Consider the following 144179-nt stretch of genomic DNA (forward strand, 5'->3'; position numbering starts at 1 on the left):
GCTAATATATTGGTTCATGAGCAAGGGGGTGAGTTTTTGCCACTTTTTGTTTCACATTTGTCCAATTTTTGTGTTAGACTGGCATGTAATATTGGATGGTTAGCCTTGAGGAAATGCAGCCCCTGGGTTGAAACAGGTTCCAATGCCAGGACAAAAGAGTTGTGTGTGAGCAGAAGCCTTTAAATATATGTTTAGCCTGACTAGTGACAGCCTGCAGCTTCCAGCCTAAGGGTGCAATGACTATTGCAAGGTTTCATCCCTAAAATAGATTCAGAACCTTGGACAGCTCCTCTTTAATAAAAGAATAAACAGATTCACCATATTCTGAATGAGGAGACCCAGCCCTGCTTACGCTTTCTATCTTCATCTTCTCAGAACTGGAGTATTTTCATATACAAATGTGTAAGTGCTGCACAACCTATCTGCATCATTCAGGGATGGGTAGGAGCAGGACAGTTCAAAACCTACTATAACATCATGGCTGTGTATGACCCTAACATATGGCAAAGCAAGCAAAAATATTTCTTGCATTCTTGCACTTTTTTTTCAGGACTGATTTTAGTATGTATGTATGTGGGAGTATTTGTAATGGGGAAACAGCCAAGTTAAATTTCAAAAGCAATTCAGCAAATGGGGAGAGAACTACTTCACTGATATGACATATGACATTTCTAGGTACTTTTCTGGTTGGTAGTTATTGTTTTAGTTACTTTTTAACGCTAAATTTATGTGGCATTTTGAGGTATTTTCAAAGGAATTTCCCAAGTTTCCAAGTTCCTTTGTGGTGGTGGCATTAGAATGCAGATGCTGTGTATACTGGGGAATGTGAGTACAGGGTATAGAACGTATAAAGTGTGCTACACCTCTGTGGTGTAATGGATAAATTAGCCTTCCATGACTTGATGTCTCTCCAGATTTGTTGGACCAACTCCGGACATCCCCAACCAGCATGGAAGTTGGAATTTGTCATGTACAAATGCAGGCTCAAATCTCCACCCAGTTTTCAAATTCACTGGATGCTGAGCTTCACTATCTTTCAGGGTTCCACAGATTGGTGTGGGTAGGAAAAGGGAAAAGAAGCTATTTACTTTCTTCTTGTTAACTGCCTCAACTACTCTACTCAAGTTATGTAGGCTCAACTACTCTACTCAAGTTATGCACCTCAACTACTCTACTCAAGTTATGTAGGCTCAGTGCTCTGGTCTCCTTGATTGAATCTACCCTTCTGGTACCATGGTTACCAGACTTTGGTCCTCCAGGTGTTTTGGACTTGAACTCCCAGAAGCCCCTGCCAGGTTGGCCAAATGTTAGGAATTCTGGGAGCTGAAGTCCAAAACATCTGGAGGAACAAAGATTGGGAATCACTAATCTATTATGTTGCTTTCCTCTCTTTCTGCTACCCTTCACCTTTCCTAGCAATATTGTCTTTCCCAGTGAAACATGTCTTCTCATTGTTTGATGATGACCAAGCTGATGCTGTCATATGTTGGCTATATAACGAGCCTTAGCTTGGTCATCTTGGGCCCGTTACCGACGGGCCTTAAAGTACGTGCTGAGCACGTACTAGGGTTAGGAAGCGGCGGCGCTTCTGCACTCCCCCAACCCTAGTACATGCTCAGCACATACAAAATGGCGGCGGTGGTTCCACATGGCTGCCGCCATGACTACGTCATGACCGCGCCGCCTCCAAACAAGGCGGCAAGGTTGTTACGTAGTGGGGCCGTGTGAGGGCGCTTAGTGCGCCCTTTCCGCGGCCCCGGAAGGAGCTCCATTTCGGAGCTCCTTCCAGGTTTGCATTGCTGGGCACAGCCTTTAGATGGCTGCGCCCAGAGATGCAGAGGAGAAAGGGGCCAAGCGGCCCCTTTCTCCTCCTCCCCGCTGCCGCGGGGTGTCCTTGGGGCTTGAAGCCCCAAGGACACCCCTTTCCAGGCCCTGGGGAAGCGGCCTTTTGCCCCTTCCTCGCGGCCCGGAAAGTGGCAGATCGGGGCCTCAGCGGCTGCCGCTCTGGCCACTGAGGCCCTGATCTGGCGGAGAAAGGGGCGGGTGCAGGCCACCGCTTTTCGGTGGTCTGTAACACGCCTTGGCTTCCAGGGAGAGCTCAGGCCTGATCTGCTCTAGGACTCATTTGTTTGACTTTCTAGCTGTTCACCATATTCTCATCATTCTTCAGTACCACATCTAAAATAGGCTATTTACTACCCTGAGCCTAATGGGGTTGCAGGGGAAGATGAATTAGTATGAAATAATAAATCAAGACAAGCAAACTTTACTATCCACACATGTGGAATTAGGGTAATAAAGGATTCTTTTGCAACCTACTTAGGTGATATATATGTCTAAACTCAACTGCTATTTCCAGCAAGAGTAGACCTACTATTGAATAGTAAGTCAATCTCTTCAAGTAAATACTGTTGCTGCTTTGGACTAGTAATTTAGGTATCATAGGTTAACAAAGGGGTGAAACCATTGCATCTAATTTGGAGGGAGCAAACATAGAATAAGCACAAACCTCTCCTATATTGGTAATTTGTTTCAAAGGCATGTTCTAATTTTATCTGCCTTCAGTGTATTTAAGATTGCTTATAGAGCATCAAATAAATTACAAAAACAGGAACAAGAAATTCTGTCCCTGTCCACCTTAAGAATATTCATGATTTCAAAACAATGAAATAAATGTTCATTTATCCTCTTGCATTTGCTAAGTTTTAGTTTGGGATGAATGTACAAATTCTGAAAAGATTATACATGCATCTAAAAAGCAGTTTGACAGCTATCAGTAGACTATCATGAGTAAACTTAGACAGATGCAGGAATAAGCTCAAAGATCGGGGGGGGGGGTTGGCGGGGGGGGGGGGGAGGAAATGCCCACAGTTACATTACTGAAACACAAGATTTGATAATGAACAGTAAGTAATTTACAGCTGGCATTTAACTTCCCAAGTTGGACAGTAAGATTACATTTTCCAGGCAGAAGACAGACTAGTGTTCAAGGGAACAAACAGTTCAAGGTAAACATCACTTCCTCTTGGTGTACAGCACATTTTTTTGCATCTCACTCTGACCTCTGATGAAATAAGATTTAAGGTTTTAGAATCACCAAAATATCCAAAACCTGTCCACTGAAAAAGAAGTAGAATGTGTGCTTACTCTGAGATGAATGATCCTTCTTTCAAAATGTATTTGACTTTCTGGGAAAAAATTGGTATCTTCAGCTGAAGTTTATGCTGATACATCAATTTTAGTGTTTCAGAGATATATGTTAGATTTTACAAAAGAATATGGGGCACTATTACTAACATTGGTTGCAATCCTATATGCATTTATATGTCATCAAGTGCTGATTCAGATGGCTCATATGAGTATTACATGTCTGGGGAGAGCAATGAGCCGTGGCATTTTATACTCTTCTTCACTGTGCATATCATCTGAAGGAAAAAAGGATCTGTGTATGTAGACCCTGTTTAAACTGCCATACATAGGCCCCTTTCATAGGCTTGCATGAAATGTTCTCCAAGGAAAATTAATGAAGAATGGTTGATACATACTGCAGTAGATGAAAAACCAGGGCAGTATGTGTGCACCTTGCTTTCACTTCCATAAGATCACATACACAGGGATGTAGCTACAGATTCTCTTCCAGGGCCCCTTACTTATGAAATGCTGGGGAAAATTCCTTGCATGAATTGTTCTCCTTGGAAGATTAATGAAGAAGCTCTTACTCATGGAGATCTTGGATGACTTGACATGCATATCGGAGCCAATGCGCCAGGGCTTTGGGAGCCATTGCTTCCTTTGTGTGTTGTTCAAACAGCTTTCTGTTTGTACAACACACAGGTTACTTGAGTACAGGTTACACAACTTTGTGTATAACTACAGCCCTGTAGCTGACTCTATGCACATTTACACTCTGACTGTGTGAAGATCCATGTATATGGTTGAAGGGGAGATATGTATTATTTCTCTCCTCTGCTCTCCATCACACACAAAAAAGCATGAGAAGCACACATTCCATGTGAATATCTATATGCATGGTGGCTCAGTTTGCACAATTCTTGTCTTGAGAAGGAAAAAAATGATACTGAGTATGCATTCATATAGAACTCTCCATGCAGTAGCTTCCTTACATATTGCTTTAAATGAGTGGATTGAATGTAGCCTCTTCCATCATGTGATGTGCCCACCATTTGCTCCTCTACCAGCTGAACTGATTCTTATGTGAATAAATATACTGAGGCCTAGAAGTCACTTTTGCTGAGATCAGTGGGACAAACACCCAAATAAGTGCCAACAGGATTGCAACATTAAATGAACAAGGAAGAGCACAAACAGAAATGTTATTCCTTTGGTGTTTGATAACAGTTTAAATGAATCTGTGAGATGTGAAATACTTTCCTATTTATAATAAAAGTTATGATGGTTAATAGAAAACTATGACAGAATAAAAAAATTATATGTTCTTTTCAGAACGCTATGCTACATTTGTTTGCAAACTTGATAGGGATTAGGAAAGGAATAATAGGTGAAAAACAGTGCAAAATATATTTAAGTTCAAACTTACAGTATCTCGCTACAAAAATATAGAGCGCAAGGTCCTTTTTGTTATAGATTGTATGTGAAGAAAACAGAAAAGAGCTTTGAAATATCTAGAGTGTGTGCACAAGTATGCATGGGCTTTGCAAAACCAAACAGTGCTTTCACAATATTTGTGATGGCAATTTAAAAGAAAAGCTAACCTACAAAGTACATTGCAAGAATCCTGCAAAGTTAATCTACATATTACATGTCTCTGTAAGAATCAAGTCTTATAAATCAAGATAATAAAGAATACTTTCTTGAAAGAGTAATACACACACTGCTTACACTGGGTTAAACCCATAACCATCAAGACAGAAATATCAATTTATACTGCTAGTGAGTAGTATCTATCTATAGCCAAATGTATGAGGTTCACCCTTCCATACACAATATTGAAACATTAAGTAATATCAGATATAAACACTGTTAGGACAATATGTGTGTTGTAGCATTGGTGGTAGGACAATGGCTAGCTCTGGGCTAAGCCTGTTGCCCTCATATGGCAGCCCAGGTTTTTCTTTCATGCATTAGAATAGACGAAAAGAAAGAGAGACAGAGAAACACCCTTTTGTCATGCTTTTTTTCACCCTCCTTCATGTCATCTTTTTATGCTTCCATCAATCTCAGATAGAAAATTTGTGGGCTGAAAAGCAAGTGCCCTTTAGTTGCCATTTTGATATAACAAAAGAAGGTGTACATATTTTGAGTAATAGCCCTAAAGGCTAAAGTGACAAACCAAGGACCAAACTAGACATGATTTTCAAATGTTTTTGCGTTTAAAGTGCAAACACAGAAAAAAAGGGCAAATAGCTGCCGTTTGACGGAAAGTCAAATAAATATGAGATACTTAAGGGCTCTGGAAAAATAATTTCCATCTGGACTACAACAGGAAAAATCCCCTTCTGACCTGCTGTGATTATCAATAACTATCAGGTCCTCTGGTAGTGGCTATTTATTTACACTTAAACAAAACAACAACCATTGACAATAACTGCAAAGAAACATTTAGCATCACGTCTAGTTTGACCCTAACAAATGCCTCTTTACACATTATACTTTTAGATGTACAATGAAGATTCAGAATGAATCAGGAAAATGTGTGGTAGACTCATCAGGGATTTGTAACTGACTGCAGTTGCCTTTAAACTACTCATCCATCCAGTGGCAAACCTGATTTTTTTTTACTGCATGTAATGTGTAAAACTGCTAATAGGTTAGAGGCAATGTGTCAAAAAAGGGATATACAAAAGAAAACTTAGTATTAACAGAGGCTGTGCTTTCATGAAGATGAAATTGCTTTCAGGACCCATATAATATATATTTGTTCTTAATGCCTTGTTCATTCAAAGGAAGAAATGATTTTGACCATGTTCCATGACATCCTGTGTCCAGTACTCAGATCAGATACAATGGGAAATTAAGAACTACAAACAAAAACATGGTAGAAAAATGACAGATTATAAATGCAAGGATATGGATGCAGGTCATTACTTGGACCCAAACCTTCAGTTGTGTATTAGTACGATGAGTTTGTGATCATCAGGACCTTCGGGTCAGTCTAGGGCGTAAGTGGTGGCTTGGGTGATGAACAAGATCCTTGACTGTCAAAACTGGTTGCTCGGCCTGGCAACTAAAATAAACAATAAAAAGATAAGAAGAGCCTTTGTAGGTCCAAATGTCTATCAAGTCCAACACCTTGCTTTTCACATCGGTCAATACTGTGCAGTTTCATGGCTCAGTGGGGACTTGGGTCTTCTCAGTCCAACACTGTTTCAAGTCCCAGTGCAACATCCCTCTAGGCACACTGGTCTGTCATGAATGTTCTGGTCTGTCATGAATCTATTGCTAATTAATTTAACTAGATAATAATTTACTGGATTTGAATTTTAACTGTAAGAGGAATATACCACAGTGTGGTTACAGATGATGAATCACAAGATAAATATCCACAGGTTTGAGATAAGCTCACTTGAAGGTTGTAAAACCTCAATTATTCTGTCCATAACTATGGTAGTTCCCCCCATATTTAAACATCCCAAAATGTTTGAGGAAATCACTGTGCTTAAAAAATACATCATTATTTTGTGCAAAAACCTGTTTTCTGTGTAGATAAAACATTCCCTGTGCAGGAAATGGATTGTGTGTGTGTGTGTGCGCGTGTGCACACGCGTGCAATTCCCCACATGTTTTCATGCAAAATTATTTCTCTGCAACAATTCAGAATGTTTTATTAGTAAGAATCTTATGCAAGATTCTCTTATCCATTCTTCTTGCTAGGAGTTTCCAACTGTCAGCAATCCTTCTTTTTTAAAAAGAGCAACAACCTAGAAATGAATAATGATGAGCAATGTTTGCATCCCTAGTTCAGTTCCTTCCTTTCTATTTTTACATAAATTCAACTCCTACTCTACCACAATTTTTTTTTTTAAAAATTCACCTGTGCCAGGCCCTTTTCACCTGCTGGATTTGCATTTGCCTGGCTGGAAATCCCCTGAGGGGTCCCAGAAGGTGCCTTCATCATTGTGTGTCCTGCTATTGTCACATTACCAGATACCTCTTAGCCATCCTCAGGTTTCCACCAGCCATTACCTGGCCATGGGGGAAAGGAAAACAGTCCACTGTCAGAAGCTTTTGGTTGTTGCATGAGGGAGAAAGAAAATCCTGACCTCTGCAACAGCAACAAAAATCATAGGTGTAAGTTGGACTTATGCCTGAATATGTCACTAGTAGAGTGCCAGCCAACAATGACTGAATAGGTGTTGTAATCATCTTACCTCTACTAAGGGATGCCAGTGGGTGATTGGCTTCCGGGGGTATGCCAGCATTTCATTCCAGTGGTCTCTTCCAAGTCCTTCTGCATCAAGTCCAGTCCTGCATACTCCAATCACCTCATTGTGTCCTACTCTAGGATTGAAGAAGGAGAAAGGAAGATTTTCCAAACTTTATCCATAACACTGTGTATGTTCTGCCCTTAAATATTTTAAATTTGGGGGCAGAACCACTACCACAGTTTTCAGTAAGTAAAGCTAGAAGTCAGTTTGTGAATTGAAGGAATTACGAGAATTGTGAAGTTTTATGTGAACTGAACATTCTCCTGATGACTCTATCAGACAGTGTAGCAGCTGTCTCAAGAAGCACATGCTGGGGTCCAGGAACAGGGGCAGTGCTGGAGGGCAGAGCTATGTCCAAGGCAAGCTATCTGACTCCCTTGAGGATTGTCCTGTTGTCAACACTGTTGTCAATGTTGAAGCAAGAACCAACAGCCAATCTGACTGGCATACATAGAACGAGGGAGGGCACTGTCCTGTCCCTTTTCCTCATGGAGCAAAATGTCCTGGGCCACAACCTTTGGATGCCTATAAGATGGCATCCAAAGCCAGGCTGCTGAACCAGTGCTGGGAATCTCTTGGGCAGGGATATTTATGCTCCAGAATAATGCAGGCCCTCCTAGTTCCCCAGAGGCAAGGCCTTGCAGGAGGAAAATATCACGGATGAAAATGACACCTCCTGCCACAGGCTTTCCTTGGATTTATTTAGAAAAATGCTTGCATTTCTTTAGAATTGTGTGTCTTGGGCTGCATCTGCACTGCAGAAATAAAGCAGTTTGACACCACTTTAACTGTTATGGTTCAATGCAATGGAATTCTAGGGCTGGTAGTTTGGTGGGGCACCAGAGCTCTCTGACAGAGAAGGCTAGCTTTCTCTCAAAACTACAAATTTCAGGATTCCATAGTATTGAGCCATAAAAATATTTGGGGCTACATGAGGCCTATGAGTGATACTTTGTTTCCCCCCATTTTAGATCACAAAGACTTTATTTAATAGTCTTCAGCAACTGCAAGAAGAATAGTTCCTACACAGAGAGGAAGGCAGGATATTAATTAAAAATAAATAAATAAGTAAACAAATAAAACAAATAGTTGTAACCCACTAAAACAAAATCAATGAACTTCTTAGTTTCAGAGGCTTTGGGATCATGTAAGCTGACAGTCCATGTAAAGGTTTTCAGAAGTCTTATGAAACCTCCATCATTTTTATGTAACTGGTAACTATTTTTGTAGTTGTAGTTTGAAAAAAAATATGATGGGGAAGACATCTCTAAAAAGGCCACTGAGGTCTGAGTATGTTTAGAAGGAATGGAACACTGTCATGTTGGAGTGGCAAAATGACTGAGTCTGAATCTAACTCACCTTTTATAAGTAATAATAATTGTATTTAGAAATAAAAATAAATAATATTTTTGTAGTAAATTCCCCCCCCCCCCTAGAAAATTAATCTACCGGTCATAGTCCATCACAGTAATGGAGAGGCTGACTTGGTCCACATTCTCTGGAGGGATGTCAAAAACGATAGCCTCATTGTATACTGGATTGAGAGTGTTCTTTTTAATAGTTGTTTTCCTCTTTTTCAGTCGTCGACCATCACACATGAGGGATACTTTGACATATGGATCTGAAATTAAAGGAAGAGAGTTTAACAACAGGAAACAAAGGGTGGGAGTCCATAGACACAATGGAACAGAGCTTGGAAAGTTACTTTTAATATGAATGACAAAGCTAGCCATACATGAGCAGTGGCAGAATGATACTCTGGTACAAAGAGCACCATCCAGCCACTGCTAAATTATGGATGGCTACTGCCAAGTTCTGCCAAGTTTAGACATATGGCTGGATTGACAGACACACAGACAGACAAACAAACAGACAGAGAAGAAGTAAGAAACTAGTGCTTTTTTAACCTGTTTAGAATGACATGGAGTCAAGAATGAGCAGTGAAATAGCCAACTTTACAAACAGCATCACATTATTTAGGGTGGTAAAAAACAAAGCACCAACTGTCTGAGTGATTCCTTCCATATTAGGTGAAAGAGCAACTACACATAATATGCATGTTAAAAACATGTGACATAGTAGTTTGAGTGTTGTCCAGGGTTTGATTCTCAGCTTGGCCATAAAATCCAGTGGGTGACTTTGGACAAGGCACATGCTCTCAGCCTCAGTGGAAGGCAATGGCAAACCTCCTTTGAACAAATCTTGCCAAGAAAACCTCCATGATAGAGTCGCTTTAGGGTCACCATAAATCAGAAATGACTTGAAGGCACAAATCAATGCTACCATGTTGATAGTGTGTTATGTACTTATGCAATGGATTATATTCATCCAACAGAGGTCTGGTGCCACAACAAACTACACTTCCCAGAATTCCTCAGCCATGTTAGTTACAGTGGTATCAAACTGGATTATTCCTACAGTGCAGATGCAGCTGTAGTCTCTTGCTATGTATCTTTTTAAAAAAGGGATCATGAAAAGAAGAGGTTAGAATCCCACAACAAATGGCTAACAAATTATCTTCTAGAACATGGCCCCCATAGCCCAAAAAATCCCACAAAATACCAAAAAAAAAAACAAAAAAACAAAAAAAAACATAAGCCTCACTGACTATGAACTCAACATCTAAGTGCCTTGAAATCCTGATATTTCTCCACATATTTAACACATATAGGCTAGTTGAGAAGGTGTATGATCACCTGATGAGCCAGTGATGTCCATAGCTTTGAGATTTCTGCATTTGATGACAGTGAGGGTCATTCTCCCTGCTGTAGGCAAATAACAAAGGGAATACATAATCTCCCCCAAATCAACGCTTTCCTAGGAAAACAAAAACAGAAGAAAAATATGTTAAAAGTACTGACCAATATTATAATTAAAAAAACACACCCAGCCTTGTTCTGAAATATTGGCATACTTAAAAAACCCAAACCCAAACACAATAGATTTTGATCATCACCTTCTTTCCTAAACAGCATAACATTATTTCTAGAGGTGCAAGGTAAGATGTGGAGACTCTGGCTCTACCATAAAAGTTTTTTTAAAACATTTTCCTTTAAAACACATCTACATTTGAGGGTGCATAGCAATAAAAGCCTTGAACCTATTGTCTAATATTCAGCTTTAGACTAGAAGAATCCCTCTTAAGGAGATGCTATGCATAAAAATGCCTGAGAAAGACAAAAAGAAGGTATAATCGTGATTAGAATGCATGATGATTTCATTTTCCAAACTGAGATTCAGATTTGGACCTTGGTTGAATCTGGGAGCCACTCATGTAGTCTGAATTAATTCTTCTAGCATGAGAGAAAAGGAGTGACAAAGAGAATCACCATCCTGTCCTACATGGAAGACTGCCAAGACTCAGATCACATTCAAATCAAACACAGATGCATATTTTAATTTCTCATTACAATTCTGCTATCGAACGTAACTAATTCAAGCACTCTCAATAATAAGTGTAATTCTGCTTTGGTTGATTTACTCTAATTGTCCCACAAGCGAACGTATGATATACCAGAACTGTAATCAGTGACTTTTCTTTTCCCCTTAATTGGTGGCCTTCCTCTACTATGATATATAAGCTTCCCTTTCATTGCTTATGTTTTGACTACATTTCAAAATACAACACAACATTTAAAGAAAAAGAGAAGTCCTTGCCCTCACAAATTATACTTGCCTAATTGAAGCAACACGGAGCCAGATGTCATCCTTTTACAGGAAGGCATGGGGAAGAATCAGAGCTTGAAAACATTTTTGGGGGGACTACAAGTCTCAGAATCCCCCACAAAGAACCTATGACATGCCAAGATATTTTGCTGCCAAAGGCAAAAGACATAACATGTACAAAAACTGACTAGACTGGAAGCTGACATGTGTTCTAACACTAGCAATGGAACAATTCCTCACCACACCTGATGCAGGTAAGGGCCCTGAAGAGGCCTGAAACATCAGCATGGCACACACAGTTCTGTTCTGTAGTACAGGAGAACAGCTAGCCAGATCTGCTCCTAACATCATTTATCTAGGGTGATTTCCCCCCTTTGTCCATTGGTCAGACTGGCCCTGCAGAGAGCTGTGGAAGTTTATTTATTTATTTATTTATTTATTTATTTATTTATTTATTTATTATGCGTTTTTTCTCCCATATGGGGCCCAAAGCAGCTTACATTGTATATTGAAACAAAATAGCTAAAACAAAATACAAAATACAATACATTTTTTTTAAAAAAAACTAAACAACAATCCACTTAAAAACATTAATCCAGAACAGTTGCAAACTGAAAGCCTGTTTAAATAAGAGGTAGTGAAAATAGAGCAGGGAGATGACCAACTAAGCCTCTCTTAGAAGGGAATTGCAAGTGACTGGGGCAGCCACTGAGAAGGCTGTCTCCCAAATCATCACCAGACACAAATGCGATGGTGGTGGGACCAAGAGAAAGCTATTCCCCAAAGATTTAAAACTTGGATATGCTTATATAGGAAGATATGGTCTTTCATATAGACTGGCGTAAGCCATATAGAGCTTTAAAGGTCGTAACCAGCACTTTGAATTCTCAGTTTGGAACACAGATATGGATAACTAAGTAGCCCTCAACATAACTGAACTTCAAACACTACTAAATGGGTTCTGCAACAGAATTTTGCAATGTACCACAGGACCTTAGCAAGAGTGTTCTTGTTCAGTGTTCCAGACATCCTGGAACAAGAACCTTGTCTTTTCATTTGGGGCTCATAGAAAAACACCTTTTCTTTCCTGTCCTCTTAAAACCTCCCTCAATTTGTACATAATGTTAAAAGTCTTCATTTTGGGGTTTGTGAGAATGATGCATGATCCTCATGATCACCACCACAACATGCTAAGGCCCCAAAGAGGCCAATCCCTGTTCCCCTCCATTTTCTCTCCTCTGGGGCATGTGCAAACTTCCATTCTGCTGCTCCAACACAGAGTGACTGCTCAAGATGAGGATGCATTCATGGCAAGGTGTCCCAACGTGCACAGATGGAGGTCTCTCTTATTACAACAGCTCCATTGGCTTCCAGTGGTTTCCAGGCCAAATTCAAAGTGCTGATTATGACCTATAAAGCTCTATACAGGGTAAGTCCAAGCCATCTAACAGACCACATCTCCCAATTTAAGCCTGGCCAGACCCTGGGATCCACAAGAGAGGCCCTTTTCTCACTCCCCCCACCTTCACAGGTATAGCTACTGGGAACACAACAGACAGTCTTCTCAATGGCTGACCCTATACTTTGGAACTACTGCCCCAAGGAGGCGAGAAAGGTCCTCTCTTTGTTGTTCTTCACTTGACAGGCCAAAACTTTTTTTTATCCAGATAGGCTCTTAGAAATAAAGAACGGTTGTAAGTGTTGCATTGCTTTAATTGTATTGCTTATTGTTTTAAAAAACCTTTTAGAGTGTATGTTTTTAATATAGTTATTAATATAGTTAAATTTTTATGTGGCTTTTGTATTTTTAAAACTATAATCTTTTTAATGCGTAAGCCACCTTGAGTCCCAGCCTTAGGAAAAAAGTGGTATAAGTAAAGTTAACAACAGCAGCACAGAAAATATAGAATATCAAAGGAGGTTCCTAGGACATTGTGGTAAAATCATAACATTGCTTCTCTTTCAACACACTAAGGTAGTTCATGCAAGTAAGGAAAGAGCAAAGTTAATGTCTTATTTACTACTGGTTCCTTTATACTTAGGATGGACAACGTTTGGGGAGCTGCATTGGCCTCTGCGGAACCCAGGCTGGTGGTGACATGTCATAAACATTCACACCCATAAGTCCTTCCTCCCTTCCTTCCTTCCCCTCTCTTTCACATATACCATCACTCATCACCACCAATCTTCATCAGCATCACTGGAGGGTAGCTATGTTAAAGGCTTCAACCTCATACTCCTGAGAAACCTTCATTCAGAAGGCTGAGTCCCTACTACTACTTGGGCTGTGGACAAACACCCCAAGGTTCCTTGGGTTTCACACAGAGAGAAGCCTAGAAATGCATGGATGCAGTGTGCTACTCAAATGTGTTTTAGTCTTCTCTCCTGGGATGGAAATAGTATTATCAAGAGAAATAACAGCCATGGAAATGTTAGCAAGTGCTGTTTGTCACATGTTGCTTGGAAAATTCTGAAATTCAGGGAAGCTTTAAGGCCTGAAAATCCTGAAATCTGACAGATTTTTGTTGTTGTATGAAAAATCATGTCTTTTGGTTTAAAAATTTACAATATGACCTCTGTATCCATGGGACTGGTACCCATGGTTTCACCTACGGATGTTCCAAAAATTTGTTTTTTCTAAATATTTACCTAGGTCTAGGTATGCTTCTGGCAGAAGTTGACCATAGAATCACACTTGAGGACCGAGAAATGCCTAGAGAGTTGTTCGCTGTAGGAACTTCTAGGCCCTCCAGTGTGACTCTGTGGTATGTTTCCAGCAGAGGCTGACCATAAAGTTGGGCTGGAGGACCCAGAAATGCCTAGAGAGGTTTTTTTTCTGTAGGAACCTCTAGGTCTTCCAGAGTCACTATGGTCAGCATCCTCCAAAAGTTATTCAGTTCAATAGGATTCACTATTATCCATGTTTTTGTGTTTCCACAATAGGTCCAGGAATGTATCCCCTGCAGATAAAGGGGTTGTACTATAGATAGTTTTTTAAATACCCAAGCCATTATTTGAGTGTGCAGGCAATACTTTGCTTGGGGATTGGCCCTGCTTTACATCCAGACAGGCACTCAGCCAACCACATTTGCTCTGAGACGGAAAAGATGGGATGGCAGCAAGTGGGTGTGATTAAAAAAACAATAAACCCAGTGTGGTGTAGTGGTTTCAGTGTTGGACTATATCTCTGGAGACCAGGGTTCAAATCTCCGCTTGACCATGGAAACCCAATGGGTGACCTTGGGCAAGATACAAAGGCTCAGAAGAAGGCAATGACAAGTGAACAAGAAAATCTTGTGATAGGCTCACAAGATTTAGGTTGCCATAAATTAAAAACAACTTGAAGGCACACAAAAACAATGCATTACCAGATCTCATTGATATCTTTTTATGTAGATCATTACATGCATTCATCATTCTCTCTTGAAAATAGATTTTTTTAGTTGTTATAATTAAGAAAATCTATTTTGCAAGAAAGGATTTTGGTTTGAAAACTCATTGTTTGAAAACTGATGAATGTATTTAATGGCATCAGTGGAAAAATATCACTGAGATTTTGTAAACCTAATGTTTCTTAACCACATTTTGTGGTTGGTTGAAGAAGCAGTAGTAAGTATCCTGTGGTATAATGTTTATCATTTTTGCTCATTCTGTGAAGTCATTGTTAGTCTGTCACCGTTTTTTTAAAGGCCTTTCAGGACAACTTTGTTTGTGTTGTGTCAGAGTCACATGAAATGAAAACAGAAGCTGGTAAGGTAAGGAGAAAAGAAAGATTGTACCCTGAAATTGCTGTGAAACAGCTTACCAGCTGGGAGACTTCTGATATTGGGATAAATACACTCTAAATATGTGCCAAAGAAACATGAAGCAACAAAGGCATTTTCACTGTGGTAAGCAGCATGAACATCTCATGATTCACACAAATATATGAAAGAATACAAAACAACAAATGAAAATGTGAGCTGGTAGGAGTATCTGCTTCTTTAAGGGTGCAGCTACATAGCTGCTTGGGAGCTGGTGGCTGCAGTGGGCAGTTATTGCTCATATGCTGAATGGGGCATGTCTACATGGGCCAATTACACCAGTTTTCCCCTTCCCTCACTACAACCTGTATACATGATTCAGGGCCAAAGCCTCAATATGAGTATGGACTGTCTTCATGGGGAAAGGCCGGTTCCGCTCCAAATCCACCTTATCCCTCGCTAAACTGGTGTAAACCCCCTCCCCCCACTTTTTGCTCCGGATTTACTGTAGTGATGCTGGACTGCTATTCATATGTCCCACTGTGCTGCCTGGCACAGTCACTTCCTCTGAGGTTTAAACAAAATCACTAGCCATGTGATAAAAGCTGGATGCCTGGTTACTGGCCGCAGAGGGAGTGACTTGCACTGGTGGCAGCAGTGGTGGGTAGCACATGCATAGACAGTTGTAAAGAGATTTTGTAGTACCTTTGAGACTAACTGAATGAAAGAAATTGGCAGCACGAGCTTTTGTAGACTAAAGTCTACTTCCTCAGATGCAGTTACTCTAAAAGGTGCTATAAGAGCTCTCTACAACTGATTCTACATTCTACCATGGCTATACCTTTGAATTCTACACATATAGACAGCCACCCATTGTTGCTATGGAGTGCAGAAGTAATGGGATGAATCCAGGACAGCAACCTGGAGTATTATGTCTGGTGTATACAAACCCTACAAGGCTTTCAGGAGCCCAGAACATGTGTATGACTAAAACTGGAAATCAGGACATTAATGTGCATGTAAGCACCACTCCCATTAGCCTCAAGCACCAAGAAAAGAACCAGCAGTATATTAGAATGTTTGAGCATTTTAGCTTCTTTTATTGTCTGGGCATTATCATCTGTTTTTGATTATATATCTTTGACATTCCGCTCTTAGGTGAAACGGGTGTTATAAATAAAAATAAATGTTATTAGGGTGTAGTGAGTTGAGTGTTGGACTTGGACTCTAGGAGACCAGGGTTTGAATCTCCGCTCATGAAAACTCATTGGGTGACCTTGGGCAAGTCACATTCTCTCAGCCTCAGAGTAAGGTAATAGCAAACTTTCTCTGAACAAATGTTTCCAAGAAAACCTCATGATAGGTATGCCTTAGAGTCACCATAAATCAGAAATGACTAGAAGGCACACAGCTCTCACCAAGAAAGTAGATCCTTGCAAGTTAAGTGAAAAGGCATAAGTAGGGCTCTGTAATTGCATTTGGCTGTAAGTACTGTATTTATTACACTCTTTTGAGCTTTGATATGGTTGGATTACCATCACAAGAGCTTTGTAGCCATGTTCTGCCATACATGGTTTCAGAGCCCACTTTGGGCCTTCCTTGCCAAGGCTCTCCTCTTGTAGATTAGGATGGTAAAAGAAGTGATGTTGGAATGTTACTAGCTTGTCTTCTTTCACCGCAAATTAACTTAAAGCTAATTAGCAAATGCCTGAATAGGGCAGCTATATGTGTGGAAATAGCTCCCAGTATGAGGACCATTACAGATAGAATTTGTGAAATAAGTGATTAGATCTCTTGATAAGTTTCTTTCTTTTAAAACAGCTGCTCCATATTTGTGGGTGGGTGTGATTTTAATAAGAACAGATTTTTAGTTTCTTCCATTTACACTTTTTCATCAGTTGAGTTCTCTGCACTAACAAAGTGTCTATTAACCTTCCCATTATATAGTTGCTTTTATGATCCTCTGAAGAAAACTAATAGATGCATCAGGCAGTTGATAGCAACATATTTCAGCAAAGGGAAAACTACAAAGAAAGAGTTACGCCTTCCTCTTTGGCCAGAACTTTAGATGGGTGTTTCTACATTTGCAGATCTGAGCACAGATTTATCTGAAGATCCAGTAACATACCCCAGAGGAAAGGATCAAAATTAAAAAGGACCTGAATAATAAAATAATAATAATAATAAATTTATTTATATACCACCTTTCCAAAAAGATCAAAGTGGAATAGACTAGAAAGCTGGGACCAAAGCTAACAAAATGAAATTCAACACAGAGATATGTAAGGTACTGCACTTAGGGCAGAAAAATGAAATGCATAGCTATAGGATGGGGGACATCTGGCTGAATGAAACTATGTGTGAAAGGGATCTGGGAGTCCAAGTAGACCACAAGTTGAACATGAGTCAACATTGCGATGCGGCAGCTAAAAAGGCCAATGCAATTTTAGGCTGCATCAATAGAAGCATAGTGTCTAGATCAAGGGAAGTAATAGTGCCACTCTATTCTGCTCTGGTCAGGCCCCACCTGGAATATTGTGTCCCATTCTAGGCACCACAATTCAAAAAGGATGTGGAGAAACTGGAGCATGTCCAAAGGAGGGCGACTAAAATGGTGAAGGGTCTGGAAGGAACGACTTAGGGATCTGGGGATGTTTAGCCTGGAGAAGAGAAGGTTAAGAGGTGTTATGATAGCCCTGTTTAAATACTTGAAGGGATGTCACATTGAGGAGGGAGCTAGCTTGTTTTCTGCTGTTCCAGCAAACAGGACCCGGAGCAATGGATGCAAGCTACAAGAAAGGAGATTCCAGCTCAACATTAGGAGGAACTTTCTGACAGTAAGGGCTGTTTGACAGTATAACAAACTCCCTTGGAGTGTAGTGGAGTTACCTTCTTTGGAAGTCTTTAAACATAGGCTAGATGGCCATCTGTCGGATATGCTATGATTGAGAGTTCCTGCATGGCAGGGGGTTGGACTGGATGGCCCTTGTTCTATGATTCTATGATTTATAACTTCAGTGTGAAATGCTTCAAACTTCGTGCTCTCAGAGGAGAGGTATTAGGATCCAGTCTGCTTTCCAGATGCCTCTGACCTTTAAGTCCTACTTTCTAAATCATAAATCTGTGGGAATGCAATCACCTCTTATATAATAGCTTCCCTAGAGGCTTCCAAGGGGGGGGGGGGGGGAGGAAAAAGAAGCCAGCATTGCATAATATTTAGAGCAGTGGTTCCCAACCTGTGCTCTGTGGAGCCCTTAGAGCTCTGCATGCACTTCCCAGGTGCTCCATGACTACTCCAGGAAGATGAAAGAAATAAAAATTGAATGAAATTAAAGAATAAGAAACAAAAATTAGAATCAAAATAAGAATATGAGACATAGAGTAGGCCTCTTAGGGACTCTGCCATAGAAATTTATTCTAAAAAGGTCTCCATGAGTCAAAAAGGTTGGAAACTCCTGGTTTAAAGTGTTGGAACAGGACTGAAGAGATCCAGGCTCAAATCACCATGCCCTGAAGCTCACTGAGTCACCTTGAACCCATTGCTATCTCTCAGCCTCATAGGATTCTTGTGAGGATACAAATAGGGAGCAAAACCATGTATACTACCTCCAGTTCCTTGGAAGAAAGGTGAGATAATAAATGAAACAAACAAGCAAGCAAGGATAGCAGATAACAGAAAGTCCTGCGCCCTTGGATGACCACTATCAATTTGAGTAAACAACACCGGGCTATTATCATCATCATCATCATCATCATCCCACTTTTTTTCCTGGTTATGGACGCAAAGTGACTTACCACATATGAAACAGACAAAGTTTAAAATTTACAGCATACAGAAGTTAAAAAGTAATTATACTATCCAAAAATTGATAGCAGTTAAAAACACAAACCGTTAAAAAAAAAAGAAAAATAGGAGTAAATCCAGCACAAGACGATACCAGGGCTATTCTCACAGACAGCCAAAATAAAGCTGCTTCGAGTCACAGTGGAGGTATGGTGATTCAATGATGCATGTGTCCTAAGAGTCCAGAAGTCACACCAAAGCCACGCTCCAGCCCTAAGGACTGGAGCGTGGCTTTGGTGTGGCTCCTGGACTCTTAGGACGCATGCATCATTGAAACACCATACCTCCACTGTGACTCGAAGCAGCTTTATTTTGGCTGTCTGTAACAGGCCTAAGAAATCAGTCCTCAAGGGTCTGCTACAACAAGAAGTTCTTGATCTTCCTCTAGTTAGATAGTAAGCAAGATGTCAATCTAACCTTTCTGAGAAGGATGTTCCAGGGCCTGGGAGTAGCCACTGAGGAGGTCTTCTCCCATAGTCCTACCAGATGCATCTGTGCAGGTGGTGGGACAGAGAGAAGCGTCTTCCCAGAAGACCTCCAAATATGGGAAGGCTCATATGGGAGAATATGGTCTTTCGGATAACCCAGATGTGAACTGTATCAGGCTTTTAAGCACTATGAATTGTGTCCATAAAACAGACTGGCAGCCAGTGGAGCAATTGCAATAAGCAAGTTGTAGCAAGCCCCAGTTAACAATTTGGCTGCACCTCTTTGGATAAACTGAAGTTTCTGAAAATTCAAGATGGCTATCTGACATGATATAAAGCAGCTTCACTACATGCCTTAACCCTACATACTTCTTATTTTCTGGGGGGCGGGGAGGGAAAGAGTATTTTTGGACTATCATTCCCACAATCCTCCAGCCAGCACATTGGGCATGCTGGCTGGAGGCATGATAGTCCAAAGAAGTAAATGTCCTCAAATGCTCTTTCTAAAGCTGTAGTTACAGCCTTGGAGTTTCTCAGACAAGGGAAATTGGAAGTATAATCCAATGGCAATCTGAATGCAATCTTGGGGTTTAATGTTATTGCGTGATAGACCGCCACACACAAATTCGGGCAATGGGAAGTCAGGCCGAGCGCAATCATGGGATTTCACATTATTGCGTGATAGACTGCTACACGCACATTTGGGCAATGGCATACTATTTTTGGGCAATGGGGAGCCAGTTCAAATGCAATGAGCATTCACGTAATTTTGCTAAACTAGCGACTTTACGTGAATGCGTTTGGCCCCACTTTCTTTTCATTCGAAATTAAGAGAAATTCCTCACGTGTGATAAACTCCCTTGCTTCCTGTAAGCTTCCAGATGAGTGGTTGTGATAATCAACAGAATTTCTTTTCCTTCCTTCCTTTCTTATAGTGATATAAGATATATAATGGGTAATGATTTAAAAAATTTAAAAACAACAAAACAATCCCCCCATTTCATTAACAGCAAAGCAGGACATAGCCACATGCTTTAATTGGCTCTCTGTGTCTCCAAAAGTTGAAGGGACATGTACTAATGTCAGATCCAAGGACAGCCTTAATGTTCAGTTGCACGCATTTAAGCAAGTCTCTGTTAATAGTGTGGTACATTTGAGGACTCCAGTCTTAGAAGACAGGGCTGGCCAACCCATGCAATTTTAGGACTCTGTGGCTTTTCTGAACTATAATACTCTGTGACTTGGTCCCCCTTTAGCATATCAGTGGGCAAGCACATTATTTTATAATCAATATTTCAAGAATGAGCTGGGACAATCAGAGCTTGGAAAACTTACTTTTGGGGGCAACCACAGTTTCCAGATAGTTCAGCCAGCATGGACATGCTGGCTGAGGGAATCTGAGAGTTTTAGCCACAAAATAATGCAATTTACAAGCTCTGTGCATAATACTAAAGGGTAGTGTTTAACATTCTTATGTCACAAGAGGCTCAAAACGATAATAATAATAATAATAATAATAATAATAATAATAATAATATTGGAGCAGTTTGTTACCATTTAGTTGCCATGGATCTATCCAACAGAATCCTCGAATATGCAGTATAGTGAACTCCCACAGTTGGTCATCCCTCTTGTATATAATGTCTTAAGGTGGCTTAGTTAAAGGATCACCTATTTGTACAGCTTAGCATAGAAATAGATTTGTCATCTTTTTAGGCTGGGTGAGGTTTGGGAGACTCCAAACAAAGGATGTCTCCATCTATCAAGTCCAGATCTGCAAACTGCCTTCTTTTCCCACTTTCATGTCTGGTCTACAGTTGTACTGAAAGACATACAGTGGGTCCTTGATATCTGCTGATGTTTGGTTCCATAGACCCTCCATAGATACCAAAATCTGTGGATGTGTGTCCCACTAAATACAATGGCATAGAAATGGTTCCCCTTATATAAAATGACAAAATTAAGGTTTACTTTTTTGGTGTGTATGTGTGTGTGAGTGTATGTAACTTAATATTTTCAAACTGTGGATAGTTGTGTCCGTGGATAAGGAGTCGATGGATTGCAAGAGAGATCACTATTGTTTGTCTTTAATGAGTTGAAATGTATATCTTTTCTCAAGCTTTTTAAAAAATGCATATTTGGGAACTCTTTTTCAAGTTGTATGTATTGTTTGCAGATATCTCTGGACTAAACATGATGAGCTTGTGCTATCTCTTTGCATGCATTTGAGCTATGTGAATTGTAACATGTACATTTAAAAAATACATTTATTTTAATTTATGTGTATACAGCTATACTTTAATATGCAGATTCCATAATGAAACATTTTCCCCAGTTCAGACAGGGCAGGCTGGGAGACATCTGCATAGAAGTCAATTGCAGCAGATTACTTGCACAACTCAAGTTCAGTGAAGCATGGCCAGAAAGACCATATTCTATCATGGAAGGTTAATACCCTCAGAGCTTCATAAGGAAGTTAATGGGCTGTTTTAACATTGTTTGCACTGTTTAGCTACCTAGTCTAAAAAAGAGACATGTAATTACAGCTTGAAATGAGTTTTATTTGTTATAACTTGAAAATATCTTACTTTCTCCTTTTGGCTAAAGCTGCAGGTGAAAACATTGCCAAACCTTGATTAACATTTGCAAGGACCGCCAGGGGCCAGACAAAAACTGTGAAAATAGATTTGGTTGGCATGTCAGTGGCTGATCTTTTCTGGTTTAGAACTGGCAACATGGACAGCTCTACTTCTAATTACATTTAACACCTGCAGTCCACAGAGACAAATGCTTCCTAAATATTTGAGGACTACTATTAATACCTGAACTTGTCTCTTCCTTTATAGAGTTTTATTCACAGTAATGACTATTTGCAGAAATGCAGTGTATTCTCTTAGATATGCTTAGAGCTGTAGCATTGTGGAGAACCAGGATGGTGGAGTGGATTTGACTTTTAGGCTAGGACTCCAGGAGATGCGGGTTCAAATCCCCATTCAGCCATGAAATCCACTGGGTGGCCTCGGGCAATTCACGCTCTTTCAACCAAAGAGATCCATTTAACCCACGTCTTTTTGACACTGTTTTTTCCGTGTCTGTTTTGATAAATTGATTCTGCGCAAATGTAAACCAGATGAGGATCGGAATCGATTTAAATTTGCCCTTTGGCTGGCTGGAGCGGGTCCATTTTGAATCGATTTATGCATGAATGTGAACCACACAAATTATTTTAGAGGGGAAAAATGTGATCGGGGCAAATAGATCCATCAATTCAGAATGCACACCGATTTATTTATAAGTGGGAATAAGGCTGGTGTAACTCTTTGGAAGAAATCATACCAAGAAAATTCTGTGATAGGGTCACCATAAGTTGAAGTTTACTTGAAAACACATAACAACAACATGTGGAAGATGCAAAACTTCCAAATCGTAAGATCTGAGTCCTGTTGGGACATGATGCTAGCATACCATTGTTATGCCAGCAGTGACACTTTTTACATGCTTCCATAAGGAGATACCTAATACTCCATTACAGAAGTGCTTTTCCATTCTTCCATGGCACAGTGGGCTGACTTTGAGGGCAGTCAGTGCACAGACACAGCTCTGCTCTCCCAACCTGGAGCAGTCAGTAGAATTTTGCAGCTGTCTCACCTTGTGTTAGCATTGGCCAGTATTTGAATATTTGCTCAGGCATGGAAACCCACTGGATGATTTTGGGCAAGTTACTAAGGGGAAGGCAATGGTAAATCTACTGTGAATAAATCTTGTCAAGGATGTCCTATGATAGGGCTGCCATATGTCTGAGTTGACTTGAAGGCCCATAACAACCACTCTTACCATCGTTGTGCTTGTATACAATTCTACTATCCTAATACTGCTTTATGACCTTGTTTATTCAGCAGAAAGGCAGTGTGGTGTAGAGGTATGAATACTAGACTACAACTCTAGAGACCAGAATTCACTCAACCATGAAGCCCACTGGGTTAGTTTTTTTGTGGGTTTTTTGAGCTATGTGGCCATGTTCTAGAAGAGTTTTTTCCCCTGATGTTTTGCCAGCATCTGTGGCTGGCATCTTCATCTTTCTCTGAATCTTTCTCCTGGTGAAACATTAGAGAAAATGCTTCTAAAACATGGCCACATAGCCTGAACCCCCCCCCCCCCCAAAAAAAAAAAAAAAAAAAAAACTATGGATGCCATCAACTTCCCACTGGGTTACTTTGGACAAGTCACACCCTCTCAGTCTCAGAGGAAAGCAAGACAAAGCCTCTCTGAATAAATCTTGCCAAGAAGACCCTGTGATAGGTTCACCTTACAGACTCCATACACTGGAAATGACTGGAAGGCACACAACAACCATGCCTATCTATTTTCTGATTTTAGAAAGTTCAATACTCAGTTATTGAACATTGTCTATTATGCAGCCAGAGACTAAAAAGAATATAAATGTAACTGTTAAATTCCACATCTCCAGCCAGTTCAGGTGCCTCTTCACTATAAAGGTAAGGGTGAAAATGGATTTTAAGCCTCCTACGCAATTTCACCTCTACAGCAAAAGAGTACATAAAGTAGGAAAGAGGGTTTTTTTGGCCAACTTTACTACAGCAGCAACATGTTCCATAGCATTCTGGGAAGAAAATATCACCCACTCCCAATTCCCCATTCCATTGGTGCAACGTTTTATTTGTGGGAAGAGGATTTTTGATGAAGTCAGCCTGTGTAAATTTTTCAACTATTTTTGGGATAGGTATGACTGCCCACATGACAATGGCTTTGGCATCCTTTGGTTTTCTTAGAAAAATCTATGAAATTAATGGATTGCCATAATTTGACGGGTGACTTGAAGGCTTTCTCTCTCTCTCTCTTATAGATTATGGGATTACGCTTGACGAAGCTGAATGCATCTTTAATAACCCTGGGCAGATTGACCTTGTACCCCAGTCCATTTTTTCCATGCTCAGAATTGACCCACTCCACATCATAGACATATGGTGGCAAATCCCTTGTAGTACTGTCATGGCCAGCCAAGATCAGCTCTCGGAGGATGAGGAGGAGGATGAGCCTCCTCCAGAGCAAGGGCTGATTGAGGCAACGCCAGGTCTGTTCCTGCCCTGCCAGGTCCCAGCTGTGATCCTCCAGCCCCAGAGGAGGAGGTTCAACCAGGTCCTAGTGCCAAAGAGAGGCTTCCTTCGGTACCACAGCCTAGTGGTGAGTCTGGAGACAAAGCTTGCCTGCAGGTGCCTTCTTTCAAAGAGAGAAGAGCCGAGAGTTCTTGCAGACGCAGATCACAGAGGATTGCCAAGAGGCAATTAGCCAACCAGCCTCAGGTGGCACGAGGGAGAGTTTCCCTTACTTAAGTGGGAGAGAGACTAATGCTGGTCGCTAGAGTTTATTGCATGATCTCTCGGCGTGATTGCTGCTAGCACTAGCTCCTAGTATCTGGATTCTTTGTTACCTTGACCTTGGACCGGACTTCGTTATCTCTTGGCTGTTTGACCTTGGACTGTTTGACCAACGTTGTTTCTCGGTATCCTGACTTTGGCTTGACTCTCGGAACGTTTGGACTTCTGGAATTCTGAACTCGGCTTGTTTTCTCGGACTGCTCTCAGACTGATTCCTTGCAAGGTCTGCTTTACTTTCACTTCCACTGTGCTAAGGCTCTGTTATCGGCTACTGTCAAGTGTCTGCTGGCAGCATCATGGTTTAGTGCAATTGCTTGTATCAATAGTCCCAGAACCTTGAAATCCCTAAATGGTTTGCACCATATTACTAGAAGCTCCAAATAATCATGTCCACCATTAAGACCAGTCCTTCTTAGCTGCCTTCTATTAAGGTCAGCAAGTTTAGCATGCAGAACTGACATCTGGGTATTTTTGGCAATGGCCCCAAATCTTTGGAATTTTCTTCTAGTCAACCTGCTTTTTGCCTCTTCAGTTATAGCATAGAGGCTGATATTGAAAAGCTTCATCTTCTGCATTTGATTGATTTCATGTGTCAGCAGAACAGCATTACAAATCATTTATGGACATTTCTATGATGCTTTCAAATTTCTACTTTGTTTCTTACTTCCTCTTTGCACTGCTTTGGAAAGGCATGGTTATAAAAAGCAGCATTAAAATGCTTTATGTTGCTGTTTTTCTTCTTTCAGCCTTTAATTGTTCTTCCTTTGAATATTTGTTTATGGCTTTTAGTGCATTGTATTTTTACCTCTGTCTTTTTCATTTCTTTCTTTAAGTCAGGTGTAACATTGGATATTTTCCAAGGGGAAGGTGACTTACTTTAAAAAAAATCATTGTTGTTTCAGATATTTAGCTATTCTAAAGATACCATATCCACATCCAACCCTGTCCAGGTCCAAATACATAAAGAACTTTATGCTTTTCAACAACCTCAAGATTATATTATTTTATAATAACCCAGCAACATTGGACATTGCTGAGAAATCAGGGGATATGAAACAATCTTTTAAGGCAGTAATTGTTTCAAATACAGAAAACAAAGATTGAGGATGAACAGAACTTTTAGGACAAGGTAAATAGTAGTCCCCATAAGGATACATATTGAGAAAGGTACTGTGAGTACTGGGATTAGGATATTATACTGGGGCTTGAAAGATCCATGTTCTAATCCCCAAATTCACTGGACAACCTTGGCTGTTGCCACACTGCAGATTTAATGCAGTGTGACACTGTTTTAACTGTCATGGCTGCATCCTATGAAATCCTAGTATTTGTAGTTTGTTGTGGCACTAGAGCTCCCTGACAGAAGTGGCTAAATATCTCTACAAATCCTACAGTTCTATAGCATTGAGCCATGGCAGTTGAAATGGTGTCAAAATGCATTAATTCTGCAGTGTAGATGAAGCCTGTGCAGATGAAATATCTCTTTTTTTCCTCTTGGGCTGATGTTTCTTACAGGGCTATGCTTAGAGTGAAGAGGAGGAGGGCTACATATATTGTCCTGACCTCAGTGGAGGAAAGCTGGGATAAATATATAACTAGTAAATAATTAATCAATTAAAGAAAAAGTTATTTAAAAACCTGAGGTAGGATCATGTTGAGTAACCCACACATACCACAGAGTGCAGTGCATATACCAAAGCTTTATGTGGCAGTTCCTGGAGGTAAAAAGCAGCATCTGAAGTGATCTTCCAGGTATCAGGGATAAACTTATAATTTCCCACATGGGACAACACTATCATTAAAATATCCCACATCATTATTTATGGTGTGACATGATGAGATGCTATACTTACTGTAGTGGCACAGTGGATATCTTTCCACACTGTGGCCTCTCTAGAGAGATCAGACACTTCAAAAAAGTTGTCAAGAATAACTTCCCCAATCATATCATGTCTTGAAAACCTGTCAAAGTCATAGACACTGAAATGTAATTTCCTGTTGCAAAGTTGATCATAGGCTACAGGAAACTGAAAGGTTTCATCAAAGACAGGGTTTAAAGTCTTTCTATGAACCCGTGTCTGAAACTTCTTTTTTCGGTCTGGAAGAAGGTAGATTTTCACATAGGGATCTGATGTACCAGTGAAATCTTTTGCTGGTAAATCCAAAGCTTTGACAATGGTCACCAATAGGAGTTCATTTTCGTAATCATACTTGAGGGTAAAGTTAAGTTTCCCACAGGTTTTCACATCCTCTTTCTTTCCTTCTGAATCCACAGACTTCTGTTTGTAAAGCTCAGGTTTTATCCTTCCAATGCTGGTAGTTGTCTCCCCTCTTTGTAAAACTGGGTCTGCTCCCATGTTAAAATCAATGCTGGACACTTGCATTTGCCTTGGCAAATGTCTCCTGAAAGAATTGTGCCTGCATACACAAAGACAAAGAAATTAACTTTGATTATCTCAATGGGAGAGCAAATAACTTTCATATTGCTAAAAATGAAAGAAGTAAATCAAGAGCTCAAATTTAACAAGTTTCCATTATTGCTGTAACTCCCTAGAGAAAACAATTACCAACAACACTAGGTAATCCAAGAAGATAACTTTGTAATTCAGTTTGGGAAGAATGTTGACAATTTCTTTGGGGGGGGGGGGGGCATCCAGGGAAAAGCTTAACTATTACATTATAACAAAAAATGAGAAAAGATTTAGAATGCATGGCCCCTGGAGGATATGCTGAATGGAATTGTCATGTTTAATGTAGAGTGAAGATGACAAATCTGAAATCCATATCCTGTTTTTGGCCACTCTGCATTTGGGAAGCAGAAGACAGAACCTGGAGAATCAAGGTTCAGAACCTGGAGAAGTGAAGTGAGGCAAGGAACTAGGGTGGGGAATTCCTATCCAACCCCTTCAAACAACCCCACACTGAGATGTCTTCAGAGCTAGGCTTTGTGGTAGAAGTCCAAGGCACACTGAGCAGGATGAACATGAGGGCATCAAACACAGCTACGATGGTCTACCATTTTGGAAAGTAATATGTATGACCATCTAAATATGGTGGGCCCTTTAAGATCACTGGAATCCAGCGTTAGAAACCCATTTGGGTGACCTTGAGCAAGTCATATGCTCTCAGCCCCAGGAGACGGCAATGGGAAACCGCCTCTGAGCAAATTGTGCCAAGAAAACTCCATGATAGGTTTTCCTTAGGGTTGCCATAAGACAGAAATGACGCGAAGGCACACAACAACAAACAAAAATCAATGCTGAACCAAAGGCTATCTTTCTTTGGATTCACAATGAGACAACATGGCTCACTGGAAAAGATTAGCCAAGGTTTGACTCAGAGGCAATTGTTGGGTGCTAAAAATAATTATTGTTTGCTAATCCAGATCAATACTAATAGTAATATTAATACCAGTAATAGACATTTCAGGTTAGAATAAAATTTCATAGTCTTTGAATTCATAGCACAAAGAGCTATTTTATTTTTTTACTACTGATGATGACTGTACAGATTTACCACAAAGGTAATGGCAGCCACAGAATTAACCCTAATGGGTTGGATTCAAATGTGCCCTTTCATGAACAGAAATATTCCTTCCATTTGCAGAAGTGATTTCAATCCAGCAAAGCCCTTTCTTTTTGACAGATTGCTTCATCCCTCTGTACAATGTCTCATTCTGTCCCAAAGGATATCTCACAACATATTTGGAACAGGAGAACTGACATTTGAGTTTAGTTCTACCCATGAAACTCAGGATTCAGCCCATTGATTTCAATGCCTAACACTGCACACTGTGTTTGACTGTTTGACTGTGACTCCTGTGTATGGGATTGAAATATTATCATTGACATTGTCATTGTCATCCTCCTCCTCATTAATCTTTTATAAAAAATACTTTTTATTGATAAAAACATATAAACAGGCACCCAAATGCCTCTAATGCGACATCACATACCAATGCTTAGATCTACTGCTATCACTACAAATACAAAACACATATTCAAACATTTAAAAATGATTTTCTGCTTTCTTATCATTGGATTAGATATCATATTAAGCCGTTATTCCCTTGATCAAACAATGTGACTTCTGTAAATTTCTATTTATAGTTTGAAACACAAATAATTAATCCTCAAACCCATCCAGTAGTATCTTTTCAGTAAGAATGGCAGAAAAGAGCCCCACTCTTCCAAAAACCTATCTAACGGTTTTTCTCTTAATAGACTAGTTAATTTGTCCATTTCTACTAAGTCAAAGATCTTCAAAACCCAATCTTCCACTGATGGGATCTTGACACTCTTCCACCTGGGGGCATATAGCAGGGGTCATCATCATCAGTTCAGGGTAAAATCCAGAGTGGATTCACCGTCCACTGACATGGGAGTCACTGTGGCTATGGGAGCTGGTGGTTCTGATGTCAATTGGGGTAGAGAATTAGCTCCATGATTTTGTCTGAATAATAAAGGGGGTATCCAAGGTGATCCACACACCCCAAAAAGATTCAGCATTTTGAGGAGTCTCTTTGATTTTCCTGAGAGGATTCACTGCCCCAGTGACCTCAGACCCACCAGCCGCCACTGCAAGCAGGTTTAAGCTAAAAGGGAATTTAAAAAAAAAAAACTGGAAAGACAATGACCAAGAAAAATGAGAATAAGATTGGAAGTAGGAAGAGACCAAAAAAGTCTTCAGCACCTCCTTAGTGTAACCTTGGTCTAATCTGCTTTGCAGAAATAATGCAGTCTGATACAGCTCTGCCATGGCTCAATGCTACGTATGTAATTCTGGGATTTGTAGTTTTGTGAGATATTTAGCCTTCTCTGCCAGAGAACTCTGGTGCCACAATAAACTACATATCGCAGGATTCCATATGATTGAGCTTTGACAGTTAAAACAGTGTCAAAGTGCATTAATTCTTCAGTGCAGATTAGACCCTGAATTCAATAAAGCAAGAGAGAAGGACACTGCAATGTCTGATTTGTATTTGATTGTTGCAATTTCATTTTTAAGGGGGGTGGGGAAATCAAAGCTTTCTATTTCTTTTCTCTTTTCTTTCCCCTTTCTTCTTTCTTTCTTTCTTTTTTTCTTTCTTTCTTTCAGCAATAACATATAGATTTTCTGTATAATGTACAAATTGGCACACAGATCTCCCCCCCCCCCCCCATAGGAATCTTCACACTCTTTGCCTTTCTCTCTCCTTGGCCATACTTTCATCTATTTATAAATGAATTGAGTACATATAATATGGTCCCGTTAGAAGGTAGGGTGTTTCTGTGCACATTCAATGTTTTTCATGCTTAGGAAAGGCAGGTGTACATGAGTGCAGCTCTACAATGCCTCCATTTTGAACTGCACTGAAAATAAAGATGGGCCTCAGCTGCAGCACTAGTTTTTTCATACCAGGAGTAGAAATTGTCTGTTTGGAAACTATTGCGCTTTACTTCACAAAAAACACTAGTTCTATTTACACCTGGAGTGTTTGCTAAATGGAAAATGCTCAAGTAACCATTTTTTTTTTCATAGAAGAGTTATGTCAACTAAACTTCAGAAGTGCCACTAAATTTTTATTTTCCTGTCCTTTGATTTTCCCTGACCAACTGCACAAGATTATTGTTGCTTTTTTAAATTAAAGGATATGTAACATTAAATAAAGATTTTATTAATGATTTAAAATTACAGAAGTAGTGAAGGGCATTTTATTCAAGATGTTATTGTCAGGTTTTATTAAGAGCTTCTTTGAACATTGACTGGTAGCTAAAGAAATATATCTTTCTGAAATTACACCTTACAATTACACTAAAATCACATCAAGATGTGGACAGTGTCTATCAAATAGCACACAAATAGCTGCAGGGTGGGGAGGGTTATGCCACATGCCTATGTATTTTGGGTTTTGTGGTTGAAAACTTGATCTTTGTTATTTCTTGGATGAATTGGATGACATTTCCAGGATTCTGAATCCCTGTACCTAAACTCCAGATCCCAGGATTCCTTAGGCTACAGCCACGGCAGTTAAAATAGAATGATAGTGCTATAACTGTGTAGTGTGAAAGGGTCCCAGGCATTGTCACATAGAGGGACTTTGTGTAAGAGCAATGAGTAGAGTTAAGCTTATTCCATCTTTTCCCATGGTTTGGAAAAAAAGACAGACACTACATAGAAAATAAGAAATCTGTAAAATCTCAGAAAGGAATATGCAGGGTTTTTCCCCTTTGGGTAATGTTCAAATGGGGTGTGGGGGAGGGAAGTGCTATTTGGCTTCCTTTACTTCCTTTGATGGTGTGTTTTTGAATGGCCTGAAGATTAAATATCATAGTCAGAATCATTCAGACCACAGTATTTCTAATTTCTAGGTGTGGTTGTGAAAGCTGCACAGTGAAGTAGGTTGAATAGGTTGACAGGAAAAAAAAAATAAACTCATCTGAAATGTGATGTTGGAGGAGAGTTGTACATGGACTGCCAAAAAGACAAATAATTGCATCTTAGAGCAGATCAAGCTTCAGTCCTCTCTAAAAGCAAAGATAACTAAATTAAGGCTATCATACTTTGAACATATCATGAGATTTGGCTCATGGAAAAGTAGAATGCAGTATTAAAAGAAAGAGACCACACTGTACGTGGACTGATTCAGTCAAGAAAGCCATAGCCCTGAGCTTAGAAGACTTGAGCCAGGGCCGTTGATGACCAGAGATCTTGGAGATCTCCTATTCATAGGGTGACCATAAGTTGAAGTCTACTAGATGGCAAGTAACAACCACAAAAACAACAATGCTATCTGAGATATTCTGGGAGTTACAATGCAAAAAGTAACATTTCCAAGTTCTGCTGACAGCCTGTCCATTGTTGGATTTAATGTTGAACTGCAGTTAATTAAAATCAGGCGAAAACGTTTTTCTCTTTGGCATCATGCCAGAGAAAAGAGGAGGTGGGAAATACATCAGCCTCAAGTTCATGCAGGATCATTTTATGCGACAGTACTTTAGTTTTAAAGCTAAAGCTCAAATTCAAGCTTTTACAAATCAGGATTTTCATTAATATTATGTCTTATTTATTTACATGATGATGATGATGATGATGATGATGATGATGATGATGGTGGTGGTGGTGGCGGCAATAGTGACATTCATAGTTAGAGAATATTACTTAATCTGAGCATGTGAAATGGGACAAGTTTTGAATTGAATGTTTCTCACCTTTCATGGGACCTTATGACTTGCAAAAATAAAGCGACTTACCCCTGCTGGGATACAGTTGCTTATGGGATGCATTCTAGAATTATCGCACGAAAAAACTGCCGATGCCACTAGGCGACTGCATCCCAGCTGCATCCAGGCTACCAGCCGTGCTCAGCCGGCTGCTTTTCAAAAACAGGAAGCTCCTGCCAGCGGCATCGGCAGAATTTTTCATGTGACGATTCCCGATTGCATTCCATAAGCAACTGTATCCCAGCAGGGGTAGGTCACTTTATTTTTGCAAGTGATAAAGTCCATAGTGTGTGTTATTACAGTCACTTTACTCCATAACAATAGCTGCTGAACATCTCCTCTTTTAAAAAAGAGAAAGAGACTGAGAGAGAGAGAAACACTGTGAGATCCTTTTTTCAAGTTCCCAAATGCTCCTTTTCATATACTTTTTTTAAAAAAAGAACACCATTGGTTTCAAATACAGAATGTAACCACTGAACTCCTGTTTCTCTCCATCTTCCCTTGCCTTATTAGTTGTGTCATATCTTTTCATAATTCCCACCAGTGTGTTAGATACCATGGGGTGTTACTCCAAGGAGGCATTATGTAATGTAGGACTCTTGCTCTAGTAAGCCATTGCCCGGATGACACATAGCTTGCTTTGTTTCTGAGTCACAAAGGTTCAGTGAGATGGCTAATTGATGTGTTAATTATTTAAATGTGTTTTAGTTCCCATGGCAACCTGGGAATACGTGTTCTGGTCTGCTGGAACAATGGGACGAGGATGATGGCTGCACCGAAGTATCAGAAGCACATCTGCAAATGAGGTTGCTGGGATGCTGCACAGTTAATGGTGCTCACCTGCTGCACTGTTCTCTGTGCCTCTGCACTCTGATTTATTGCATTGCCCAGGGCTTGCCTTCATCTCTTCTGGTGAACTAAAAAAATTATAACCCCTGCTCGCACTAGATTCTAAAGCACAAAAGCATCCAGACAATTGGCGGCACATTATAGGCTGGAAACTCAGAGGAAAACAGTCTCATTTCAATGCTTGCAAAGAAAATTCATTGCCAGCTGGGGCAGGGGTTTGAGAAGAAACAACAGAAAGGAAAGCTACCTACTGAATTCCTTCCGCCATGTTTTGTTGAGCCCTAGCTCTGCTCTCCATACATCTGAACAGAGGTCTGGAACTGTCCCCTGCCCCCCTTTGGATGATGAAAGTTGTAATATATCATTTACATCTATGTTTTAGTAGTAGTCCTGGTTGTGAGTTTTTTGCACTGGCTGTAAGCACTATTGCCATTACATGTTGTTACTACATTTCATGACACCTATTTTTTGTTTTGCTGTTTGATGGTTAATCTGTGATTTTGTTTGTTTGTGTAAATGGTATTTTGCAGAGGCACACATTGTTTTGGTGCTGAAAACATACAGATCGCCTCCCCTCAAACATACTTAAAAGAGTAGATGTAAATAAACGTATCAGTATAAGTATGAATGTATTGCTGCCTTTTTGTTGCTGATGGCTGGATACTTTTCTTACAAAAACAACAAACTGAACTGGAGACTGATTAAGCCTTTTCTATCTGTTACTTTTTGGTGCCCCCAATAAACAGCTTTGTTAGGAAGTCCTATCTGCCTGCCTGCCTGCCCGCCCGCCCGCCCATCCATCCATCTGATTGTTATGATTATTATTATTTTCTGCTCCTTCTACTCCTCTTCATTTATACTCCACCTTTTCCCTTGAACTAGGACCTAAGGCAGTTTGAGTTCAGCATAGGATTCTGAGAAACACATGCTTTCTTGGTTTGTTGCTGTGTGTGTTCAAGTAGTTTCTGACTTATGCAAACCTAAGTCAGTCCTATCACATGGTTTTTACGGACTGTGAGTGTATGACTTGCCCAAGGTCACCTAGTGGATTTCTATGGCTGAGGAGGGACTCAACACTGGTCTCCAGTCATAGTCCAATGCTCAGACCACTGCACCACACTTGCTCTCTTACTTGTTGTTAACTGCCTTTGAATTGACCCAGACTCATGGTGACACAGTGGATGAAACATCTCCAAGTCCCCTATCCTCCACTGGTATGTGGTCTTTTTCTCTTTTTACCATCTTATATTGTTCCTAGCATTATTGTCTTTCCTAGTGAGTTATGCCTTCCCATGACGTGGCCGAGGTGTGACAGCCTCAATTTCATCATCTTGGTTTCCAAGGAAAGTTCAGGCTTGATCTGTTCTAGGTCCAATTCATTTGTCTTTTTGCTGTCCACAGAATCCTTGGCACTGTTCTCTAGCACCACATCTCAGAATGGCTGGTTTTCTTTTTATCCGCTTTTTTCACTGTCCAGCTTTCACATCCCTATATGATAACTGAGACCACAATAGCTTGGACGATTCTAACTTTAGTGCTCAGTTGTACATCTTTACACTTTAGGATCTTGTCTAGTTCTTTCATAGCTGCCCTTCCCATTCCTAGTCTTTTTCAATGTTTGATCCAAATATGGGAACTCTTTAACTATTTCAATTTCCTCATAATTAGACTGAATTTATGTGGATTATCTGTGGTCATTATTTTTCCCCCTTTATGTTCAACATTAAGCGTGCCTCACTTTCTTCTTTGACCTTCCTTAGTAATTGTTCCAAATCTATAATGTTTTCTGCTAGTAGTATGGTATCATCTGCGTATCTTAGGTTGTTGATGTTCCTTCCTCCTATCTTTACTCCTCCTTCCTCTGAGTCTAAACCTGCCTTTTATATATTTCTCACATACAAGTTGAACAAATAGTGTGATGATGTGCATCCTTGCCTGACCCCTTTGCCAATCGATAACCATTCTGTTTCTCCAGATTCTTTTCTAACAGTAGCTTCTTGTCCTAAATATGGAAGAAAGCATGCATCTAACCAGCAGACTTGTGGGCTGGACACATCCCTACTTATTACTGCCTCTTGCTTAAGAATTACTTTCCTTTTAATAAGTGATTAGCGTGAGTGAATGCTTCACTGGTGGGGTCAAGCTGATCGTGTTGATCTGTACAACCCCTGTATCTCTGTCCCAAGTTTAAAATAAATATAATTTGTTTTCTTGCATTTATTAAGAAGGCAAGAATAGTTTATGTTGCTGAGCCTTGGGGCATGTGTTTTGCAGCCCCCATGAAGTTGTATTATTTAGTATAATTTTCTTTTAATTTCACTTTTCTAATGGTAATTATCTGTTCTGATCTTCATTTATTCCTTCCTGGCTGTTTTATTAAGAGAGAGAACAAAGAGGTCCAGTCAATTTCCCATAATTATGAGACTAATTTTCCCCCATATTATTGCTTTTTCACCTTCTCATGAAGCCCGAAAACTCATGCTGACCTCTTCATAAAAAAATAAAATGCCTTAACTAGAAATGGTATCTGAGGAAGTTTACTTCTTTCTGGGCAAGCGTGGAGTTGTAGGTGGCTGTACAGGAAAACTGATCTTGAAGGATCCTCAAAGTCAGTGCATTAACCTGAATTCAGAGCTTGAACCATGCTGTAGCACAAAAGAGCAACTTGTCAAAACCCTGAATCTGATAGGGGAAAATTGGGTTCTAAGGAGTTTATCACATTACTTACCTCCCGCTCTGCTCCTGTCGCTCCAGCATCACCAATCTGCAGTGGGAGCCTCTTGGTGGGATTGCGGATGGTGATTCTAAAGGGCAACACTTCCATTTTCGTCATGGAAGCATTCTCGTAATTGTTTTGAAAAGGACCCTTTTAAATAATGGATCAAATCGTTATTAAAACGGACCCTTTTTAAAACAATTACGAGAATGCTTCCATGACAAAAACGGAAGCGTTCCCCTTTAACAGCGCCATCCGCGATCCCACCAGGAGGCTCCCATCGCAGTTTGGTGATGTTTACACGACAGGAGCATGGCGGGAGCCCTCTGGTGTGATAAACTCCTGTGATTCAAGAACTAGCATTAGCTGACCAACCATAGGCTTCTGCCACACTGCAAAAGTAATGTAGTTTGATGATGTTTTAAATGTCAAGGCTCCATCATATGGAATCCTGGGAATTGTAGTTTGTTGTGGAACTACAGCTCTCTGACAGAGAAAGCTAAATATCTCACAAAGCTACAGACCTCAGACCTCCATAGTATTGAGGCACTTAAAGTGGTGCCTAACTGCATTAATTCTGTAGTGTAGATACAGCCTTAGTGTATGCCCAGACTGAATGGCAGCTGATAGCTCCAATATATCAGCTATCCAAGGTTCTGAATGTATGTAAGCCGCTTTGATAGCCTTGGCTGAAGAGCGGGGTATTATTATTATTATTATTATTATTATTATTATTATTATTGGGAGGTAGTTCTGCAACTTGGATGGCTCCACTGAAGTTTGGGAAGATTCACTCGAGATACCAACTGCCATTGCCACACACTTAGACTTCATACTTTCAACCTACACCTCATACAAACATCATACAGCAAGTCAGGTTATCTTGCCTTAAAACAACTAAGACTGGAGGCCATCTAAATCAGCTTTATCGGTGCAGTCAGGGTTTCAGACAGGATTCTTTCACAGCCTTATCTGGAAAGATTGGGGATTGAACTTGGATCTTCTGCACACAAAACATGTGCTCTGTCACTGAACTATTACATGTAGCTGCATCTGCACTGCAGAAATAATCCAGGTTGACACCACTTTAATTGCTATGGCTCAGTGCTGTGGGATTCTGGGAATCATTGTTTGGTTGGGCACAAGAGCTCTCTGACAGAGAAGGCTAAACTGCTGTCAAAACTACAATCCCCAGAACTCCATCGCATTGGGGCATGGCAGTTAAAGTGGTGTCAGTCACAATTCTTTCTGTGGTGTGGATGCAGCCTACATCTGTTGACCAGGTGTTAGGATCTGTGCTACACACACTCCTTATGGACTATTTGATATAAGAGGAAAACACAGCAAAAGTTGTAGTTAGCACATTAGAGGGAATTTCTTGTGCAATCCTGATTTCTCTGCCCCTCTCCTGCCACAGTATCACCAAAGATCAATTTGTTAAATGAAATACAGCCATTTTCTAACTGAAAGGATTTGTTTTTGAACATGTTGTTTCCTGGAATGAACAAAGTAGGGATCTGTCTTTGGCTGTGTCTGAATACAACAGCACCACTTTGTTGTCGTCATGTACTTTCAAGCTGTTTCTGACTTATGGCATCCCTCAGGCAAGATTTGTTCAGAGGGAGGTTGCTATTGCTTTCCTCTAAGGGTGAGAGAATGTGACTTGCCCAACATCATCAGTGGGTTTCCATAGTTGACTGGAGACTCAAATTCTGGTCTCCCAAGGTCCTTATCGAGAACTCAAACCATTATGCCATGTATTCTGAAGGAAGCCATGTTTTGCCTGATCATTTGAATGAGTTAATAATACAGTGAAAAAGTATAATGGTTAGAATGTTGGTATACTTTGGAGATCCAGCTTATAGTTCCCACCATGCCATGAAACTTGCTTGGTGATCTTGAGTCAGTCCTAGTCTGGCTCTATCTCATAGGATTATTGTGAGGTTAAAATGGATTGGAAGAGAACTATAAATTTCACTTTAGGCTTACTGGATGAAAAGCAGGATAGAAATGTAAGAAACAGGATGCAGAACCAGAACTACCAGACTCACAAATAACTTGGGAGAAAGCCCTGGATACTGAGTTCAAGAAGTTCAGCTGCATAATTGTGAAATATTACCCCCCCCCCCAAAGGTTTTAAATAAGTTGTGTTTTTAACTGTTACGCTTTAGTATTCTTTAATTCTTTTTTAACTTTTGTAAGCTGTATCCTTTTTAAATCATTGTAAGCTGCCTTGAATTCCATTTTGGTGAAAGGCAGGATATAAATAAAATCAAATAAAAATGAATGAAAACTTTAAAGTAAATGATGAAGACATCAAAATAGTAAAAGATTTTTTATATCTTGGCTCAGTTGTAAATAAAAATGGAGAATGTATACAAGAAATGAGAAGACAAGGACTTGGAAGGGCAGCTATGAAAGAGCTAGATGAGATCCTTGGGTATAAAGACATATCACTGAATACTGAAGTCAGGATCACCCATTCCACAGTTTTTCCAATTTCTATGTATGGTTGTGAACGCTGGACAGTGAAGAAAGCTGATAGGAAGAGAATCAACTCTTTTGAAATGTAGTGCTGGAAGAGACTTCTGCAGATGCCACAGACTGCTATCAAAACAAAAATAAATAGGTTCTAAAGGAAATCAGGCCAAAACTTGCACTAGAAGCCAAAATTGGGCTGTCTTACTTTGGGCAGATCATAATAGTAAAAAAAATTTAAACTTTAATTATATCCCACTTTTAGTTACCACAATCAAAGCGGCAAACAACCTTTTAAAAATACAATATATACAATTTCCAGCTCCCCTTAAAAAAGGATTAAACAATTCTATCCATTAAAATTATAGACAATGAAATCTAAAAACAATAATACAATAATAGAATAATGGTGGGCAGAGTCTTCACTTATATATGTCTGTGGGGGGAGCGTTACATGGCCAGGTTCTATTCCGGGAAGGCATGCTGGAAGAGATCTGTCTTGACAGCTTTCTTGAAGCTCTCTAGGTTGGTAATTTGACAGATCTCGTCCGGTAGGCCATTCCATAAAGTGGGAGCGATCGCAGAAAAAGTTCTTTGGGAGGTTGCCGTCAATCTGGTCTTTGTGGACTGCAACAAATTCCTCCCAGAGGATCTGAGGGTGCGGGGCGGATTATATGGAAGGAGGCGATCCCTTAAGTAGGTTGGGCAAAAGCCATGGAGGGCTTTAAAGGTAATGACCAACACCTTGTACTGAGATGAAATGACTAATTGAAAAGATGATAATATTTGGTGAAGTTGAAAGCAGTAGGGAAAGAGGAAGTCTGTGTTAAAGGTGGAAAGACCTAATCAAGGAAGCCATGATCCTGCATTTGCAAGACCCAGGCAGGGCTGTTAATAATATCATCTCTTGGTGATCTCTCATTCATAGGTTGGGGCCAACGTAACAGCAATTAAAAACAAAAAACCAAACAACAATATCAATGTAAAAGCAACTAATTTTATTAAAATGTGAGGTAAATACAATGTTTGCAATGTCCCCCTTTTACTTGCTGTTTTTTTAAAGATCAAAAATGGCCCAAGAGAACCAAAGACATGTCAAAAATGCCCTCAATCGCAGGAGGTACTTGCAGGGTATCTTGGGGAAATTCCTTTAACCCCTGCCATCACATGTCCACCCCAGGAATAGGCAGACAGAGGCTACAACAAGGATGGATGGTCTCACACCTCCAACAATTCAAATGCTCCGTTCCTAGTTCTTGCCTTGGTGCAGCAGACTAAACCAAACGGCACCAGACATCCTTCATGTTGTGGACTAAACCATATAGTATAGAAGCCTTTTCTACTGATAATTATGTGGCTCTCTAGTTTCCTTTCTTTTTCTTCTTATATCAACAAGGATATTTTTCTGCTTAGCACAGACTCTGAAGTGAAGCTAAATTGCACTCTGGAGGTAAACAACGGTGATGTGGAGATACTTATTCTGGTGTCATTTATTGCTTGTTTGGGATCCAGGGACTTGAAAAATGATTTTCTTTTCATAAGCAGACCTCTTTCATAATAGCACAAAAGATAAGGAGAATGTAAAATGTTCCAATTAAGAGTTCTCACATTCATTTTCTTCCCTTCTCCACCTCACACCAATGAATATCCACATTGAACAACGAATCTGGACAATCATGAAATGAAGTTTCTTTGACACTGTGCTTTTTTAGCTGGAATCATTTATGGTAGGTTTATTATTAAATCAGGCAAATTCAAAGAGGCCCCAAACACACTTTCCCTACAAAAACAGTGATTCAAGTGGGGGAAAAAAAACAACAGTGAGGTTTTACAGGGAAGAACTTACAGACAGGGACATTGATCCCACATTGTTGTTTCTTAACATCCTTGGTAGACAAAACATAGAGGGCTGGATTCATTAGAGGAAAAAATTCAGCTTTTAAAGATGGCAATGCTGATAATTATGATGATAATGATGGTTTTTGTCCAGTAAAATTTTTCTCAGAAATATAAATAATATATATAGTAATTAATATTTGTCATGGAGTTGGAAGTAATGTTGAAGGAAAAGACAAATCACTAAACAATAGAGATCTCGGCAAACTTTGGCCAGGATTCCGCATGATCCTTGCATAATGCAAGGTTGCGCCAAACCACCTTTCTGTGGTTTTTCCAGTGTGCCTGTTTACTGTCTCATTGTCCAGGGAGAATGCACAGCGGCTCTTTCTGCAGTTCCAGGATGCATCTCCACTGTAGAAATAATACAGTTTGACATCAGTTTAAGTGCTATAGCTCCATTCTAAGGGATCATGGGATTTGTAGTTTTACAAGATCTTTAGCCTTCTGTGCCAAAAAATGCTGGTGCCTCACAAAAAACTACAGTTAATCTGGTGTCAAACTGCATTGTTTCTACAGTGTAGATGCACCCTTAGTCAAATAAAGTGATACAATGAAGGCACTAACAAATAGCCAAGCATTATCCAAACAGTTGCACACCATTCATTTCAGAATAAACCAAATGATTTAATTTTCAAAGGGAACTTGATACAAATGTATACCTTATTTCAGTGGTTCCCAAAGCATGCCGCAGCAACCTCACAGGGGAGTTTATCACACATGAAATTTGAACTAAAATCCAAAGCAAATCTGAAGGGGAAACAGAGTCAATTCGAATCCAAGGCAATTCACGTGATTAATTATCTCATGTGAAGAGTGGAATTGTGGTCATTCCTGAGGCAAAGCGAAGTGAGTGCAAAATAAATTATCACACCAGTACATACCATGCGGAGTTACCAATTCAAATTGGTCCCCTTGTGCATGCTCAGTGGGGCTCTGAATGCATCGTGAACCTTTGTACTTCTGGGGTGAAGAAGGGGGCAATTTCCTTGTTCCATTTTCACGTGAATGCTAGCTTCACGTTTCTTCCTCTTCTATTTTCCCATCCCTGGCAGCCAAATCCAAATGGGTCCTCCATGTCAGAGCCCCCATCCATTTCAGCCACATCTACATCTATCCTCCTGTCATTCTCCTCATCCATTTCAGCTACATCTACATCTATCCTCCTTTCATTCTCCTTATCCATTTCAGCCACATCTACATCTATTCTCCATGTCAGAGCCCCCATCCATTTATTATTATTATTATTATTATTATTATTATTATTATTATAAAATTCTTTCACTGCAAAATAATCAGCATAGAAGCTGCAGCTTTACTTGGAAGTAAATCCTTTGGATCTGAAGGAGACCCATTTTGGAGGAGCAGAAATGATCTGGTTTGCCTTATTCTTCCGGCCTATGAGGGGGAGAATAGGCTGGCCCAGCTCCATCAGGGCAAGCCTGAAGAAAGAGGCTCCTCCCTCCTTAACTGTCATCTTTCGGCCTATGAGGGAGAGAATAGGCTGGCCCAGCTCCATCAGGGCTAGCCTGAAGAAAGAGGCTCCTCCCTCCTTAACTGTCATATTTCGGCCTATGAGGGAGAGAATAGGCTGGCCCAGCTCCATCTTAAAGGACAGATTTGAAGTTAAACTTATAGTGGTGGATCCACACTTAATTCTGCATTGAGCAAATCCTTTGAAGTCATTGGGAAAAAGTTAGTTATAACTAAAAGTCCTGCTGCTTTCAATGGATCTTTTCTAAACAAGACCAACCTAGATGAGGAGTGATCAACTCCAAGGATTGTGGGGCTATTGCTATTTTCACTCCCCTCAATTTTGCCATAAGTCTAATTATACTGCAATTTAGCAGCAGTCACCAAATTTGCCTTCCCCTCTGCAAATGAATTTTGGTGGTAAGGTAACTATGGGCCCAAACAGACAGGCCAAAATAAAGCTGCTTTGGGTCACTTTGGAGGTATGCTGTTTAAATGATACATGTGTCCTAAGAGTCCAGAAGCCACGCCAAAGCCACAATTTAGTCCTAAGGACTGGAGCGCAGCTTTGGGGCAACTTCTGGCCTCTTAAGATGTGTGTGTCATTTAAACATCATACCTCCAAAGTGACCTGAAGCAGCTTTATTTTGGCCTGTCTGTTCAGGCCCTATGTCAGCTTTCTATGGTGCATGTATGAGGTAGGGCAACCTTCTGCACCAGAAAACCCACTAAGACTGCAAAGCAGAAAGTCCACTTCCTTTCCCCAAGTAACAAGAAGAGAAGAACAAAGAGAAAATCACCATGACATTGCACCATGGACTGCAATGGAGGGGAGGAGGTGTTGCTTGGGGCAGTAGGACCACAAGACAGAAGTGGATCGGCTATATGGAGCCAATGTTGCTCACTCCTGTTCCATGGTGCTTACTTCTTAGATTAATTTCTACTGGCAAATTATGGTTCAGACATTAAAGAGGATGTTTATTGTTCAAGTGCAATCATGCAAATGATTTACCAAGCAGAAATGTAGGGCTCCTCATTCAATATCTATGATTTTCTGTTTGCTCTGTGATTCATGACACTTGTCACTTCCTAGTTGTTATTTTCTCTGTCTAAAACGGCATTACTTAAATTAATTCAGGTGCAGAGGAGGACATGTGTATTTCACTCCTCAATGTTCCTAACATATTAAAATTAGATGCTTCTGTCACACTATTCATAAAATTGTTCCTTGATTGATGCTACAGTTAGCATTAAGTACCATGGTATTGTTCTCTGCTGTGTCTTGATGCAATCCAGAATTTTGGGGAGGGATGAAATAGTTAACTCTTTGCTAAACGTTGCTATTTTTCAAAAATGAGTTGATAGCAGATGGCTGTTAAGGCTGAAGTTGCTACACTATTATGTCTTCTCTTACCTATTTCATGTTCCAGCTATTGTGGGATGAATGCAACAAAATCACTATGTCACATTTTTATTTGTATTGGTCAAAATACAGTGGGTTACTTTCACTAGTGTACTTGTTTATGGCAACAGAGTCAGAAGGTACCTTCTTCTTGCAGCGCCATGCACACTCTCCAAACCACCTACAGGGCAGTACTGTTCAAAGTGTTGAAAGTGTGAGTTTCCATGAATCCAAGAACAGTTGTGTCCAATAGAGACAAATATGGTATTATTAATAAACAAACAAACAAACAAACAACCCCCCCCCCCCCCCCAGATTTGTGGTCTCCCACATCAGACAGCCTGAACATCCCTGTTGTAGACAGTTGGAAAACTCTCCAAAGCTGGGTTTCAGCTGGCACAGAATGGTGCCATGGGGAGAGAAAGAATGTCTGCTGTGCTAACAGATGTCTGTTAGCATGACATTAAATGTAAGGCCATGCACTCCACACATGCCTGAGTGGTGAGAGTTTTCAAGAGTGGCATTTCAAGATAAAAACAGCCTCTGCCTGAAAGTACACTGGAAGTTTGCATTATATTTGTTGCAGTTGCTAGAGTGATGTCCCTGAGGTTTGTTATTAGTTATCTGAATTTGACTATGAATTCATCCAGCTCCTAACACTTGAATGTATTATGAACCCGAGCATCATTATTTCCAAAGCTTTCCCCCAAATCAGAGTGTACAATGGGACTTTGCACATCTATAATCAGTAGCCCAGCACCTCAAACTGTCTTCTTTGTGGGTATGTGAATGTGTAAAAAACAAAACAAAACCAAAAACCTTTCCTTTGTTCATGCCCAGTTGGTAGATCTGAAACTACAGGAGCTACAAAGTTCAGCTTCTCTGGAGGCTCATGTTGAGGAGTTTGTTTATGGTTTATGATAATTGTTGCTTTCATCAAAATCCTTGTCTGTTATAAGAACCATATGAACAAACAGAGGCTGGATGGCTGTCTATCAGGGGTGCTTTGATATTTTGTTCCTGCATGGCAGGGGATTGGACTGGATAGCCCTTGTGGTCTGTTCCAACTCTATGATTCTATGATTCTGTGATTCTGTTATTCTAGACTTCAAGACCAAATAAGATATGTGAAATCTTTTTCTTATCCTCAACAAAAAAGGGTGTCCTAAACATACCTTGTCCATAAAATGGTGATAAACGGAGATTTGTCAAACTTTGTTACTTTGTGTGTGTGCATGTGAGACAAAGTCACCACAAACAGTGTGTTTCATGCTACAAACCAAGTGTTATTGTGCAAACAAATTTGTTATAAAATACAAACAACAATTGAAAAATGCACAAAAACTCTTTTAGTCTTGGCCCAGTGGGGAGAAAACTCAAAATGATTTATTCTTGCATGCAAGAATTAAGAAAGCAAACATGTACATCCCTATGACCAAGCAATTATTTGTCTGGTGAGTAAACCTTCTCTGTTTAGATCAGTCTTCTTAATTGCTTCTTCCTGTCTCTAGGTATAAAACCATTTTGTTTCTTATGGTAAGTGATTGACTTTCTAATTGTTTCAGGCACTTAAAAAAAGCAAAAAATGAGATAATGTGATTGAGTTTCTAACTATGTGAACGGAATGCATAAACAAGGGGCTAATGGGATTGTACCACTGATCTGGCACCTGTTTGGTTTTATCCTGAATCTGCATGTGTAGGGGAAATCACTGAAGGAGAGGTTACCTAAATTCATGTAGCATCCACCATTTGAACAGTCTTTGCAATCACACACAGACCACTGAACATCTGTAAGGCCCCTAGATGAGTACAGTCAGCTCATTATTTTGATCTTTGCTCAATATACAAAGGGTTTGTGTGTGTGTGTGTGTATGTGGGGGTGGATGGAGGCGTAATATGAGACATGATCCAATGCACCCTCTGTACTTTGGTTCTCTGAGAATGGTCACTACACCATCCTGAATATATCTGATTTGTCTGATTTCAGAAGCTACACAGGTGTGGGACTGATTAGTATTTGGATGGGAGATCACCAGTTAATACATAATCTAGGAAAGAATCCTGCCTGAAACCCCAGAAATAGGGTTGCCATAAGTCAGGACCTCCAAACTGGGACAAATGTAGGACAACATTTTCAAATGTAGGGCATTTTATATAAAAATGTAGGACACTCAAAAAAACTGGATGATTTTTAAAAAATGTTAATATAAATGCATGTTTCTTAGGCATGCTCAAAATGGAGGACATTTTGGCATTATTCCTAAACAGATGGCAGAAATGTACTTCCCTTTCTGCCCAACCCCCCCCCCCCCATTCCAAAACCCACACTAAGCACATTTGGGCATTTCACATGGCTTTACTGAACATGGCCTCTTGCATATTGCAGAGGCTTATTCCATAACCAAACCCCTTGGGTTCAACACAAAATGTAGGACATTCAAACAATGGAGGACACAACCAACTAAAAGTAAAAACCATTAAAATATATAAACACATTAATATAAATCATATCATAGAGATCTTGTTGCACCTCTGAGACTAAATGCATCTCAGGAAGCAGACTCTTTCAGTTAATAATAATAATAATAATAATAATAATAATAATAATAGAATTAAGGGACATTAGGAGGCAGTGGTAGAGAAGGACCAGGGTTCTTCTTGGACCAGGGTTATGCTTGGACATAAACATACCCCACTGGGCTAAATCACACTCTCTCATCCTCAGGGCATGGCAATGTGTAGGGGAATTCAAGTTTCCTAAGGTTTCAGCCCTTGGTAAGGAAACAAAAATATCAAAACTATCAAAGCCAAGCCTGTGAGGGTCTAGCTTGTAAATCAGCAGAGCAGCAGAAATGGTCTTTTGTCTTAAGATGCTACCATAAGAACTGAAGCTGACACAAATTGCTTGTAGTTTAAAAAACAAAACTTTACTAATGGCTTAAATCTACATATACATGGAAGCTACATCCTAACCTATCTAGTGAATAGTTCATGTAAGAGAAGAAGTTTGTATCTCACCATCTTTCGGTGGAAAGTTGAGAGAGCTTGATGATGGAGAGACCGAAGGGAAAGCAGGAAAGATCTATTGTGCGAGAGAACTTCCTAACCAAGTTAGTTAGATCACATGATCTGTGTACCAACTTACAAAGGTATTTATTGCCCCTGTTTAGCAGAACCAAATAGCATGCAAATTGCAGAGTCTTCTGTTCTGAGTCTCTGCCGGGCTGAATGAAAAGCTCCCCCTCCTCCTCCTCCCTGCCTGGCTGCAGCCTCTCCAGCACAAACGGACGGAGGCTGCTTTGGAAGGGAAGACAGATCAGGCGTCCAGCTGTCCCGGGTGACAGAATGCAGAAGCCGGGAAAGACCTTCCCCAAGGTCAAAAAACCGGGAAGGTCATGGCTGCAGCCATGAAATGGCAAGCCTACCCAGAAAACCACTGACAGTCAGGGTCAGATGCACTAACAGATTAACTTTGTATGAAGCAGCTTTCTACAAACTCTCATATCTAGTGTCAGGAAGTAATGTAAGATGCCTGTGTCAAGCACTGACAGCACAAATATACTATATAAAGAAAGAGAATTTCTCTAACTGTACTGACCTGCTGTGGGTTAAGGAAAATTTTACTGCCCTGTTTCCTCTGATTACTTATGGGAAAAGTGTGGTGAGGTTTGCCCCACTAATAGTAAGAAAAGATACATGCTTGGTTTGCCATAAGGCTATAAGTTGCACACTTTGTTTGCTTTGGTAAATGAATATTCAGACTTAGCAACTAAATCTTATTCATATTACCAAATAAACATAGATCAGGGCAGAAAAAGATCTGTCCCTCACATGAGATTTGAAACAGGGGCCTAAAACTCATTCTATGTCTAGCTTTTGTTTCTTTGTAAAAACAAATTCTTAGCAAACACACTGCAGTACAGATTTATGCCTGAAAGACACATGCTTTAAGAAGTTACTTACTTCAGCATATCATACATGAATGTACATAAAGCACATAAAACTTACAGGCAACTATTTATTGAAACCATCAGATGATCTGATACATAACTTTATAATTTATAATGGCTAATTTTTGGACTATGGCTCTCAGAATCTCCAAGGCCAGAATGGTCATACTGACTTAGGGGACACTTAGAGTTGTAGTCCAAAAATAACTCTTCTAAGTTCTTTCCATATTTCTCGTCATGGTTGCACTATATACGTCATCTCTTCTGTCACCAGGCTATGGTTCTAACCATTAACATTATTACATTTTCAATTCTTAATTCTCAGATAGATGCTCTGCCCTTTAGGCTTCTGCTCTTTAAAGGTCCAGATTAAATTGTTCTCACCTTGATGAAGATGTCGGCTCTGTGATTTGCCTTTGCATACGAGCATGTTTGATGAGATGTTCTTTGAGAGCATTTTGGACTTCTGCAGGAATGTCAGGTGAGGTGTGGCTAATTTTCATGGCAGCCTCCAGGATCTTGGTTGAGGGCTTCCCATTTTCTTTAATTGTTTCCTTTTTCTCATTAGTTTCCAAAACCTCTGGGGGAGCGCTGGAGTTGCTTTGAGGGAGGCTCGTCACATTCGAAGTCATCGGCTTGCTCCTCCAGCATGGCCAACACAACTTCCAGAAGACAAAGAGAGAGACTAGCAGCAAGGCGAGTCCACAGAAGCTGACGACGACTGCGAGCAGGCTGACGGAAATGTCTGCAAATAAGGAGGCAAAGGAGAAATGCCCAGGCAGCTTTAATTGGTTTAATTGGTGGATTAGTCCATGATACAGTTGTCTTAACTGGGAGATTAAACCATTTTCATGCCAATCCTTTATGCTGGTTTACTCAGAAGTGCAACAGTGCACTTGTCAAATGGTGCAAAAGTGCATCAATTGTTCCAGAAGAAGTAGTAGTAACAACAACAACCACAACTTATTATTATTATTATTATTATTATTATTATTATTATTTTATTTCTTTCCTGTTTCTCCTCAAGGCCTGAGGTGGGCTACAGCATACTGAAATACTAGAAGACAACGTTAATATAACAAACGTGTGAATATACTGCTCTTTTAGCCAAGCTCTACTTTATTATGGAGTAGGAAAATCTGATAAAACACCCTACAGGAGCTTCCATAAAATATAAAAGGTGTGGATAATTTAGGATTGTGCTGCCCTTAAGGAAACCATTTTAGCACTAATTAAAAGATTGATTTAAAAAATAAGAGGAATATGACAGTGTCTACTGCAACAATTATAGTAAAGGTGTGAACTAGATAGCTTCATATGCCCAGTACCTCAATGTCTACATCAAAAAGCTGTTTCTTAAAGGAGATGAAAGATCAGCTCTATGAGTATCTATATTGGTGATGGTGCTTCTCTTCCTTCCTCCTCTAAAACAAATGGAGTTTCAGCAATGGGGGGGGGGGGCGAACAGAGGGAGAAAACAGGAGGGTTAGACATGGATGGTGACATGGTACATGCAAATACCCATAAAATGTGAATGAATGAGGCATGCCACTTTCATAGTGAATGCCTCATGTGGCAATAAGTAGAGTCACAAGATAGGGACAGGCAATTGCAGTGGGTCCAGAGGTCAGTCTTCTTCTCCTGGAACATCTCTGCCTCAAGTGATGCACATGCTGCCAAAATTACCCCTTCAAAATGGGAAGAAGCAAGAAAATTAGATGTGCCTAGAACATGCACTTTTCAAAACCAGAGGTGCCTGGAAATCTACTTCTAGTTTTAAAAAGTTCACTTTTTCATGTGAAAAAGTTCAGCCTCCCTCCTCCCAACCTATTTAAAAGCTGAATTGCCTCTCCTGGCAATTTAACCTATTTTTGTATGCCAGCAACAGAGCAGTCTGGAAAATCTGGAAGCACTGAGGACTCCATATGCAGCTGGGGGTCTCATTGTTTGTGTTCTCAGCTCACCCAGATTTAAGGGCTGTATTTATTATTTGGGCCTCTTGGGTCATTCCCAACTCTATCATGGGGTTTTCTTGCTAAGATTTGTTGGCCATTGCCTTCCCCTGGCCATGTCACGTGTGGATCAGAACACCTGTGTTTGTGTTTTATATGATACAGCTCTTATAGTTCCTAGCCAGCATGGCATATAACAAACATATGTACATATACAGAGCTTAATGAGCTGGAACATGAAGTTTTGATAGTTACAAATGTACCCATTATTGTCTGTTTTTATGAGTAATATGGTTGACTGTTAATCAATTACTAGGACAGGAGTGTCCCTGCTGTTAGGCAATGTGAGACAAGTACCTCAGATAGTGGATACTGAGAGGCACCTGTGGTAATTCTCCTCCTCATTCCTCCTCCAAGTCTGGTCATTTCTACATCAATCTGCTTCCACTGGGTAAAATGGACATCACTGTCCTGTCACCAGTGTTGAAGTAAAACTTGACTAACAGTCTAGCTTACTTCTGTACATGGAAGTGTGTGTTTTCCCTTCACCTTAGGTAGATGAAGGACAAACAGTTGGGGCCGAGTCAGAATGCTTCCATGGATATTTATTTTTGTGGTAGTTGTATCATCAAGGTTTTATTCATCTATCCATGCTTATCATTTGATGACTTCAGTCCCAAGTGATGAAGTGCATCATGGAAGTTCTATGGGCTTCCGCAACTTTCATATTTCCTTACACCAGCCCAAAAACTGTTTTTTTCAGTGCACCCTTGATATTGGCTGGGGTTTGGTTCCAGGACCCCCGTAGATACCAAAATCCATTATTATTATTACTATTATTATTATTATTATTATTATTATTATTATTATTATTATTTTGTATAGTGCTGTATGCTCATGTCCCATTAAATACAATGGCATAGTAAAATTGTTTCCCTTATATAAAATGGCAAAATCAATCTTTGTTTTTTGAAATATATATATTTTGAAATATTTCCAAGCCATGGATGACTGAAAGATCCATGGATATAAACTGTACGTACTAAAGTTCTTTATTCTCCACTTTTGGCTCTTCTTCTTCTTCTGCTAATACTAATAACAAAAGCAACAACAATAATGGTAATGGTTGAAATAATAGCAGCTGCAGCCAAAATCAGATTGGGTCAGCTTGATCTTCCCTATAGCTCCAATGCATTACTGCATACATTTGAAACATTAATGCTTACAATTCAGGGTTCTTTTATATATAAAAAAATAGGTAGACCACTGTACAATGGCTTTTATCTCCACACTATGGACTGACGCTGTGAATGGTTGGCATATTATTTTTCTTTAAAAAAAAGATGGACCAATTTCAGCATATTCCAAGAGCTAAATAGAGTAGCCAACCGTTCTTTTTAATACTTGAATACAATGGCACAGTGCTTGGTACATCCCACACAGCCATTATCTTTCCAGAGGGCAGAAGTGGTCTAGTAGCCTGTCTCTTTGTGTCTGAAAAAATAAATGAGAAAAGTTCAGATGCTCTGTATTTCACATAGCCTGTTCTGTGGATCTTTGGGTAACTTTCCTTCATTTTATGTGCATAATCTATTTGAATTATCTTCAGAGAAATCTAGTGATCATATTACTATCATGTATAAGGGATGAAGATGATCTCAACCCTTGGACAAAATAGTGTCTTTGCCCTTTCCCTTAAATGGACACACCTCTTTATCACATCCTGAAAAGAGAGAGAAGGGCACTATTGCTTTCGCTTCTGTTGTTGTTGTTGTTGTTGTTGTTGTATGCTTTCAAATAATTTCTGATTTATGGTGACCCTATCACAGGGTTTTCTTGGCAAGATTTGTTCAAAGGAGGTTTGCCTTGGCCTTCACTTTAGGCTGAGAGTATGTGACTTGCCCAAGGTCACCCAGTGGGTTTCATGGCTGACCAGATAACTGAACCCTTGTCTCAGTCAAACACTCAAACCACTACACCATACTAGCTTTCTTTTGCTTCTGTTACTGCTTGTAAATGTGTCCATATTTTATTTGATTTATAATCAAACAAGGGGGAAAGGGAGAAGGAATATAAATGAATAAATAATAATTTCTTTTGCTTCTGTTACTGTTTTTTTAAATTAATATTTATACATTTATATGAGGTCCCCTTTCCCCTAAAGCTAGGAATCAAGGTGTTTTACAAAAGTTAAAACAAATAAAAATGAAAGCATTTACAAAGACACAACGTAAAAAAAATACCAAAAATTATTGTTAAATTCTATTAGGCTATGCATGGAAATAAAATTAAAAAGGCAAAGTTAATAAAAGAGAACACTGCTAAAATTTTTACAGTCAGGTCCTAGAAGCCTGTCACAATACAATTTTTTTCATTTTCTGACTGAAAGATAGAACAGAGGGGCAGAAACAAAAAATCTCATTTTTTGCCCCCAAATATTCCCAAATGTGTGTGTGGGGGGGAATTTTTGCCATGTTTTTGCCCCCTTTATGCTAATTTAGGCCCAGTAAAGGCCTTTAAAAAAACCAAGAGGTAAACAATAAACAACGTCTGCTCATTTCCACAAAGGTTTTGAAAAAAAAACCGGCATGTTTTAGCTTGGCCTCACAATGAAGCTAGTGTCAGTATCAACTGGGCCTTCAAGAAGAGGTTATTTGACAACTAGGGTGCCACAGCAGAGAAGACCCTCTCTCATGTTGTCACACAGTGTATTGGCCCTGCTGGGAGGGGCAGGAGCATCACTAAGGGGTGCTGGGGGTTCAGACTGCACCAGGTGACACCCTAAATGGAGGTGACACCACTGGTCCCCAAACATCTGCCTTTTGGCAGACATGGGCTATGATGTTCACCTGCATACCTTTAAAATCTTGAAGAGATGGTGTGAGTGGCCAAGCCTCATGGAAGAAGAAAGGAGAGGCCCAGGTTTTCATTTTTTAAATTTTTAAAAATTTTACAGTTAAAAGAAATATTTTTAATTTTATTTTAAAACACCACATCTTACCAAAATTTCCCTTTAACCACATGAATCTATGCACCTATAAATACATTTAGACTGTACATATGATATTGCAATTTAAAGGTGTAATTTTAATTTTGCTAGTTGTTTATGTCACACCTGTTCCCATTGCATGCAATGATATATGAGAACTATGATTTATGAGTTACATTAATACAAAAATTTTTACTAAAGATCCTGCATTGTTTGGGATGTCAATGTGGGGGAGGATGTCAATGTGGGGGGGAATGACACCATGAATTACTGCACCAGGTAATTCCAATTCTTCTGATGCCACTGGGTGGGGGACAAAAAAGGCCCCTCCAGCAGATCTCACTCCATGGCTGGGCATATATATCAGGAGAGACAGTCCCTCAGGTCCCAAGGTCTCAAGCCATTTGGTTCTTTAAATACCATCACAAGCACCTTGAATTCAGGCTGGAAGTGTATTAGCAGCCAGTACAATTTCTTTCACACTGATGTTACATGGTTTTAATATGTTGTTTTTGTCAGCAACCTAGTTGTGTTTTGCACAAGCAACAGCTTCCAAATTATCTTCAAGAGCAGCCCTATGTAGAGCTCAGTGCAATAGTCTAATTTGGATATCATCAGTACATGAACTACTATGTCCATCTTATCCAGCCCAGGCCATAACTGGGGGACCAGCTCAAATTAGTGCAGGTAATCTGAACCACAAAGTCCTTTTGGGGTTCCAGTGTCAGAGATGGATGTAGACACCATGGCCCCACTCCACCACAGGGCCGGCTCTTTATACCGGTATGTTGATACCCTTTGTCTTCTTCCTCCACCCTAAGTGGCAGTCAGCTCTTCCTTCAGTTCCATCTTTCCTTGCCAACAAAATGCAGGTCTGTTGCCCTGTTCTAGCTAACAGATTTTAGAAGGCTAAACTTTTTGGTGGTACCCTTTCCTTCTTCTGTCCTAACTGAGATTCTAGCCCAGGAATGCCCCACCAGTTCCATGTGATCACTGCACCGGATTATTTTTGGTCACACACAGAGCCCCTGTTTTGTTTTTCTTTCCCAGTAACCATTACACCTATCAACCAATAGCCTTTCCATTTTTCTGTCAATTTAACTAGCCACCATGCACTCTGAATGGATGGCTCCCCCATCCAATCCCATCCCCGCTTTGCACCCCTGTGAGTAAGTGAGGGAACTTTAAATGTTTCCTGACACAGGCAGCCACAAGGAGAAAGAGAAAATGAAACATTTCCTCTCTGAATCCTTAATTGAATTAATTATATTGCTCTTGACATTAGCTCTTCATCTTCCATAATCCAACTATGCAAACCATGAGGTAATTAAGTTAAGACAGGTGTCTTCTTCCCCAATAATGAATAAGTGAGCAAACTTTAAATAAACACACATAGGATGGAGTGTGGACAGAGGGAGCAGTTTGGGGAGAGGGGATGAGGAGAGAGCCATGGCAGGTGGGATGGTGGCAGCAGTGGGACAAAGCAGGAAAGGGATGCTGGCAGCTGCTCCTATGGCAGTGCCTCAGTGGTGCATCACCTGAAAACCTTCCACATTTACCACAGTTGACTCCAGTGGCATCATTAGAGGAATTCAGATGGTGCGGACAGCACCAGATGACACCCAGAAAAGGGGTGGTTGGGTCTGCCACATACACCCTTACTGGCAGCTCCAGCCCAGGCTTCCTCCCAGGGAGAAAGCTTGGGAACAGAAGAGCATGGTCTTCCTGGCTGCTCCAGCTCTGGGCTTTCTCCCAGGGAGAAAGCATGGGCTGAAGGAGAATGCCCTTTTGGCCTCTGCCAGCCCCCTGCAGCCCTCCCCTCACTGGGTGACACCTGGCAAGGGAATGCCACTGGTTGACTCTCTGCTTGGCTAGGCTTGGCCATGGTGAAGTGAGCGGGGAAGGAGTACACTCAGCAGCACCTTGGCCAAACAGTTTCCACCCATCCTTCCTTGCTTTGCAATGGCACTGACTAGGGTGGAGCCTAGCTTAGCTTCTTCCCAGCTAGTGCCATGATTAAATGAGGGAGGGTGGGTGAGGTCAAGGAGTTGCTGAGCATTCTCCTTCCTCTCACTCTGCCATGACACTGGTTGGGGTGAAATCTAACCTAGCAGAGCATCAACTGGGGTGACTGAGGGCTAACTGAGCAGGGAGTCAACTGTGGTAAATTGATTCTGCTGGCTTTGGCCTGGCCAGTGCTAGCTTCTTGTTATTTTCTTATTTTGTTTAATTATAGATTATCTAAAAAAATGTTCTTTAAAGAATTGTTCAAACTTCGCATGATGCAATTGTAGCCACATTTGATTATGTGGGACTATTTGCACCTAAATGTGGATCTTTGTAGGCTATACAAGTAGCACCTAACTAAAAGTCTTATTAGATGACCTACCTCTAAGGTTGATGCAGATTAATATTCCTTGTTCCCTATTACAGTAAATGGAAGGAAAGGTACAGAGCAACTACCAAGGAAGAAACACTCTAGCAAATCCTCTTTCAAGATTACAAGCTTCCCACTTGTTTCACCAAGCATAATGTTCAAAAGTGACCTTAACAAGGAGCTCTAGAAACTCCTTTTTGAAGATTATCAGAAGGGTTATGAAGCAGTCAGTTTGACTGATTTGGTACATCATGTCCACTCTGTCCCTTGACATTCTAGTGTACTGTAGTTGCTAGGGAACTGAAGTGTGAATTAGGAAGTCCCTATTTCATAACCCTGCATCTGCAGCAAATCTATCAGTTTTGCAGACGTACTGTAGCTCAGTGACAGAGCATATGCCTTGCATGTGAATATTCTTTGCCAGTCTCGTGCTTGCAAGATGTTTTTGGACAACAAGCCCCAGCATTCCTTTCCTGGCTAACACTGATAGATCTTGTAGGCCAAAACAGTTGGAAGACACAAGGTTGGAGAAGGCTGGAAAGCTAATACCTGGGATAGATAGACAGAAAAACGAAAGCTGGAATAAAGCAGATTCTTTTTTTAATAAGTGGCTTTGTTGTTGTTGTTGTTGCTGTGTGTCTTCAAGTTGTTTCTGACCTATGGCATCCCTATGGTGATATTCAGAAAATATCATGGTGTTTTCTGAATGTGAGAATTCATGACTCACCTAAGGTCATGCTGTGGGTTTCCAAGGCCATGCAGGAATCAAACCCTAGTCTCCACAGTCATAGTCTAGTGCTCAAACCACCACACCACACTGGCTTTAACACACTCTAAATGACTTTAACATACTCTGTTTCTGCCAGACTATAGCCTTCAACATTTCATAGATAAAAATGGAGACACATGTAGTCAAGTAACATCAGAGTATGGTAAGTTGGTAAAAGACTCTCCTCCCTCCACTCCTCTTCCCACTGGCGAATTCAGTGCAAGGAACATTTGCCCATTGACTTCAGTTTGCAGCAAGTAAAATAAGCCAGATGACAAAGGCGGAAAGTGGAAGGAAGAGAAAGGAACTGGAATATTTTAGAAGTAGCTGAAAATGTGGAATTAGAAAAGGATTAATCAGGACAGTTGGATGGTATGCTACACAGGATTGGGGTTGGGGCAGTGTGAAGCTGGTATACATTACTGGGACCCAAGTACAGAAAGGAGCACAGGGCTTGAGTATGTTACATGTCCCAAATTCTGGTTTTTTAAAAAAAATCTGGTGGATAGTACGAAGAATAGGCATCAGCTTTATTCACAACAGGCCACCTCCATTTGGTATGGAGCAAAATGGCCTCAAATTATATACAAAATTCTATAGGGGTCTGTCTGTAGTGAGTGTGATTGCCACTTGTTGTTCCTGCCTTCATCTATACAGGCCAGTGACTTAGCCAAATTCCATATGGGACTTGTTGTTGTGTACCTTCAAGTCATTTCCGACTTATGGTGACTGTAAGGCGAACCTATCATAGGGTTTTCTTGGCAAGTTTCTTTAGAGGGGGTTTGCCATTGCCATCCTATGGGGCTGAGAAAGTGTGACTTACTAAAGTCACCCAGCGTTTTTTAGTGCCAAGTGAGGACTCGAACCCTACTCTCCAGAGTTATAATCTAATGATCAAACCACTACACTACAGACCTATATAAAACCAGTCTCAAGTCTTGTGAGAGGAGGCCTCTTATGAGAATCTTGGTTCTTGTGAGATCACTGATCTCACGAGAACCTGGAACTCTCACAAGACTTAAGATAGGCTTTAAATAGGTCTGCTTCATGAGTACTAGCCTGGAACAGGAGACATTTGTCCAATATATATTGCTGTTTGATAAACATGGCAACTCTAGGTACCTCCTCCCAATTTTGGGGGAGTCTAAACTCACTTTCAATGGCACATTCCTACATCTGTAATAAGGGGATAATAAAAGTCTACTGCACATAGTGAGTGCTATATACGTAACTATTGTTCTTTTTGCTAATCTTCCTATCCAATGATGGATCAGATTGTCTAAAAGCCAATCACACACACACACATATGGTGGACCCATATGGAATGGTCTACCACGCGATATTTTGTAAAAGGACACTGGAATGTTCCTTTCCCATGTAGCACATCTGCTGAATTTATTGGGAAATATTGATGTTGAATTCTTTGAACAGACAGTCTCTCACCCTTGTAAAAGAGCTATGTAATCATCAAGACAAGAAAAGTATAAATGTACTTAGGTTTTAAGGGTAAGAAAAGTATAAATGTACTTTGGTGTTAAGGATAACTCCTTCTGACAAAGCACTATAATTACTCCAGTTCAGCACACATTAGTCAGATGCTGTGAGGACAGCTTTTGCTGTCTAAGTATTTTGGATTTATACATGCTTTTAGACAGTGATATCTGTTCAAGGCTTTTGCATTTTGTATACTTTATATTGTGTGATTTAAGTGCTTAATTCTATTTGAGAGGAAGCTTTTATGGTAATTTAGAGGATCTTAATGCCTCTGAGCATAAACACTATTGGCAACCATCATCAGCTTTGTTTTGAAATGTGTATCAATAAACACATTCTTCCTTAAGAATAATTAGAAATTGCTTCATCCATGAAGCACACAATCATAGCTTGCCCTTTAAAGATTTTCCATTGAATCCAATGAAACAAGGAGATATACTTCCTCCTTAACATATCTCTGACCAATCAGGCTAAGATGATGTGACTTTCATTGGTTTCCTTGCCAATTAAGAAAGAATAAGCCAGTACTCAATATGGGTGAACAATGCATCTCATGTTTTAGGAATCTGGACTATTTACAGAGACTGGATTTCTCCACCTCAAAGGGGCCATTCAGACTACCTTTTACCCCAGATCAGGAACCAAATTATGTACATGAAGTTCATATTTGCCCCGATCCTTTCACAGGTGAGATTGAGGCTTGCACACCCGTTGAGGGGCAAATGCCCCTTAGTGCGGGTCTTCTGAAAGCAGAGTAAAAGCTGTATCTTTTTTTTTTTTAAACGGGTTTGGTGAATATGAACTTATCCCTGATCATGATCGGGTTAAATTCAGGGGAGGGATTTAGGTCAGAGGGAGGGCAGTGGGCAGAACATTCCCTCTCCTTCATTGGGGCTCAGGAAGAGGAGGAGGAAGGAGGAGCCGGGGGAAAGAAGGGATGCCAGGCAATTGGGGTGACTGATGGAGTGAAGGAGCCAGAGGATGGATGCAAAAGGCAATCAGGCCGAGCAAAGGGCAATCGGGGTGACTGACTGAGCCAAGGAGCTGGAAGAAGGATGCAAAGGGCAATGGAGTGAACAAAGGGCAATGGGGGTGACTGATGGAGCCGAAGAGCTGGAGGAAGGATGCAAAGGGTCATGGGGTGAACAAAGGGCAAATCGGGGTGACTGACAGAGCCAAGGATACAGAGGAAGGATGCAAAGGGCAATTGGGGTGCCTGAGAAAGGGTCACGTTCAGGGTAGGTCAGAGGGAGAGCACAGAATGGAACAAGCTTCCCTCTCGCACCCGGCAGCTCTCTTTTTATTTTTTATTTTTTATATATTTGACAATCTATGGGCATAGTTCTACAGGTAGATACATATATAGATTATATATTATTATTATTATTATTGTTATTGTTATATGTGTATGAAGCATTGGGGTGGCAGGAAGGATGCAGAGATGGCATTAGATTGCATTTTGGGGTTGAAAACAGAGGCAGGCATGGGAAGATCCATAATCTGTAGTGACCCAATACACACAACACACACACACACACACACACACACACCTGGAGGTTTTTAAATTTGACAGCATCTGCGCATACTGGCGCCTGTTTTTTTTTTTTTAAAGGGAGGGGGGAAGCACAGTTCCAATTGCCCAATGGCTGCAGGAAATGTCACGTGGGCGGAAATAAATTTGATTGACAGCAAAGGAGCCTTTTTTTAAACCGGTTCGGCAAATGTGAACTCTCCTCCAGAGCTGCATGGCATTCAAGGTTAAATTACCCTCATTGAGGTAAAATTTTAGTGGGCACTTGCTTCCAGAGGGATTCGGGGGGGTGGGGGGGACCGAATTTGCCCAGTTCCATCCAGCGCAAATAGGTGAGTCTGAAGATGGGTACTACAATCTTGCTGGAGTTCATCTGACATTGAACTTGGTGACTGTGGGCTGTTCATACTATACACACACACACACTCATATTCACACCAGAAACACACACACATACACACAGAAAGATTGAGAAGAAAGGAGGGGGATACTTTCTAATGAGAGTGAAAATGAAACCAAATCACTTGCTTCTTTTTATCTACCTGAATGCTCAGCCAAACTTTTGTTTCTTGGTGGGAATGGTAATGAGAATCCAGGTATAGTCAGACACACATTCTAGACTTTAGGAAAGCTGATTTTAGTAAACATAGAGAAATACTGGGGGTGATCCCATGGTCAGGAATACTAAAAGAGATGGGAGTTCAAGATGGATGGGAGTTTCTCAAGGGGGAGATACTGAAGGCACAATTTAAAACAGTTCCAATGAGGAAGAAAAATGGGAGGTGTCTCAAGAAACCAGGATTGATGACTAAAGAACTTTCAACGGAGCTAAGTTTTAAATGGAACATGTATAAGAAATGGGAAAAGGGGGAAATCATCAAAGGGGAATTCAAACAAATAGCTAGCACGTGTAGGGGTAAGGTCAGAAAAGCTAAAGTGCAGAATGAGCTCAGGCTTTCTAGAGAGGTTAAGAACAATAAAAAGGGCTTTTGGGGGTATGTTCACAGCAAAAAGAAAAAGGAGGAAATGGTAGGGCCACTGCATGGAGAAGATGGAGAAATTCTAACAGGGGACAGAGAAAAGGCAGAATTACTCAACATCTTCTTTGTCTCAGTGTTCTCCAAAAAGGAAAAGGGTGCTCAACCTGAGGACAATGGAGCAGAAGACACAATATGGGAAATCCAGCACATAATAAGTAAAAAGCTAGTACAGGAATACTATACCTTGTTAATCTAAATGAATTTAAATTTCTGGGACAAGAGGAACTACATCTAAGGGTATTAAAAGAGTGGCAAATGTAATCTCAGAGCCCTTGGCAATAATCTCTGAGAACTCCTGGAGAACAAGAGAAGTCCCAGTAGACTGGAGGAAGTCAAACGTTGTCCCCATCTTCAAAAAGGAAAAAAAAGAGGATCCTAACAATTATCGTCCAGTTAGTCTGACATCTATACAGTAAAGATTCTGGAGCAGATAATTAAACAGAGAGTCTGTGAAAATTTAGAAGGGAATGTCATAATCAGAAAAAGACAAAATGGGTTTCTGAGAAACAAGTGATGCCAGACAAATCTAATCTCTTTTTTTGATAAAATCACCAGCTTGGTAGATGAAGGGAATGCTGTGTATAATGCATACCTTGATTTCAGTAAGGCCTTTGACAAGGTTCTCCCATGATATTCTTTCAAACAATCTAGTAAAATGTGGGTTAGACAAGGCATCTGTTAAATGGATTTGTAATTGGTTGATTGGCTGAACCCAAAGGGTCCTCGGGAATGGCTTCTTTTCATCCTGGAGAGAAGTGACCAGTGGGGTCCCACAGGGTTCTGACCTGGGCCCAGTGCTATTCAACATCTTTATCAATGACTTAGATGAAAGAATAGGGGGCATACTTATCAAATTTGCAGATGACACCAAATTAGGAAGAGTAGCTAATACCCCAGAGGACTGGATCAAAATTCAAAATGATCTTGATATATTAGAAAGCTGGGCCAAAGCTAACAAAATGAATTTCAATACATAGAAATGTAAGGTATTGCACTTAGGGCAAAAATTGAAATGCATAGATATAGGATGGAGGACACCTGGCTGAACGAGACTACATGTGAAAGGGATCTACTGCCAAGATTCTGGTCCATGCCCTAGTGGTATCACAACTTGATTTCTGTAACTTCCTCCTGGCTGGGCTTCCTCTTTCTCATCTCTGTCCTTTAATCTCTGTCCAGCATTCAGCTGCACACATTATCTCATCTGCCCACCGCTCTGACCACATCTCTCCTGCGTTGGCATTCCTTCACTGGCTCCCCCTCCCTTTCCGTATTCAGTATAAGCCCCTGCTGTCGACGTTTAAAGCCCTCCATGGGCTGGTCCCTCCTTACTTATCAGACCTTCTTTCTCCTCACCTTCCCACTAGGGCCCTCCATTCTGGTAGACAAGGTCTGCTGTCCCAGCCCAGGATTTCCTCTGCCCCATCTCAGATTCGCCCCTTTTCACTCGCTGGAACTTTCTTCCCCTGCGAGCAAGAGCCATCACTTCTTTAACCAGCTTCAAAATGGAGTTGAAGACCATCCTGTTCAGAGAAGTGTTCCCAGGCATTGCATGATTGTCACTTGCTATTTGATGTTCTTTTGTTGCCTGTTTTATTGAACTATTTCGTGTATTGCTGTGTATTTTATATGTATTATCCTATTATTTCTTAGATTGTATGCCATAGGCAGGTTCACTCTTTTATATTTATTGTTTTTATGTACAGCGCTGTGCAAATCTACAGCACTATAATAATAATAATAATAATAATAATAATAATAATCTAGGAGTCTTAGTACACCACAAGTTGAACATAAGTCAGCAGTGTGATGTGGCAGCTAAAAAGGCCAATGCAATTCTAGGCTGCATCAATAGAAGGATAGTATCTAGATCAAGGGAAGTAATAGTGCCACTCTATTCTTCCTCGGTCAGGCCTCACCTAAAATACTGTGTCCAGTTTTGGACACCACAATTTAAAAAGGATGTTGACAAGTTGGAGTGTGTCCAGAGGAGGGCAACCAAAATGGTGAAGGGACAGGAAACCATGCCCTATGAAGAAAGACTTAGGGAGCTGGGTACGTTTAGCATGGGGAAGAGACGGTTAAGGGGTGATATGATAGCCCTCTTTAAGTATTTCAAGGGATGCCACATTGAGGATGGAGCAAACTTGTTTTCTGCTGCTCCAGAGACTAGAACACGGAACAATGGATGTAAACTCCAGGAACAGAGATTCCACCTCAACATTAGGAGGAACTTCCTGACAGTAAGAGCTGTTTGACAGTGGTACACACTCCCTTGGAGTGTGGTGGTGTCTCCTCCCTTGGAGGTCTTTAAACAGAGGCTTGATGGCCATCTGTCGAGGATGCTTTGATTGTGATTTCCTGCATGGCAAGAGATTGGACTGGATGGCTCTTGTGGTCTCTTCCATCTCTGTGATTCTATCATGTGGGCACTAGTCAGGAGTTTTAAGAAGTAAATGTTCTAACCCCTGACCACTATTAGAAAGGTTTGAAGAAAGGGGAGCACATTCAAATCCTGACTATTTTTGTATGGGATGTAAAAATTGGGTGGGGATCTCTACTGGTTGAGACTTTTCTGACTCTGCTGCTTGTCTCCCACAAGAACAATGGAAAAGGCACAGTTGTGGTGGAACAGAGTGCTTTCTCCATGGTGGCTGCTCTAAAGTTAGGAAGAAACATCCAGCCTTGCTGCCCCAAATGTTTTGGATAAGGAATCTCAACAACTCGACTGAGAATTCACAGCATGCACTCTACCACTGGACAGTGCTCCTCATTTCTAGAAGGAAAAAAAATCTTACAAAGCACCTTGTATATATATATTTCACTCATGCTCCTCAATAGGTACTAATGTATTTTCACCCTTTCATGTGTTCATGGAACAGAACCTCTTCATTCAGGCACATTCTTTACAGTAGATGTTGAGGATATAAGAGCCATAAAAACCACCAACTTGATAGTGGTAACATAAAAGGCTGCCTTATACAAGATCACAGTATATGGCATTTATTTATTAGAAATGTTTAGGTGCCCACTTTTTCATCCTCACCCATACTAAAACTGCCTCTAGAGTCCAGTAGTCTTACTCCAGCTTTCACCAGCCTAGTGTCGTCCAGATATTTTAGTCTACGACTCCCATGATAGCCAACCAGGATGGCCAACAGTGAGAAATGATGAAGTTGTAGTCCAAAACGTTGCGAAGGCACCTCATTGAGGAAGAGGACTTTCATTGGACTGGGTGTAGAGAGTGGTGCTGGAGAAGAGTGCTGAGGATCCCATGGATGACCCAAAAGATGAACAAATGGGCCCTAGAACTGATAAAGCCTGAACCCTCTCCTGGAAGCCTGGATGACCAAACTGAGGTTGTCATACTTTGGACACACCATGAGAAGGAAAGACTCATTAGAAAAAGCAATGATGCTGCGAAAAGTGGAAGGCAGCAGAAAGAGAGGAAGACTACATGCCAGATGGACAGAGTCAATTAGAGAGTCTTGGTGGTGTCTCATTCACATGGTCACCATGACTCAAGGACCACAACAAGCTTTTCAGGCTGTTCAAAGGCTCTGTTATCCATTATGTGCCAAAATCAAATCAAATCCCTGGTAAGATCAGGGACTAATGCCTGCCTGAGCTGGGGAAGCACATATCTGACCCCAGTCGGAAGCCAAATAGCACACTGGATAGACAATCTGAGTAATCAATGCATTTTGTAGGTGCTTAAGAAATACAATTTAAAACAAAACAAAGTAGAATCATGGAACCATAGAGCTGGAACAGATCACAAGGGTCATCCATTCCAGTCCCCTACCATGCAGGAACATAGAATCAAAGCACCCCCAACAGATGGTCATCCAGCCTTTGTTTAAAGACCTCCAAAGAAGGAGACTCCACCAATCTTTGAGGGAGTGTGTTCCATTGTCGCAACTCTTACTGTCAGGAAGTTCTTCCTAATGTTGAGCTGAAATCTCTTTTCCTGTGGTTTGCATCCATTGCTCCATGTCCTAGCCTCTAGAGTGGCAGAAATAAAAGCTTGCTCCATCCTCACCATGTCATCCTTCAAATATTTAAACAGAGCTATCATATCAGCTCTTAACCTTCTCCTCTCCAGGTTAAGAATACCCAGCTTCCTAAGTCACTCCTCATTTTCTCCCTTCAAAAGTCATTTTCACATATCCCTTTTCCTTCTTGCCAGGACCTCTCCCTTTGCTTCTGCAGCAACAGATAGTTTGAAGCTTTCATAACTCCTGCCACCTGTTGCCTTGTCTGTGAGCATGAGAAGAGCATCAGATTCTGCTCTTATAAAAATTGACAGGAGCATAAGTGCACTGAACATAAAATAACTTAAAACTACAACAGTCCTTTGGTGTTCTTACACATCAATGCCTTTCATTATCATGGTTCAGCTATATCCGACCAACATCTAGCAAAGAGTTTTATAATCAAAGTAAAATCTCTTCTCCTTAGGTAATGGGAAGAACATTCCCTCTGCCTTGCCTCCCCATTTTTCTTATTCAGAAAGGCAAATGTGGATGCAGAAAGGTGAAGACTTTTTAAAAAGATAAATCAGCCAGTTCTTTTGAGAATTCATTAGCAAATGGTGGAGGCTAACAGGCTGAAACATCTCGGGTAGATACCAAATGCTTTTAGCTCTTAAATGCCCTTCTGCCAGCACCTCCTTTGCCTGAGACATATGAAATTGAGTGATTTTAATTAAAGGGTGCATTTCTTTTAACTGTGTGTCTGTGGCTGGCTGCATCTGCACTGCAGAAGTAATCCCATTTTAAACCATTTAACTACCATGGAACAATGCTATGGGATTCTGGGAAATGTAGCTTTGTGAGAACTGGTGCCACAACAAACTTAAGAAGAGATATCACAACATGAATATTCATTTCTCTAGTTCTCTCTTGCCTAAACTGACCCACAGTGGCTCTCAAAGAGTGTTTTGTCTACCCTTACAAAGGGATTCAGTATGCAAAAGTTTCCTGCAGCATCTTTGATACTAAGGGTGCATCCACCCTGCAGAAAAAAAATGCAATTTGACACCACTTTAAGTCCTGTAGCTCCATTCTATGGAATCCTGGGAATTGTAATTTCAAAAGGTCATGTGCTTTCTCTGCCAAAGAGTGCTGGTGCCTCACCAAAAACTACAAACCCCAGGACTCTGTAAGATGGAGCCATGGCAGTCAAAGTGATGTCAAAATTAGATAGAGATAGAGAACACATACATATTATATATCGATATATCTAGCTATACATTATAGATATAGATATAGATATAGATATAGAGAGAGGATACATACATATATAATATCTGTCTACATATTATATATATAAAGAAAGAGAATACTATCTATCTATCTATCTATCTATCTATCTATCTATCTATCTATCTATCTATCTATCTATGTGATCTATCTATCTGTTACAGATATAGATAAATACATACTAGATAGATAGATAGATAGATAGATATGGAGAGAGAGAGAGAAAGACAGAGACAGACAGAGAGAAAATACATACATACATACATATAAACACACACACACACACACACACACACACACATAGAGAGAGAGGGGGGGGGGAGAAAGAGGTGACAAATGGAAAGAAAGCTTCCCTAAAAACTGCTAGAGACTTTCTTTGCTTGTGGCCACTTGTTGCCATGTGCCTTCAAGTAGTTGTTTCTGACTGAAGGCGAACCTATCCCATTGAAAGCAACCAGGTGTGAAAATACATGCACTGACCCTAGTTCTGAGCTCAAAAAACCCAGTGTGAACAAGGCCAGATTTGTTCAGAGGGGGCTTGCCATCGCCTTCCCCTGAGGCTGAGAGAGTGTGACTTGTCCCCCAGTGGGTTCCCATGCCTGGCTGAGCGGGGGATTCGAACCCTGGTCCAGTGCTCCAACCAACCACTAGCAACAGGGCTCTTCACAACCCACAAGTTTGCCCTTCCTTGGACCCCACTTTGGCCGGATCCCGGTGGGTTCTCCTCCCATCCAGCCCCTATATCCCCTATAGCCTTGCCTATATAGGAATGAGGCTTTGGTTTGCTCTAGGAATGGGGGCCAGAGGCGAGGCCATCCGTTTTCCAGCCCGACTCAGCCAGCAGGGCAAGTCACACTCTCTCAGCCTCAGAGGATGGCCATGGCACAACCATTCTGTAGAAACTTCAGCTGAGGGTGGCCAGAAGTCGGAGATGACCTGAAGGCTCACAACAACAACAAGTTGGAAGAGATGCCCAAGGGCTATCCAGTCCAACCCTCTTCTGCCATGCAGGAACACACAAGGAAAGCACTCCGGACAGATGGCTATCCAGCTTTTCCAGAACTCAGAAGGGATGGTGCCAGCCAAGACGCCTCTTCTTTGCCTCTCAAGGAAAGGAAAGGAAAGGAAAGGGGAAGAAAAGAGAGGACAGGAGAGGAGGACAAGAAAAGGAAAGGAGAGGAGAGGAAAAGGAGAGGCAAGACTGTAGGGAAGGGGGCGGATGAACTCCTGGGAAGAAAGTTGAGCCGCGCTCCCCGGCCGCCCCCTCAGTCCCTCTCCCGGCTTGCCCTCAGCCTGCGCCCCCCACGCCCCTCGCCCGGCGTCTTCTTAAGTCCTCCTTCCTTCCTTCCTTCCTTGACAGAGAGAGAGAGAGGGAGCCCGGAGTACCTTGGTTGGTGGTCTCCAGCGGGAAGATGCCCGAGCATTTCTCCAGCTCCACTTGGCCCCCCAGGCAGAGCTCGGAGATGATCTGCAGCGCCTTGTGGCAGAGGCTGCCCACGCCGTCCTCCGGGCGGAAGCTCATCGCGGCGGGGCTGCCTTTGGCTTTCCCTTTGCCCTCCGCGTCCTCCTTCCTTCCTTCCTCTGGCCTCGCTCTTAAGCCATGGCTCCCTTCCTGGGGAGGAGGAGGAGGCGAGGACCGCTCAGTCTCCCCTTCCTTCCTCCCATCCTCAGCGGAGATGTGATGGAGAAGCAGGAGAAAGAAGAGGACCAGAGAGGACCAGATCCCCAACTGCAGAGAAGAGAGAGAGGAGCCAGTGGGCTGGAGGGGAGGAAAGTGTGTGGAAGGAGGAGGAGGAGGAGGAGGAGGAGGAGGAGGGGAAGAGGAGCAGCAGGAGGAGGGAGAGGGGCTGGAGGGGGGGGCTGTACTTGGGAGTGTAGTTCTCTTTTGGGGGGGGGGGTTAAGCAGGAAAAAAGAAAAAAGAGGGCCTGCGGAGTGTTTGGGGCAGGCGTCTGCTGAGCCAAGGGTAGCCCAGGGCTAGGGCTTGCCAAGGGGCTCCCAGGGATGGCAGGGAGGTGGATCTGGGGAGGAGAGGGACCGGGGGGTGTCTCTGGGAGGGATCGGAGGGAGGAGGTTGGAGGTCGGGGGCTGGTGTGCAGCTCTCTCTCTCTGGCTGCATCCACACTGTAGAAATAACCCGGTTTGGCCCCGCTTTAACTCTTTTCTGGCTCAAGGCTATAGAATTCTGGGAATTGGAGTTCGTTGTGGGGCCACAAAGGAGGCACCGCAACAATGTAGGACCTTGGAGGAAAAAGCTGCTAGCGCAGGGTGAGAGGTGTCCTCAGCACAAAGGAGGACGGGGCACCACACAATGCAGGACCTTGGGGGAAAAGGTGGTTAGCTCAGGGTGACTAGATCTCTTAGCCACAAAGGAGGACCAGACACCACACAATGGAGACCAATGGTATAGCCGTGTTAGTCTGTAAAATCGGTAAGTAGAGAGAGATCTTAAAGCACCCTTGAGACTCACTGAAAGGAAGAAACTGGCAGCATGAGGTTTCGTAGCCTTCAGTGAGTCTCAAAGGTGCTCCAAGACCTGTTGGAGAGCAGTGTTTGTTGTCCTTAACTCAGGGTGAGCAGGTGTCCTCAGCACAAAGGTGGCACCGCAAAAATGCAGGGCGTTGGAGGAAAAGGTTGCTCACTCAGGGTGAGCAGATGCTCCAGCCACAAAGGAAGCCCAAGCACCACAAAATAATGTAGAACATTGGAGACCAATGTTTGTTGTCCTGAAATCAGAGTGAGCAGATCGCCTAGCCACAAAGGAGGACCAGGCACCACACAATGTAGGACACTGGAGGAAAAAGTTGTTAAGTCAAGGTGAGCAGATGCCATAAGCACAAAGGAGGACGAGGCAGCAGAAAAAGTATAACGTTGGATGAAAAGGTTGTTGTCGCAAGGTGAGCAGGTGTCCTCAGCACAAAGGAGGACCAGGCACTGCACAATGTAGGACGCTGGAGACAAATGTTTGTTGTCCTTAACTCAGGGTGAGCACATGTCCTCAGCGCGAAGGAGGACATTGGAAGAAAAGGGTGTTAACTCATGGTGACCAGGTGTCGTCAGCACAAAGGAGGACAAGGCACCACACATATGTAGGACATTGGAGGAAACGGTGACCAGATCTCTTAACACGGAATCCTGGGATTTGTTGTTTGGTGAGGCATCAGAGCTCTCTGACAGACCAAGCTGAATATCTCACCAAACTACATATCCCAGGATTCTGTAGGGTAGAGTCATGGGAGTTAAAGTGGTGTCAAACTGCTTTATTGCTGCCATGTGACAGATCTCATGCACACAGACAGAGATGGAGTCTTTAGAAAACATATCCAGGGCTAGCCATGCTGGCTGTATAGTGAAGTACAATAACCTCCATAATTCACAAAACAGAGATGCCTTTATGGGCCAATACCAAATAAAGGGTATTGTTGAGTTTGGATGTTATGATACTTTAATGGATTCTTTAGGAGAGGTTTGGGCAACTTGTGCCTTCCACATCCTGCCAGACTGCAACTCCCAGCAGCCCTAGTCAACGTAGCCAGTGGTGAGAGATGATGGGCGTTGCAGTCTAGCAATACAGTTCTAGAAGTCATAGGTTTCCCATGCCTGCTTTGGGAGTTCCAAGGGGATGAGAGGCAAGACTCAACAGGTGTCATCCTTCCTTTTTCCTCTGTGCTGCCTCTCACCTCAAGTCAAGATGGTTTGAGCAATAGGAAAAGTTCTGTCTCTGTGTGTTCATTGTTTTCCAGAAATTTTTACTTTAAAATCAAGTGGGAAATACAAGGAACAAAGAGAAAGCCATTATCTTTAATGAAGATCATTAATAAATCATTGATCATTAATAAAGCCAGTGTGGTGTAGTGAGGTAGTGTTGGACTAGGACTCTGGAAGCCAGGCTTTGAATCCTAGCTGTGTCATGTAATCCCACTGGCTGACCTTGGGCAAGTCACACTCTCTCAGCCTCAAGAAGATGGCAATGACATCTGAAGAAACTTGTCAAGAAAACCCAATGATAGGTTTCACCTTAGGGTCACCCTAAATCAGAAAATGACTTGAAGGCATGCAACAACAACAAATGGGAGGGGGACAACACTCAGAGGGAGGCAGAAATAAGTCTGAGAACAGGACTGCTAAGCCCTGTATTGGATTGGGTTGTGTCCAGAAGAGGTGTGTTTCTCAGAAACAAAATAGTTATGATCTTCTTCCCACCTCAGCCCTGGACATTTTTGATCATAATACCAGAGGTCATGGTTACTTGAAAAAGCTGTTAGCATTGGCAGGATGGAAAAAAAGAAGTGTTACTTGTCATAGCTTAAAATTATCTGCATTGGTGAGTTGGGAGCATGGGAACTGTAGACCAATATGTCTGGAGGGTGGCAGATTTGAAGAAAGCTGAGGATAGTTTGTCCGTAGCCATAAAAACTGCATAAAACCTCTGTACACTATGACAATATGGATCTGGATCAAGGAATAAGAAGATGACTAGGAATGGGGAGGACAGCTACAAAAAAATTAGAAAAGATTCTAAAGTGTAAAGATATCCAACTGAGCATGAAAATTAAAATCATACGAGCCATTGTTTTCCCTATTACCATGTACGATTGCCCATTGGGAGTCCGATTGAAGGCAATGGCGCTGCCTCCTCGCCATGAGTTGGAGGAGGAGAGCTGGACAGTGAGGAAGGCAGATAGGAGGAAAATCAATTCATTTGAGATGGGGTGCTGGAGAAGAGTGCTCAGGATACCATGGACAGCCAAAAAAACAAACAAGTAGGTCTTAGAACAGATCAAGCCTGAAAGCCAAGATGATAAAGTTGAGGTTGTCATACTTTGGTCATGTCGTGAGAAGGCACAATTCCTTAACTGCTCTCGAGTCAGTGTTGACCCATGACAATCCTGTGAGTAAGACATGTCCAAGGACTCCCTGTCCTCTACTGCTCTGCTCAGTTCCTGCAAATTCATACCCATGACATCTTTAACAGAGTTCATCCATCTAGCAGATGGCCTTCTTTTCTTTCTACTTTCCTCTATCTTTCCTAGCATTATTGTTTTCTCCAATGAACTGTGCCTTCTCATGATGCATCCAAAGTATGACAGCATCGGTTCTGTCATCTTGGCTTCCAATGAGATATCTGGCTTTATCTGTTCAAGGACCCATTTGTTTGCCTTCTTGGTTGTTGGCAGAATCCTTAGCACTCTTCTCTGTTTAAATACTTGAAGGGATGTTATATTGAGGAGGGAGTTAGCTTGTTTTCTGCTGCTCCAGAGACTAGGACTTAGAGCAATGGATGCAAACTACAGGAAAAGAGATCCCTCCTCAACATTAGAAAGAACTTCCTGACAGTAAGGGCTGTTCGACAGTGGAACAAACTCCCTCGGAGAGCCGTGGAATCTCCTTCCTTAGAGGTCTTTAAGCAGAAGCTGGATGGCCATCTGTCAGGAATGCTTTGATTTAGATTTCCTGCATGGCAGGGGGTTGGACTGGATGGCCCTTGCGGTCTCTTCCAATTCTATGATTCTATGATTCTCCAGCACCACATCTCAAATGAATTGATTTTCTTTCTGTTGGTTTTCTTAACTGTCCAGCTGTCACATCCATACATGGTGACAGGGAATACAATGACTTCTATGATTCTAACTTTTGTTCTCAGTTGTACTGTATATCTTTATATTTTAGGATCTTTTCTAGTTCTTTCATAACTGCCCTTCCCATTCTTAGTCTTCTTATGATCTCTTGATTGCAGTCCCCGCTCTGTTCCATGTTTTATCCCAGATGTGAGAACTCTTTTACTATTTCTATTTTCTGATTGTCTTGGCTGAATTTGTGTAGATTCTCTGTGTAGATTTTTGTTTTCCTAATGTTCAGTAATAAGCTTGTCTTTGCACTTTCTTCCTTGATCTTATTTAGTAGTTGCTTTAGGTCTGTGATGTTTTCTGCTAGTAGTGTGGTGTCATCCACGTACCTTAGATTGTTGATATTCCTTCCTCCTATTTTCACCCCCCCCCCTTTTCTGTGTCCAAGCCTGCTTTTTGTATAATATGTTCTGCATACAAGTTGAACCAATAGGGTGAAAAGATCCAACCTTGTTTGACCCCTTTGCCATCTGGGAACATTCTATTTCTTTGTGCTCTGTTCTAACAGTAGCCTCTTGTCCTGAGTACAGATTTCTCATCTTGACTATTACATGTGTTGGCAGTCCCATGTCTTTAAGGATGTTTCATAGTCTTTTATGCTCTATACAGTCAAAGGTTTTTGCCTCTAAAGCACATGCTCCATTAGCCATCGTATATTTGCAATGTGGTCCCTAGTGCCTCTTCCTTTCCTGAACTCTGCTTGCACCTCAGGGATTTCTCTCTCCATGTATAGTTGGAGTCTATGTTGCAAAATTGTGAGCATAACTTTGCTTGCATGAGAGATTAGAGCTATGGTCCTATAGTTTCTGCATTCTTTCATGTCTCCTTTTTTGTGGATAGAGATGTATGTTGAATGTTTCCAATGTGTTCAACATTGTTTTGTTTTCCATATCAGTTGATGTAGGTTGGTTAGCACTGGAGTTGCTTCTGTCAGTGTGTATTGGAGTAGTTCAATTGGAATGCCATCTGTTCCTGGTGATTTATTTTTTTCCCATTTCTGTTATTGCAGCTTCCACCTCACTTTTTAGAATTTGGGGTTCATCTTCCTATAGCTCTTCATTCCAAGTCTTCTTCATTTTGTCATCCCTTTTATATAACTCTTCTGTGTATTACATCCAGCATCTTTTTATTCATTTCTGGTCTTCAGTTATGCTATTTTTATTGTCATAGAGCGTGCCGGGTCTTGGTCTGAATTTCCCTTTGATTTCCCAGATCTTGTGGAACAGATCTCTTGTTTTTCCTTTTTTGTTGTTGCCTCTATCTCTTTGCATTGATTGTTGTAGTAAGTAAGTCTTTATCTTTCCGCACGAGTCACTGTACAGTTGCGTTCATGGTTCCGAGTTTCTTCCTGTCTCCTTTCTGTTTGCTTCACTTCTTTCCTTTACTGCTTGTACACTTTAACTGTCATCCATGGTTTCTTCTCTGTCTTTTTTATTACTTTACGTGACTGTCTGCATTTTTCTTTTGCTGTGTCCCTGGCTTCTGACCATCGTTCATGCTCACTTATGCTTAGTAGTGCAAATCTGTTCCTTATGTTGTCAATAAATTCTGTTGAGATCTTGTTTAGATCATAATTTGGAATGATGACTAGTTTTGTTTTCTTCTTCAGTTTTACTCTTATTTTTGAAATAAGTAATTCATGATCTGTGCCACAGTCAGTGCCTGGTCTGGTCTTGGCCACCAAAATGAAGCATCTCCATCTTTTGCTTCCAGTTGTATAATCTATTTGGTTTCTGTGTTGATCATCTGGTGATGTTCATGTGTATAGCCTTCTTTCTGGTCGTATGAAAAATATATTTGCAATGAATAGATTGTTGGCCTCACAAAAATCTATCAGACACTCAACTGCATTTATTTTGTCTAATCTGAATCTGCCTACTGTTTTTGATTCTTCTTTGCTTCCAACTTTGGCATTCTAGTCACCTATGATGAGTGTGATTTCCTGTGTTGATGTGTTGTCAGTTTCTTCCAATTCATTGGAAAAGGCAATAATGCTAGGAAAGGTTGAGGGCATAGAGCGCCCTTTCTGTGGCGCTAGAAGGAGCTCCGTTTCGGAGCTCCTTCCACGATTTGCGTCTCTGGTGCAGCCTTTAGATGGCTGCGCCAGCGACGCAAGGGAGAAAGGGGCCAAGTGGCCTCTTTCTGCTCCTCCCCAACACCATCGGGTGTCCTTGGGGCATGAAGCCCCAAGGACACCCCTTTCCAGGCCACGGGGAAGCGGCCTTTTGCCGCTTCCCTGCAGCCTGGAAAGCGGCATATCAGGGCCTCAGAGGCTGCCGCTCTGGCAGCTGAGGCCCCGATCCGGCGGGGAAAGGAGCGCCTATAGGCCGCGCCAAAGGGGCAGTCTGTAACGTGCCATAGGTCTGTTTAGTCACTCTTTATAGGTTAACACTCACAGTAACAAAATCTACAGATTAACTGTTCCTTGTGTGAAGAGGTACGTTGTCTCTCATCTTCTGCCAACCAACTTCATTGAATGACCCCAAGTTCTAGTATGATAGGAGAAGGAGGAAACCCACCTTTCTGTTCTCTTTTGCCACACAATGCATTGTTGAATAAGCCATTTCTTAAGTACGTTACTGCAATTTATATTTTAATGGGCATATATTTTTACCCCTTGGCCTCCTTTAAGTTGTTATTTTACTGTTGCTAATCTATTCAGACATTCATTGAAAGTTGAGGATAGGCAGCAATCTAAACTGAAAAGTACATTGTTCAAGACAGAACTTCCCAAGCGTCAACCCTGCACCTGTTTTGAATGTCACAGTTCATCAACTTATGATAAATGTTTTGTAACATGTTCTTAACATATGTGACTTCACCATGGACAAACTGCAGAAGATTTTATTTTTAAAGCTTGGCTGAAACTGATCTAGCCTTCTCTAGGAATTTATTTGTTGATTATTTTGTTAATCTTTTTTTTTAAAGTAATGCATGTGGTTTTGCATATGCAGTTAAAGACCTAATTTACCATACTTTGGATATCTTTCAGTTTGATGTGGATTGGTTGTCACTACATCATGCCCTGTTGGACAAAATGCACAGACTCCTAATGATTTTGAATGGATCTCAGCTGTGTCTGCTATTGTTAATTTCACAGACTGCCTGACAAAAAACAGTGCAGAACAATACACCAAGTGAAATGTGATGAACAGCTCCAGGCAATTCTTACATATAATGTAATGTAAAATTTATTATTGTCAAAAGCCAGCATATTACATATAATGGTATACCACTGGGATCAGCTGTCAAATTCTTTTACCTACTAGTAATTTTGGATTTGAGAAAAGTATATTTCAAAGAGTTAGCTGGAATTGGCCCAGGTGCTGGGAAACCTGAAATGCTGCTTCAAGTACTAAAAATATTAGCCAGGGCAGGATGGTGCTCCACATGTAACGAATCAGTTCACTAACAGTCTATTTATTTATTTGTACTATATGTATTTTGCCTTTCTTCCAAGAAGCTACTACAAGGCATAAAAAAACATAGTGGTGGGATTATATGCCCCAATAGAGAGGGAAAAGTGTAAGTTTTACAGAAAATTATCAGAACAGATCCAAGAATACACTCAAATTATTATCATGGGGACTGGAATAGTAATAGCAATAGCAAGTACATTTCTATACTGCTTATCAGTGCACTTAAGCATTCCCTAAGCGGTTTACAAAGTGTAAGCTAATTGCCCCCAACAATCTGGGTACTCATTTTAGTGACCTTGGAAGGATGCAAGCCTGAGTCGAGCTTGAGCCCTTTTGCTGGTATTGAACTCGCAACCTTATGGTTTGTGAATGAATGGCTGCAGTACAGATTATTTAACCACTGTGCTACTAGGGCTCCTGGAAATGGAATGAGGTAGTGGACTCAGAAATAGATAGAAAGACAGAGAAGAAAACAAAATCAAACCAAGGCAGACTACCTAAAACTTTTTTTAAAATTAAAGGAGGAGTTACTGTTAGAAGATGCTTGGAGACACAAATATAGTAACACCAAGGACTACACCTTTTTTTTTTTTTGGAATGCTCAAATTGTGGTCAAGACTGGATATGTTCTGGAGCAAGCTTGTTTTCTGCCACTCCAGAAAATAGGATTTGGAGCAATGGATTCAAACTACAGGAAAAGAGATTCCACCGCAACTTTAGGAAGAACTTCCTGATCGTAACAGCAGTTCAAGAGTGGAACACACTCCCTCAGAGAGTGGAAGAGGCTTCTTCTTTGGAGCTTTTTAAACAGAGATGGATGGTCATCTGTTGGGGGTCCATTGATTGTGAGTTCCTGCATGGCAGAGGGTTGGACTGGATACCTCTTGGGTCTCTTCCAACTCTATGAATTATGAAGAACCATATTTTCTTATATAAGCATCCAAAGATTTTAAGATTTTCAGGTGAGGCCCTTTACAGCTTGGTCTTGCCACCCTCCGTGGCACATTTTGTGAAGGTATAAGAGGTGACTACTTCCAAGCTGTACTGGCTTCCTCTGGCGGGATACAGACAGGCAAAAAGGGGTGTGTTCATGACGTCATGAAGGTATAGCCTTCAGACGGCCCTTACCTGAATGCCGCCATGAAGACACCGCCCGCACGCCCCAAGCGGGAAGAAGCGGCATTAAAAAGGTGCTGCTTTTCCCCGCTTCTTTTCTATATACTGCGCAACTGCGCAGCTCCGTCTATAAGCTGCTGCACCGGTACGCCAGAATTGTTACGCCACTAATTTAAGTTGCCCATTTAAAAGCTCCGTGTCTGCTGCGTCGCATAATGAGTCGGGGTCCTGGAACATGCGCAGTTTGCACCGAGGCTCTAATTAGAGCGTCAGATGCCATGCAGATGTGGAAGCTGCAGCACAGCTGCACTCTATTTTAATGCTCGTAACCCTAACCCTAACCCTAGAGCAACATGTACGCATGCGCTGCTAGAATTGGGGAAAGTTTGGAATTTAAAGTGAACCCCTACACACATTCCTGTGCCATTTTCACCTAACAATAAAAAACCCCTAAAACTTTAAATATTTACATATGTACAAGGGAGGTGATGGGGGATGGCAGGGGGACAGCGGTGGCAGCAACGACAGCTGTGGCTGTGCATTGCAGATTCAGCAAGAGCGTGGGGACCAAAGGAGAGGAGGCATCCATGATGCTGGTGACACTACCAACATGCAAGCGGACAAGGATGCCAACACCAGCTGATCACCAGCTGGCAGGAGACCACCATTGTTCTTGGGCAGGGCGAGGGAAAAAGTTTAAAGGGGTCTCGGCGCTTTAAATGTGCACATAGGCTTTCTGCCGCCAGTGCTGAGCGCCGCAGCTGCGCATCCGCCAGCCGGCAAAAGAAAAAAAAAGCCCCGTTTTTGGCCGCCCATGCAGAAGCTGCCTCTCTCTTTGCAGCGTCCTCCGAGGCGGCGGTATGGAAACTGCGGGTCAGAAACGGCCCCAGGTGAGGCGTCTTCACTGCCCCCCATGTGGAAGCCTCATACACCTGAGCCACGCCCCTGGGGCAGGCGGTCTGGAGGCTCCGTATTCAGCAGAATACACCTCCAAGACGTCTTCCCCTGCCCGTCTGTACCCCGCCTCTCTCTTGTCTTTCTGCTGGAAACTAAGACCTTTTATTCAGACAGATATTTAGCTCCTGACTGGCTGGTGAAGAAGAATTATTAATGGGAATTGATATACCTTATATTTATCTGGCATGTTTTTACTTTGTTTTAATCTAATTGCTATTTTAATATGATGATTGGTTTTATTATGTTCTGTTATTATAATATCCACCACCACTCCACTTCCATTATAGCACATTTTTAATAATACCGTGAGACTTCTTGGGTTCCATTTCAGGAAGAAAAATGGATATAATAAAACAAACGTTACAGTTAGGCTTCTTGAACACAGGTATAAAGCTTTGTTATGTCCTATTCACACCTTTTGCTCAATATATGGACATTACTGGCCAAGCCAACAAGCACATTCTGATCTCCTACTTCACATGTTTAGCAAACATTTTGGAGGTCAGAGTATGTCTACAAAATGGCTGGAAAAGGGATGCCTCTGAACAGTGATTAGAGCAAGTAAGCATGTTTGCTACAAAAAGCTTGTCAAAATAAACAGGCCTTTAAATGGCAAGGTCTGTAAAGGATTTTCTGAACTACACAGAGCTTATTTGGGATAAAGTTCTCCGTTAGATATCAGACCCAGAGTGTAAAGGGCTTTAAAGGTAAGAGTAACTTCAATTCGGTCTGGAAGCAAAAATATAAAAAATGAAGGTTGCACAAGACTGTTATTATGCCATCAGACTGTGAGCATGTCTATATGGGCCATTTAAACCAGCCCCTCCTTCACCTTCATCATAATCTGTCATCCTGACACAGAGCTAAAGCCCCAATGCAACTGTCGACTGTCTTCACAATGTAAGACCAATTCCATTCTGCATCAAATAAAAGCCATCCTTGCCTTAAACTAATTTAGATAGGCCTACCTTTTGCTCTGGATTTTGCTGGAAAAGCCAGAGTACTTTGGAGCGATGCTGGACGACTGTTTACACACCATCCTGTTGTGCCATTGCCACTGCCATGAGTATCTCCCTCTGAGGTCACAACAAGGTGTTATTTACACTGGGCACCTTGTTTTTGACCTCAGAGGGAGTGCCAGCACCAGGAAGACTTCAGTTCAATTTGGGGTGTGTGTGTGTGTGTGTGTGTGTGTGTGTGTGTGAGAGAGAGAGAGAGAGAGAGAATACTCCAGGAGCAGCCTAGAATATTCTGGCTGCTGCAGACCCAGCATATGTCATGGTTCTTTAGCTAAACCACAAACCTACTGAGTTCTCTGATGCTGAATGAGAAGCAACTTCTGAACAACTTTAAAGGGCAGGCCAGATAAAGTACACTACTATAGTTAAGCCAGCAGGTTATCAAGATAACAGTTCTGCATTATCAAACATCTAGGGACTGTCCCAGTCTGAGCAGCTAGAGGGAGGCTCAAGGAGGGTGCTTTCAGGATTTGGCCCTTCTGGAGGAAGTATAATGTGGCCGCTGGGTCCATACTAAGTTTTTGTACCAACTTTAAAGAAGGCTCTAAACCTATTTTGGGGATATGTTTCAGCACTTTGGGTAGATCATTTAAACTTTAAACTCCTAACCTGAGTAGATTCAACACCCCACTGATATGGAAGCCACCAACTGCTGCTGTAGAATAGGGATTTTTACCACTTCATTTGATACTGGAAATGCCTGATACAGTCAGCCCTCTCAGACCATGGATTTTTTAAACCATGGAGTCAAGCATCCACATCTTGAAAATATTTTTAAAAATACATCAATCCTAGAAAGCAAACCTTGGTTTTGCCATTTTATATAAGGGATACCATTTTACGATACCATTGCATTTCATGGGACTTGAGCACCCACAGATTTTGGTATCCACTGCAGGTCCTGGAATCAAACCACAGGCAACTATCCATACAATCATATCTTCTAATCTCTATATTCTATCCTCATCTAGTCCAATTCTAACCTCGGGTCAAAAACCACTTACAGGAATAAAACCACGTTGTTCAGTTTAGCTATCAAGGAGAAATCGTGCTTAGTGACATCATTTTAGATGAAAACCAGCTGCAAACCACTGCATGAATTCTTTCAGTGGTTTCACACAAATGACAACTAGAGCAGAGAACAAGTTTGGTTCTGGAATATGGACTTTACCAGAAAGTTCCCTTTGTAAAGATCAACACTTGCACAAATTTATCATCTGAAATCTAGCATGGCAAGACATGAATCATGCTTAGTATCAGAATTTTAAAAGTTTAATAGCTCCTTTTCCACATGCTTCTGGAAGACAGAGCTTTGGAAAGTTCCTGTTTTTAGAGTATACCTCTAAAAAAAATGGTTTGCCTACTTCGCTAGACAGATGTGATGAGATGAGGTATTTACTGTCTAGCAACTGATATTCATTGATATTTTTCTTCTGACTGCCGATTGTACAAAACCATCACAACTAGTACCTGCTGATAGATGTATGCTGATAGATAGATTCAATGAACTAGTCGTCAGAATCACTTCTTGTGCCTCTGCAAATTCCTTAAGCTAATTATTTTATTCAGTGAAATTCATTTTGCCTGTCGTGCATCTCCACACAAATAAGTTTCATTGGATGAGCCTGAGTGCTAATATTAGAGAGAATCTAATATTCTCTGTATTCAGTTTTTCCATGCCATGTATAATTTGACAAATCTCTATCATATCCTCTCTTATATAATAAGACTGAGAATGGCCTTTGGTCTGTAATTTATGCTCTGGATTTGGCTGAGTCTTGAATCAAACTGCCAACTGAAAGAGATTTGGAAGATGTCATAATCGGAGCAATGCTCCTCCTAAGTGGACCAAATCCACATCTTCACACTTCCGAAAACATAGTAGCAATTTTGATTCCGTCACAATATGTCTCCCCTGAGCGATTGTATTGCTCCTTAAGTACTCCATATAAGGAAACCCCAAGGATGGGTCAAAGAAGGAGAGGAAGGAGGAGATGTGGTTTTGTGACTTGCAGTGAATGGTTTTATTTGGGGTCTATAGTTACAGAAATTAGGAGGTGGAGAGAGAGGATCTTGAAATTATACTGATGGGGTGTTGCAGTATTCACAGAATTATAGAATTGAATGAGATCACAAGAGCCATCAAATCCAACCACTGCCATGCAGGAACTCACAGTCAAAAGACTCCCAACAGATGGCCATCCAGCCTCTGTTTAAAATCCTCCAAAGAAGGAGACTCTGCTACACTCTGAGGGAGTGTGTCTCACTGTACAGCAGCTCTTGCTGTCAAGAAGTTCTTCCTAATGTTGAGCTGAAATCTCTTTTCCTGTAGTTTGCCTGTGTGTCTTTAAAATGCTAAAGAGATGGTGTGCGTGGGATGAGTCTCAGTGGGAGGAGAAAGGAGAGGTCCCAGTTTTTTAAAAAAATAAAATAAAATTTTTTAAAGTTTAAAATTTCAAAATTTATTTTTTAATTTAAAAATGATTTTTTAATTTTTTTGAAATGTTCTTTAAAAACATAACATTTTAACCAAATTTTCACTTTGACCACATGAAACTGTATATGTAAACACATTTATTCTGTGTGTATGATAATGTAATTTAAAGTTATAATTTTAATTTTGCATGTTGTTTATATCACAGCTATTGCCATTACATTCAGTGACATATGGGAATTATGAGAATTATGATTTATGAGTAAATTAGTACAATAAACATTATTAAGGATTCTGTATGGGTGTCGTATGGGAGGAAGTCGATGTGGGAGTGTGAGTTACACTATGAGTTGCCACACTGGGTGTCACCAAACCTAGTGATGCCACTGAAGGAGAGTGGTGGGAAGGAGATCGGAGAAGCATTGGCTATGTTTGCATAAAAAGTAAAAGGTAAAAGTAGTCCCTTGTCATGAATGTCTAGTTGTAACTGACTGTAGGGGGCAGTGCTCAGCTCTGTTTCTAAGCCAAAGAGCCAGCGTTGTCCAAGGACTGCTCTGGTGGTCATGTAGCCAGCATGACTGCACTGAGCGCTGTTACCTTCCCACTGAGAACTGGTATCTATTTATCTACTTGCATTTGCATGCTTTCAAACTGCTAGGTTGGCAGAAGTTGGGACTAGTGACAAGAACTTATCCCATCATACAGCATCCAAGACTTGAACTGCCAACCTGCTGATCTTGCAGTCAAGAGAGTCAGCATCTTAACCACTTGAACCACTACATCCATGTCTGTCTAGCCAGACCCCTCCCCCCCAAAATGATTACAACATCTGCTGCAATCCTACAAGGTGCTCTGGAGGTCTCAGGTATGATGTAATTATTCTGTGCCTGGCATCAGGGACATAGACCGATGCTTCTCCTATCCTCTCTCTTGCTCTCCATCAGCCAGAGAATAGCTATAGAGGGGGGGGGGTCTGCAATGGCAACAGTAAGTTGGGGGCGGGTCTTTGGTTGTTACAGAGGGGGGGAACAGAATGCCAGTCTCTACAATCACAAAAGACATCCACAAATATAAAGCAGACTTACTCCTGCATATGCTACTAACCAACGGAATGCCAGCCAACATGTGTTACAGAAATCCAGAGGGCATGCCTTCAAGGCCTATATCACTGTGACCAAATCTGATATTTCCAGGAACAGACACAGTTGGCACATTAGCTTAGACTGTGCAAAAATATTCCTGCTCATTGCCTAGAGCTGAGCTTCCATGCTCAGGGCTGACTCTAGGATTTGCAGTTTGGTAAGGTATTTAGCCTGGTCTGTCAGAGAGCTCTAGTGCTCACCAAACTAGAAACCCCAGGATTCTGTAGGATAGAGACATGGTAGATAAAGTGGTGTCAAACTGCTTTTTCTGCAGTGTGGATATACCATTAGTCAATTAATAATGAGGGGCAGTGGAGGTATCTTTGTAACTTGCCCTGATTTCACCAGTCCTTTCCACAGCTGCAATATCCTGCCCAACCCCTCACATTGTGTCAATGGGTGATTAGCTTTTGGGAATTTAAGTAGGAATTTCAGGATCTACTTGATTGTCTTTAACACTGACTCTTTTTGACATTTGCTGGATTGATGTTTGTCAGGTTTAATTTTAATTTTGCTTGATCATGTTGATTTGGTTGGTTTGAGTGAAAGAATTAATCACTGCAGTTGGCTATTCAATTGTCGATTCAGAGATTAAAAATACATCACATACTTCTTAGGCGTAGGAAGTGCAGGTACAAATTCCTTTTGTCCTTTATAAATGATGGATAAGCAGAGCTGATTCCACAAGTTAAACAAAACTAATGCTCAGCCGCTGAATCCATGTTGAGTCCCAAGCTGAGATTTTATTAGGATCACATTATTAGATTTACATAGAAATGATTCTATTGCACAGTTTTCTTGACAATGCTTAAACAGACCTTTAAAAATATACTTTTAAAAACTGCAGCTTCCAGAGTCTGCCTGACAATGTGATCATTGGCTCTTATTTTCCTAGAGTCTTCTTAGAGACATTTGTGACCAAAAGTAAAGCAGAACTAAATACTGAATTGTGGTGTTTACTTCTAGAATAATTAAGCAATTTTGATACATTTTGATATTTTGGTTAATTCTTTCTCACTGGTTCTTTCAAATATAAGTTGGAAAGCTACCTGTTGGAGATGAACGAGCTCGGATTTAGCATGAGGCTGAACTATAACACTTACAAGGTCTTCTCCAACTCCATAATTCAAAGGTGCACCCAAGTCTATATTGTTAGGACCTGCATCAATACATCTTGCATTTTGTATGCATGCACATGCTTCACACATCTTTTAAAGCATACACACAGAACTTGATTGACAGCAATCCATTTCAGACTATGAGGGTAAAGTATGTGCTTTTATGCCCCCTGTTAACTTATGGTGACTATGAATTTTATGGTGTTTTCTTAGGCTGCATTTGCACTGCAGAAATAATGCAGTTTGTCAGCACTTTAATTGCCATGACTTGATGGTAAGGAATTCTGGGATTTGTAGTTTTGTGAGATATTTAGCCTTCTCTGTCGTTGGTACATCTGTATTTTTATTATGTTGTAAACCGCCGTGATCGAAGGAACGGCGGTATATAAATAAAGTTTCATTAATTAATTAATTAATTAATTCATTCATTCATTCATTCAAAGAGCTATGGTATCACAACAAATTCCAACTCCCAGGATTCCATAGCATTGACCCATGGCGGTTGGTGCACGGTCCCTAACCCTAGTATCAATGCTGCCACACTGCATTTGGGCCATCTGTCCTGCGCCATAGAGTTGGAAGAGACCACAAGGGCCATCCAATCCAACCCCCTCCGTTTAGGAATACACAATCAACATACTCCCAACAGAAGGCCATCCAGTATCTGTTTCAAAACCCCCAAAGAAGGAGACTCTACCACTTTCAAGAAAACATGTTCCACTGTCACACAACCCTAAACAGAAACTAGAAATGACAGCCAGTTCACTTTATATTGAAGAAGCTGGCATTCTGGCCCTTAGGAGAGGGTAGAACTTAAAAGAATTTTTAAAAAAATATTCAAAAGATGGTAAAAATCATTTTAAAAAAATGTTGAGAAACCCTGATGAGAAGAATCTTGGACTGATGGGAATCTGCTGCTCAGGACTAGTTCTGCATAAAATTTGCACATGATTGTTTTGTGCAGAAGACAGCATTTTCTGTGCAAAATAACTACCTTGTACAGAATTGTGGGAATTTTGTGCAGAATAACTCCAAACTGAAAATAAGCTCAGAGACTGCAACCATAATTCAGCACTGATATATGGGACAAATTCTGAAGATTTCTCTCAACAGGAAGAAAATAGTTAAAACTGCTTGTTCCTTTCTTCCAGAAAATAGTGAAGAATTACATCCTTATTATAATCCCCCCCCAGTTTTATACCCATTAGATTCAGGTCTAGCAACATAATGTGTGCACATTTTCTCTTTTCGTCTGACACACACATACCTGCACACCCTTCTATGTATTATCTCTTTTGTGAGGTACAAATTACAGTGGAATGCTGATGTTCCCTGCTGGTAAATTTGTAAACTACAGTAAATTTTTCCAAAACAAACTGAAATATAAATGTGAAAATTCTTCCAATTTTTCACTAGCCAAATTCAGTGAGTGTATCAACATTTTGTTCATGTTGTACCTACTTTCTATATAGGTAATAAACTAAGAGCCCTCTGAGAATAAAGAGGTAGCAACCTTAATTGAATGTATGGGACTCCAACTTGAAAAACATAAGCACTCAAAGCTCTGGGCCTTAATAAACAAATGTATCAGTTTTGGTTTCTCTTGCATTTTTTTTAAATCAAATTATTTCCATCTTGAATATAAAGAAATTTGTGAATTTTAATTAGATACAGAGGAATGAAGCATCAAAATTGGAGAAAGGGACATAATATAAAATATGTGGATGACACCATGTTACTAACTGAAAATAACTAAGACTTGGAATGATTACTGAAGAAAGTCAAAACAGAAAGTTGAAACGCTAGGTGAACATTAAGAAAATAAAAATAATGACCACAGATTATGTACATAATTTCAAAGTTGACGATGATGACATTGAAATAGTTTAAGATTTTTCATACCTGAACTATAGTCAAGAAATCAGAAGGCTAGGGCTTAGAAGGGCAGCTATGAAGGAACTACACAAGATCCTTAAGAGAAAAAATATGTCACTGAATACTAAAGTCAGGATGGTCCATGCTCTCATATTCCCAATTTCGATGTATGGGTGTGAAATACCATGGAATACTAAAAAGGACAAAGAAATGAGTACTACAGCAAATCAAGTCTGAACTATTCCTAGAAACTGACTAAACTTAGACTGTCATACTTTACACACATTATGAAAAACAGGACTCACTAGAAAAGTCCATAATGCTTGGTAAGGTAGTAGGAAAAGAGGAAGACTGCATTCCAGATGGATAGACTTGAAGCCATGGCCCTGAATCTGCAAGACTTGAGCAGGACGGTTGATGATAGGATGACTTGGAGGTCTCTCATTCAAAGTCAAATTGATGGCAGTTGACAATAAAATGAAAAATCAAGTGGGACAAAATTGTCACTCATCACTAATCCTGAATGGGAGCACTCTCATTGGGTGTTGGGGATCAGTTGTGCTTTAGGGGCCAAAACCTATAGCTCTTTTGCATTATTTTACAGTTGTACAATAAAGTTATCCTGAGCTCTTGAAATAAACAAACAAGATATCTACAATTCTCTTTCTACCAAGACTGATGAGACAAAACTATTAGAACTCTTATGATGCCTGATAATTTCTATATGACAGAACTATAGACTGAACACTGAAAAATGGATTAAGCTGGTTTTTAAAATGCATTTATTTTTGCCTTGACATTTATTCTTGATGAATGAACTGCACTTCAACATTTATGGAGCAGCAGGGTACCATTACCCTGCTACATTGTTCTAGTCCACTGACATTATTTCTTAATTATCTCTGCTGCCACAAAGTCAGGCACACAGCATAAGGTAGTAGCCAGATATAGCTTGGTTTCCATCAAATGACCCTCCAGCATTTTCATTGGGCATTTAGCCTCCTTATTCTGGGCTTGGTTTTAAAATTGAATTTGGAAGAGATTTTTCTTTCTCCATTTCCTGCATGGTCTGGAAATGATAACAGGAGCAAATTCGCATGCTGCATATCTTTCTCTGAACATTGTCAGATATATGAAGATGCTTGGATGTCATTATCCTGACCTACTCACTCATAAAACAATATTAAAGGGAGAATGGAAGGATGATTCCAGAATGTGCAGAATTCACATGTGCTGGAATCCAAATACATTTTTCCAAGGTTTTGCCTAAACCTAAACCTACAAAATACAGAACATGTGTTTACAAGGGCTACTTTGGAGCAGAGAGGTAAAGGGGATAGCAGAGAAACTATGAGCTTTTAAATTGGTTGCCTACAGTTGTTCCCATTTCATCTGGTTTTGTAAAAAGATACAGAAATTTGGGGAGTGAACCATTGGATATGATTTAAAAAATGTAATGTGTATAATTTAAACACTCAGTCCAGAAGTATTTTTTGAAGTGTGAAGTTCAACCAACAGATTTAAATACAGTTATAATTTTTTTTACTATAGCAACAATCTGTAAAGGCTTCCTCCATCTTTTGATGCTTCACTTTCCAATCTCTCGGTCTTTCCAAGCTTGCATATTACAGACATGTTCCATTAATTCAACAACGGTTTCACTCTTTCACCAGTTCTTTTTTGCTTATAGGACTCACTTGGGATTGGTGTGTGTGTGTGTGTGTGTGTGTGTGTGTGTGTGTATCATAGAATCATAGAATAATAGAGTTGGAAGAGACCGCAAGGGCCATCCAGTCCAACCCCCTGCCATACAGGAAATCCAAATCAAAGCATCCCCGACAGATGGCCATCCAGCCTCTGTTTAAAGACCTCCAAAGAGGGAGATTCCACTACACCCTGAAGGAGTGTGTTCCACTGTCGAACAGCCCTTACTGTCAGGAAGCTCTTCCTAATGTTGAGGTGAAATCTCTTTTGCTGTAGCTTGCATCCATTGCTCCGGGTCCTAGTCTCTGGAGCAGCAGAAAACAAGCTTGCTCCCTCCTCAATATGACATTCCTTCAAATATTTAAAAAGGGCTATCATATCACCTCTTAACCTTCTCTTCTCCAGGCTAAACATCCCTACCTCCCTAAGTCGTTCCTTGTAGGGCATGGCTTCCAGACCCTTCACCATTTTAGTTGCTCTCCTTTGGACATGCTACAGTTTCTCCACATCCTTTTTAAATTGTGGTGCCCAGAACTGGACACAGTATTCCAGGTGGGGTCTGACTAGAGCAGAATATAGTGGCACTATTACTTCCCTGGATCTAGACACTATACTTTTATTGATGCAGTCTAAAATTGCATTGTGTAAAGAGAAAATGTTAATTTAGCTTTTGCATGCATTCAGAAGTGATACATAGTATGTTATTTACATTTTAAATGTCCAAAATACATTTGCAAGCTAAAAGAACTGGGTTCCACTTTTCAACCAGTTTCACTCTCTGACAGTCCTCTAATAATAATAATAATAATAATAATAATAATAATTTATTTATTTATAGGCTGCCCAATCACTAGGAATCCGGGCGGCTTACAACTGTAAAAATGCATTAGAAATACAATAAAATACTAATTGATCTCTTCCCAACCCCTTCTCCAATATTTAAACTACAATTAAACAATCAAAGTTTAAAACAATAAAATGCTATACAGCATTAGATTAAAATTTAAAAGAATTTGGCAGGCAGAGAGACAAAATTGAGATCATATTCGTAAACATACACAAAGGGAGGAAGCTAGAATTTATTAGCTGGGTTGGGAAGGTCTGCCAGAAGAGATCCATTTTACGAGCCTTTTTGAAGGCTGTAAGAGTGGGGATATGGTGGATCTCTTCTGGCAGGTCATTCCACAACTTCGGCACAGCAGTAGAGAAGGCCCTTTGAGTGACAGAAGTTAGCCTTGCTCTTTTTGGCTGAAGTAGGCGGGTTACAGACCGCCTGTTTGGGGCGGGCTGCACCTGCCCCTTTCCTCGGTGTATCGCGGCCTCAGCTGCCAGACCGGCAGCCTCCGAGGCCCCGATCCACCGCTTTTCAGGCTGCGGGGAAGCGGCAAAAGGCCGCTTCCCCGCAGCCTGAAAAGGGGTGTCCTTGGGGCTTCAAGCCCCAAGGACACCCCACGGCAGCGGGGAGGAGGAGAAAGGGGCCACTTGGCCCCTTCCTCCCTTGCTTCGCTGGGCGCAGCCGTCTGAAGGCTGCACCCAGCGATGCAAAGCGGTGCCACAAACCAGGAAGGAGCTCCGAAACGGAGCTCCTTTCTGGTCCGCGCAAAGGGCGCACTAAGCGCCCTGGCACGGACCGACGACATCACGTCCACGCCGCCCCATATAGAGGCGGCGTGGTCGTGACATCGTCATGGCGGCCCCCATGTGGAAGGAGAGCTGCCATTTTGTACGGACTCAGTCCGTACTAGGGTTAGGGGGGTGCGGAAGCACCACACCTTCCTAACCCTAGTACGGACTGACTCCGTACTTTCATGGCGGTCTATAACCCGCCGTAGGTTCTTATTTGAGGACCTTAGTTTGCGGCAGTACAGAAGAAGGCATTCCCTTAAGTATTCTGGACCCAAGCCATGTAGTGCTTTAAAGGTAATCACCAGCACTTTGTACCTTGCCTGGATGGCAGCCAATGAAGGGACTTCAGCACAGGTGTTATATGATTGTTCCAGGAAGTACCTGTGATTAGTCTTGCTGCCATGTTTTGTACCTCTGGTCTCTAACCTGTCAGATAAGCAGATGAAAAATCTTTGTTTTAAAATTGGTTGGAGAATATATGGTCTGTGGTAGTCTGGATTGTGGATCTCCCTTGGAAACACTAACAGGATTGTCTTGTTTTGGCAGATGCTTTCACACCTGCAGCTCAGTTAGTTTTGCCCCTGGTATTTTCACTGAACAATCAGCCTCCCCTACATAAGGCAGGCAGCAAATGCTCTACAGCTGCTGGAAATGTGGTGATCTCCTACTCCATCAGAGATGTCTAAGCCATCTCAGAGACTCAGCCCTGTTCCTGAATCCAAACTACTCTTCTGTGCACATCTCTGTTGGTTTTGGTTTCTGACTAATGCCCTGAATCTTGATTTTTTGGAGTGCTAATTGACCACCTGGCTTCTCATTCCCCTAAGTGAACTATAACATTTGATTAAGTTAACATCTAGGAGAAGAGAACAATTATGCCAGGAGTGTAGATTTATAGAATGATGGGTACTTTCTAAAATTATTGGTGTGACAAGATCACCAAGAATAGTTTATGCATACAGATTAATTGCCTGAGTTAAAATAATATAAAATATTCCTTCTCCACCCCCATGCCCTTTGATTCCTTAACTCCATTTTTATTTTCTTCCACTTTTTTTGTGGGTTCTTTCATTTCTCTTTCTTTTTCCCTTTAAAATGGTCCTCATTGAAATTTAAATGCTATTATCTGCATAAATTCCCCTCCTCTCCAATTGAAGCATCACTTCTTATCCATCGGGTAAGAGCAGTGGAAGTTCATAATTCTGTCACATTGCATTGTACAATGCTCCCCCTACCAGCAAAAGCACAATACGGTCACAGGAGACATGACTTGGAATCTGGATTTTATAGCCATGGCATTTCTGATTGCAGGGCAAATGAGATACTTTTTATGGTTTAATGTTATTAGCTTGGAGCTATGCATGAATACTTGAATAATGATTTAGGCAGCTGTTAACATCCAGACTTTATATGTCATGTTGTAGGGCAGGCTAATTTTCTGGGTAATAATTACAATAAATAGCAAGGGTAGCCTTTTCAATTTGTATTAGATAGATGGGAAAAAGTACACAACAATTTATCATGCTGCATTGTTCTGTGGTATGTTGCTGTTTCCCCCCAGATCAATTATTATTGAATAAAATAATATTGAGGTTTTGCTGTTCAGTCTCAGACTGGATTGGGTTTTGGTTAGCACAAAGTTTGTTGTTGTGGTGCCTTCAAGTCATTTATGACTTATGGAATCCCTAAGGTGAACCTATCGTGGGGTTTTCTTGGGTTTCTAGTCAAATTCCACCTACCGTGTAGCAAACAATTCATTCCAGTCTTTTACTCCAAGTCTCAAGCCAAGTCGAATCTCAAGTCCTTGCAATATATTTTCAAGTCAAGTCTCAAGTTGAGTTTCAAGCCTGGGAGCCAACCTTGGTTTGGTGCTAGTGCTGTGTGTGGGGTGCAGTGTGATGGTTTTCAATGACTAGAAAATCAAGAGGATGTGCACAAAGCTAGGTAAAAATTATTGGCGAGAAAAGCAAACATGTTAGGCAATGGTCTTGATCTGCAGGGATCCTTCTGACACTTTTCTTATTGTTTTCAAAGTTTTAAACACATACAAAAGACAGAGAGGAAAAAAAAACACAACAACAACAACAGCACAGAAAACACACAAAGAAGTCACGTATATTTTACAATGATTACACACAAAGTATATTTTTATCTGAACAGTATGTACCTCACTCATCTTCCTCATTAAACATTTAACCTTAATAAAATACATTTAACATAAACTATGCCTTCCAACTGTATGGATCTCTATACAATGTATCAATTTTCCATTGTTTTTTATCTTACATGTAGTTCAAATGTTTCCTTCACTAAATACCCAGTTTGTTCAGTCCAATTTTCACCTCTAAGTTTCTTATCATATACTTTTTGAACAATCTTCTACCCTGTAGTTTCCCTTAAGCGAGTAAAGCTATATGAACTTATTACCAAAAATGTTAAGAGCCTATACTTGATTTAATACATAATTGTTTTTCTGTACAAGGTATCCAAATTATATAATCTAATTTTCCGGATTAGCTTTTCTGTCTTATTATTTGTAAGCCATTTTTGCCTTATAAAACTACTTCAAACATAAAGAACTATGTAAGCAAACTACAGCCTGATTTGAGGAACTTAAATTCCATTTCATTGCTCTATGTACGTTTATGTTTTGGAGATGCTAATTCAAATTAAGTCTTGATTTCTGCTAGAATTATATTACTATGTTCTACTAAATGTCATATTACATTGTTAACTCAAAATCACAATATTTTTCCATTTTCTTTCTATAAATTTGTAGAAGGGTTCCCATTCTTTTTTGATAGATTCTTCACTTTTTTCCCTCATCCAACAAGTCATCTTATCCATTTCTGCCATTTCAAATACTTTCATTATCCACTTTTCCATGGATGGCATCTGATCAGATTTCCAAAATGTAGCAAATTAAATTCTAGCACAAGTAAGGAGATAAAAAATCAGTTTACCATGTTGTTTCTGCAATTCTGAATCGATCATACCCAACAAATATGTTTCAGGAAGAAAAGAGATTTGAATATTTAGTTCTCTAGTTATAATATTATGCACCTTTAGCCAATATTGTTTTGCCACCATGCACGTCCACCATACATGGTAGTATGATCCTGTTGTTTTAGAGCATTTCCAACGCTCTGGTTTGCTGCCTTTAAACATCAAGGAGATTCTTTGTGGAGAAAGATGCCATCTATATGTCATTTTATATATATTCTCCTTTAAATTCTGATTGCTAGTATATTTAAGACTTTTAGTCCAAATATTCTCCCATTTTTGATATGCTATATTATGGCCCACATTCTGTGCCCATAAAATCATGCTACGTCTGATTACCTCCTCCTCCGTATCCCATCTCAGAATCATTTTATAAAATCTGGCGATGGCCTTTTTCTTTCCTTTCCCCATTATCTCTTCCCATTCATTTCTCTTGTTGCATATGCCTGGTTGTAATTTGTCAATTTTCCATCTTGCTTTTAGTTGCATATATAAATACCAATGGCATGATATGTCTGAACTTTGTAACTCTTCCATTGTTTTAAAATGTGTTGAATCTTGTATTACATTAATTAAATCTGCGTATCTTAGCCATTTTTGCTTGGGTATACCTTCCCTCCCAAAAAAGGCTTCGTGTGGAGAACAGCTGTGAGCAATTTGATTACATAATCTCAATTTTAGTTTGTCCCACACCTTCAGCAGTGATCTAATTATAATATGGTTTTTACATTCTCTATGAATTTTATCTTTGTTATAAAATAAATACCCATGAAATCCGAATCTTAATCCATCTCCTTCTAAATTCAATATGTACTCATTTTCTAAGAGGATCCATTCTATTAACCACAGCAATATGGATGCAAAATAATAAATTTTCAAATTTGGAAGTCCCAGGCCACCCCTGCTTTTCTCATCGCACATTATTTTCTTTCCTATTCTGGCCTTCTTTTTATTCCAAATAAATTTCATTATGACACTTTTCAACAAAAGCTTTAGAAGTCTTCTCCAATGTGCAGCAGGGACAGGATGCTGAGTAGACCTCCACCCAATGCCTAACACATTTGCTGTTTCTGAATGAAACTAGGCCAGCAAGTTGGTCACTAAAAATATAAAAGTCTCGAAATTAGTCAGAGCATCATTTATTGCAGAGCCGAGTCCAAGTTGAGCTATTGAAGCAATTTCAGTCTGACTTGACCCTGAGTCAATTGACCCAAGCCTACATCATTGGCAGCAGATGCTATATTTCTCTACCTTTCGAGCCTCAGGACTCACATGTAGTTCAGATATGTATTTGGGCATGCACATCTTTCTTTTTCTTTTTCCTCTCATCTCCTCCTCCTCCTCTCACCTTCTTCTTGCCCTCCTCTTCCTCCTCTTCCACCATCACATGAAATCTGGATTGAAAAATATATGTGTATCACATAGCTATATAGTGAGAAATACCCACCTTGTAACAGTACAGCCCCCACCCTCCACAACACAGCAATTTCTATATTGTTGGAGAATGGGTGGATAAGTGGGGATATATCCTGCAATTTTAATGTAGCTGGACATGGACCTGCAGCTACCTCAAGGGGCCCTTGCAAGCTCTCTATGGATGATGTCCTTGCAACACATCAAGCTCCAAGAAAATAGTTGGATGCATCCCCATTTAGCCCCCACTGTTCAATAACACAGACTTGGCCATGCTGGTGGCACTACACTGCTTACAAGGTAGGTTTTTTTTGGGGGGGGGGAGGTGGGGGGGGTGGATCATTGCATTAGTCGAAATAAAAGTTGCCAATCTACACATCTATAATGTGGAACCATAGTTGATGTCAATAGCCAGCATGGTATAGTGGTTTGAGTATTGGAGTATGACTCTGGAGATTAGTGTTCAGATCCCTCCACAACCATGGAAAGCCACTGGGTGACCTTGGCAAGTCACACCCTCTTAGTCTTGGAAGAGAGCAAAGGTAACCCACCCTCTGAATAAATCTTGCTGAGAAAACCCCACGATAAAGTCATCAAACATCTGAAATGACTTGAAAGCACACCACCAACGTGACAACACTGATGCCACCCATTTTAGATCAGGCTATGATCCACCCATTGCTCCAGTTCCACATTCAACAAATCCCCAGTAACACACACACACACACACACACACACGGCCTCAGGGTGCACTAGAATTAGATTTACTTAAGTGCTACACAGCCTACGCTTGAATATCTTGCTATATGGTGCTGGTGAGCAGAACTGCAACAGTTCTTATAAATTGTGGTTGTTATTTGAAAATAAAGATCACTTGAAATACTGCAAATGCCAATACATCACTTCCTTCATCTTTTAATAAAAACTACTCTTCAAGCATCAGCTCTAATATATTTTTGTAAGGATTGCTCTTTTGGATGCTAAATAATTAAAACTTCATCTTATATTTCAGCAGAGGGCACTCAGTACAAATTCTGCATCAATAAGTATATGATGTAGGAAAGCAATGGAATTGTACTATATTATCCTATGCAAGAAGGAGACAAGCATGGTGGGTGAGGGGTCCCTTCTTTCTACATGGGCCCCTCCAGTAGAATCACAAAGTGCCAGAAATACTCATTCCCACCAAAAATGCTAAAATTAAAATCAAAAGTAGGCAGAACTCTGTTCTGGTTTTGAAAAATGACTATTTCTAAAATGTTGAGCAGTGCAATCTATTTAAAAAGTGAATTGCTGCTGCTGGAGGCTTCTAGGGTAAGGCAACCCCCCGCCCCCAATTTTTCAATAGAGAAAAAGTGGTCCAGGAGATCTGGATGGTTAAGGACTGGGGAATACATAGAGCACACTTTGATCATCCCAGTCCTTAACACAAACTCTGAAGACTAGTATGCAAAGGGATCTTGTGGTACTTTTGAGACTGAGAGAAAGAAGTTTGTGGTGACAGAGGCTATGAAATCTTATGCTACAAGATCCCTTAGCATAGTGATTCAGACTAACATGGCAATGTCTTTGAAAATTATTCTCTGTAGACTAGTTTAACATACAAGCACACCTTTAATATGCATTTCCTTTAAATGTAAAACCACAAGAACTAGTGCAAAGTCCAAAACCTTCTGTTTAAATCCAGTTCTGTATTAAAGGACACAGGTGCTTTGTACTGGATAATAATAATAATAATAATAATAATAATAATAATAATATTCCACCTCTTCATCAGGATCAAGGCAGCTCACAAAGCAAAGCAAAGACAAAAATGAAATACATACAGTAGAAATTAATCCCATTTTGGGGGGTCGGGGGGGGGGGATAACCACTGTGTATTGTACATGTTTGCTTTTTTATCTTGTCATAAACTTCATGGATCTGTTGAAAGCTGCCGATTGGTCTTGAGCCACTGAATTTTGGGTTAGAACCATATAATTACAGAATCATAGAGTTGGAAGAGGCCACAAGGGCCATCCAGTCCACCTCCCTGCCATGAAGGAGTATATAATCAAAGCACTCCCATCAGATGATCATCCACTACACTCTGAGGCAGCATATTCCATTGTCAACAGCTCTTCCAACCAGGAAGTTCTTCCTAATGTTTTTTCTCCATGTACCCTCCTCTCTGGTTGTTAGACCCAGCTGGACAGAAAGGTGTGTAAGAGAATTTCTTGTTAAGATGTGCTATGGCAACAGAGGAGATGACTAGAAACCCCCTGGAATAGAAGTGAGATTGAAAAGTCAAAGCTGGGTGTTATTGCATACAGCTGCAGCGAGTGCAACCTGTATGCAGCCTGGATTCCAGCCACAATTATCCAGCGGCTTTTCAAAAATGCCTTCATGCAATAACTCCCAGTTTTGACTTTTCAATCCCGGCTAAATTTCCAGGTGCAATAATCTCCATTGTCTCATTCAAATCACATAAGTGCTGTGATCGCACTTTAAATATCATGGATGCATCCTATAGAATACTGGATATTGTAGTTTGGTGAGACACCAGAACTCTTTGGCTGAGAAATCTAAAGTAGTAATAGTAGTAGTAGTAGTAGTAGTAGTTGTTGTCATGTGCCTTCAAGTAGTTTCTGATTTATGGTAATGGGATTTTCTTGGCAAGTTTCTTCAGATGGGGGTTGCCATTACATTCTCTGAGGCTGAGAAAGTGTGACTTGCCCAATGTCACCCAGTGGATTTACATGAAGGAGCTGGGATTCAAACCCTGGTCTCTAGCATCTTAGTCTAATCCTCAAACCACTACACTGCTGAGAAATCTAAATAACCTTGTCTAAACTGCAAATCCCAGGATTTCTTGGGATGGAGCCACAACAGTGGAAACATATCACTATGACGGTGTAGTGCAAAAAGGTGCAAGGCCTTCCTGAGTTCTTATGTATCCCTATGTTCTTTGTTGGCCTTTACTTTTGATTTTTCACTTTCTCTTACACCTTGCTTCCTTGATTATCTTTAGACTTACTTTTTCATCCTGATTGGTGGACTCGTACCTGAGTTCCTGGCCTCTAGCACCTGGTTTCATTCAGACTGCTGTCCATTATTTTATTCATTGTTTGCTTATTTATTTAAAGTATTTATACCCCAAACATCAGTGAAAAAGTATAACTGGACAGTGCAGATATGCCCATACTAGAGATACAAAGAATATCATCCAAATTACTTATTCTTGATGAGAAGGGTGAACAATAAATCAGAGTTGAAATAACTCACTATCTTTGGACAAAGGGGTATCCCAACACGTCCCAGCCCAGATAGGATGCCTATTAGTACTCTTCCTGTCCAAGGAGTGCCTGTGTGATTAGCAAGATCACTTATGGATATATCAGCCTGCAGATGAAGGAGATCAATCAAATTCCCATTTCAGAGTTCTGTGCAGACTGAGATAGGAAAGGTCTGAGTTGGGAAGAGATTTACAAAGCTGTTTAGTCATGATCATATTGTCTCTTGGTAAGATATGGGATCTTGGTTATGTTTGAAGTTTGGAAAACCCTATTCTTTTCAGATCTTAGCCCCTTAATCAGAATGTCCACTGGCTATGTTGGCTGGAGGATTCTGTGGGCTGGAATCCCCAGAGGAATTTTTCCTGAACTCTGCTTAAGTCTGGCCCTTGTAAGAGTAAGACACAAGTTTGTCTGGTCCGCCACTGTCTGATGATTCTAGCTCATTTCTCATCTGCCTTGGTGAACCTGGGGGCAATTTTGTAGAGAAAAAGAGCATATGTGGATGAGTTCCTGGGTGCTCTGCCCTCTGCCTAGATCCTTAGCAAGGCTTTTGGCAATGAAGTGAAAGAGGAGATAACTTAGTTGCTGGTGGCAGGCGATGTAAGAGAAATGCAAGAGAACACAAGATCAGAGTTCATGTCACAGCCCACTCTGTTGTGAAAAATTGTTATTCTCTGTCATTGTTTTATCAATGCAGTGTCATTCAGTTGAGTTCTAAAGAATTTTGGGTAAGGGTAGACTGATTCAATCCCAGTTCTTCCTTTTTGGAAATGTTTCTGATGCCTTGGCTAGACACTTTGCTGATTAAAAAAAACCCCTTGGCTTTGCAACAAATATTTGCAGCTTTGTTATTTCATAACAATTGTTAAGCTATATTCTTACATGAGCATAACTATTGGGGGGGGGGGATAAGGACAATATGAAAAAGCGGGACAACAGGATTAATTTAGATGTACTATTTAGTCTGTCTAGATTCAGCCCCAGTTGGCTATGTGAACTTAAAAGTGCTGAACTGTGACTATCTCATGGTCGATGAGTATTAATAGGCATATCTGCAGTGGTGGCTTGTGACTCCAGTACCAGCAGGTGTTAGATCCATGTTGGGTTTTAGTCCAAACTTTGAAGAAACTTTCCAAGGCTATTTTTAAGGACAGGATTGAGCACACGGGACAGCTTTGTTATACTTCGGAATAAAACCCAGAGTGGCTTCAACGGCCCATGGCAAAGAATCCGCCAGCCACGACTGCAAAGAAGATAATGGAAGTGTTCTGGAATAAACAGCAATTTAGAGCAATACTGCTTCTGTCTCCCTAAAATGCATTGCACTGTAAATGTCTTTATAAATACCTTCTTATTTGTGTCAGAGGAAACCAATATTCTGCTAAGTCATTTCTGGATATGTTTATGCAGGTAATTATGGAGGGAGGGCTTTTGGATTAATTAGCTGTGGCCAGAAGCACTCCAGTCACTAGATGAAATGAGACAAATGCTTCAGTGGGCAGATTCTAAGGGAAAAGAAAAGCAGTTGGTTCTGAGCCCCTTGGCCTTTCCCTTCACTTGGAAGATGGAGCTGTGGGTTCCACACAGCCTTCTCAGAACTCTTATATTGACCTGCTGCCCTCAGATGTGTTTAAAGAACGTATTGAGTTGCTAGTGTTGAAGAAAATTTCAACAGGCAGTCCAATCTGCTTTGGTACCTTGAAAGATATAAATATGTGTATGACTGAGGTGAGCCAGTGACGTAGCCAAGGGGGGGGGGTTCTTGGGGTCCGGACCCCCCTTCCATTAGAAAAATGAATGGTGTGTGCTGCTGCACCGCCGCACTCAAGCCCCATTATAATGGTGGCACTTAGTCTGGACCCCCCCCCCCTTCCTAAAATCCTAGCTACGTCCCTGGGTGAGCTATCCTTTGCGTCTGTCAGCAAAATATCTTAGCCATCTCTCTCTCTCTCTCTCTCCCCCTCTGTGTGTGTGTGTCTTCAAGTCACTTGTTAACTTTGGGTGACCCCATAAATATCATAGACTTTTCTTAGGCAAGGAATACTCAGAGTTGTAGCAGTGGCTATATATATATTGGGAAATCATGTCTAAACACTGTCCAACCATGTACTGTACCATGATGTATGTATATGTACAAGTTTGTAGATACAGAACTATGACATGCAGCAACAATGGTGATGCTGTACAGAGATTAAATATGATTACATACCTTCATCCCTTGTCATCCTTGCCTTTTCCCCTGCTCTTTTGTTTCCAACTCTTCCACTGTTATTTGGGGGAGGCTCTTGTCTTTTTGTTCATACAGTTAGAGGAAGCAACTGTAGCATGCCTATACTCAGTACTTGGTAGTTTGCATGTCTCTCAAAGAATTTAGGCACAGCATGCTGTATATTGATGTCATTTCTTGTTGGTCTTAGCCACACTCTTCCTCCTGCATCAGTCAGTTTGCAGTTACTCTGAATTGTTTGTCCTCCATTTTGTAAGTATCTCTTTCTTTCTCTTCCATGTTTGAAGAGCATATGTTACAGAACCTGTCACCTTGAGATGTTAAGAAACCTTTAGTATTTGTAAGTAAACTTACTTCAAAGGGCTTTTGAAAGGGAGATGTAGCCTGTTTCATTTCTCCGCCAGACCCTCTGTGTGTAGGGCAGTAGTGTAGGATTGGTTGTTGCTCACCTTCAGCTTGTGAATATTAACTACTGTGTTTGAAACATAGACTACTATATCATATCTTCCTCAACACATATAACTATGCAAAGAGTCATGTGCACTTTTGGAGCTGTTTGTAAAACTATGTAAGAACAGGGAAGGTGTATATGTCAGTGGTAAATCTCATGTTTTGCATTCAAGAATGCCCAATGCCATGGTATCTTCAGCCATCAAAGTGCTGCAGATCAGAGTGATGGGAAATGAGGATTGCAGTGCTTTTCTGGTTGCAGGATACATTGAAACAGGCAGCTGGAGATATCCCTTGAGGTTCTGCCTTAGCTGCTTGTCTCATGCACCCCATAAAAGTGGTACAGTTATCATTCCCCAAAGCCCTATCCTTTTCATCTCTCTCTCTCTCTCTCTCTGCCTTAAAGTCACTTGCCAACTTAGGGTGGCAGCATGAATTTCATAGAGTTTCTTTAGGCAAGGAACCCTTTGATTGGGGCACTGCCTGGCTTAAGAAGTAGATTTTGGGGGTCATTTTTAGTCATTACTGATTATAAACATGAATCTCAAAAATTACAAGAGCATAAGAGCAGCACACGACCTTGTAAATATTGAATAGGATGCCAGCCAAATTAAATATATAAATTAAATTAAATTAAATAACCAGTCTAGGAGCAATGATGGTTTTGTATCTTCACTCTGGGATATGAGGGCAATGGATATAATTTCTTGAATCTGGACACCGATTTTTTACAGAGCAGGCTAGCAAACAGGCTGCTTGACTGGTTTGCTGAATATTTGCAAGTATAGTCTGACTGTGACCTGATCCTTTCTAGCAAACTTTAGCCAGTGGCCTCAAATGCTTTAAAGCTTTTGTTAGGTACCTCCTATATCCTTTGTCTCCGGTGCTCTATCACTGTGTCAGTGACACAGGCTAGCGGCTCTTTGCAATTACACTCTTCTGCTGATTGAGGTACTGTCTTTAAAGATGTTACAATCTTTGAGTAAAAAGGAAGGAAAATCTTATTGTGTTATCTGTGTGCCACACCTGAAGAGCACACACTTTGAAAGAGTATAATATATCTCAAGGGAATAAAACTGTGCTTGTTCTTTCCTTATACTGAAGAGAATCAGGAAAAAATGCTTTTACAATAAAACATTACACAGTACGTGACAATGAAATTAATTCTAATATTGAGGCCAAATACCCCACAACTTTGGTTTAGGAGAAGAATTAAAGGTGGGATACAGACCGCCCAAAAAGGGCAGTCTCCCACCGCCCTGGTTTGCTGCGAGAGAGAGCTGCAGCGGACAAACTGCGTGGCTCCCTTGCGCAGCAAAAAGAACCCGCAAAAAGCGGGTTTTTTATGTGGCGTGATTGTGATGCCACAAGGTGCCAATGGCGCACTTGCGGCATCACAAAGGTGCCAGGATGTGCGGATGCTAGGCGTCCGTCACGTCAAAATGGCAGCGCCTGTATGTACAGGCTGCCGCCATTTTGACGCCCTCGTCACGTGCGAGGGGCGAGTTGCGTCTGGAAGCGCTGCCCCTCGCATGTAATGACGGCGCCCCGTAGTATCCATATTGGTCACACAGCAAAGTACAATAACATCCAAAATCCAGAAAACAGTGATATCTTTATTGGATCAACCAAAATGCACAAAATACACGAGCCAAGCTTTTGAAGCTTCATTGGCTTCTTCATCAGGAAAAGGTGTTCAAAATCATAAAGTGTGTGTGTGTGTGTGTGTGTGTGTGTGGCAATGTTGTAGTCACAGGCCTGCATTTGTCTAGATGCTCATGTTCTCAGTTAAGATAGTATGAAGGGATGTGCAGGCAGAGGCCATTCCTTTTGGCCATGTGGGTTCTGAGAGACTCTTAGTTAATTAATTGATTTAAAATAATTGATTTATTTAATTTTTCTCCACTTTTCTCCTATAAATCACCCTATGTTAAAACAACACAGCTAAAGACATTCTGAAATACAAAAAATGTAAAAAAGCATTAAATACAAATTACTTAGAAACATTTGTTTAAAACACATTTGTTTAAAACACATTAAAACCTACCCACTACACTACCCCAACCAGTTAAAAAATGAATGGCTATTTACATAGAAAGAGCTTGCTCTGCCAAAGAAAGGAGAGCAGAGAAGGGCCCAACCAAACCTCTCTTGGCAGAGAGTTCCATAGCCTGGGAGCAGCCACTGAGAAGGCTCTTTCCCAGGTCCTTACCAATCATACCTATGAAGGCAATGGGAAGGAAAAGAAAGCCCTTCTCTGAAGATCTTAAAACTTTGGTAGGCTTATAAAGGGAGATATAGTCTTTCAGGTAACCTGGATCTAAACTGTATAGGGCTTTATGGTTCATAACCAGCACTTTAAATTCTGCCCAGAAACAGACCAGTAGCCAGTGAAGCTGTTTCAGCAAGGGAGTTATATGCTCCTACATCTTCTCATGCTGCAATACTTATCTGTTGCAATACATATGTACATATTAAGATATCAGTGTCAGGTTGTTGTTAACTGCCCTTGAGTTGATCTTGACTCATGGTGACCCTATGGACAGGGACGTAGCTAGGATTTTAGGAAGGGGGGGTCCAGACTAAGTGCCACCATTATAATGGGGCTTGGGTGCAGCGGCAGCACACACCATTCATTTTTCTAATGGAAGGGGGGGTCCGGACCCCAAGAACCCCCCCCCCCTTGGCTACGTCCCTGCTATGGATGAGACAACTGCAAGCCCCCTATCCTCCATTACTCTGCTCAGGTCCAAAAACATGTTCCTGTGACTTTGGGGGCAATTCTTTTTTGTAGGAGCAGGTGGGCTGGGGAATGTGGTCCTTCAAGAAATACTGGAGGGTGAATCTGGCCCTCTAGTTTTCCACAGTTGCCCACCCCTGATGTAAAACATGGACAACTTTATATCTTTGTAACTTTTTTGTGAAAAATAACATCTTTAAAAGCGTCAAAAACTTTGACTACAGTTTCAAAATTCAAGTAAAATAATTAACTGAGCTCCCAGTTTCTTTACAAGCTCAATTCAAGGCACTGGCTTTAACCTATAAAACCCCCAAAGATTTAGAACTAAGATATCAGAAACATCACCTCCTCTCCTAGGAACCTCTCTTATTTTCAGTGAAGGTCTTGTTAAGAACATAAGAAGAACCATGCTAGTTCATATCAAAGGGCTATCTAGCCCAGCATGTTTTTTATTCAGTTTCAAGTTGAAGGCCTATGAGAACCCCTCCAAGTATATGACAGCATCTTCCTGCTTGTTCTCCTAGATTTGATACCCTGTCCTTGAATTTTCCCAATCCCCCTTTGGCAGTTTCATTTCCAGTTCCTTATCTAATGATTTCTACTAATGTTTCACACTGGCTGACTTCCCTTGGAGCAAATTCCACATTTTAACCATATACAGAGAGACATGCTTGCTCTTCTCTATCTTGAATCTCCCCCGTCATTCATCTTCAGTAGATGACCCTAGGTTCTGGAATGGTGATAGATCTACATTCTGCTATTTTCTCCATGCCAGCTGTTATTTTATATATCTCTGTCATATTTCACCTTGCATGCCTTACAGAGAAAAAAGGTAAACAGCCCCAGGCATTATAACATTATAACCTTTCCTCACAGGGAAATTGCTAAGTTCTTTGATCAACATGGTTGCTCTTTTTCAGGCTCTTGCAACGTGCCTTTTCAAATGCAATGATCAGAACTGAACACAGCACTCCAATGGTAGCTTCATATAAGGGGAATATAATATTGGCAGTTTCATTTCCAGTTCCTTATCTAATGATTCCTACTAGTATATATTTGCCCCCTTTTACAGAAGAGGTGGAGGGATATCCATATAGTGGAAATGCACCTCGACTCCCTGTTAGTTGGGCAGTGAGGATGAGTGGGATTTAGTCCAAGGAGCTGGATAACATCTTTTGCATAGAGATCTTGTAGCACCTTTGAGATTAACTAAAGAAAGAAGTTGGTAGCATGAGCTTTTGTAGACTTAAGCCTATTTCATTGACTTTTGTAGACTTTCGTAGACTTAAGTCTACTTGCCAAATGCATCTGAGGAAGTAGACTTAAGTCCATGAAAGCTCATGCTGTCAACTTCTTTCTTTAGTTAGTCTTAAAGGTGCTGCAAGATCTCTCTACATACTGATTCTACAGACTAGCATGGCTATATCTTTGAATTCTATCTTTTGCATAGATATCTGCCAAATAAATTCAGCAACTTGGATAGCTCCTTTAAATTTCAGAGTGAAATCTGAAGCAGATTCCTTGTCCCAGTGATCTGTTTCTGTCCCTATCCATTTTCTCCACTCCTTCCCAGAGCCGACATCCTGCTTTCCTTGTACTTTGCTCTGCCTGCTAAGATAGGGAGAAGATAGTATGTCCTTTCCTAGCCTAGGATGTCTTTTGAAAGCCTGGATCCAAATGGATCTACATTTTCAAAGTACTCTGTTCCCCCTGTTCATGTGGGAAGCATGTTTTCCCGACAACCCTGCTCAGAGAGGGAGGGATTTTGAAAGCAGAGACCTGCACTTGCTCACTCTATGAATCCTTCCTGATAATAGCTCATGCTGGAAGGGGCAGGTCTGCTAGAATGACCCAGTGCTGTGCACCACAGGTGTGTTGCTGGCCCCTGGGTTTCCACCTTGGAGGGAGGGGGAGGATCATACAGACCAAGCTGATGAATGTGTGGAAATTGGGACATTTCCCAGCACTTCCCAGCTTACAGTTTGCATGGTTATTATGAACAGTTTCAGGCATGGAAATATATCATTAACTTACTTGTAAAACTGTAGAAATTGTACTAAATGTTACAAAGGGGAATGTGGGTGTGAGTTGTTTTTTGTTATGTGCCTTCAAGTCATTTCTGACTTATGGCGACCCTAAGGTGAATCTATCATGGGGTTTTCTTGGCAAGATTTGTTCAGAGAAGATTTGCCCTTGCTTTCCTCTAAAGCTAGGAGAGTGTGACTTGCCCCAGGTCACCAACAGGGTTTCCATGGCTAAGCAGGAATTTTAACCCTGGTCTCCAGAATCACAGTCCAACACTCAAACCACTATGCCAGACTGATTCTCATGCATGTGTGGGTTTGTCATCACCAAGTTGCTATTTTTCTTGCAAGAGTTTTGTGGCTATTATGACATTTACATCCCCTTCAGCTTGGCTTTTGAAATGTGATGATGTTTGATTGGTTGGACAGTCCTATGAGCAGTTTCTATCCTCCTTTTCTGGGCATGAGTGTCATAGCAAACTTTAGATTGATGCCATCATTCTATCAAGCTCATCCCCTACCCTGTCTTTTCAAAGATGCACCAAAACCTTTGTACTCCAGAAGTATTGTTACCGGGCAACCAGTCCACTGTGTTTTTGTCAGAGCCCACCAGTTCTTCAGCCACTAACCTTTGGACAGAATGGATCAAGATGTATATGGACAGCTGTGAAATAACATAAGCCTTCATGAACTATCAAATACATGAGAAAATGTCTTGACTTGTCCAAATGGTAAATAAATGGGGAGGGAGAGAGAAATCAATCAGGCATTTAGGAACACCAAGCGAAAAGAGACTTGCACGTTCTTTTCAGCTTCTGGTAGTGTTCAGATATCTATAGCAGAACAGATGCTGGTGGTTCTTCCTAAACATCGTGCTTGAATTTGAGAAATCCTGAAGATGAACAGAACCTTCAGTGTTTTCAACCAAAGACCCTGTCACTGCTTGAAAATTTGTCATCTCCTCTCCTCATTCTTAGAGCCACCCACAAATAATTATTCTAAAGTAATCCCCTTCATATGTTAAATCACACAAAGTGTGTGCCTTCAAGTCATTTCAAACTTATGGTGACCCTATTATGGGGTATTCTTGGTAGAATTTGTTCAGAGGAGATTTGCCATTTCCTTCCCCTGAGGCTGAGAGAGTGTGACTTGCCCAAGGTCACCCAATGAGTTTCATGGCTGAGCAGGGAATCAAATCCTGGTCTCCAAATTCATAGCCCGACACTCAAACCACTACATCATGGGCAACATATGTATGTACTGATAGACAACAGAGGCTCACAATATACAGGCATACCTCAGTTAACTAAGCTGCTAACAAAGAAGCTCCTTTTAACCAACTCTTCTAAAGCTTGCTTAGCCTGCACTCCCAGTCCCCTCTGCCCTGTGTCCAGTTGGAGGGTTCTTAGCTGCATTGGCATTTGGGAGGATTGTGAAGAAGGGCTGGAGAAGTGCATATGCTTGGTGACATGCTGCATCTATGTGCCTGCAGTAAAGAATGTAATAAAGCTTGAGCTGGAAAGGAACAGGTTTGTGCTTTAGCTGATCCTACTGCAGCTGTGTGTATGTGTGTGCGTATATGTGCGCATGCGTGTACCTACCACAGGCAAAGTAAACAGCCAATGCTACCAGAATCTCTTATCAATCATGCCTGAATAGCAATAGCACTTAGCACTTTACGTTTATGTACTGCTTAATAGTGAACTCAGTACTCTCTAAGCGATTTAGAATCTGTAAGCCAATTGCTCCCAACAAGCTGGATATTCATTACTGACTTATGAAAGAATGGAAAGCTGAGTCAACCTGGAGCCTCACAGGATCTAACTCACAATATTGTGGCTGCAATACTGACATTTAACCACAGTGCCACCAGGGCTCCCTGGAACAGCAAAACAGAGAAAGGGGAAAGCAGATAAACTTGTCTCACCTGATTCTATGATTCTATGATCCCCAGCATTTTAAATAAAATAAATCATATTACTGGCTACCAAAATGGAAATCATAAGAAACGTAGAGACTGGTGAAAGACAAACTCATTCCTAGATCAGTGGTGTCACTATGGTTGGCATCACCTGGTGTGGTAATGCATGGTATCACCTCCCCATTGACCTCCTCCCATACAGAATCCTTAGTAATGTTTTTGCACTAAAGTTATTATAAATCGTAATTCCCATGTATCACTGAATGAAATGGCAATAGTTGTGACATAAACAACTAGCAAAATTAAAGTTATGCCTTTAAATTACAATATCATATGCACAGCCTAGTTGTATTTACATGTAAATAGTTTTGTGGGGTTAAAGTGAAAATTTGATAATATGTGATGTTTTTAACAAAATGTAAAAATAATATATTTTTAATTTGAAAAAAAATGTAAATATTAAAAATTAAAAATTTAATTTAAAAAAAATCTGGGGCCTCTCTTCTCTCTTCCCACTGAGCCTTGCCCCAGTCACATCATCTAGTCAATGTTTTAAAAGGATGCAGGCAAATGTCACAGTCCATTTCTGCCAAAAGCTAGATGTTTAGGGAGTAGTGGTGTAACCCGGTGTGGCTCACACTCTCTGCACCTCTCCAGTGATGCCCCTGGTTTACATTCATTTTGAAAGAAGCCTTCAAGTGATCTCTAGAACATTCACAATGTTTTTGTTTATTTTTTCAAGGTTTATCTAACCTGGTTGTTTTATTTCATGCATGCCTGCTGTTCATTTTGGATTAAACATTTATTGAAACCTGTTGAACTATTTTTCTATTTTTGTGGAATAGGATACTATCCTTTTTTTCTCCATGTTACTTCTGAATCTGACACCAAATCTTCTGTTAAATAAGAATTACTGAGGAACATGTTTACTTTGTTAACTACTCCTCTCAGAGAAAGAGTGGGATAAATCTATCACTTTCATGTTTTTTCTTGCAAGCTTCCAGAAACAACTTGCTGGTTGCATTTGCAGACAGACAGTTGGACTAGATGAATTCTTATACCAAATCCCATGTATTGTGAAAAACAGATTCTAGTATTTAAGAAGATAAGGTCATTCATATGAAACAAGATGCTCCCTTAATGCAATTTTTTACATGTTGGCAAGAAACAGGAACCTGACTCCTGGGCATCAGTGGATATCCATGGAATCTATGCCAGTCATGTTCTTGGTATCTATGCATTGAGTATGGATGTTTACAAACTTGTGGTTACAGATTTTGAGGTGAGGAAATGAAGTGTGGCCCTGCTCCAGCCCCCATATTTTGTGTGAAAAATTAGTGCCATTGAAAGACAGAACAGAGTTCAGGGGCCCAAATGGATGGTGTACGAACTGGTAGGAGCACAGCTTCATTTGGAAATTGTGAGATGAGTCTAGTTTTAAACAGAACAGCCTGGAGAGAAAAGGAAAGAGTAAAGAGTAATTTTTAGTAATGACCAGATGAAACCACTAAAATGGTGGGTTTCTAATATTTCATCTGTTCAGCAGAACATTTTATCGCCTGTTTTATGGCATTTTGGTGGGATAATAAAGGTGAGCAGCACAGAGAGTACTGATGGGTTGACATCCTTGTGGTCATCAATCAGCTTTAAAAATAAGCCATACCAAAACATGAATAACCAAGGATTCTCTTTTAAGCCATTTTCTCATGTCAGTTTTAAAATTACCCAGAGCTGGAAAGAGACTTGGATGGATAAGTCATCCTTTATCTGTAATAAAAATGGTGCAAAATCCTAGTTCTGTTTTGTTTTCCAAGCAAACACCAGTATAAGAATTAAATCAATTTTTTCAAAATAAAAGCAAGATTAAATAAGATTAAAAGTAAGCTTAGTAATAGTCCATGGCTCACATGGATAGCAACACCAACAATAAACAAAGGTAACTGAAGGATTGTCTAATAATAATAACAACAACAACAATAATAGGATTTATTTATATGCCGCCCGATCACCGGGAATACGGGTGGCTTACAATAGAGGGTATAATAGGCGGTTCCCTGCCCTCAGGCTTACAACCTAAAAAGACATGGCACAAAAGGAGAAGGGAATGGTGGGGGGAGGGGATCAGGTCCAGCATTCTTCTCTCCCTCTGAGGCCTGGACCGAGGCAGATGGACTGCAGGGCGGGGTCTTTTTCTTAATCGAGGCCAGGCCTGATGGCGTTGGGCCTGTCCTTTCACTCCCTCCCAGGCCAGAAGATGACAATTGGAAGGAGGGAGGGGAAGGGCTCTTCCTCTTCATTCTCAATGGCGTTGGGCCTGTCCTTTCGCTCCCTCTAAGGCCAGAAATGATGCCTGTGATATAATCCTAGCAGAAAGCACTGTGGAGCAGATTGTGGGAGCAGTGATGTCACCCCACTTAGGGTGCCACCTGGTTCTGTCCGTACTCCCCACACACCCCTAGTGATACCTCTGGCATGGAGAGGAGAGGATGGAGTCTTGCCCTTCCCAGTAGGCTCAAGCAAAAGCACATGCAGCCTCTCCTAGCTTGTGTGTTCTTCCTCATTAATATCTTTTGTCATTTTGACTGTTCTCTGATGTTGCTTGGCCACATGAGCCCCAGTTTTAATCTGTGAAATGTTGGGGGGCATGTTATAACAGTGGTATGTGTCAGTATTTTGCACCAAACAAAGTTTTGAGAAAGACTGAAACTGCACTCAGCTCCATCTCAGAATAGTTACCGACAGAATTAGTGGCTGGAATGAAATTTGCATGTTTGATGTCTTTATCACTATGCTATATCCAGCCTTGTCATATGATTTTATACAGGGAAATATGCAATCATCACCCCATTTTAGGACAAACCATAAAAACTGGAAGAAACGAATATATCTTAGCACCTTCAGTGGCAAATTTGGGATTTGAATTCAAGTCCCTCTGGTCTGTGTATTATGTACCTTTTTCACCTTAGCACTTAATAATTGTCTTGCTCACTGCACAGCAGAGCAAAATCCTCCACAAGAATTATTGTCTTTCATTCCCCTCCACAAGAGACTTGAGTTAGGTCTGATTAAATATCATTCTTTACTTTAACTGGATCCAATAACTCAGTGGCGCAATTTTCTTCAAGACATTTCTCCAATATATATATATATATATATATATATATATATATATATCTGTGTGTATTTTAAAAAGTTACTGCAATTCATTCCTATGGGCTCAACATCTTTCTTGGGTTTTCAGAACAGAATGATGTCTGCATGGGATATAGCTCAGTGTTAGAACATACGTTCTGAATGCTGACAGTCTCAAGGTAGCAGCAGCAGAGATCACTGTCAGAAGCCATAGACAATCACTGCCAGACCCTGTCAATAGTACTGATCCAAATGAGCCAACAATATGATTCATTAGAAGGAAGCTTCAGTGGCCACAACATATCCTTCAACTGTCTTGATTTGGCATGGACAGTCTCAATTAATTCTCCGTTGTCTCATTTTCTCAGCTGCTTTTAAAATGTCCTAGTTTCTCTTTGCTCCTTTCACTTTCCCCCATCACTCTAAGCTTACTTTAGTTGCTGCAAACGGAATTCAAATTGCAAAAGGAGTTTGCACTCAATTAACTCAGCAGTGGAGAGAGTAAAGGAGGAGATAGAGTCATTCCCTTCCCTGTGGACTCAGACAGGCAGCATCTACACTGAAGAATTAATGCAGTTAGACATCATTTTTACGGTCATGGCTCAATGCTATGGAATTCTGGGGATTGTAGTTTTGTAAGATATTTAGCCTCCTTTGTCAGAGAGCCTGGCTGTTACAACAAACTACAAGTCCTACAATTCCACAAGATGGAACCATGACAGTTAAAGCACTGTCAAACTGCATTATATTTGGAATGTGGCAGCAGCCATAAAACAAATTGTGGCAGCCTCTCCAAGCTTGTGTGCTCTTCTTCATTAATAATTTTTGCTATCTTGATCACTCTGATGTTGCTGGGCCATATAACTCCTCGTTTTCACCTGTGAAACATTGGAGGGTGTGCTATAACCTACATTAGCCATGCTGGCTGGGGGATACTTGCAGTTATAGTCCCAGAAAAGCAACTTTCCCTAACTCTGAGGTGCTTGCTGTCTTCCTAATGCTAAAACTGAGCTGTAATTTTTTTACAAGCTGACATGAAAAAGTTATTCTAGGTCATTTTCTTGGACAATAAAAGTGATGAAAGTTGATTGAATTTTAGACAACAGCAGTAGCTTTGCCAGAAGAAGAAAGCTGACAATTCTGTGAATATTCTTTGGAGGCAATATTTCTTTAAAGTAGAGCAAAGCCCAAGAGTCACATTTAATATTATTTCTGCCACAATAAAGTGTTATTGTAAGCATTCAGCTTCATGTCCTGTATAGTTCCCCTTTTGGCCTTTTGGACAGAAAGAAACCTGCAATTTCATTGCCTCAGCAGTTGTTGAATATGTCACTAAATGTAAACTATTGTACATTTAGGCTGGAATCCTGCTAGTTAGTGTTAACTAAAGTAGACCCATGGAATCGATTGAGGCTGCATTTGCACTGAAGAGATAATACAGTTTGACACCACTTTAACTGTAATGGCTCAATGCTATAGAATTTTGGGATTTGTAGTTTGATGAGATCAAATTACAAATCTGTCAGAATGCTGGTGCCTCAAGAAACTGCAAATCTGAAGTTCCGCAGCACAGAGCCATGGCAGGTAAAGAAATGTCAAACTGCATTATTTCTGCACCCGTAGTCAATTGAATAGTGAGTCAATGCATAGGTAAATCCCAATGATTTGATGGGTTTAAGTGTCTAGTTGGGACTGTAACAGTGAACAGTGACCAAATTATCAATGGGGAATTTAATTAGCTCAAGGTCACAAGAGGAGGCCTGTTACCACACCCCTATTATCGCCCCTTCGATCTGTATACCAGGAACTAGAAATCCAGAAATGAGGCAGAGGCTCTAAGTACAATCAATGTCTCTTTTATTGGAAACAAGGATTCAAACATACAGGCACATATGCTCACATATTCATACAAGACTCAGGAAATAATGTAGTAAATGTAGAATAGATATTAGGCTTTCTAATGGAAATACTCACCTTATACAGAAGTTCTATCTTCCAATTTGTGTGTGTGGGTTTGCAGGTCTGGTTAAGCAGACAAGTCAGAGAGAGAGAGAGATTGACTTTTTAAAACTGACATAGCTCTTGGCTGCCAGCAGTGAATGACTGGCCACAGTGAATGGCTGACCGCCCCTCCCCAAATTTGGGAGACCCTTTAAGGGTTTAACTGGATTTCCAGACAAAGGGTAATCAAAGGAGACTGTTTGATGTGTATTTCACATCTTCCCCCAAACCATCTCCCCAAGTTTCCGACAGACCAGGGACCCAAATGGCTATGCAAATGTTATTCTTTTGATTCACCTGGCTCCCCCTCAATCACAAAGAGAGACACTTCCTTGAGACACATGATAGCATCTTTCCTGATAGCACTTAGCAGCTCCTTGCATAATCTCATCCATTTCCAGGGCTGGGAAAGGAAATTCATTTACATATCAAAACCTATGGCTTCACTTTTGTTTCAGTGGGAGATCACATGCTAGGGCCATATAGCTGCTCAGGTCAAGATGCACTTTTGATATCAAGATGCAGGCCAGAGAATATAATTTAGATATATTAAAAAGGTGTAGATCAATGCCTATCATGACTAACAATGCGATTTGGGTCTTCATGTACAATTATGATTCCAATGTGGGGCTAATTGGTAAAGCCATCAAAGTGTATGTGTGTTCATGTGTAAGCAGACATATAAATAGTGGCAGCTGGCAGCCTCTATGTCACTGGGGCAGTGGACAACGGTAGAGTTCCCCCCCCCCTTTTGTCCTCTTTGAGAGACGTTCAGATTTTTGAGCAATACGATTGAGTAAGGCAGTTTACTGCCTATTTGAGTGTTCACAGGGTATCATGTGTAGCACTTTGTTTGCAACCTTCCTAATGATGCAATGTCACATCATCACAAAAAGTCAACATGGGTTTCAGAGAAACAAGTCATGCCAGACAAACCTAATCTCTTTTTTTGATAAAATTACCAGCTTGGTAGATGAAGAGAATGCAGTGGATATAGCGTATCTTGATTTCAGTAAGGCCTTTGACAGGTTTCCCCATGACATTCTTGCAAGCAAGCTTGTAGAATGTGGGCTAGACAAGGTAACTGTTACATGGATTTGTAATTGGTTGACTGGCTGAACCCAAAGGGTGCTCAACAATGGCTCCTTTTCATCCTGGAGAGAAATGACCAGTGGGGTCCCACAGGGCTCTGTCCTGGGCCCAGTGCTATTCAACATCTTTAGCAATGACTTGGATGAAAGAATTGGGGGCATACTTATCAAATTTGCAGATGACACCAAATTAAGAGGAGGAGCTAATACTCCAGAGGACAGGATCAAAATTCAAAATAATCTTTATAGATTAGAAAGCTGGGCCAAAGCTAATAAAATGAATTTCAACAGGGAGAAATGAAAGGTACTGCACTTAGGGCAGAAAAATGAAATGCACAGATAGAGGATGGGGGACACCTGGCTGAATGAAACTACATGTGAAAGGGATCCAGGAGTCCAAGTAGACCACAAGTTGAACATGAGTCAACAGTGTCATGCGACAGCTAAAAAGGCCAATGCAGTTTTAGGCTGCATCAATAGAAGTATAGTGTCTACATCACGGGAAGTAATAGTGCCATTCTATTCTGCTCTGGTCAGGCCCCACCTGGAATACTCTGTCCAGTTCTGGGCACCACAATTTAAAAAGGATGTGGAGAAACTGGAGTGTGTCCAAAGGAGGGCGACTAAAATGGTGAAAGGTCTGAAAATCATGCCCTATGAGGAACAACTTAGGGAGCTGGGGATGTTTAGCCTGGAGAAGAAAAGGTTGAGAGGTGATATGATAGCCCTGTTTAAATACTTGAAGGGATGTCATATTGAGGAGGGAGCTAGTTTTTTTTCTGCTGCTCCAGAGAACGCGGAACAATGGATGCAAGCTACAGGAGCAATGGATGCAAGCTACAGGAAAAGAGATTCCACCTCAACATTAGGAGGAACCTCCTGACAGTAAGGGTTGTTCGACAGTGGAACACACTTCCTCAGAGTGTAGTGGAGTCTCCTTCTTTGGAGGTCTTTAAATAGAGTCTTGATGGCCATCTGTTGGGGATACTTTGATTGAGATTTCCTGCATGGCAGGGGGTTGGACTGGATAGCCCTTGTGGTCTCTTCCAACTCTGTGGCACATTACAGACCGCCCAAAACGGGTGGTCTCGCGCCGCTGCAGGTTGCTCTGCGAGGGAGCTGCAGCAGCCAAACTGTGCGGCTCCCTCGCGGAGCAAAAAGAACCCCCAAAATGGCGCTTCTTCTTGCGCCCCAGATGGGATGCTGCGAGGCGCTAGTCGTGCACTTGCGGCGTCATATCTGGAGTGCGACGTGCGAACGCTATGCGTACGGCACGTAAAAATGGCGGCACCCGTGTGTATAGGGTGCCGCCATTTTTACACCCCCGTCACGTGCTAGGGGTGAGGCTGGTGTGGACACTAGGACCTCGGCCAACCCCTAGCATGTAACGGGGGCACCACAAAGGCCCGTTTGTAACGGGCCTATGATTCTATGATTCTAACCCTTTAATACAGTTCCTCATGTTGTGGTGACCCCCAACCATAAAATTATTTCCTAAGACCATCAGAAATATGTGTTTTCCGATGGTCTTAGGTGACCCTTGTGAAAGGGTCATTCAACCCCCAAAGGGGTCACGACCTACAGTTTTAGAACCGCTGCTATAGATCCTTTTTTATCTGGTGCTACCATGGTTATAGGGAGGGGAAGAAGGAATTTCTCTATTTCCTCTTTGGGAAAGGAATTCCTATGGGTGATTTGGGCAATGTTCTGATATATTATCTTATCTGTTCTTTGTCTTTTTTTTTTTTTTTTTTTTGCAAATAGGTCATTTAGTGTCAGATTATTGTGATTAGGCTTTTTTCTTTCTTTCTACTTTTGTTAGTATTTTCTGTAGATGCCAGTAGGAGCTATTCAGTCCTGTTTGTTGTTATGTGTTTAGGTCATTTCCAACTTAAGGAAACCCTAGAGCTGACCTATCATGGATTTTCTTGGCAAGTGTCTTCAGAGGGTTTTTGCCATTGCCAGCCTCTGAACAACAGCAATAGCAATAGCAATAGCACGTACATGTCTATACTGCTTATCAGTGCACTTAAGCACTGCCTAAACGGTTTACAAACTGTAAGCTAATTGCCCCCAACAATCTGGGTACTCATTTTAGTGACTTCAGAAGGATGCAAACCTGAATCAAGCTTGAACCCTTCCGCTGGGATTGAATTTATGGTTTGTGAGTGAGTGGCTGCAATACAAGCATTTAACCACTGTGCCACCAGGCTTGAGAGGCTTTGATTTGGCCAGGGTTACCCAGTGAATTTACACTGCCAAGGAGGGATTTGAACCCTGGCCTCCCAGAGTCATCGTCCAATGCTCAAACCACTACACCATGCTGGGTCTCTGCTTTGCCAATAAACTCTAGCAGAAGAAGTGGGGCATTGAAATTGCTCTGGATTTAAGCCAGAACTTTAAAGGAGCTGAACTGACAAAATAGATCCTCACTTTGAATAACTCCTAAATTGGACTAATGCCTGGCATGAATTCAGCACCCCACTGAAATGTTGATCACCATCTTTCTCTGTATATGTGTGCATGCACAGGCACACACACACACATGCTGATTTTTTAGCACTATGGATTAACACACTTAATTGTATTGATGCAGAGCAAGAGGGTGAGTGATCCAGAGCAGTTATGAGAGCTTGTGAAGGCCAGAGTTGACTTGATAAACCTCTATCTTCATCCTTGGCTGCTCCTGGATATCAGAACATCTACATATTTGGGTGGATTGCCTCTCATCTGGAATAGCTGCCATTCTACTTACCTTTGACTGGGGCATGGAGGTTGCAGTGGAATGCACACATTCGCTCAAGATGTCTTTGCTCAATATTTTATCTTGCATAGGTAGACAGCAGCTTTATTCTATGACTATATTTCAGTTTTATGCACCTTTTAATTTTACATTGTCTGTAAATTATTCATAATCTCCTTGGATAGAACGGGATGCAAATCTAACTGGATAAAAAGAAAAAAATTCTTGTAGTCATGTTTTCTTTTTCATTTAAGCATTTCCTCATAAAAAGCCTTCTCTGGTGATATATTTAGGAATGCAAACAAATTAATCTTTCTTGCTTGGCTAGATTGAACTAGTATCAGGTTTTCAATACTCTCTTGAGCTGCTTCTCAGTTTGTTTCTTGGAGTTAAACAACACTGCTTTTATTCCCCACCAAAACATATGAATGATACATATGGTAAACTGTGATGCTATATATGGGCCACCGAGAGCAGGTTTAGGCCCCTGTGAATTTTTTTCCAAGTGCACCTGCTAAAATTGCCAGGTTTTTCAAACACCAATATGGGGCAGCTTCCTCTGTTGTAGAGGCCATTTGAGACTGTTGGGATATAGCAACTTTGCATGTTAAGACCTTTCTAGTAATGCATGTCTATGGTAGTTAATTGCTTACTAACAACTCCCCTCCTCACTCCCCCTCCTCATTTCCTGTTTACTATGAGGACACCTAATTTCCTTTGTCTTGAGTGAAGAAGAAGCCGAGATGAGTCACCATTAGTACTAACTTGCTTGCAGACTCATCAGCATGTCTATGTCCGGAGCTGAAAAGAGGCTGAGAGAGCATCTTTCTTAAGATGCATGGAGACTACCTTTTCTACCTCATTTTTCTTGCAACATGAAGCTAGACCTGTGTATCTCTTCATACACATGATTTTGTAAGTAAACTTATTTTTCTTTTTCACTTTTAACTAAGTGAGTGTGTGTTTTATTGGGGACACGTGGCTGGGAGAGGAGTGAGCTAGATAAAGTTTTTATTCCTGCTTGCCCCTTCATCATTTTTCTGCTGTGTAAGCTCTGCTAGTGAGATTAAACACTCTTGCTTACTTTCCTGAGTTTTCTAACGATTCTCAAGAAAGAACTACATTTCCCAACAGAGACTGCCTGGTAGACATAAGTCAAGCCTATATATGTTGATGCAAACGTGAGTGCGCAGAGTAAACTTGGAAGCCTTGTGTTAAAGATAAACAACTGTTAGCTGCCGGAGCATGCCAGGAAAACAGCTGCTAGAAGAAAGGCACACCGACTCCTGGCTTATCTCCGTAGAGGCACTTTGTTTATTTGTTGCCAAAGAAACATGCGAGAACAATCGCCAACACCATCCACCAACTATAAACCCACAAAATGTACAAACGGACATCTGAGCATATATACACATTTACCATGTGGCAATCTAGCTCAACCCCTTCCTGTACAATTTCCTGTGCATCTTGGAATATCTTCCCCCTTGCAAAGATGACAGTATATTTACACATTGCTACATGCTCTCTGGCACGCACTGTGACCTTGGACATCACCAGCTGGTTTGAGTCCCAGCTGCAGCCAATTCCAGGCTTCTGCAAAGTGAATAACCATTTCCAAAATGTTACATCTGAACATTTTCACACACTCCTATACTTTAACAATATAAACCCATACACTCAAGCATTTCACAGATGAAAACTGGAACATACAGCCACACAACGTTATTATAGTGGTCAAGACAGCAAACACTATTAATGCAGAAGCACACACACCTTTGCTTTTGGATGGTTCATTGTACACACACTTTGTTTTATACACAAAATTATTGTAAAATGTATGTATAAAATCATCTTTGGGCTAAGTGTATAAATTGTATACAAATGATAAGTGAATTTCATGTTTAGATATGGATCGCATTTCCAAGATATCTCATTATGTATACATAAATATTCCAAAATCCAAAACACTTCTAGTTCCAAGCATTTTGGATAAGGAAGACTCTGCCTGTGTATTTATTTAAATTATGTTGGCTTTTGTAAAAAAGTATTCGATATTAAAAATAAATATTTATTTATCACAGTGTAGAGTCAGGAGTTACCTTTTGAGAATTCTTGTTTTTGAACAAATTCAAGAGCTATGGTACACTAAATGTCTACAGCAATATGTTAGTTATTGCTTAGTTATTGCTCTGTGGTGGTTTCTTCTCAGTTATGGGAAAGTGCATTCACTAGGGTGCCCCAATTTCTGTATTCTTCAATGGAGAGCCTATATTCCATAAATTACCAACACCAAATTAAATCACCTATTTGGTAGGGATAGTCCCAGTTAATCTGCCACCCCATTTTTTCAGCAACCTTTAAAATGTTCTTGTTTCTCTCTCCTTCTCCCACTCTCCCTCCAGGTCCTCAGTTAGCTCCAATTTCTGCAAACTGTGCTGTAAAAGTAGTTTTCACTTAAATTCTCTTTGGGAGGAAAAAAAGAGGAGGGGGTGGAGTCTTGCCCTTCTCAGTGGAGTCAGGCAAAAGCAAACTGCTGCAGCCTTTCCTAGCTTGTGTGTTCTTCTTCATTAATAACTTTCTCACTCTGACCAAGTTTTGATGTTGCTTGGTCACATGTATCCTGGTTTTTATCTGTGAAATGTTGGAAACTAGGCTATCATCCAGAGCTTGGAAAAATTACTGTTTGGATCTTAGCTTGCATCTTCCTATTGTGACCGTTGGTTATGATGACTGGAGGTTTCTGATCAGTGGTTCAGCAAAGTAACTCTTTCAGTCACAGATACCATCTGTGGATGGGAACAAACACTAACTAGCTCAAGAGATCTCATGTATCCTTCCTCTGCTTTTAAAGTATTTTACTTGATTTTCTGAACTCTATACATTTTAGAAATAAGCTTTGTTTCTGTTACAATAAATGGATTAATATATTTGTTTATACATACCTACTGTACTAAAAATCACTAATGACTGTAATTTTCCACTTTATGTGAGAACATAAAATGTTAATTAGTACATTTCACAGTAATCACTGTAAAAAGAGTGCAGATGTTCATTTATGATTATTCATGCATCTCTGCAAATTAGATATCCTTTTGTCAACTGTGTGATAGAAAGAACTGAGAATAGGGGTTTCTTAAAGATTTGGATGTAATGGGTAGATAACCTCTGGAACCAAGAAGCACCCTTCTATAGTTGCCTTTGCTTTAACATGTCCAGCGACATGACTTTGGTGTGATGATTTTTGAACGTGATCCATCATATGGTGTGTTTGCAAGTGCAATGTACATATGAAAATGATTTAGTCTGTAGTCTGTAAGCAAAAATACATTTGTAGAGAACATGTAGCATCTTCAACTACCCATAAATAATAGAAAAGACAGGTGTGCAGCTTTAGTGACCATAATGTAAATCTGCTGATTGTAGAAATCTGGAGTTTGGCACTCAGAGGATGATGCAGAATTCTTTTGGTGGGATCCATAAATTAGGAAGATCAAGAGTATTTATAACTTTTTTTCCTGCTCCTAATTCAGATAGCAAAAGAATGCAGATTAGCATTCTGGGTGTACACATTTCCCCCAGGAGCTCACTAAAAATGAAATCTGAGTCTCTTTCAGTAATGATGTAAAAATCTTTTTTTTTAAATGTTGAAAGCTGTTTTTCATATCAGGACTCAGCTTGGCTTCTGTGAAATAAAACTTAATAAGGTTGCAACCCTATGTACTCGTACCCAAGAGCAGGCCCCATGGTACTCAGCGGGATTCAGTTTTGAATAGAAATGTGTAGATGTGTGCTGCACAATTGAGCTTATGTAGAAAGCTTTCTCCTAAACTCAAGATAGCCACAGCCACTCACCACACATTTTGAGATTATGGAAAAGATCTTCCAGGTCAAATGTAATGACAAGTACTGTAAATAGTCTTGAACTCTGGCAAACCTTGTTTGGGAAATCAGGTCTGAAGTCCAACTGGGGCTTGAAATAGCCCCAGAATTACCACTCAAGTGGTTTTCCTTTCCTGAAGGTCCCCTGGGCAACCAATCATTCTGCAAGCACATATGAAACCCTTTTTCATTTCTGCCTTGGTGGATGGGTAGCTAATCAACTCCTCTGCAATGAATGTGCTCAATGTATTTTGTTGTTGTTGTTGTTGTTGTTGTTGTTAATGATGATGATGACTGCCCTTGTGTTGGTCTTCACTCATAGTGGCCAGGTGGGATTTTTTAAAAAATATATATTTTTATCTCACCTCACCTGCAGGATCGAGGTGGCTTACAGTGTCAGTAAAATACAATATAAAATACACCATACATTAAAATACAGTTTATTATTCCCTACCCTCCAACTATATAATAATATACCATTAAAACTATCAAGTAAATAACAATCAAAACAAACAGCAATAGAGGGATGGGCAATTTTGGGTGTTCGCTATGATAGTCCATATCCAAGGGAGACCAGGTGAATCACTCAGGGAAGGCTTGTTGGAAGACATCCATCTTGACAGCTTTTTTAAAGCTGTCAAGGTTGGTAATGTTCTGGATCTCCTCCGACAGGCCATTCCATAATTTGGGAATGGCAGATGAAAAAGCCCTCTGAGTAACCGCAGTCAGCCTGATCTTTATTGGTTGTAAGAGGTTTTTCCCAGAGGACCTAAGTGCACAGGGTGGATTGTATGGAAGGAGGCGATCTAGCAAATAGGTTGAACCCAAGTCATGTAGGGCTTTAAAGGTCATAACCAACACGTTGTACTGTGCCAGTGAAGAGATTTTAAGATGGGAGTCATATGGTCACTTCTAGCTGTTCTACTGACTAATCTGGCTGCCATATTTTGGACTAGTTGAAGTTTCCAGACTAGGCACAAGGGTAGCCCCATGTAGAGTGCATTGCAGAAATCAAGTCATGAGTTTCTAGATCTCTCTGTTCCAGGAAAGGACGCAGCTGACATATCAGCCGAAGCTGATAACAAGCGCTCCTGACTGTTGCATTTATCTGATCTGCCATCTGAAGCGATGAGTCCAGGAATACTCCCAAGCTGTGAACACAGTCCTTTAAGGGAAGTGTGACCCCATCTAGGACCAATTGATCTATCCTTAAACTTGACTTAGGGTCCCTGATAATGAGTACCTTCATCTTATCTGGATTCAGCTTCAGTCTGTTTTTCCTCATCCAGTCCATTACCATCTTAAGACATTCATTGAGAGGAGAGATGCCATCCTTGGTCTGAGCTGTGGTCCAAGGCATAGAGAAATATATTTGTTTGTTATCCATATATTGATAACATTGCACCCCATGTCTCCAGATGATCTCTCACAGCGGCTTCATATGTATGTTGAATAGCATTGGGGACAGGATGACACCTTGAGGAATGCCAAATTTGAGCTCTCTTTTTGAAGAGCAGCTGTCCCCAAATATCACCCTTTGGGATCTACCTGAGAGATAGGATTGGAACCACTGCAATGCCAGGCCTCTGACTCCCAACTCCCCCAGAAGTTCCAAGAAGATGTCAAGAACAATAGTATCAAAGGTCGCTGAGAGGTCTAAAAGTACCAGCAGGGTCACACTTTTCCTGTCGATACATAGACAAAAGTCATCAACCAAGGTGACCATGGTGGTCTGAACTCCATATCTTGTCCTAAAGCCAGTTTGAAATAGATCTAGATAATCGGCTTCATCCAAAACTACTTGGAGTTGAAGGGCAACAGCTCTCTCAGTTAACTTGTGAAAAAATGTGAGTTGTGAGACTGGTCTGTAATTGTTTATGTCTAGAGGGTCTAGGGAAGGTTTCTTCAGGAGCAGCAGCACAACCGCTTCCTTTAAGTAAGATGAGAGTTGACCTTCTCCAAGCCTCCCTATCTTCCATTGCTCTGCTGAGGCCCTGCAAATTCAGACCTGTGGTCCTGACTATCCATCTGCCATGGGGTCTTCCTTTCTTTCTGCTGCCCTTTACTTTCTCTCCCAGTATTGTCTTTTCTAGTGAGTCATGCCTTCTCATGTTGTATCTAAAGTACAACATGGATGGGTTGAGGAACCTTCTGGGGCAGATTTTCCTTGAACACGAAGTGCTGGAGATGGGATAAGTCCCAATATGTGAGCAGAAATCTGCTATCATGATGTTTCCTTCTGTTTGCATGAGCTGAGTAGAGTAGCTGTAGTTTGCTCAATGAATATACATTTATAGGCCTTCTAGTGTGTCTCTGCTGTTTTACCTCAGAAAAGTAAGTACTGTGTGGTTTTTCTGTGATCCAGGTTTACCCACAGAGGACACCACAACCAAAACCAGGAGATACATATATTTTCTTCCTTTTCTGGCAAAACAAATGCTTGTTTACTGGAAGAAGCCCATGCTGCATTATTCACAGGATGCTTCTGCAGTTCCCTGCTGTTTTTCAATTTAATTAATCAGTTTACATAATGAAACTCCAGAAAGTTTACACTGAATTTGCTTTCTACAAAAATAAAAAAAACTTGTTTTATGAAACAATTGTAAACACAATGAGTAGAAATCCAGAGAATCAAAGTTTCAGTGTATCAAAATCTCATTTGTCTTACCTATGTCAAGTACTAACAGTTAAAAGTTGCTAGAATAAAAATGAAAACACTCAAGGAGAAGAGGACCCAATGAAGCTGGTGTTCCAGCAGAGCTGGTGGAAGGTCCCTCTGTTGCTCAAGGTCCCAAAACAGATGGGCAAAAGCACAGCCTTCAGGCCAATCCAGGGTTGCGGCATGCAGATGATGCATGCACCTGGCTCAGCCAGAAGCCATATCAAAGCTGGCTAACACAGCCCAAAGCCTGCCGCAAAAGGAGCGGAGGGGGGGGGGGAGTAGCAACTGGCCTCATGACTGTGGCATCTGGTCGCCCCGGTCCCGCAACAATTGGGGTGTGTGTGTGATTGGGGCTGGAGTGGTCTCTGTCTGCTCCAAACTGCCAGTCTGTTTGCCCCCTAGATGGAAAGGCTGCTGCTCTGCGGCAGTGAAAAAGAATCCCAATGGAACTGATCATTCATCAAGGATAATGAAATGGTTCCTATTTCTTATCTCTCCTTTTGCAGTGTGAGGGAATGATTGCTTCCAGTGATCATGGACAGGGGGAGCGTGTCCGTGTTAGTGTTTCTGGACATCTCAGCAGCCTTCGATACCATCGACCATGGTATCCTTCTGGGACGCCTGAGGGAGTTGGGAATTGGGGGCACTGCTTTGCAGTGGTTCCGTTCCTACCTCTCGGGCAGATCCCAGATGGTGGAGCTGGGGGACTGTCGCTCCGATAGGAGGGCCCTGACATCTGGTGTCCCTCAGGGAGCGATTTTGTCCCCTATGCTATTCAACATTTACATGAAGCCGCTGGGAGAGATCATCCGGAGACATGGGGCGCGGTGTTATCAGTACGCTGATGACACCCAAATAATTTTCTCTATGTCTCCGACTGATGCAGTAACTAAGGATGGCATCTCTCCTCTAGATGCCTGCTTGGCGTCGGTAATGGGCTGGATGAGGGAGAACAAACTCAGTGTGAATCCAGGGAAAACGGAGGTACTGGTGATAGGTTCCCCGGTTTCGGGTGGTGAGATCTGTCACCCGGTCCTGAATGGGGTCACGCTCCCCCTGAAGGACTCGGTGCGCAGCTTGGGAGTACTCCTTGATTCGTCGTTCCAGCTAACTTCTCAGGTGGATGCGACGGTCAGGAGTGCTTGTTATCAGCTACGGCTGATATGCCAGCTGCGTCCCTACCTGGACCGAAAGGACCTTGAATCTGTTGTACATGCTTTGGTAACCTCTCGATTAGACTTCTGCAATGCGCTCTACATGGGGCAACCCTTGTACCAAACCCGGAAGCTGCAATTGGTGCAGAACATGGCAGCCAGACTGGTCGCTGGTAGTTCCAGGTCGGACCATATAACACCTGTTTTAAAAGACCTTCATTGGCTGCCTATTTGCTTCCGAGCTCAATACAAGGTGTTGGTTTTGACCTATAAAGCCCTAAATAGCTTGTGCCCAGGGTACTTGGAGGACCGCCTCTCCCCATATAATCCGCCTCGCACACTCAGAACTTCCGGGACCAAATTGTTGGAGGTCCCTAGGTCCAACTTGATACGGACCTCACAGAGGGCTTTTACTACTGCTGCCCCTTCTCTCTGGAATAAGCTCCCTGCAGAGCTTCGCTCCGCCGCCTCATTAGCTGTCTTCAAGACACAGCTGAAAACACATCTATTCCGGCTGGCCTTCCCACCTTAGATTGTCTGTTTATTTTCCTGCTCTCCTTTTCCCTTTCGACCCCGGACCGTTGTAAACTCCTTCTCTTTTTTCCTGCCCCTGACATGTATATTTTATTGTTTTCCTATTCCCGTTTTTGTAGTAATGTTTTTAACTGTTATATTGTATTTTTATCTTGTATTGGAATGTTTTAATAATTTTGTAAGCCGCCCTGATCATATCTATGGAAGGGCAGGGTAGAAATAAAATTTTTTATTATTATTATTATTATTATTATTATTATCATCATCATCATACAACTCCTTATGCTGGCAAAATGTCCAATTCAAAACGTCTCTGTCAGCCATAACTAGGAGTCCAGATTGTAGTTTATGACATACGTTGTCCTTTGAACTGCCTTGGGTGTCTTCAGAGTGAGACAGAAAACTGGGACATTGATATCTTAAATGAAATCAGTAGCACACATCTATGAAAAATAAAGCTTGGACTGGTTTATTGGCTGTGTTCAATAAATCTGTAAAACAGATAAATTAGCACTTAGATAATGGATGTTCTACTCAGGTAAGTAATCAAGAAAATCCTCTTTATGCACTATGAAGATAAATGAACCTGAATAAAAGCAAGAACTTTGAGTTAAAAAAATCAGTTCCCCTTTATAGTTAATTTGCACCCAGTTTTTAATCAGAAGTATTAACAAATTTGTGGAAGGATCTCATTAATTCATTAACATCAATTAACTGCAGGAGGAGGGGATGTCAAGAATAAGCTTTCATACCTGATTTTCTAATCACCCCCTTATACTTTGTCCATTAACTATAAAGCCTAAATTAAGTGAGCTTGTCTTTAATCTGAATCTTTGGATTCCACCTTGAGAGAGATGTAAGAAGGATGTACTCTGTGCTTTTGATTGCACCAAATATATGTACATTTAGATTAATAGTTATGTATTTATTCAAAATAGCCCTTCATTGAAGAATTTCTAGATTGATTTACAATAGCACATAAAACACAATAAAACAACAATTCTCAATGAAACAACTGTTGATGGTGGCAAAGGGCATGTGTGTCTGTTGGCAAAAAGAAATATCCTGGTTCTTTGATAATGTACATCCAGAGATAAATCTGATTGTAAGAGTCATGATTCACTCAACAGTGAGCTAATTCTATGACAAGTCCACCTCTCTCTCTGTCTCTGTCTCTGTCTCTGTCTCTGTCTCTGTCTCTGTCTCTCTCTCTCTCTCTCTCTCTCTGTCTCTCTCTCTCTCTCTCTCTCTCTCTCTCTCTATATATATATATATAAATTTACTTAATGCTCCAGGCCAAACATTTATTCCTTTAAAGAATCTCTGTTCTTCAACAAGAGTTCAGGCGATAGTTGGGCTTAGAAAATATATAATACTGCCTTCTCCAACCTGGAGTGTGTCAGATCACAGCTCCCATCATCCCACACACCATGTCTGAGTTTGATGGGAGTTATAGTCCAGCACATCTGGGGAGCACTAGGTTCTGAGAAGATGACATAAGTGCTCATTTAATACCCACAAGTCATTGGGACTCTTTATTGCTTCTCCTGGGACTTGTCCAAATAATAATAATAATAATAATAATAATAGGTTTTATTTATATACCGCCCAATCACTGGGAATCCGAGCGGTTTACAACAGAGGGGATAACAGACAGTTCCCTGCCCACAGGCTTACAATCTAAAAGACACTACACAAAAGGAGAAGGGAATGGTGAGGGGGGGAGGGAATCAGGTCCAGCATTCTTCTCTCCCTCTGAGGCCTGGACCAAGGCAGATGGACCGGAGGGAGGACTCTGCTTCTTCAGGCTAGCCCCTGATGGAACTGGGCCAGCCTTCTCTCTCCCTCAGAGGCCGAAAGATGACAGTTAGGGAGGGAAGAGCCTCTTTCTTCAGGCTAGCCCCTGATGGTACTGGGCCAGCCTTCTCTCTCCCCCAGAGGCCGAAAGATGACAGTTAGAGATGTCATGAAGGGCTTGTTAATGATCCTCTTTCTGGTTCTGGATCTTTCAGAGGATGCATTTCTGTGTTCCTTGCATTTCAGTCCCTTGCTCACACCATACCTTCTGGCCATCAGCCCAATTCTTCCCCATTGCTTTTGAAAATATACATCACCTATTTGTACCCAAACAGAAATGTATGCAGAGTTCTAATGCCTATTTCACAGAAATCTTCAGTCTGTGAGTCAACATATATGAGTAGTTTTAATATTGAGTCAACATGTATGCTCTATGCTTCATATAATTAGAAAATATGCCAGTACTTTCAAAAGTGTGACACATACTGCTTATTTTAAGATTTAATGTTGTGCATTATTAAAATAATATTTCCCTTCACTTCTATCCCTGCCTCCTCGACCTTCCAAGGCTCAGAATTTCAAGTCCTGGAAATTTCACGAGCAAATTGTAACAAGTAAAAATCCAGACAGCTGTCTGAGTGTTGCATGGAAACCTTCTAATTCTAATATTTCAAGGTACCATTTTTAGCAGCATGAATATATTACGAGCAAAGCTAGGTGTCTCTAGGTCTCTGAATTATTTATTTGCCCAATTCTGCTAAGATTAATGCAATCAAATTTTAAAACCAGTTTTTGAAACAGCATTTTTAAAGATTTAAACAAGTGAAGGATGAGAGCAGTAGAACTTCTATACGTACTTTATGATTATTCAGATGCTCTTCCCACATATTTTATCTTAGTAAACACATAGAGTGGAAGAGCTGTGGGGATGGGATAAGACCTTGGCAAAGCTCCCATTCTATGTTTTACTTTTAGGGCATGAGAGAGGAATATATGATCTCCAGATTTCTTGGGCGATAACATGGTGGGCATGCTGATGGAGGGATTATAGGAGTGGTAGTCCAAAAAAGATAGCCTTAACCAGTTTTGTTCAGGGATTGTCAGGCATAGTTCCAATCCTTTAGGGAAGAAAAATGGCCAGATATCCCATGTTACAATGGTTTCTTTCTTTCTTTCTTTCTTTCTTTCTTTCTTTCTTTCTTTCCCTCTACAGTGTAAAATCACTTTTAAAATTATTATTCATTGCTACCACCAACTCCCATTCCCTTCTTGTGCTGTTCCAGCATTGATTATATCCATTTTAAACCATGAAAAATGCATGCATTTGGTAGATCTGTAGTATATCAAATGTCTCTGGATGCCTATTAGCTCCCTTATTCTCAACTTGCACATTTGTACATAAACAGCTACTAACACCTACTAGTGCCAAAAGACTCTTATACTCTCCTCACAGAGAAGCTGACCTTGAAAAATGTAACCCTAAGGATTTCTCACCATCTAAAAAACCACTAACAATCACTTTACCCAACTACTTCTTAAAAACAATGCTTTCTGAAAAGCTGAAATGTCTGTAAACATTATTTTCAATTCAACTTACTTTATTTTTCTATCTAACAGTATCCTCCAGCAGGTTCCTCACATTGGCGGGATACAAACCGCCACTTTGCGGCGTTCCCCCGCCAGCGCCATTTGCTCCGCGAGGGAGCCGTAGCAGCCAAACCGTGCGGCTCCCGCGCGGAGCAAAAAAGAAGCTCCATTTAGGAGCTTCTTTTTGCGGCGCCACTATGACATCGTGAGGCGCCGCTGGTGCATTCGCAACATCATAAGCGCCGCGACACGTCTGGACGCTATGCGTCCAGTACGTAAAGATGGCAGCGCCCATGTGGAAGGGGTGCCGCCATCTTGTACGTATTGTATACGTACTAGGGTTAGGGGGGTGCGGAAGCACCGCCCCTTCCTAACCCTAGTACGTATACAATACGTACTATATGGCGGTTTGTATCCCGCCATTGTTTCTTGCCTTTTTGCCTCTGGTAATGAGCAGGTACATCCATCTCATCTACAGTAATGTTTAACCTTTGAATGTTAGAAGCGCACTTTAATTGTTCTTTTATCAAGTGGAAGGTGCTTAAAACACCTTTCCTTGTATGGGATGTTCTGCACTCAGCTTTGAGAAACTCTTTTTTCACACTCTGTAGAACAGGCACACATACTGTAACAAGGTTGTGAGTTCATTCCCAGCGGCTCCAAGATTGACTCAGCCTTCCATTCTTTTGTAGGTCAGTAAAATGAGTACCCAGCTTGCTGGTGGCAATTAGCTTACAGATTGTAAACCGCTTAGAGAGTGCTGAGTTCACTGATAAGCAGTATAGAAATGTACATGCTATTGCTATTGCTATTTGGCTGGATCTGTTGTTTCTGAATACAGGTTTGCTGAAATTTAACTACTGAAGTCTGAATTTCTGAACTTGGTCTCCTGCTGCACTTAACATAAAGTCAGGGCTTTTTTCAAAATTGAAGGTGGCCATTTTCTCCATCCCTTCCCCAAAGCCTTGCCTTTGCAAGGTGAGAGTAGACCTCTAAGTCACACACTCCAGGAACTGCACAATTTGAAGTGGGGAAGACTGGCTACCCCACAAAATGTTTATTCCTGCTGCCTATGGGCTGCACAGCCCTGAGCAGCACATTTCAGAAGTGTTTCAAGGTGCTCATCTTGTATGCTACCCACCTGATCAATTTTCTACATGTCCCTGATAAGTGTAATTCAGTTAATTGAATTAACAGATAGAGCCATCTGCAACTTGCCACTCAGTAAGTGAGAAAAATAGCTAATTGCAGTAGTCATTCCATTTATTTAGCTAGATCTAAGAGCTATTAGTTACTATTATAGTAAATAGCTTTCCAGACTATTCTGGGAGATGTGAGAGATTGTAATGGAGCTCTCAAAAGGAGTAATCAATTGGCCTTGGCTTTCTTGCCAAGGACAGTTGCCCCCAACAAGCTGGGTATTCATTTTAGTGACCTATGGAAGGATGACAGGCTGAGTCAACCTGGAGCTGATGTTATTTCCTAATAAAATGTTAAAATAGGATTATACATGAAAGTGTGAATGAAAATACTCACACTAAACAAACAAAATATTTTTATTCATATGCTATATCAAGGAGAGAGTCCTCATGTAGATTTAAAGGAAGGTCACAAGGGTGAAATGTCTAAGTACTACTGTGGTATAGTTATATGACAAACAACACCTGCTGAAATGCCACTATTAAATTTACAGGACCCCTGTTCCTTATTTCACCTGACAATCCTGATTGGTATGTAATATGAAACCATTTTGCTATGCACCAAATATTTGGACTTTGGCCTGTCATGAGTATGGATAGCTCTTCTTGCTCTCACTGGAACAAAAAGCTTGGGGTTTGAAGTTGCTGTTCTTCAAAACAGAAGTATATTCAACATAGCCTCCCACCCCCTGCTTTGTACCAGCTTCCCCCAACCTAATCAGCCCTAGCAGCAAACCTTGTAAAATGATCAGGGTGTTTCAAAGAGGTCCCCATTTTCATCTGTCACATCTAGAAGGATATGAAAACACCAGTAACATTTGATAGCTTCTTTCTCTTTATTGTTCCCCATAATTCTAACTTTTGTCTACATGAGTTCTGTGCAGATGTGCCATCATTATAGTTCTCCATACTGATGGAAGTACAGGAAATGGCTATAACACACAGTTCCTAACTAGGAATCTACTAGAATGTGGGATCTTTATACTTTTGTATGGCTGTCAGATAAAAGATGGCAAACACGTGCTCCCTTTTGCTCCAGAGGGTGGGACTAGATGTAATTGGCTTGAGATACAGGATGGTAGAATTCATTTAAACATCAGGAAGAGCTGCTTAACAATTAGAAAAGGTCACCGATACAGTGAGTTAGAATTATCCATGGAAGAGATTAGGACGTGGTCATCCATATGTTGGAATGCAGCTCCTTTCATCCCAGGGGCAGCTGGTGGCTTCTATGTTTGTGTGTTGGTGAAAACCACGCTGGGTTTTCATCTGAAAGGAACTATCCAAGATGCTAAAGCTACCTTGAGGATAGAGTTCAGCAGCTTGAATATCTCCTTTGAAGTGTGGACTCTGCCCCAAAATGGATTCACTGACATGGGAACCACCAGATGCTCCTGCACCATTTCTCAGTATCAGCTGTGTTGACTAGGGATGATGTGAGTCTAGTCCATCAGCATTTGGAGAGCCACATGCACAGAGACAGGGATTATTCACTAGAATTTGATTATATAAACTATTGGGGGTTAGGGGCAAGCAGTAGTTTCTAGTCAGGATGGCTTCCAGGATGAAAGTCAGGCAAACCTTTGTTGCATGGGAGGGCAGAATTCTACTCATGTTCTGTTGGTGAGCTTCCAGCGGCAATGACTGGCCACTACATGAAAAGAATGTTGGATTAGACAGGCCTTTGTTCTTATTCAGCCGATCATGGCTCTTTCTCTTTTGCTCTCATGTATGCTATTCCTGACGTAAGATGGACTTTCCACTAAAGGAGATCTTCAAGGTGAGGTTGAAGGACCAACCATGGGGAGTGGGTTTCTGGTACAAAGTCTAGACTAGATGCTTTTTGGGCCTCTTCCAACTTTATGATTTTATAATCTAGACGCTCTCGATTTGTTTGCAAAGATGAGATTTCTAAGAGGCAGGTAGGTGTGAGGTTCAGTTGGGAAGGTGTTGATTTGCAAAAGCTGCTTCTGAGCAGTTGCTTGGTAACAGAATTCTACACATAAATCCACCCAAAAGGTAATGACCATTGTCTGGCTTGTGATCTATTGCTTATAACTTAATACATAGTCTCAAAGAGCTCAGGATGGATTTAACTTGCTCTGGAGCTCTTTCGGGGCATTTTTATAAAAGCATTTTTCTTAGGTAACATATTGTTTTTCACTGATTTGTCCAGAGGGGAGGATGGAATGGCCTTTTTCACATACTCTCTGACATTTCCATAAAAAAAAAAAAAAAAAAAAAAAAAAAAAAAAAAACAACCAACAACCTTCAGTTGACCTGACTTTTGTGTGTATTGGCTGTCCTCCTCCTGCTTATTTTTTATTTTAAGTACCTTTATTCTGAGTTTAGTTGTGAGAAGACATTTTAGGTACCTCTCCATTCTCATTCCTTCTTTTCGGGAACTCAGTGGTCCGATGGTAATCCATGGAAATGGGGGTATAAAAACAAGGTAAGAGTTTCTAAATACTTGGGGAGATGCTCTATTTTTTCAGCCATTCCCTGCATTTTTGGGAGACCAATTTGTGCATTGTAGCTGTGGGTGAAGTAAGGACAGGTGACAGGCTGCAGGAAATAGGGCTGTTTCTTTTCCCCAGAAGCCCACACAATTTCCGCAGGACCTGGTATGGAACAGAAAGGCCAGCTAATGAGTGACAGCCATGGGAGAGGCCTCAGGAGCAAGCAGATGCTTCACTCGCATTCACTTCAGGACTATATAAGCTCCTTTCACCCACCACACCAACAATTAGCTTTGATTGCCCTCCCCTTCTCAGTTTTCGTGTAGATGATTGTTTTGTCAGTGGCATCATACTGCTAATATTGATACTCACCATTATGGGTCGACCCAGCTTGGGAGTAGACAGAGTTCATGCACCTGATGTACCCAGTATGTTGAGTTCTCATTAAGGGACCTTGAAGACTTAGGTAGCTAGGTGAAACCCAACCTCAGGACAGATCATTCTACTTTACTCCCAAGGAAACCACATCCACCCATGTGGATTCTCATATCTGTTGTTTCAGCAATACCCAGCAGGTGGGTTGGGTAAATGGTCAGGACAACTATTCTCACTAGCCACCAGGCAGATTGACCAGTGCCTGGATCCATGCCAATGTTGTGCACCATGTTTATTTAGCTGTAACCAATAAAACTGAGGCCTTTCCCATTCTAACAATATATGGTATGGGCTCATTTTGACTGAATGTAAAGTCACACATTTGCTGCTGGGTTCCCAAATAGTTCTTAGAGGTTTTGTCTCTGTGTGAGAGAAGGGAACAAACAAAACTAAAGAAAACTGCTAAAAAGGCTGCACATTGGAATGGCCTCCAATAGGAACAGAACCATGGGATGGTGAATCAGCTCCCAATTATAGTTGAGATTTTAAAAAAGCTATTCAATAGGTGCTTAAACTATTTGGAAGATAGGGTACAGCACCTTGGACTAAACCTCTGTGTGGATTTGCTGCTGCATTGTTATGGGAACACATCAGCTAGACCAGGGGTCGGCAACCTATGGCCCGCGGGCCGCATCCGGCCCGTGGGCACCGTAGGAGCAGCCCCAGGCCAGCCCTGCCGCCGATTGCCGCCGCCGCGTGCCCGTTCCCCGCCCCTCAGGGCTGGCTTCTGCCTGCTCTGAGGGGCGAGGAAAGTGCTGGGGACCCCGGCGCTGGCCTTCCCCCGCCCCTCAGGGCCGGCCTCTGCTCTCCCTGAGGGGCGGGGAAAGCGTGGGGCAGCCGGTGCTGGCCTTCCCCCGCCCCTCAGGGCCGGCCTCTGCCCTCCCTGAGGGGCGGGGAAAGCGCTGGGGACGCCGGCACTGGCCTTCCCCCCACCCCTCAGGGCCAGCCTCTGCTCTCCCTGAGGGGCGGGGAAAGCGCTGGGACAGCCGGCGCTGGCCTTCCCCCACCCTGTGGGGAAGCCTTGGCCCTCCCAGAGCGCGGGAGAGGCAGTGGCGCCGGGGGCCTGGGGAGAGGGAGGCGGGGGTCCCCTCATCCTTCTCTCCAAGCCCGTGGTTGCTTCACAACTGCGGGCCTGGAGAGAAGGACGAGGGGGTCCGCAGGAGGAGGAGGAGGAGCAGGGGGGAAGGAAGGAAGGAGCCGGAGCAGGAAGGAGGAAGAAGAAGGAAGAAGAAAGGAGCAGGAGGAGAAGGGAGGGAGGGAGAAGAAGAGGAGGAAGAAGTAGGAAGGAAGGAGCAGGAGGAGGAGGGAGGGAGGGAGGAGGAATGAGGAAGAAGAGGAGGAAGGAAGGAGCAGGAGGAGGGGGAGGGAGGGAGGAGGAATGAGGAAGAAGAAGAGGAAGGAGGAAGGAAGGAGCAGGAGGAGGAGGGAGGGAGGGAGGAGGAATGAGGAAGAAGCGGAGGAAGGAGGAAGGAAGGAGCAGGAGGAGGAGTAGGAAGAAGACATGCAATCTTTCTGAAGGTGAGACAGTGTGACTTTCCAAAGTGCATTTCTGTGTATTTTCAGTGCTTTCAATGCTAAAAGGCCTGTTTTTACAATGAGAGTGGTAGTGAATGTCAGTTTGTGGGACATGCAGTCTTTCTGAAGGTGAGACAGTGTGACTTTCCAAAGTGCATTTCTGTGTATTTTCAGTGCTTTCAATGCTAAAAGGCCTGTTTTTACAATGAGAGTGGTAGTGATGATGATATGTCAGTTTGTGGGACATGCAGTCTTTCTGAAGGTGAGACAGTGTGACTTTCCAAAGTGCATTTCTGTGTATTTTCAGTGCTTTCAATGCTAAAAGGTCTGCTTTAACAGTGAGAGTGGTTTCGGCCTTCCCCTTCAGTCGAAAGGGCCCCTTGGAGCCCGTTCGGCTGAAGGAAGAGGCCAAGGAGGAGAGGACAGGCACATGCCTCCTCCTCCCTGTGGGGCTTTGGCAGCCCTGAGGTGTCCTTTGGAGGACACCTCAGGCCTGGCAAAGCCCCAAGGACAGGAGCATGGGCCGTGCACCTGTTGTTCCTGCCCCTCATGGGCCCCTACTGGTTCTCTGGGAGGCAGCTGGGGGCCAAGGAAGGGCAGGAGGAGCATGCGCGTGCCTGTCACCCCCTCTCCCAATCCCCCCCCACTTCTAGCTGTCTCTCAGACAGCTGGAGGTCGGGAAAGGGAGCAGAGAAAGCCCCGCCCCAGAGGGTGGAAGCTCCGCCCCCAGCATGTGGCCCTGCCTCCAGAGGGTGGAAGCTCCACCCCTGGTACGCGGCCCCGCCCCCGGAGGGTGGAAGCTCTCCCCCCCCCCCCCGCTTCGGCCCCCCAGTTGTCTGAGGGACAGCAACCCGGCCCCCGGCTCAACAAGGTTGCCTACCCCTGAGCTAGACAGTGCAGAAAGGAAGGAGTAAATTTCCTTTCCTCCAATGTAGTATTCATGTTGTCTATACTTGCTGATATAGGCCTGGAAGTATTATGCTTCCCCCACTAAAGACACCGAAACCTTCAGGCTGGGTGTTGCTCTATGTTCTCTCTACTGCCATTTCCTCTTCCACATATATCACTTTGGGGAAGAAAGGAAACCTGCAGTCCTAAGTGCATTTGCTAGCAGAGCTTGGAAATGTTACTTTCTTGTACCACAGCTTCCAGAATCTTCCAGCCAGTAGGGCCACTTAGTGTTGCATAATTTTTTCCTAGCTCTTCTGAATAATGATGGATCACAGATGAAGCTTCATAGGCCTTTCACAAGAAAGGAACAAATACATGATACCAGTGTTTAACCATGAATAAAACATTTTAGCTGTGTAGTGCCCAGTTTGGAAGAAGAAGCACATCTGAAATTTGGAAATATTTTGCAGATTATCATGTATGTTCTCCACAGTAGCTCTGCAAAGCATTCCTCGCTACTTTATGTTGTTACTGCTAGCAAATATGGAATGGCATCCCACAATACTGCCAATAACCCATTCCAAGTGACAGAAGAAACAATCACCCCCCAACAATCATCTCAAGCTTATGGCCAGCTGCTTCCAAACTGTGTGAGTCTTCAAGGTACGAATATTACAATAATACAATACATAGTAGAAATTGGAGGATGGTAAGAAAATTTAATGGAGGGAGAATTATTATTTAGGAGCAATGCCCTCATCCCCCTCCTCACTATTTATACCCCCGGCATAAAGAACTTCTGATGAAGAGAATTCTTCTGAATCCACTTTCTCACTCCCCCCAAGTCCTTGAAAAGACTCACGGGCTATACTTCTGCCCTTTAGCCCAGACTCAACATTTCCCACCTACCTGACATTGCCATTTAATGGCTTGCAGGAGGGTAGGGGCAGGTAAGGGAGGAGGCTTGCCAACTGCTAGTTTCCAATAGTTGATGAATGATGATGATGATGCTATACTCCAGGAGCTCCAAGGAGTCCTGAAGGATACCTGTATCATGTAATCCATGCACCTTACCAAAAATACTAGTCCTCTTTGCTTGGTTGTCCCCAGTCCCCCTGCTATGGCCACTACACTGTTGCACTGGGAGGACATAGCAAAGGGATTGCCATGATAACTGTTGACTGGCAATTTCTTTCTCTCAGCTGTGCCCCCAACCCTTCCCTGCCACTACATTGCTATACTAGAGAGGAGTGGGGTAGCCAAATGAAATCCATCTATCACTGGCTGAGTTGCCATCAATGGATCATACTCCTTTTTTGTCTGTGCCGCACCCCTTTCCACCAGCCATTACATGGATGTGGTGGTGGAAGGTAGCAGGGGAATAAAGCTTGTCTGCCATGATCTATGGCAATTGTGGTCAAAGGCTTTCATGGCTGGCATCCATAGTTTTTTGTGGGTTTTTTGGACTATGTGGCCATGTTCTAGAAGAGTTTATTCCTAATTTTTCGCTAGCCACAGATGCTGGCAAAATGTCAGGAATAAACTCTTTTAGAACATGGCCACATAGCCTGAAAAACCCACAAAAAAACTATGGCAATTGTGATTCTACCTAAACATTAGGAAGAGTTTCCTGACAGTGAGAGCTGTCCAGCAGTGGAATATGCTGCCTTGGAGTGTGGTGGAATTGCCTTCTTTGGAGGCTGGATGGCTATCTGTCAGGAGAGCTTTCATTGCATCTTCCTGCAGGCAAGTGGTTGGACTGGATGGCTCTTGTGGTGTCTTCCAACTCTATGATTCTATGAAATAGCAATAGCAAGTACATTTCTATACCATTTATCAGTGCACTTAAGCACTCCCTAAGTGATTTACAAAGTGTAAGCTAATTGCTCCCAACAAGCTGGGTACTCATTTTAGCAACCTTGGAAGGATGCCAGGCTGAGTTGACCTTGAGCCCTTGGCTGGTGTTGAACTCACAACCTTGTGGTTTGTGGGTGAGTGGCTGCAGTACAGTCATTTAACCACTGCACCAGCAGGGCTCCAGAAGGAGTGCCTACCAAATGGTGACGGACACTTCTTGTTAAGCTGGTTACTCAGCTCAAACCCCCCCCCCACCATTGGGTTCTACATAGCTATGGCGGGCAAGAAAAATATGAGTTGGGAAAGACCCCCCCCCCCCCCCAATGAAAACCTCTTTGATAACTGCACAATTTTTAAAAATGTTCCCATAGGAGGGAGGGAAAAGATAAGCCAAGCATCCACATTCCTCTACTGGATTCACCTCTCTTATGGATGACAGGAGGCTGCGGGTGAACCAAAGAAGTTGGAAAAGCTAGCTGGCAATGGCACAGAGGAATTCTGTTCTTGCCGAACATGTGTCATGGCCAGCTGGGAGAATAAAGCTCTTTGGTTTGTTGCATTCGTCTCTGAATCAGAGTTCAGAGTTAATTGAGCTGTGAACCTGAGCTTGTAAAAGTAACTGTTTTGGGCAAAAACTCTCAGAATCCCTTAGATCCTGGGGAATTCTTGGAATTGTAGTCCAAATGATAACTTTTCCAAGCTCTGTTCTAAACCATCAAGAGGTATATTATCTAAAACACTGGCTAATTGGAGTTTTATTTGCTCAATATAATTCTGTGTGAATGTCCAGCTGCTGCACTGACCCCAGAGGCTGTGTTGAATCCATTTGGCTGTCAGTCAGTTATGAAAACCTCTCGATTCTGATGTCATTGTGTTTTTCCCCCAAACCATGCTTGCATTTCTGCCCTATCCTTTGTTCCCTTCAACATTTGTTGTTATTGTTGTAGTTCTGCATGGGAAATCATGTTTTTCATAATGTATGCATACTACATATCTTTCATAATGTATGCATTTCCAAAATTTTTCTAATGGACACATTTTTATGAAAAATTTCCCAATTGACTAAAGTGTGTGTTTTTTTTAAATTTTATGCATTTTAGCCATTCCTGTTTTTTAATGTGTATGTAGGATTTGGTATATATGAATCATACTGGCAGCCTTGCAAATGTACAGTTTTTCTGTGGCAAGGCACCCTTTGTCTCACAACAAGACATGCAAATTAGTGTCTGTTTCATCTTTGCATGCAGAGCCGAATAATTATGATTGGTTTCTCTTCACTGTGAGAGAAAGCAAATACTTTCCCATATTATAATTCCTATATTTAAATGTCAAGATCACGCAGAGGAATTATTCTGTATAGAAAAATATATGTTTGGGTTTGTTTTTTGGCACAAAATCCTTTTTGCTGCAGAGAAAAATAGATCTTCCTGCAGGTATTTTTTTCCTCTGTGCAGTGCTTTTCAGAAAACGTATCCAGGATAGCCGTATTAACCATACAGCAAAATACAATAACACCCCAAATCATCAAAACAGCTATACTTTTATTGTCCAACCAATAAAGTATTTATACAAAATAATATATTTTGTGCATTTTGGCTGACCAATAAAGATATTGCTGTTTTGTAGATTTTGGACATTATTGTACTTTGTACAGTACAGTGCTTTAGTTGCATGGCAGAGAGTTGGATTTGGTGGCCCTTCTGGTTTCTTTCAACTCTCCAATTCTATGTCTGTGATAAATCTATCCATATTTCTCTTTTTCTTTTTTTAAAAAAGCAAATCTGTGACTTCTTCCAGCTTCATAACAACAAACTACCAACATTTGGAGAAGTGTGGCAGGAGCAGCTTCCCAAGAAAGCCACCAGTGCTGCCTACCTGCCTGCCTGCCTCTCCAGTGAGCCTTGAATCTGTGACTCCTGATCTGTGGGAAACATCAGACTGTCAGTTGATGTTTGTTGTGTGGCAACAGCTTGACTTCTTTATGCTGGAACAGCAGAAGCAAAGTTAATTAACACTTGTTCAGTGGAAAAAGACAAAGCAAAATCCTCCCCGGACCTAAGGTTTGGCTGCATTCTTTTCCTTCTCCTGCCTGGTAAAAAACCCAGCTAAATCTAAAAATTATGTTTCGACAGCAGTCCCCTTTCCCTATTAGCATTTGTAAGGCAGCAACTCGAGCTGAAGCCATCTCTGGAACATTTCTGGAAATCACATTCTCTGATGGTGGTGAGTTTAACTGCTTCCCATTATGGGGTTGCTTTGGGGGTGGCTGTTCTTGTTTTGTATGAAGGAAGACAGAGAAAAAACCCAAAGGAGTATCATGATAAATATAAGATACACAAAAAATAAAGTAATAATTGGTTAAGCACATTATTAATTTGCAGGTAATAAATAAACACACTAATCATAGTTAAGTGCTAGCATTCTGGCAAATTACAGTATCTCTTAAGTGTTTTAGTTTACATACCCTTCAAGCCCCCCCCCCCCAACAATAAAAAATGAATAAACACAGACACATCTAAAAAAAATGAGAAGAAAACTAACATCAAAATTAAACTAGGGCTGAGGGAAAGTTCTGAATGTGCTGATAATGTTCTTTTTCCAATTTCCCCTCAAACTGGTGGGGGGGGGGGGAAATGGCCCAGTCAATACTGTTTAGCAAAATCCCTTTCACTCTGCTTCATGACCTGCAAATTTCAAATACAACTGCTGAGCCATTCCAAACTTTGTGATCACAAATGTTATCAGTTTCAAGTTCTTCTAGATTCAAGTTTTTTAAACCTCAAGTTGTTCCCAATCCCATCTCTTTGTTGTTATTAACTGCCTTTGAGTCAACTTTGACTCATGGCAACCCTGTGAATGAGACACCTCCAAGACATCCTGTCCTAATTCAGTTTGTTTGTAGCCAGGGCCTTTTCACACTACACAAATATAGCACTATGGCATTTTAACTCCAATGAACCTGGATGGGTGCCTAAACATTTTGGTCCTCAAAGCTCCATAAACATCCCAAATGTCCTCTTTCTTCTTTGGGAGGTTCTGGACAGAACATCTCCAGGATGGAAAAAGCAATTTGTAGGATGCTCTTTTGTTGTGCAGAGGTGATGGAATAGGGATCCATCAATTGACCTTCTTGTTCAGTGATCCTGACACAAGTTGCTCTTTCCTCGCTTGAGAAAAAAGCAAGCTGTGTAAAATTGATGGAAAATTGATAGGGTGGAGAATTCTGCACTGGGGAGGAAAATTATCAGTTCACCCATTTGGGGTCACACATAAGGTCTGAATGGGGGAGTGAAGCTTAAATGTCCCTGTCACAGATGTTCTTTAAAATGTCCAACATAAGAACATATCTATGGTTGAAACCGAAAGCCAACAGAGTCCAGTATTTAGTTTCTACCACAGTGGTTGAAAAAGCATTGTTGCATGACAGACTGTATGAAGGCACCATAATATCAGCAATTTTAGACTGGAATCCATAATACAACTAAGAACTATGCCAATATAAGTACTTTTTCAGACACTGAGCAGGGAGGGTACCAAGGAGGTATCCTGGAGAGGAAAAATAACGCTTCCTCCCACTCCAGCTACATATTGACAGGTGGATGGTGCCCATATGCAAGCTAACCCCAATGCCCGCGGGCTGGCTGTTGGTCTCAAGTTCAGGTTCTGGTGAATTATTTTTCCACTCATTCCCACCCCAACAAGGGCAGACCAGCTAAAAATCAGATAAGAAAATTTTAAAAAGCTGGAAAAACAAAACAAACCTGTGGAAAACAAATAAACAAACACACCCTTCCTGTGCCACAAATGAAATACAGAATCGTAATAAGAAACATTCTGGACTGTGAAAAAACAAACCAGCATTTTATTCTTAAAGAACATATAAAAATAAAAATTTAAAATCAAAACCACATAGATCACATTATTATAAGTCACATTTGCAGTAAATACAAAATACAGCTTATAAATTGCAACATTTTGCAAATTGCAGCACTCCTATAACACAACCTATTTAAAATGAAATACTTTCAAAATGCAGCTGCCTTTTGTTTTTCTCTAGAATGTTACATTTATACATTTTTATAACTTTGGCATGAGATCTTGTTTATCTGAAAAGTAAGAGAAAATAGAGTTAGAAATATTTTAAACTTTTTTGTTGTGGTTCTTTAGCTGATTAGAGTCTATATTGGCCAATAACTGGCAAATCTATCTCAACTCATGGTGACCCTGTGGATGAGACATCTCCAAGACCTTTTATCCTCCACTGCTCTGCTTAGGTCCTGCAAATTTGAGCCTGTGACCTCTCTGAGTTTATCCATCTGACATGCAGTCTTCTTCTCTTTCTTTTACCTTATACTTTTCCTAGCCTTGTTGTTTTATCTAATGAGTTGTGCTTTCTTGTGATGTGGCCAAGCTACGAAAGCCTCAATTTTATCATCTTGGCTTCTAGGGAGATTTCAGTCTTGATCTGTTCAAGGACCCATTTGGCTGTCCATGGTATCTTCAGCATTCTTCTCCATCACCACATCTCAAATGAACTGATTTTCTTTTTATCCACTTTCTTAACTGTCCAGCTCTTGCATCCATACATGGTGATAGGGAATATAATATATTGGACAATTCTAACTGTAGTGCTCAGCTGTATATCTTTTCACTTTAGGATCTTGTCTAGTTCTTTCATGGCTGCCTTTCCCATTCTTATTTTTCTGATTTCTTTACTGCAGTCTCCATTCTGGTCAGTGTTTGATCCTAGGTATGGGAACTCTTTATTTCAATTTCCTCATTGTCTGGGTTGAATGCATGTATTTCTTCTGTAGCTGTTATTTTTGTTTTTCCTAGCTGCTGTTGTGCAGCTAGGAAAAAGAGCAGCCTTTGGAGGTGCCAAAAATTTCTTGGCCCAATCCACTTCCCAAAATCTGAACCTAATTTTGTCTGTACAGTTGTCCGTCTTTTTTTGCAGACTTGGAGTACATGGCCTTGCTCTTTGTGGGAGGGACAAAATAGTGGTGCACAGCTATATACAGCCCTGTGTGCTTGCCTTGGGCATACAAGCCATTATTTTCAATGGGGCTCGAATATTTGCAAGTCACCATTTTCACAGGGGGGGATGTTAGAATGGATCCCTTGTGAATTAGGAGGGCTACTGTACTTTGAAAGAGTGTTCTTTTGCAGTATAAATTGTCAATTTGCAGGACTATAGCTCTAATGTCTCATTTTCCCCCAGAACATTGATAGTACCTTGTCAGTGTTTTGAAGAATTTGGGGTTTGAGTACATAGACTATCCAGCCTACTCACCAGATCTTGCTCCATCTGACTATTTTATGTTTCCAAATCTTCAAAAAGTGTTAGAAATGAAGGGTCTGGAAACAATGTCCAATGAGGAATGACTTAGGGAGCTGGACAAGTTTAGCCTGGAGAAAAGAAGGTTAAGAGGTGATATGATAGCCCTGTTTAAATATTTGAAGGACTGTGTCAGAGTTAGCACCCAGAATCCCAGACAATCAATCAGTCAGTTTGATTATATAATCAACAGCACTTTATTGATAGATCCAGAATCAGACATGTGCCTCACTCAGCTTCTTAGCTGAGACTAACCACCCCTCCCTACAGACCAAGTAACAGAATTCCCCAAAGCCAAAATCCCCTCCCAAGCAGAAGCCCGCCAAGCAAAGCCCCTCCTGGTTCCCACAGAACTGAAACCACATTCCCCGCAAGGAGAGCCAGGCCTTCAAGGCCACCCGATAAGACACCTGGCCCTGCTATGCACTAGACATCACTATCTACATTCCTAACTGCAGCTAAAGCCTCATCATCCCCAACTACTATACCTCATCACTAAACACTATCTGGTAGAATACTAACAGGATTCTAACAGGCTGTCATATTGAAGAGGGAGCAAGCTTGTTTTCTGCTGCTCCAGAGAACAGGACCCGGAACAGTGGATGCAAGCTACAGGAAAGGAGATTCCACCTCAACATTGGGATGAACTTCCTGACAGTAAGGGCTGTTCAACAGTGGAACAAACTCCCTTGGAATGTAGTGGAGTCTCTTTCTTTGGAGGTCTTTAAGCAGAAGCTGGATGGCCATCTGTTGGGGATGCTTTCGTTGAGATTTCCTGCATGGCAGGGGGCTGGACTGGATGGCCCTTGTGGTCTCTTCCAACTCTATGATTCTATGATTCTATGAAATGATTCAGAGGTGATAGCAACAGCAGAGCACTATTTAAGTGAAAGGACATCTGTGTGTGTGTGTGTGTGTGTGTGTGTGTGTGTGTAAGGGTTAAAGAAACTTGAGAAACATAGTGCCAAGTGTGAGGAATCTTTGGGTGAATATGGGGAATAGAATGTAAGCTTCATGGCTGTAGGTCATTTCCTTCTTGTTTGGACTGAGAACTTTTCAGCGCCCCTTTGTATTCTAGGGATGGAAATCTTTGCTTCATATATGAGAACAAAAAATGTTATTTTCCTGCAGGGTGAGAGTTTTTGTACATTTTTGGATGGTTACTTACATTTTAGGACTTCAGTGCAAAAAAGGTCATTTTTGGTGGATGGGGGAAAGAAATGTTTGGGGCAAAACACAATAAAAAGTACTTAAAAAAAAAAAAAAGAAACCCACAAACTCCAAATACAAAGTCTTCCTCCTCCTCCTCTTCATTGTCATCATCATCATGTCATTGAGATGATCAATACATTGACAATTTCATTTTAATAAAAACCCAGAAAAAGTGCTTGGCTTTTCAGTCTCAGTTAAGGATATAAATAAATAAATCTTGCAACAGTTGACAAATTTCCAATGGGATGTACCAGTGTGTGGTTAGATATTTCCCATAAAGGATATTAAAAAATGCCAACTTTTTTACATTCCTATATGGTGCTCTGGGATCGCAGCTCATTTTTGCATGGCTTCAGTAAGTCATTCTTCAGAGTGTCATTCTCCCACTACTAAAAGATGGCTTCAACACATCTTTATATTTATACATGAAAACATGGTCTCTGGTCCCAAGGGGAGGGGTTTGGGACAAGAGAGAAAGAGCTGAGGGAGGGATGGCCAACACACACAACTCACATATTTCAAGTACTAGCTTGCACCCCATCGAGGTTTGCAAGAGGTCACCCATAAATGTTGCCTGCCTTCATTATTAATACTTACCTCAGGAAAGAAATAAATGATATCTGAATAATTGAGGGTTTTAGCAACCTATAATTGTTAACTGCCTTGAGCTCTTCTGAGACAGGGTAGGTAATAAATTATATCCTAGCCTTATAAGGAAGTGTGGGATATAAATCATCATAATCGTCGTCGTCGTCATCATCATCATCTACTCATTGAGATGATCAATATGTTGACAATGATCGAAGTGAAGGGCCTGACCAACAGGCTATTTTTAATTGGGTATTAATTAATATTCTCTGTTTCTTTAATAATGGTAACACAAGTGCAACCACCCCTATCATCCTCTACTCTGGGTGCTGGAAATAGGTCAGGGAACCTTTTGTCCTGGCAGCTTATAAATAGCCTGCCTCTGGAAAGCAGGCAAACCAGTGACCAAGCCAGAATGAAATTCTCCATAACAGCAACCTTCTCTTTCTTTTTAAAACAAAAGGTCTCCTCTAATGTTCTGAAGGAGCACTACAATATGGTATTCAACAAAATGGAAAACATTAGTAAGGGCATCAGGTCATGATGGGGAGATGAAGACGTAATTCTGAAATCATAAATACAGTACAATTCAGTGTTCCTTGAACAACCAATGAATAACATGTTTTTTTTTTTTTTTTTTAAAACCACTGTTGAAGAAAGAGGCATGTTTATTTCTAGCTCCTCCAGAGCTCAGAGCATAGGGAGCAACACTGAAAAGTGGAATGATGTGGCAATTGAAGGAAGAACAGCTTTAACACTGGCTGACCAAATTATTAAACAGAATTTATTATATGTATAAAATCCAAAGATATAGCCATGTTAGTCTGGAAAATCACTATGCAAAGGGATCTTGTACCACCTTTGAGACTAACTGAAAGAAAGAAGTTGGTAGCATGAACTTTCATAGAGTTGAGCCTATTTTCTCAGATGCACGTTTGGAGTGGAGAATCTAATCCCCTTGGCATGAGGACACCCTTAACCAGTTCATCACACCCCCTTTCTGTTGCCCACACCTTTCTGCTTCCCAATACTTATTCATACGGTTACCTACTATCATTGGCTTTAAGCAACAGCCTTCCTCCAGTCATTGTCCCCCAAAGGCCATAGTTAAAATGGAACTTGTCACCTTTGAAATTGAATTGCCATTATCATAGATCTGTCTCTGGATTCTCTGCTCCAAACATGAGTCTGAGGAAGTAGGCTCATCTATGAAAGCACACGCTACCAGTTTCTTTCTTTCAGTTAGTCTCAAAGGTTTTACAAGACTCCTTTGCATATATATGCATAAGATTAACTATAACAAATGTTAAACTGGAACAAGAACATAAAGCTTGGAAAGTTACTTTTGAGAATAAGGACTATAATGACAGTCTGAAGACATCTATAACTAAACCATGGTAGGCTACTTTGAGACCTTAGCACTGTCGTACCAAGGCTCAGCTGTGGATACTTTTGTTTTTCATTTATTCATTGTCTTCCTTCTTCTGGAATTAACCAGCATTTGTAGTACTTTTGCAAATTTCTTTTTTTTTTTTTTAATTTTTAAAAATTTTATTCAAAATTCCAAAACATACAGTCTTTGTAAAATACAATTCATAACAAAAAAGAATTCAACCCCCCCCCGCCTTCTTAGATACTATGTACCCTACCGTTGTCATTACCGTGCTTTTCCTACACAATCTCTTAGTTAGCTTATACCATCTCAAGCATAGGATATATTAACCCGAGTCAGACTGCAAATTATTCTTTACCTTCGTAATAATTATTACATATGCATGGTCATTTCATATATCCCTGTTTATCTTTCTTCTCTATCTGTAATAGAACTAGGCTCGTACTTTACGTGTTAACCTTTCCACCCTTCTCCTTCATTCCTTAAATAATTTGACCAAGGGATCCATTCCCTATAAAAATCCTCTAACGTATTTTCCTCCCACAGCGCTGTAAGTTTATCCATTTTGTATATCTCTGCTATTTTCAGTTTCCAGTCTTCCACAGTGGGTATTTCTTCTGATTTCCATTTACGGGCGATCACTAGTCTTGCAGCTACTGAAATATAAAGCATAATTTTCTCGTTTTCTTTCCCAGAGTTCTCCCCCTGAAAGTCTGCCATGTCCAGAAGGTACACTTTAGGGTCCAGTTTGACTTTAACCCCCAACATTTTTTTTGTTTCCTCATGAATTTGCCGCCAAAATTTATTTATCTTTACACAGTTCCACCAGCAGTGGAGATACGTACCTACTTGCGTTTTGCATTTCCAGCATTTATTATTTTGATTATACATCTTTGATAATTTATATGGTGTGAGATACCATCTTACCAATGATTTATAAATTGCCTCCTTAACTTCTACACTAGGGGATTTTTTCAATTTTTTTATCCAAACTTTCTCCCAACACTCTAGATCTATATTTTGTTTCAGGTCTATAGCCCATTTGACCATGTAGTCTTTAATCACTTCAGATTCCAGTTCAATACTCCTGATCATATCATAGAAGTTCGCAATTCTTTTGTTTGGGTTTATAATACTTCTTTCAAATTGTTTATCCATTGCTGCAAACCCTATAGTTTTGGTATCCAGCCAAAATCTTTCCTTTAATTGCCTATACGAGAACCAATCAATCTTAAATCCTTCCTTCTCTAGATCTGTCAGCGACTTCAACGTTATCTTCTCTTCTACTTTTTTCGTTATATCTCCATATGTAGCCCATTGCTTTCGCTTTAGATCCATTCTATTAAAAAAAGCTTCATTTGGAGATGTCCATATGGGTATCTGTGGACTCCATCTTTTTTTATATTTTATCCAAATTCTATTCAGGGATTTCCTTATAATATGGTCATTAAAATTTTTATCAACTGCAGTTTTTCCATAAACCAAATATCCATGTAAGCCAAACTTGAGATCTGTTTTTTCTAAATTAATTACTCTGTTATTCTCTAATTTAATCCAATCCACCAACCAATCTAAAGCTCCCGCATAATAATACCATTTGAGGTTTGGTAATGCTAGACCCCCTTTCTCTATAGAGTCCTGCAATGTCTTTGCTTTGACTCTTGTTTTTTTATTTCCCCAAATAAATTTGTTAATCTCTTTCTCCCATTTCATAAAGGGTTTATCATTTACAATTATGGGCAAGGTTTGAAATAAAAATATCATTTTCGGGAGGGTCATCATCTTAATTGCCGCGATTTTCCCCATCCACGATAAATTCAATTTACTCCATTTTTGAAACTCTTTTTTTATTTGATCCCATACTTTCTCATAATTATTCCTGAACAAGTCCGAGTTTTTAGCCGTTAATATACATCCTAGATATTTAATTTTCTTTTCTGTCTTAAATCCTGTCTTTTGTTCAAGTTCCTTCTTTTCCTTCTCTGAAAGATTTAACGTCAAAATTTTTGTTTTCTCAATATTGGTTTTATATCCTGCTATTTTACCAAATTTTTTTAGAATTTTAAGTACTTGGTCACAGCTTTCCAGAGGATTTGCTATCGTTAGGACTAAATCGTCCGCAAAGGCCCGGAGTTTGTATTCCTCTCCTTTACTTTTATAGCCTTCAATTAAATAATTTTCACGGATATTTATTAATAATGGTTCTAGCACTAAGAGAAACAACAATGGTGAAAGCGGGCAACCCTGTCTAACTCCATTGTAAATCGGACATACCTTTGATTTGGTTTCGTTAACTAATATTCTGGTTTCTTGCTTCCTATATATTGTTCTAATCATTTTATTAAATTCTTCTCCTAAATTAATCTCCTTTATTACTCCAACTAAAAATTTCCAATGTATTTTATCGAAGGCTTTTTCCGCGTCAATGAAGTACATAGCCAATTTTTTCCCAATCTTCTTTTCATGAATTTCCACCAAATTAATTAAATTCCTGATGTTATCTTTTATTTTTCTATTGGGTAAAAACCCATTTTGGTCTTGGTGAATATATTCTGCCAATACATTTTTAAGTCGATCTGCCAGAATTGAAACAAATAATTTATAGTCCGAATTAAGAAGCGATATCGGCCTATAATTTTTAGGGTCTAATGAATCTTTTCCTTCTTTTGGCAACAATATCGTAGTTGATTGTGTCCATGTTTGCGGAATACATCCTTCTTTAACATCGTTCATCAAGATTACCAAATATTCTTTTAATTCCTCTTCACAAGTTTTGTAAAATTCATTGATAAATCCATCGGGGCCCGGGGATTTGTTGTGTTTACTTTTGCGGATAGCCTTAGAAATTTCTTCCATGGATATTGGTTTATTAAGATTTTCCCTATGTTCCTGTGTAATTTGTTTAATTTTTGTTCTTCCCAGATAGTTTGCTATCTTCCCCTCGTCCACATTTGGATTCTTATATAATTCCTTGTAGAATTCAAAGAAGATTTCTCTAATTTTCTTTTGATCAGTAATTAAGTTGCCTTCTATTTTCAAGTTTACAATTGTACGTTTGGCCCTTTCTTTTTTTAGTTGATTTGCTAGCAGCTTACCTGATTTGTTAGCTGCTACATAGTATTTATGCTTTACAAATTTTAATTTTTTCTGCATTTCTTCGACTAAATAATTCCGAGCCTGATTTTGTAACATCTTTATCTTATACTGTAGTTTCAAGTTTCTTGGGTCTTTCCTTAACATTACTTCTCCTTCTTTTATCTCCTCGTTAATTTTACACATGATTTCTTCCCTTTTTTTCTTTCTTTCTGAGGCTTTTTTTATCAACCACCCTCTAATTACCGCCTTCATTGCATCCCAAACAATTTGGGGCGATGTTTCATTATTTAAATTTTCTTTAAAAAAAAATTTTATATTCTGTTTTAATTCTTCCACAGTTTTTTCATCCTTTAATAATACCGGGTTTAAATTCCAATTAAATTCCCTCTTTCCTACTCTAAGGTCCATTTGCACTGGACAATGATCCGACCAGATTTTCGGTATGATAGCAATTTTATTTATATCCTTCATTAAATGTATTGAAGTCAATATTGTATCTATCCTGGACCAAGTTTTATGTGGATTCGAAAAAAAAGTGAAATCTCTCAAAGTCCCATTTTTTACTCTCCAGGCATCCTCCAAGACATGATGACTCATTAATTCAAAAAATTCCTTTGGTAGTTTGCCCTGATTTTTTTTTATTTTTTTCTCCGAAAATCTA

At 41.0% G+C, this 144179-nt stretch overlaps 1 protein-coding gene across 1 annotated transcript; it reads right to left on the reverse strand.

Annotated features, from left to right (window-relative positions):
* Positions 1-5453: 5453 nt before the first annotated feature.
* Positions 5454-65584, reverse strand: SYT10 (synaptotagmin 10). The gene is made up of 7 exons (XM_089526705.1): positions 65254-65584; positions 46836-47196; positions 26337-26901; positions 10103-10223; positions 8856-9027; positions 7350-7479; positions 5454-6205 (listed from the first exon to the last, which is right to left on the reverse strand). Exons 1-7 carry the CDS (start codon positions 65387-65389, stop codon positions 6134-6136), a joined length of 1557 nt encoding a protein of 518 aa, XP_089382831.1. The 5' UTR covers positions 65390-65584; the 3' UTR covers positions 5454-6133.
* Positions 65585-144179: the final 78595 nt, after the last annotated feature.

Source organism: Sceloporus occidentalis, unplaced genomic scaffold (genome assembly GCF_023333645.1).
Source record: "Sceloporus occidentalis isolate IW3139 unplaced genomic scaffold, rSceOcc1.0.p SCAF_5, whole genome shotgun sequence".
NCBI lineage: Eukaryota > Metazoa > Chordata > Lepidosauria > Squamata > Phrynosomatidae > Sceloporus > Sceloporus occidentalis.

What these genes read in the sequence shown, in the direction of transcription:
- SYT10 (XM_089526705.1), bottom strand. Translation starts at nt 65,389, where the DNA reads ATGAGCTTCCGCCCGGAGGACGGCGTGGGCAGCCTCTGCCACAAGGCG. An exon ending in ATATCCACTGTGCCACTACA is followed by an intron (nt 10,224 to 26,336) that starts GTAAGTATAGCA and finishes TTGTTTTCCTAG; the next exon opens with GAAAGCGTTGATTTGGGGGA. An exon ending in ACTGGCATCCCTTAGTAGAG is followed by an intron (nt 6,206 to 7,349) that starts GTAAGATGATTA and finishes TGTTTATTTTAG; the next exon opens with TTGCCAGGCCGAGCAACCAG.